Here is a 121551-nt window from a genome sequence, read left to right as displayed (position 1 = left end):
AAATGAAGTTTTTTAGTAAAGTTTTCACGTAGCACCCTATATATTAGTGGATTTTGGTTCGCATAATACCTTATAATACAGTATGCTACGTCCAAATTTCTCAAATTTTTTCTTGAGAAGTTTTCATTTGACACCTTATATGTAAGTGAATTTTATTTTAAGTGCAAATTTCTCCAATTTTAGAGAAATTTTCATTTAATACCCTATTTATAAGTGAATTTTTGGTTCACACCATATTGCATCAATACATAGCGCAACATGCCAATTTCTCTAATTTTAATAATGTTTTCATTTAACACCCTGTATGAAAGTAAATTTCGTTTTAAATCATATTATATATAAATACAGAACGCTAAACGCAGAATGTTTCCATTTCTTTACCCCAGCAGCGGTTCGGATTCGGGTTTAATGACCCGTTTCCGCTTGATGCCCTCGTTCCCTCTATTCTCCTCTTGCTCTCGTTTGAATCCGCGAGCGGTGATTAATTCTCTTGGCATAAGTTGATCTATTACTGCGAAACCCCTTAACCATTTAATTAACCAAAGATGTAGGGGGTGTTTTGAAATTTTGCCTAGTTTAATATTCACAAGTGGATCTGTGCCAATTAGTTTAATAGGGGGAGTCCTAATCATTACTATTTATTACAATTTTATATATAAAAACTAATTATTTTTTAATAGTTAATGTTATTTGATTAGTACCTGCCCAGCTTGAACAAAGCTCATCAAGCTCGGCTCCTATTTGACTTAATTTTTGGCTTAGGATTGAAATTAAATTTTAATTCCAAACTTGAAATTAAAAGAAAAAAATATTTATATTATCTTTAGTGAGTTTGTAACTTCCAAGCTTAGAGCACTTCTTAGAGCAATATGTTTATATAAACTAATCTAAGATGGTTATCCATAGTAGTACATGAACTTGCATTACGAAATATATTATTATTTTAAAATAAATGTTATCTCGATGATATCAAGAGGGCACTGTGGATAGTAACTTTGCCTCAGCTCACTTCACAATTATATTATTTAATTTTAGAATACAACTTTTTATTTTAAAATAATAGTTAAATATCATAATAATTAAATTTTAAAATATAAAAATTATATATTAAAATTAATTTAAGAAAAATTATTTCAAAAATAAATACTTGAATAATAAAAATTAATTATTATTCTAGAATTTATCTTATTTCTCGAGTAAATGAGATAGTGTGATCGGTAGATTGAGTATTCGATGACTATAATTATTATTTATTGTTCTAGATAAATTATATTTTACTCGTATTATGGTTTGATCTAATTACAGATTACAAGTAACATCTTAGCTTAGACTCTAAAGTGTACTTATTAGTCTGTCTTAACGAGAAAGATAAATAGTAATTTATCTCTATATATTAACTTATGAGTCATCAAGAGAAGAATACTTTGGTGATTTTAATATATTTTTTGGCATCAGAAGTTGGCAACCGAAGATCTCAGTCAGTCAATAGTTTGTATAGTTAAATATACTTAATTTACAAATACCGAAATTACTTACAAATAAACTAAAACACAGGTTTACAGCTTTAAAATAATATTAAGCAGAGTTACTTTGAATTTGGATCTTTCCTTTTTATATTAAAGCCTCGATTACTTCGTGAACAAACCTAATTTAGAATATATATTCATTTTTATTATTTTTAAAATAAAATAATTATTTTTATGTTTACTTGATATTTTAAAATAAAAGTGTAATAATTAATTTTGATGTGATATGTGTTACAAACCAGCCTAATTCGATTTGCTACGATTCTGGACTCGATGAAACACATAATTTTAAGAGAATTTACGAACAATCTAATTAATGGATCCTCTTGAATTTTGGATATGTTGTTGCTCTTGGAAAGAGCTTTCGAACGAATCTAAGATCACGGAATTCAGACGATTAGATCTTAAGATATCGACAAAACAGTGGCCGAAGATTAATTAGATCCTAACTGATAGCCCACCAATGGCTATATAGATACTAGGTTTAGTTCTTAGTGTGAAAATGGTGATTAGAAGCTGGAAGAGGCTAACCAAAGATTTGGGCGGTGGAAGAATGGAAGTGGGAGAGGGCGCCAATAGCTAAAGACAAGTAAAGAAAGAAATAAACGCTAAAGCCAATTCCAATATCACTCCAATTAAGATTTCCTCCAAATATATATAGAGGCTCACCTTAAGAACTCATCAATTAAGTTAAACAACTCCAAACAAATGCTAACAAACCAATAACTAAGTTAAAATCCTAACAAATTAACTAAATCAATCTTCCTTATCTTATATTCTCGAGTTAATCCTTCGTTTCGTCGCTTATCTTTAACATTTCGTTTCATCATAAATAGATTATAAATCTGAAGAAGTCATGAATATAAAAGTTGCAGATTTGGAGATTGACAACCTTATTCAATTAGTTTGATATTATTTGGATATGTGTAGAATATTCTACGAATATTTTTCCAAAATTATGTAGAGTTGGATTTAGCTAATTAAATAAAAATATATCCTGCTAAGACTCTAACTAAATCAAATAACTAAATAAGATAATTAGACACAATCCATTGAGCTCAATCTCCCTCTGATATGATCTGATGTAGCCCAATTCGCATAAATATAAAGTGAATAAAAGGATAAGAAATTTGTGTTTTATTTTTTATAAAATTAACATGAATACTAGTATAATTGATATAAACTAGATTTATGGGATACATTTTAAGAGTAAAATCCTAATTAGATTGATATGCGGTAAATAATATTTACATTTTAGCATAGACTTATTATAATATTTAATTATTATTCTAGAACGAAGAGTTGTATTCTAAAATATAAAAGCTAATAGAAATATACACCTTATAGTTGAATTACGTTATAAATAGTTAACATTAATTTAAGGCGGCATAGACCTCCACGAAATGCTGAAAAATTCTTAGTCATATCTATAGGATTGTGACACACACACACACACACACACGAGAATATCTAGATGATGTGAATGACTACTAAATTTGGATCCAATTTATTAAATCTAATTTGACAAATTTAAATTAATATTTTTTTCCGTCAGTGTCTCGATAGCGTAGTTGCGTATTAATATAACATGAAAAATAGAAGAGTGAGATACCTTCTAGCATTAAGTATACAGCTAAGCTAAGGTTGAATAATTATTTCGTCCAAATTCAATGGCCTTAACGTTCAACTAGTGAGTCACATCAACAGAATAGTTTTAAACTTTCAACAATAATACTAAAGTTCTATTTTGCCTATCTATGGATTATTTAAAATTATTTAAATTTTAAAAACTTTCAACAATAATTTAATTGTATTATATGAGGGGGTATTTTGGTAATTTAGATTGGGTTCCGTTATTTTGGTTGAAAAATCTAACCACTTCAATGTGGTCAGAGGGATTAAATTTAAAATTCAGAAAGTTGTAGGGCCGTAAGGTCATTTGGGGGTATCAGTACGGGGGGAAATTTGTATTTAGCTGTAAATTTGTTTCATTAAGATCCAAATCTTGCGTCTGTTATTTGGATTAGATCCATCGCAGTGCTTTTTAAGTGGAGCCCAACAGGATACAATTTCCGACAAACAGAGGGGCCTAAAAGCAAAAAAAAATGCGTCAGGACTCCGGAAAGTTACTGCGCAACAGCTGTTAGCATTAAGTAGGTTAAATGGGGTGCGATTTAGCATCAATACTCCGTATCTTCTCATGATAATTACCCCATAACTTTTTCACCCAACACCCCTTATTAACTAAATTTACTGAAGTACTTTTGAGAAAGGAAAATTATATGAAAATCCCCGGCGCATCAATAAAGTGAACAAAACATAGTAGGGTCCTCTTGTCAGAGAGAGCGGGCGACAAGTGGTGCGTAAACGAGAGGAGTAAAAATTTGCTCCAATAAATATTCTCCGAAAGTCTCTCTCGCTCCTCTCTCTCTCTCTCTCTCTCTCTCTCTCCCCAGAATTATTTGCGACCTAAGAAACCCAATCGGCCGAATCCAGTGGAAGAATAATAACGCGATAATAATAAAATCAACATCCAAGCTGCATCTCCATGTATAAATCCGCCTTTGCCGCCGGATAAGCTCGGTGGTATTCGGGCTATCCGAGTTCTGTCTTGCTCCCACTAATGGCGGATCTGATCCAATTCTTGGTTCCTCGATTCCATTCTCCGAAAACGATCCCCAAATCCAAGTAATACTTGGCGAAGCTTGTTGTTGTTGTCCTCGATTTTGTTGGGTTTCTCCGGATGGGTGGCGAGGTGCTCGACGAAAGGCGCCTGAGAAGGTCCGCGAGCTCGGACGGGATCCCGGACGTGGCTCTCGAGTGCGTCTTGGGGTACGTGGACGATCCCCGCGACCGCGACGCCGTGTCACTGGTGTGCCGGCGGTGGTACTGGGTCGACGCGCTGACGCGGAAGCACGTGACCGTGGCGATCTGCTACTCGGCGACGCCGGGGATGCTCTGCCGCCGGTTCAACCGACTCGAGTCGCTCAAGCTTAAGGGGAAGCCGCGAGCCGCCATGTTCAACCTGATCCCCGAGGACTGGGGTGGGTACGCGGCGCCTTGGATCGCCGAGATCGCCGTCGCTTTCCAGTGCCTGAAGTCACTGCACCTGCGGCGCATGATAGTGAAGGATGCTGATATCGAGGTGCTCGTGAAGGCCCGGGGGCATATGCTTCAGTCGATTAAGCTTGACAAGTGTTCCGGCTTCTCGACTGATGCCCTTAAGCTCATCGCTCGCTCTTGCAGGTGATTTCGCTGCTAGATTTGTAATATTTTTTGATGTTCTTGACTTCTTTTGAGTTCTTGTTTATTCTCTCGTGCTCTTTTCTGCACTGCTTTTGATTTTACTTTTGTTCTTTAAGTGGATATATGTTAGGAGTGCAACTGTGGAATTGGGTTGTCTATTTTGTGATTTTCTTGGCCTACAAGATTCTTATTTGTTTGTTCTGAACTAGATGAATATATTTATGTGCTAGAATTGAAGAATTGACAATCCGGATGCTCTAGTGGATTAAAACTTTGGATTCTAGACACAAGATAGAGTCGCAGAATTGTGAATACTGCTTTTGTTGTACTTTGAAATTTGGAGGTATTTCAGGAGTCCATAATAGAAGTACAGAGTCAATAGGGATGTCAATGGAGCTTGGGATTTTTCTCGCAGTGTATGCTTCTACTAGTGTGTATTCATTACATGGTTTATCAAGCTAAACAATAGAATAATATATTTTATAATCACCATTAAAATACAGAAAAAATAGGAATTAGCAAAGAAAATTATGTTTCAAGAAATCAATAGTGATATGCTCTACAAATCCAACTGATTTATACAGTACGTCAGTTGGTCTAGTGAAATCACTAAACTAACCTTGGAGCCAAATGTTCCACCCAAACGATGTTAGGAAGATAACAAATTGATACATATAAACAACTGACATACTTGCAGGGTAAATGTCCTGTTCAAGTGATTATCGACTTCAGAATTAATACCGAAACTACTGAATTAACTCAAGATATAGATACAGAAAGAATCAATGCGAAATACAGAATATATATATATTTCAGGAAAATGACTAGTGTCGAGAAACAATCTTCTGGGTAGGGATTTTTGGGAATCATTTGTGAAATGTTATATCAAAGAGAATCAAAGATGAGATGTAAAAGGCTGACATTTGACAATAAGCCCACAAACCCACTTGGATAATCTTCCTTTAGTTAAATTGGATACAAAATATATACTGAATCTTTGTTAAATGTTGTGTTGGGTAGTCCCTACAGTCGCATTAGAGCTCAGGTTTCTCTGTAATCGCCTCTATGTGAGTCCATGTGTGACTTTCAAGCTAAAAACATCCTGATTGTCTTATCAATTGGCTCATCCGTGAGAAGGGAGATTGTTGGGAGTCAATTTTAAGGTTTTAAGTCCTGAAGAAAATAAAATTTAGCTATTCTGACCATGTAATTTTTAAATACCTCCATAATAGTTTGCATAAGAATTTGGATAGCTTGTAATAATGATTGTTGGTACAGTGTCTCCTCTTTCCGAAGTATAAAGTTCTTCTCTTTGAAGGTAATGAATAAGCACAAAGAAAATTAGACCATAAAGAGCACCACAGAAATGCCTCTTCCAACCAGATAACAATATCCTTACTGTTTGAGTTGATAATCCTTCTTTTCTCCTCTAAAAAGAAAACAAACTCTTGGCTTTGAAGATAATAGGTCACAATTATAATAATTAGGCTACAAAGTACCTTCAAATGCAGTCATGCATACCATATGCTTTAATTAAAGAAAACTAGTATCAGCTCTGAAAATGATAGTAATGAGTATAAGTCATCAGAACAAGAGAGAATTAAATCCTTTAGTGTTGCTCTAAAAACTGAATATTATAGCTGCCAAGGCAGAGATCGAAAAGTAGATATGATCATTTTTGTGCTACTACATGTCATAATTTAACCCATCAGGAATGGAATCTGAGATTAAATCCTGCCAATATTGCTTTTGTAGACTATGAGCCTTGTTAGGATTCTGCTTTTTCACACTTAATTGTTTTGTGACCTTTGAGATGTTTTCAGTCACATAGTTCCATATTAATATCATGCCAAGGTTGCATCTACTTGTCTTTTGCAGCAACTAATTTATTATTGCCTATTGTATCAGCAGATGCCTTAGAACTTTATTTTTGGAAGAAAGCTCGATTACTGACAATGACAGTGAATGGCTCCATGAGCTTGCTGTCAACAATACTGTGTTGGCCACTTTGAATTTCTATATGACAGAACTCAGTATCTTGCCAAAAGACCTAGAGCTACTTGCTAGGAACTGCAGGTCATTGAGTTCCTTGAAGATCAGCGAATGTGATCTTTCTGATCTAGTTGACTTTTTCCAAACAGCCACAGCATTGGAGGACTTCGGTGGAGGATCATTTAGTGATCAAGGAGAGGCCAACAGATATGATAGAGTTATCTTTCCTTCAAGACTCTGCTGCTTGGGCCTTATTTACATGGGCACAAATGAGATGCCAACTATCTTTCGATTGTGCGCTGCTCTTAAGAAGCTGGACTTGCAGTATACTTTTCTTAGCACTGAGGATCATTGTCAGCTCATTCAGCAATGTCCCAATCTAGAAATTCTTGAGGTAGCATGTCTTCGAAAGATCTATTTTTCACTACACATTGCAATTCTCTTAATCCTCATATCGAATTTGTTCAACAGGTAAGGAATGTGATTGGAGATAGGGGGCTTGAAGTTGTTGCTGAGACATGCAAGAAATTACGAAGACTCAGAATAGAGCGAGGGGATGATGAGCCTGGTTTGCAAGATGAGCAGGGTAGAGTTTCACAAGTAGGGCTTTCAGCTCTAGCTCTGGGCTGCCCTGAACTGGAATACATAGCAGTGTATGTCTCTGATATTACAAATTCAGCTTTGGAATCCATTGGGACTTACAGCAAAAATCTTTGCGACTTCCGGCTTGTCTTGCTTGACAGAGAAGAAAGAGTAACAGATTTACCTCTTGACAATGGGGTTCGTGCTCTGTTGAGAGGTTGCACCAAACTTCAGAGGTTTGCTCTTTATTTAAGACCCGGAGGACTTTCAGATGTTGGACTTAGTTATCTTGGAGATTATAGTAACAACATCAGGTACATGCTCCTAGGAAATGTTGGGGAATCTGACCTTGGTCTAATGCATTTTGCAAGAGGTTGCAAGAACTTGCAGAAGCTTGAATTGAGGAGTTGTTGCTTCAGTGAGCATGCGTTGGCCCTTGCGGCACTGAAATTGCCATCACTAAGGTACTTGTGGGTCCAGGGTTACAAGGCTTCCCGGACTGGCTGTGACCTTATGGCCATGGCCCGACCCTACTGGAACATTGAATTTATTCCTCCCAGATCAGAGATCTATGATCATGCAACTGATGATACGGGAGCTTGTGTAGATAGCCAGGCTCAGATACTCTCATACTATTCCCTTGTTGGAAAGAGGACAGACTATCCAGAATCTGTGATCCCCTTGTATCCTGCATGAGTGTAAATATGTAGGCCATCACTTTTTCTCTGGCTTGGCTTGCTCTTTTCTTGTAATTACTAAGATTTCACGGCAACAATCATGTTCATAGATGTTATTTGTACCGGTTTGCAAACAGATGAGCTGAGTTTTCTAATAAGCTGTGTTGTTATTATTACCTAGTTTAGGAAGATGTATACTATTCACTGGTTTCTTTCTGGGAAACATGTAATGAATGTGAGATCTGATTCAGTGATATCCTCAGTGATCGATCTGAAGATTATAACAGATGGGAACACATAATTTCTACCATCCTACTGTAAGAAACGCTACAGGATATTCTTCATTTACACCTCTCTCCATGTTGATGTAAAATAGTAGGGTATGGATGACACGGTTTAGATCAGTTGAGCATTTGTCAATTAATGCTCTCTGTGTTTCATCTCTTCATATGCATATATGTATATATTTTCCCCGAACAGGTTTGAATTATCATTGGTGAGTGCTCAAGGATTTCATGAGATCTCATACATCTTTTTTTGTGCCAATGTTTTTTTTTTTTTTGGTATGGCATGGCATGCTCCCATAAGGACTACAACTAATTTTCCTATGACCAATGAGGAAAGTAGGGAATCTTGTGTCTTTCCTCTGGACCTCTTAAATCTTCAATGATATGCTACTGGCCATAGCCCAATTGTAGCCCTTGGAATCGAACAACACCATAAAGGATGGGCATGGTGTTCAAAAGCGGGGAGGTGTTAGACCATGTTTGCGGTCTAAATCCATCTTATTGCAGAATAAAAACTTAGAATAAGATGGAACCCAATTGCTTTTGATTAAACAAGTTGGCGGACAGGATGCAGCATTTTCCTTTTCCTAAAGTAAGTGGGTAGCTTTGCTGTCTGCAATGAAAAGTTTAACAGAGGTGACCACTTTGCTCTTGTTGGATTGAATCTTTCCACTTTATAATTGGTGGGCCACAAATAATTTTCAAGTGGCTTGCAATTATACCACACTTTCTGATAGTTGGAACCACAACAGCAATAAACAGTGGCAGCTGGGATACTGCAGCAGCAGCAGCAGCAAATAAACCATGGAATTTACTAAGAAATAAAGGAAGACCAACCACCACCTCCAACAGTCACAATAGGGAAAAAAAAAAGAGGTCTTTTAGTTTATCCTTGCCATCAATTGATTCTTGCCAGAAATAGTAAGCAACTATTCTCTGAGACTGTGGTGACATTGCTAACTATTAGTTCAGAGTTCAGTAAGACCAATAGAAGTGGCAAGCATTGATGGTGTATTGCCCTCTTGAGCAATGCCATGGGAAATTTAGATAGATCTAACTAGTGTTCTTCCTGCAGGAGATACCCGTCTGATACTGTCTGAGTGGTTCTCTGACTCATCTCTCTTCTTTTAGTGGTTAGCTGTAGTCAAGCAGGTTATGTGCAAGTTCAATTTGTAAAAGCCAGTGATGGTGAAATCAATCTGTAGCTAGAAGAACAAAGTGGATGTGTAGATTAACTAACTAGTCTAAAATAAAACAACCACATAATCCAATTGGATTCCCCTTTGATTTCGTTTTATGACTTCACTAGCTCAATGAACTTTTTCATTACAACATCCAATGTATTTGACATCAGAACTGAATGTAGTAGGAATTGAAGAATTGAATGGACAAGAGAAGTAAATAAATAAGTATAACAGAAGATGTACTCTTTTCATCTCTACATTCTTACTTCATAAAGGGATAGCAAACAACAGATATTACATAGAAATGATGCAAATGTCAATGAGTCATGACCCCATGCAATCTCCATAATAATAAGCTGATACAAACATATTAAAAGCTCCATGCACTTTTCTGCTGTCATATAGCTGACAATAAATATCACAGCAGAGAACAGGACGAGCTACTTTTATGTACATCATCATAGTGCAGAATGTCTTGGAAACTAATCCCTGCATTAAGAGAAGCATTTCTCTGAAACCGGCATCATCATCTGGCTTGCAGCAATTTTGAGAATGCAAGCCCCATCCTTGAACTCTATAAGGTGGAAAATAGAATTTATATACATGGAAGTGAAGAGAATGCAAGCCTCATCCTTGAAACAAACAGCAGGAATGTTGTTCAGATTCTCCATTTCATCTCCTTGTAGCTTCATCATGTTCAAAGATGAGGTATTCTAAAGGATAGCACGTTCCAAGCACTTACCTTTATCCCTGAGAGTGAAGGTAGTTGGATTGCATTTGTGTATCAAAGCCTATTCCATATGGACTAATTCCTAGAGGTGTTTGCATAAACTGATTGCTGTGTGCTCCACTGCCTTGCTTCGAACTAGCTATGACAGAGAATTGATCAGAAGTTGCAACACTAGAAGCTGAGCCTGATCGCGAAGTGACCGTAGACGGTTGCGAAGGCGAGGGCGCCCTGTCGTCGTCCGGCAAATTGACGGTCGTGATGTCATGTATGCTAGATCTCCTCTTATCTTTTCCACCTGAGTTGAGCCGTATGAAGTATTTTTGTGCATGGCTAGCAACTTGTGTAGGAGTTCTAGTAGTGACGAAATTTCGCGAAATATTCCTCCAATCTCCTCTGCCATATTTCTTCAGACCCATCAAGAACAACCTGGAAAGGAGAATTTTTATTTTTATTTTTTCTTCTTAAAAACTAACAAACTTTTTCGTATCAGTAAGAAAAAGAGAACTCTTTGATCTAAATAACAAAGAATAAGGGATAAACTTACTTGTGCTCCTCTTCAGTCCAAGGAATCCCTTTCTTCCTCTCCTGATCTGATGCCCTGCCACCACACCTCTTCCCACCAACACTGTAGGATTGCTTGAACCCATCAAAGCCATTGCCGTTCTCCCAATCCAACACAAAGCCAGACGAGTTATACTGTGGGAACGGCACCAGCCCAGCTTCAATAAAATTCACATCATTCTCCAAATCCTCGTAATGGGTGATGACATCCCTTACTGTCTTCCCGGGGATCATCGCCGCCACCTTCTCCCACCGGTCCGGCGCGTCCCCGTCGATGCGCGCGAGGGCGTCCTCGAAGACCTTGTTCTCTTCTTGGCTCCAAATTTTGCTCCTTTTCTGAGAAAGGAACCAGCTTGAGCTTGCCAAGTACGGAGCAGGAGGGGGTAGGACTTCCATCCACGACTCTTTCATCATCTCAAGCCCTCCTTTGGTTTACTTGGAATCAAAAGTACAGGCAAAACGGAGGTAGGAGAAGGTAATTAAACTTGATAAAAAGAATGAATCCAAACTTCTCCTCTCCTCCTCCTTAGGTGTGTACACAGGCTGTAGAAAATAATATATGAAACCGGGACTTTATAGGCTAAAAAGATATCTTAATTCCATCAATTATTTTACTATAGTTTGTGTCACAATTTGGATGCAATAGAATAATAATAATTATTGGGTTGGATACATTCTCCCAAGTCCCAAGTGACAACCAATCTCTGCTGGCCCTACCAGCTGGGCCGTAAGCTATATCCCGTCATGATCATACAACAATTATTGTCTCCTTACTGCACGATGGAACGAGTTTTAAGCTTCTTTTGAAGGTTATTTTATGAGGAGAAAACTGGCATTACTCACGCAGTAGTCAACCATCTTAAAGCCCGTATAAAGAGGTTAATTTTTACTTTTTTTTCTTCTTTGGGTTCCAAGTCTCTTTTAAAAATGGGCAAAGATGCAAGTGCACAAAAAAGAAATTTTTTGCAATCAAGGTACGAAAAAGGGAGGCACGAATGGGTCAAAGTCATCGTTACTCTATAGAAACTTATTTTTCTGAGGCAAATTATACTTTACTCACTATTTTGCCATGCCATATTTGCAGGTGGGGGAGGTTTTGCGTAATAGAACTAAAACGTGGGTGGTGATATGCAAAAGAATCTTATGTTCTGTTCTTAGATAACAGGTTAATTTAATAGTCCTGTTTCACTAACAAACTGGAAAAGTATCATCCGGCAGCGGATTAGCTAAGTACAACAAGACATGATGAGATACACGTCACACACCAATACGAGACTTACAACAAACAATAACAGGAATTATATAATCTAAATTTGACTGCGAGTAATGAGCCATGCTCTTTAATGTTAGAATATACAAAACTCCAACCTAAAAATTACGAACAGTGTTCGTCTAACAAAAGTCATAATTCTTTTGTCGTTCTTGTTTTCATAGTTAATACGTAGAATAAAAGAATTAAATATAATAATAATAATAATAATAATAATAAACCAGAGTGGCATGGATTAATGTGAACCCTACTCTGTTCTCTTTGCAAGCTTTTTTGGTTCTTGGACTTTGTGCTAAGCTTTTCTTTCTCCCTGCTTGAGGTTGGAAACTTGGAATTGGATCTCTCGCTGTCATCCCCCACGTTGCGGTCCCCCGCTGTTTGAGGTGACCAACTACCACCCACCTCTTTCTCTCTGTCTCTGTCTCTCTCTCTCTCTCTTCTCTTTCTCTTTCTCTAATGTCTCTTTCCAATGTCAGCTAATTAGTTTTTACCTGGTGACTTGTCGAGCCGCAATTGACTGCTAATGCCAACTTACCAAGCAACTTCTGGTACTTGAGATGAGAGATTCCACCCTCCCCACGAGAAGAAGAAAACAAACGTCGATCACTGTTGAGAAGCAAGCATTTAAAATAATGAACTCTTGTAAGTAGATGTACTCCACTGCAACCATCATACAATTGATTGCGGTTTGAATAAAGTTATGATACTCGGAAGAGTCGCAATGGAGTGGATTAGTCTTTTAAGTACGATTCCAGGAACCCTGATGTTGTAGAGAGGAAAAGGTCTGCAAACATTATGGACATCAAATTAAATAACAGTGGCCATTTTTATTTGTTTTTAATGCTGATTTGGTTTATAACTATTTAATCTTGGGGCCAATGGCATATTGGCATCTCCAGAGTTTGCAATGGACTTGTGTGATTGGCTCCTCGCCTTCAGCAGAAGACTTTCTCTGGGCATGGGATTCCATTCGGTATTTATTATTTTGCTACAGTTTCACATCTCACTATGTGCAGTTCCCAAGATGCATGCATTGGAAATTAAGTTTAAAAAAATAAATAAAGGAGAATTAAATATCTATATATATCCCTTGTTCTTTTGATCAAATAAGTCAATACACCTTCCTATATTTTTTTTGACTGAATTATGATTATAAACTGTCATTAACAAAGATAATAAAGTAATTTAAATGAGCCTCTTTGTTTAAATATTTGAAACATAGTTCGTGGTTACTTATAGAAGGGTACAGTGATTTTTATTCAAACTGAAAATAAATTTTCAATAAGAAAGGAATGAACATTATTAATTTTGAATGAAAAATATAATAAATTTATAACTTAATGAAAAGTGGATATACTAATACAAAATAAAATTTAGAATGGTTAAGTGGTTTTAGTTTAGAGAGTAAAATGTATTAAATCAAAAAATAATCAAAGAGAAGAATTGAGAATGAGTTCTATTAGATAAATAAAAAATGAGAAGAATTGAGAATGAGTTCTATTAGATAAATAAAAAATGGGACGCTAAAATATTAAATAATTGTCAAACTAATTATACAATATGAGTATCCTTAACTATCCGATTATAGTTTCAATAGCATCAAACTAGTCATTATTAACTTATATGATCATTTTACCTTAAAAAAAAGGTTAGCCTTCTCCGATTCATTAATTTGACGGCCAAGCAAATCCTTCTAGGAAACAAACCATTAATCCCTTAGGCCTAAAAAATGTAAGCCATTTTGGGGTTGAGGAGAGGGGGGTAAAATTGGTATTTAGGTAAATTTCAGTTTATTCCAGCCCAATTATTCAAGCCGGCCCAAGGGGAACTGGGCCCATGGGCCATTTGGACATCCCTAACATATCGTAATTATTATTATATTCTTTAAAATATCATAATTACTACTAAATTCTTTTAACTCTTTTAGAATTATCGTTATGATTAATTTTTAATAGAATATTCTTAATCAATTATTACTAAAATTAATAAACACATATACTAATTTTAGAGCGTAATATATTTATCGGTACTTTCTACCTCACACCTAATAATCACAGAGATTAAATTAGTGGAGTGGGATAAGGATAATTTATAAAATTTAAAATATCATTTAACATAGTTTATTAATTTCATCATGCTTATTAAATTGAACATAACACAGGGTGCTACTCGGTAACATTTTATTATAAAATATGAGGTTTTATTTATAATATAGTAAAAACGTACGATATTATTTATATTTTTATCCTATTATTATTATAAAAATTATGATCTATGTGCTAAGGTGGACTTTTGAAACGTCGTGGCCGCCCTTAGTTTTCTGAGCCTTGTTAATTGCTTCTTATTCTAAGTTTCTAGCCTTTCTATGACTGTTGGAAATGAAAGCCATTGCATATTCCAAGCATGGCCAAAGTGGGCCTCTATTATATGTGAAAATGGAAGGGATCTCTCGTTTTTTATATACAATTAGTACCACCAAGAGGAGACTTTAAGATGTTATTAAATAGGATACCGACAAAAGATCTTGCAAGTCAATTCCAACTTCAACTAATTATTATAAAGAATAATTATTTGATGATATGATAATTTAGCTCCATTAACAGATTAGGCTAAATTGATCATGATGTAAATGGGTCGGGCCGAATTGGGCCACTTGGTATTATACAGAGGGCTTATGTTCGCGAAGCAAGATAGAATATTGTGCTATTATTTCTATAGAAAACCCCTAAAAATGTGAGTGATATAACCCTCCTTAATTAGTTTAATTGATTGGGCACGATGCATTACTTTTATATATAATTAGTTTGTTGTTTACTTATATATTAAGTTTTTGAATCAACTGATTGTTTAGCATAGTATTAGAGCTATTTTTTTTTTCTTCTAAGGATTCATAACGGTTAGTACTACAAATGAGTATGTTAGAAGTATGATATACGATATTAGTCTTTATCTAACGGTTTAAGTTTTTAATAGATTCAAACATTTCAAAACATGATTATTTCATATTTGAGCACTCAAATTAGTTTGGGAATTGATTTAAAGGTACAATTCAATCTTCAGGAAAAAGAAAAATGAAAAAAGCTTGAAAGGTCAAGCATAAATTTATGGTCATTTGCCTAGATCTTCTCCTCCACCTTTGAATAAAGAGAAGATTAACAAGTAGGAAGATCTTTGGGGGGTGGTAGCAGTGACTCATTAGGACCCTTTCCATCGTCCACTAGAAACGCCATCTTTAACCCCCAAGTTGTGTGCACCTCCAAATGGCAATGCATGAACCAAACACCTACATCCAATCCAACAGCCAATTTTATAATCTTTAATAAGTATTAGATTATGAGAGAGATAATATATTGAACTTAATAAAACAGAAGGTGGGGTGTTTTTTGTAGATTTAGTGTTAAGTGGAAAATAAGTAGCTTGTACGTACGTACCGGGATTATCCGCTGTGAATCTTATAGCAGTCCATCCTCCCGATGGAACTCCGATGGTGTTCCTCTCTATCGGATCTACGAGATTAAACTTAGAAGGAGAAGTCTTGGGATTATAATTCCCAAGTCCTCTCCCAACCGCAAAGAAGTTAAACCCATGCAAATGGACAGGATGGTTCTCCGGTGCAATGATCCCCGTATCCTGCAGCACTAATTGCACCGTCGAATTATACGGCAGGCGATAAAGCCGAGTTCCGGTCATCGTCTGCAGGTTTTTCGGCCCGCCGCCGGTGTAGTTGAACGCCACCGGGGGGTTCGCCGGGAAGTCGTCGGTGAACACCCCGCTGACGTTGAAGTAGTGCGCCTGGAGGATCGCCGTCGTCGGCATGACGAAGCTCACGTTGTTGATGTCGGCGACGACGCGGCTGCCGTTGGCGCAGGCCGGGCAAGGGTTCACGCCGATGCCGACGGTGAAGAGGAGGGAGCGGTCGACTTGGAGGGGTACTCTGGCCGGATAAGTTCTTGAGTTCAGGCTTCGGAGGGAGTCCACGAAGCTGGTTGCTACCTGTTAAGAGTATTAAATGAGTTAAAAAAAAAATTTAAGGAAACTTGTAAAGAAAGCCCTATATTTTATTTTTATTATTATTAGCATCAATTCTACTATATTGTATTTATTATTCTACCCTGTATTTTACTTTAATATTCTAAAAATACTCTGAGTTAATTTTACTATGACATTAGCTAATATCGTAGAGTTTAATTTTGAAAATTAAAGAAAAACCTAAAATACCCTTCAATTGACTTTGAAATTTAGTTCATTTATTTTTATTTTAACTTGAAAAAACCTTATTTAAGGTTGTTCAATTCATCTATATGGTAACTAGTCATTAAAAAAATAATGACACAGTATATTTGATGCATTATATATATATATATATATTAAATGGCATGATGTTTTGGATTAAAATTTTCATTTAGATAATTGGTGAATTAATAGTATTACGGGAGTTGCATTCTGAGCCGGTGGTTTGGCAGTAGTGAGAGCAGAGGTGGAGAGAGTGTTGGTGTAGTGCACGGTGGCCGTTGCGGTTTTATTATCGACGGCGATGGGGGAGTCCATGAAAGGAGAAGCGGTGACGAGGTACCGGCCGGCTCCTTGGTCGGCGGTGAGGAGGACGTTCGTCGTCTGGCCCGGGGCGACGAGAATTGTGTCGGTCTTGAAGGGTTTCGTGTAAACGGCGTCGACTTCCACAACAGTTAGTTTATGGCCGGCCACCTTGAAAAAGAGCTCCTCATTGAGTGCAGCGTTAATGATACGTAGCAGGTATGTTTTGCCACTATCCACTTGTAATTTGAATCCATCTGTGAAGTAACACTTAGTTATTACCATGTTAATTAAGCTAAGTATGTAAATTAGGAATATATATATATATATATATAATTTATTGAAAAATCCTATTTTTATCATATGAAAAGTGGTTTTAATATTAATTACCTTGTGAAGTTGCACAAGTGGACATAGGGCCTGGATGTCCATTGATGGTATGAGCATCAGAAACATTAGGTGGTAGACCAGCCTTCATGGCTTGATTGATTACAGCCTCAGTGTCTGATATCCACCACTCACCTACATTTTAATCATCAATTATATTAAAAAAAATCAGAACTATAATCCAGATAATTAACAACACAATTATCCTAATTAAGTACCTAAGATTACTATCTCCTCTTTGTGGGGTGCAGGAAAAGGATAAGGAACACTAGGTTTAGGCAGGATCACAATAGCACCATGAACAGTAGCCCTTAGCCATAGTATGTGAGCATGCCAAAGAAGTGTTCCTCTCTGCCCTTTGATGGTAAAATTGTACACATAATTCTGGCCTGGTTGAATTGGGCACTGGGTGATGTAGGCCGGCCCATCGGCCCAGCCCGTTTGAAGTTGCCTCACTCCATGCCTATGTGGCAATAAAAATTAAAAATAAAAATAAAACTTATCAAATCATCTAAGGAACACTCTGTATATTATTCCATATTTTAAAAAATAATACTAACCAGTGGATTGTAACGTTATATTTCACATGGTTGACGACCTTTACTAGCACATTATCGCCTTCTCTGGCGTATAAGGTAGGGCCGGGAAACTGGCCGTTGACGGTGACGATAGGCTTGGTGGAGCAAAGACGAGTTGCATTACTCATGACCACCTGCATGGAGGAAAATTTTCTTAATAGACCACTTTGCCGTTGGTTTTATTAACAAAGATAATTATAATTGTAAAACAACAGAAACTTAAATAGAAAAGTAGATTTTAAAGTCAAACAAGGGGTATCTTAGGTATTTTAATTTTTAAAAATGTAATACAATATTCTCTAATTCGTTTACTGTAGTTGGGCTGAAATTAATCTATTATATTTTTGAGTAATTTCAGACAAATAAACATCTATATGGTAAGATGTAATGTTAATTTTCTAAAGGTTACTGTGGAAAAAGAAAACTACATTTTTAAAATCAAATGAAGAGTAATAATTTAGGCATTTTAATTTTATTTATTTTAAAAAGTAACCGAATATTCTATGTTCGGGTTAAAGTTAATCGTATATTTTTGAGATATTAAAAACAACGTAGGGTGTTTTAGTAATTTTCTTTTTGAGATACTTACTTTAAACTTGCATTAAAGTGAGACTACTTACGTTGAACTTATAATGGCGAGTCGTGGCATCAACAAGCAGCGGAAGAGTGCAAGCAACCAGCAACACTGCTCGAATCCATGATTCCATCTCTCTCTCCCTCTCTCTCTCTCTTTCTCTATGTTGTGATGAGATGGAATTTGTCTGGATGTGTTAGTAAGCGGGCAATGGATTGTTACTTATAATAAAGAGAAGGGCATTGTCAGATAGCTGCTAAGTCGTTTTAATGCTTAGGTAGGGGAGCCTTGATCAGCAAGGTGTTGGTAGAACGTTCACAAAACTACAACTCCATGACTTGGATTCTACATAAAGCTCACATATCTTTTGAATAATGTAATTTGGAACCTACTGCAACTATGAGCACAGTGTCTCTTTCTATCGGTTAAGAGATGACTTGTTTGGGATGCAATCCAGCACATTACTTTGATCTTTCTCACACCCAGTATTCTCTAGTTTTAATTAGTTGACCAACTACGCCACACTAGTGGTAGTGGAATCTAATTTGAGCCCAAAGTATCACCCGTGCGTTCGATTCGTACCGGTTCCTACTCAATAATTATGCTGTCTAAATTTGGACACGTATATATATAGCCTCGTTCGCACTCTAGTCGGCCACTATATTTTGATTTTAAATAAAGAATCTTTTGTTACGTTTAAAATATTAAATTTTGAATAGCTGAAGTACCTCTCATTTGACCTAGAAAATATGGTTCCCCTCTTTCTTTCTTTTTTATAAATTTAACCTTGAAAAACTAAACTCAAGGGTATCAAGGTCATTGTATATATATATATTTAAATTTAACTCATCTGTATGTCAGAATATTTGAGGTATTAAAAATAAAATATAACAGTCAAATGATGAATATTTAAAAGATAGAGGGTAGATAATAATAATAATAATAATAATAAGGTCAAAATGTACGGTGTTTTGGATGAAATTTCTAAAAATATCGGTGAGACGGTGACCACCTAATAATAATCTTATCCAGCATTGTTGCTAATGAGACGCTTTCGACAAACAATGTGGCCAATCAGATGGGGAGTAATATCACATCATTCACCAATACATGAGCAGCTTAGCTTGCGATTGTGGTCACTTTGATTGGAGGTCCAGGTGATGTCTGACGTCATCGAACATTGGTGATTTTGCTTGACAGAGGTTGCTATTCGAACATCCAGTTACCGTGCATAGATAGCACACTGTGTAGGTGTGGAACTGCTACTGAAGGCCAAAATGGTCTTTAGATACACACCAGTCTTCTTTTCCCCAGGTCAAATTGGAAGGCAATGGATAGCGTTTCAACCTATTGAGATGAGAGGTGGAAATGTATCCTGGCATAAGTAGAGGAAGCAAAAGAGATCTCATGGTAGATTCCGGCCTTGAAGGAAGCGCAGAGAAGAGATATGATCACTCTCAAGACCGTTCAAACATCCTTCCCTTCCCCATTACAATCGCCTCCCCGCCAAAGAAAGTTCATCAGCAGGGAGAAATCTTCTCTCTGTTTCTGCAGATCCAAAGATGAGGCAGCTGATGACTCCTCTCCCCCGTCCGGCGGCGACACAAGAAAGCAGGAGCTTCTTGTGCGAATCGCGCAGCTTCAAGCCCAAAAGGTTCGCCTCACCAACTTCTTAGATGAGCGCTCCGCGTATCTGACTCAGTTTGGTGAGGATGCCAATGCGGAGTTTGACGAGATTGGGCAGAACGCGCTCAAAGAACTCGACGAGGCCAGCTCGAGGGTCAGTGTAACTTGTCATGAAGCTTATATGCCATCTGTGGCAGCCTTTTATATTGTCTGAATTCCTTCTTCTCTGTGGTGTGATAGATAATGGAGAAACTAGATAGTAGGATGCAGGCTTTTGAGGAGGATGCAGAAATTAACAGACAGGAGATAGAGGAGAGCGAGAAAGTGTTGGAGGAGTTTGAAGAAAAGATTAAAAAGGACCGAAATGAAGGGCTATTCTTTAAGAATCTAGGAGAGAAGAAGCCTGAGGATAAAAAAGTAGCCAAGGTGGAAGCAGGGAAGCTCAAAGAAACGATGAAGGAGAATGCAGGATCAAAAGTTAGACGGAATATTTACCTTGGGCTAATGTCCTTGCTCGCGATCACCATAGCCAACGCTGTTTTTGCTTCGACTGAGGTGGAATGGAGGAAGATTGCAGCACTGGGCTTGATTTTTGTAGGTCTGCTCACCCAGCTCATCTATGAGCAGAGCCTATCATCAAATCCTGAGGAAAAGGAATCCAGAAAATAGTTAAAAGGTTGTAGAATCTTGACAAATAAATGATTATACTTGTATTGCTTCCTGTCATCTCTCTTGGCAAATGTGACTGCATAATCTTAAACTAAGACTTCCGAAATGAGGATGAATGCAGCATGGTACAGTAAACTATCTGATTCTCAAACCTGAGTTTGATAAATTTTCCTAGCTCAATGACCTACATTTATATCAAACATACCTTCTCTAACCTAAAAGATAACATTAATGTAGCCTCGAGTAAATCAATCTATGTTTTGTCCCCTATAACCTGAACGCGAACTGATCTCTTTTCAACCTCATGACAGTAAATAATTGATGGATGGAACATGTATAGGCTACTAAGTATGTGTTAGATATATACATGGGTGTGAGAAGTGAACTCAGAAAACCAGTTTTTCCTGCTAATGGATGTCACAAGGAGGTAGAATGTAGGCCATCAACTGTAGGCTCTTCAGTAGATTCTTCATACAAGCTGTTAAAATAACATAATCTCTCTAATTTGGAAAAGTAAGAATAAGATTTGTGAAAGACCTAAATAGAAGAGGTTTGGGAGAAACCATCATACCTGTTGAATCCAATAAGGACGAAAAGCAGCAGAAATTCATGGAAGTGATTCACAGTATCATTTTGATGGATCTGTCAACAAAATCTGCTTTAGTAAGTCTAAACGTTTTAAATACATCCCATACATTGAAGTGATTTCATGGCCAACTACTAGCAAATTACTAGTATAGTTTAATTAAAGGATGCCTAAGAGAACATACCACCAGTCTAGTGCATATGAATGAAATTCAGGTTTCCAATGTTCTGGCCGGCATGATTATCAGTAAAGATTAATCATCATGTGAAAAGGAACTGAAGATCGTGCTGACAGCATTAGAAAACAACGGACTAGTTTAAGAAAAGAGTGTCAACTTAGTGGAGAGTGAAGGAGAGAATACCTCACAAAACAATCTCAGTCACTCCGAAATAGGCCCATAATTTATTACGGCCCGAACTAGTATATTCCAGGTAATCACAGTTGGGGTAATGCCATAAACTAAGGCCTCATCCAATAGCTTGATTGCCTCAGGTGCCCTATTATATGAACAAAGACCCTTTATTCTTATATTGTACGAGATGATATCTGGTTGCAACCCAGCCTCTAACATCTCAACCCAGATGGCTGATGCCTTTTCACAATAACCAGCTTGATAAAGTCCATCCATTAGTGTGTTATGTGTCACTAGGTTTGGAGAGCAATTTTTCTGTTTCATCTCCAAGCAGACAAATAAGGCTTCTTCCACTTTCCCTGCAGAACAAAGACCATGGATAAGGATGTTATGGATAATAACATCCATCCTCAATCCCTTATCAACAGCTTGGTTCCAAATGGCAAGTGCAACATCAACCTTCTTATCGTGGCAGAGACCATCAATTAATGAGCTATAGGTTGCCACATCTGGTTTGAAACCTTTCTCCATCATTTCCTTTGCGAAGCTAGAAGCTTCTTGAAACCTTTCAGCCTTACATAAACCATCTATAAGAGTATTATATGTCACTATAGTAGGAGAGCAGCCATTGCTAATCATCTCACTGAAAATCTGGATAGCATTTGTAATAGCAGACGCCCGACAAAATCCACTTATTAGTGCATTGTAAGTATGAGAATTTGGATGGCAACCATGATTAGCCATTTCTTCATAAACAGAAATCGCATCAGCCAATCTCCCATCCTTGCACAATCCATTTATCATAGAGGAATATGCAAAGACATCCAACTCCCCTCCATCTTCTTGTGCTTGCTTCAAAATCCGCAATGCCTTGCTGATGAACCCATTCTCACACAATCCATGGATCAGAACTCCATAAGTGACTGAATCAGGAAAGCACACAATGTCCTGCTCCAATTGTTCCCAAACCATAAGTGCTTCATTCACCTTACAATTGTCAAACAGACCCTTGATCATTATGTTATAGCTGATTGTGTTCCAATTTCCTGCAGTTCCCATTGACTCCCAGTGCTTTGACGCCTCCTCCAACCTCCCTGCTTGTAAGAGACCTTTGATCAGAGAGTTACACATGACAGTATCAAGAACAAAACCAGTCTTGATCATCTCTGAGTAAACTCGCGAAGCCCCATCCACATTCCCCGACTCACACAAACCATGAATCAAAATCCCAAACGTAAACAAATCTGGTCGATGGCCATTCCCCACCATCCGACTCCACATCTCCACCACCTTGTCAAACTTCCCAAGCTTACACAACCCGTCCAACATCACATTATATGTCGCCACATTTGGACTCACTATGCTGTCCTTCACTAGCCGGTCCCAAACCTCCATCCCTTTCTCAAATTCCCCCAGCTTAAAACATCCATCGATCATAATATTGTAGCAGACGACATCAGGAGCCACGTTTCTAACGCCCATTTCGTCGAACAGCTCGAGGGCTCGCCTCAAGTCGCGATTTTTATGCAAGCCAGATATCAAAGTGCTGTAAGTAATGCTGTTAGGCTCGATCCCGCGATTTCCAATAGTTCTAAACAGCGCGAGAGCTTGGTCGAGCTGGTCTCTGAGACACAGGCCGCGGAGGAGGATGTTGTAGGATTGCAGATTGGGCTTGACGCGGGCGCTGTGATAGAAGAAGGCGAAGAAGGACTCGGCTTGCTCGTACCGACGGGCGCGGACGAATGCGTCGAGGAGGGCGTTGTGGGAGCGAACGCCGGGGTTGCAGCGGAAGAGGAGAGGGAGGTTGTGGAAAGTCTGGAGGGCGAGGTCGGGGCGGAGGGCGCGGGAGAAGGATTTAAGGGCGACCAGGGCGGCGGACTCGGAGAAGCGGGGGCGGCGTGGGAGGGAAGGAAGGAGGCGGAGGAGGTGGGGAAGGTGGGCGGGGGAGGAGGAGGAGAGGCGGCGGAGGAGGTGGAGGAGGAGAGAAGGGGGAGGGGAGAAGGAACGGTGGGAAGAGAGGAGGGTGGTGAGGTGGGAGAGGGCAGTGATGGTGTTGGTTTCGGATTTGATAAGGGAGAGGAGTTGGTGGATTGGGATCCGAGAAGAGACGGGTGGGGGTGGTGGGTCGGAGGCTGCCGACGAGAGTTTCTCCGGCATTATTTCATGTGGAAAGACGCGGGTTTCAATAATATCGGGCTTTTGGGCTTCTCATACGGCGATAATTATACTTGAAACTCTAAACTATTTCCCATTTTAATATAAAGTTGTAGGAGTTTTAGTGGACTTTTTAACCCAACTAAAATAATACCGATTAGATTTTTAATAATAAAAAGATATATATTTATTATATTTTAGTCATTTGAAATTCACTATGTATTATTTTAGATGCACTAAATATTTTATTTAATTATCTACAACTCCGTCTCTAATAAAAATATTTAAATTTGATGTTTAATTTAATCAAATATAAAAAAATATATAATAATTACACTTTAATTACGACCATTAAGCGAAGGGTTTTATAAAAATTGAACAAAACCGTACAGAGATAAATACAATTTTTCTTAAATTAATATTATATAGGAGTTTTTCTTAAATTTTAATACATAGAGATAGAGGATTACATTTAAATTGAAGTTTATCTCCAAATAATCAAATTTAAATTATTTAATATTAAATAATATATCTAATAATTAAGGTATAATTATATTTAAGAGAGAAATCTTAACGGAAGAAAAAAAAAAGTGTAGAGCTTCTTCCGTACCATAAAGTTAATTATTTTATCAATCAATTTGATAGTTTGATAAAGATGTAATGATTAAGATTTTCAAGAGTATAATAAAAAAATGAGAAGTTAGGCATACGTAATTAAATCTTTTTAACTAATATACTCTTTTTTTACGTAATTTAGTTTTAGAACCATATTGGAAACCGTACTCGGTATGAAAATTGTCCGTTAGATTAAGATTATAATTTTTAAATGTGCATTGATGTATTTACCTATTTATATAGATAACTATAGGAGTTATTTTTAAATTAAGTCTCACTAATTTAATAGGAAAAGAATAAAAATTTGAATAATAATAGTTTCATCTTATTATGTTTAAATTATTTAAATTACAACATTTAGTTAAATATTCATATAAAAAAAAAGAATTTTAAAGAGTACGCATGTAAACGTGTAAATACCAAACTTAGAGGGTCATATAAGTAATTATGATATTTTAAAAGATATGCATGCAAAAATCTCTAAATTTATCTTACGCCGTAAAACGCAAGATTAAAAGCTTGCAACCTATCCTAAGTCCTAATCATATACCAAATTATATATTAGTACTAATTGTTACCGCTAAACCGCCTTCCTTTCCGGGTTATTACGGCTATCACAGGAGGCTTGTCGAGCGTAACCGAGGAAGGCAAAATAGGCGCCAAAACCATCCCTTCGGCGGTCACCGGAACCGGTCGCCTCCCCATCTCCCTCACCTCTCCCCCTTTCTCCTCTCCTCTCTCACCACCCTATTTATACAGAGGCGGAGCACCGGATCCCAATGGCCGCTATATGTCACCTCCTCCTTCCTCGCCGCAACCAAGAGACCCTCGACCTCGATCTCCTAGGCTTTCGATTCCTCTCGACCTCGTCTCCTCCTTTCCTCGAGGCCCTCTCCGGCGGGTTTCTGAGAGAGAGAGAGAGAGAGAGAGAGAATGGGGCGTTCGAGGAAAAGAAATCGCACTGTTGGTTCGAGTTCGTCGGTGTCGGGGACGAGGGAGTGGGATGCCGAGGAGATTGTGACGTGGGCGAGAGCTCTCGCCTTGGACCCGCGTGATCCGTCCAAGGTTGACAAGGAGAGGGAGGAGCAGATCTTGAGTGCGCGAAGAGCATTGTACGTGAACTTGGAGGAGGTCGCTTCGAATTATTCTGGGGTATATTTTGTTATAAACACTCATGTTTTGCTTGTGTTTTTGGCATTTAATTGTGCTCGTTATGCACTTTAAGAATATCTGAAGTTCGCCATTGAAGATGACTTTATCAAATTAATTTGTTGGCATATCTGTTTGCGGAACTTCTGCTCTAAGCTTGTGTTTATGGAGAATATTTTTCCTTTTTGTTCCATGAAGTTTCGCATCTATGGTGCCCCTTTTTCAGATGGAACAAGCTTTTAAAATGGCTTATCTATGCTCACTCTGGCCATTCAATGATGTTAAATCAAGAAATAGATATTAGAGTTTTCATGCTTATTCATCCTATGTAAACCTTCAACAGGTTTGAAACCTCTTTGCAATGGTACAAGGGAGAGGATCATTTAAGCTTTATTTTTCTCTAGGATAACCTTGACTTTATAATCATAAGATAATAAGAACCAAGACCTTGATCGCTACTATTTGAGCCTTTGGAGTTTATCGAGCACCCACAGTTATGCTAGTATCTCTATGTCAATCCGCATGTTGCTCATAACCATATGAACAAACCAATCTACTTCAATTGCCTTTTCTTGCAATATTTGATATCTAAATGCTAGACTTTGATTTACTGCAGGGAAAATTTGCTCTTGTTTCCTTTTTCATGTGTTTTTGATCCAACTAGTCTTTTGCCGTGCTGAGAGACTAACTTTGTTTTTATGCCTTAAGTGACACTCTGCCCTCTGCATTCTTGATTCTGTTCTTGTGCTGGTACTAACCGGACTGGACAGCTGTCTCCTCCAGAAAAAACACAAAAATGTCTACCTGTTCTTGGAAGATAACCAAATTTTAAGACAGCTGCCGACTAGGAGGTCTGAGAGGATAGCAAAGAAAATTGAGTTCTTGAAGGCCCATCCTGTCGGACAGAGGAAACGTGTCCCAAAGGGTCAGGATTTTCAGGCTGATGTACCTGATTGGACAGGCCCCCCATCAGAGAGAGAGGGTTGCAATTATAAGAAAGATGTGAATATCTCAAGGTGGTTAGGCACCTGCGTCTGGCCAGAAGAAGGGGGCGTTATTGAAACGAATGAAGCAGTGACTGTAAGAGGAAGGTCAGACAGATGTGAGTGCTCCTCTCCAGGATCTATGTCTTGCATCAGGCTTCATATAAAGGTGGCGAGGAATCAACTTAAATCTGAGTTGGGTCAAGCTTTCTCAAGTTGGGGTTTTGATGAGATGGGTGAGGAAGTTTCCAAACTGTTGGCCCGTTACGAACAAAAGAAGTTTGATTCTCTTGGGAAACTGAATCCTGTGTCACAAGGAAAGACTTTTTGGAGTGTTGTCTCAAAGCATTTTGCCTCAAAGAGCAGAAAACATTTGGTGAGCTACTACTATAATGTTTATTTGCTGAGGCGTATGGGCAATCTGAGTAGATCAACCCCTACAGAAGTTGACAGTGATGAAGATTATGCTGAGGAAAAAGATGAGAAATCTTATGATGATGAAGACAAGGTCAAGTCTGTTGAGGCATCGAGCTCTAAGTCTTCTCAAAGGTACTGATTGGAAAGTATATTTTCATACTGTTATGTTGTTTTTCATTTCTGAATGCAACTGGGAAGCTGCATGCTAACTACCTTGTGTGAGTTCTATTTGTCGTTCAAATTATAGTGACACTTTACTTTGCAATGTGTCTGAAGGTACCAAGCAAGCATTTGAGGTCGTATTGTGATACATGTATCAGATCAGTATACTTCATTTTAATGCTCATGTTTCCACTTTCTAGAATAAGACATGAAGTGGCAAAGTTTATGCTACATTTAGAACATATGATTTTATTAAGTCTACTAAATTTTGAGAAAGGGATTAATGTTTTGAATACGTTGTAATGTCTTTAAATTCCTGTTTCAGGTCTTCGAAGGTGAAGCAGAAAATTTTGTGAAGTTCTACTGACAAGTTTGTGAAGTTTTGTTGTCAATGATTAGGATACCTGCGTACAGTGCTTTAATTGTAGACTAGTAATGAAACACTCCTCCCCTTTTCCTGGCAAGATTGTAGACTTGTTGTGTGGTTATGAGTCTAGTTTTTGCAAAACTTCTAGACAGATGGTTCATTCTCCATAAGTTCAGATGAGAGGCCTTTCAACAGTAAATCATCCCTAACAATTACAGGGGAAAGTAATGGCAAGCATGCTAATATGTAGTTCACACTGAGTTATATGTTCTCCAGTGTACAGTTCAAAACCAACAGAAGTGATGGACCAAAAAAGGCTTTGACAAATGTGCAGTTTTGGGTGACTTTACCATGATCTTTTGCTGGATTATAGAACATTTTTCCAAATCCATCTCTGGATCGTATCTCTGCCTTTTGTACTTTGCATTTCTTTTTTCAATTTAGACCTAATATACACTGACATGGAACACTCCTGCATCAAATATGTATCTTAATTCATTGTAGATAAACTGTTCGATGCATTACGGTATATCTCTTGGTGAAGTTTCACTTTCTGAGTCATTTTGAATCATGTTACATTTTCTCTGTTTTTCGAAATTGTTATTGGTCTCTACTACAAGAGCTTCTCTGTGCAACTTGATTTGGAAGCAAGCTATAGTAATCATCAAAATGTCTGATCAATTTAATCACATCAAGACCATCCAGCATATATGTCAAAAGGACCCATTATTGGCATGCAGCAAGCTCCCTTCTTGGAATCAATATTTGATCTGACTGTAGAATCAATATCGTTCATTTCTATATATTCATGGACTCATTTCTGCCTCCATTTGATGGTCTAGTTGGCTCAATCCTAAACAATTGCGTAAACTGAGCTGTCAACTCTTGGGTTAAAATTTGGTGATATTCATGTATATTGCCTACATTGATATTTCCACATAGTGATGAGTATATTAGTCAATCTGAGAAACATTGATTATTTATAATGAGGTGGTACAAATATATTGCATCAGTAGATGTGGAACAACAGAATTTGTAGCTCCACAGTTTATATTATTTTGCTATAAAGTTTGCTTGGGTTTATGTAAGTTGGAAAGTTTTTATTTAGCAAAGAGGATGACTATATTTCATTTCTCATTGCATGACACAATAGAACCAACCAGTTATATCATGAATATCTAAGTTTTAAAATTCCATTAAGCTGTGGGACTCTTTTCACATTATGTTACATATCTAATTCTGATTTTATGCTTCTTGGTTTTATGATAACTCACCTTCTCACAGCAATATAACCTGTGTTTCAAAGTCATGGAAAAACTAGTTAATAGTGGAAGGAACAAACGCACACAGACACTCTTCTGTGAATGGTTAAATGATTCTTTAATAATCTTTTCTTTCACTTTTTATCTAGTTGTTTTCTCATGTTTACTTTATGCTGCATTGCCAAATGAGTGATATTTATGTTCTCGTTTTTCTTTGGTCATTGTCTTTTATGTTAATCCTGAGCCGTTGGCTATTAATTCTGCCTTTCCTGAGTTCCATCCAACATTTTTTTTTCCAACATATAGTTAATTCAATAATGTTCCCTTCATTATTTACCTGCACGTCTAAGGAATCAGGTAGAGTAAGTGGATTACAGCATAATTGTTCAAGAGTATCATTGCTTCTCCTTGCTTCATTGCCAATCAATGCTGCTTTCCATCCTTGAATGGTCTATTTTCTCCTCAAATCTGAAAGCATTTCCACACCATATCTGACTCAATTATCAGTGGCATATGCATCTGACTTTCTCTGAGGATGATTTTTATCTTATATGTTTCTGAATGTTTCTGAATTGTTTACATAAGTGCAATCTTTTACCTGCAGTAACTTTAGATGCCACTGTTTGGTTTGTCATGGCAACTTAATAACCAGGTATCTAGTCACCTATACGGAATGCTGCTTGCAGAAAATTTAGATGTTTCTGAGCGTCTCAAGTTTTTAGACAAGTGCAATCTTTTTATCTGCAGTAACTTTAGATGCTACTGTTTGGTTGCAAATGAAACTTAATAACCATGTTGTTTCGAGATGATTTATATCATGTGAAGGGAACATTACTATCTACATTGATTTTTGCGTTTGATTCTTTAGCTATATGTTGGGCTATTTGATCCTTTGCACTTGCTACTTTTTTCTTTCTTTTACATTGAGGGAAGTGCTTGATACTTGTTTATCTTACTGGCTTTGATCTCAAACTAGCAGTAGCTATGCTAGGTACAAAATTTGATGCATTGGGGAATGAGGTAAATGTTTGAATAAAGCCATGATCATGATGGGATCAAATCACAATGTTTGAGTAGTGATAGAAAGATGCTCTTTTATCTTGGTAAGGCTCTTCCCCCTTTCTTATAGTGCTGTGCCATGAGATACATGACTCTTATTAGGATACTACTTTGCCATCATAAGGGATAAAGCAATCAAAGCAGGTGCACTCCTTTGCCTTTTGCTCACTTAGATGATATGCTATCACTATATCTCTGTGGTCGGTTCTACTCGATCTATAACAAAGGATATAGGTTTGGTTCCTCTTAAATATCAGGATTTATATTTTAGTAATTTTACTTGTTAGAGCTCTATGTGCTCATTGTTTGGATTTATTTTTAAGAGTTAGCTTATTGAAGAGAAAGTATTTTTTATCGAAGTTATATTCAGCTACAGACTAACAATTTCGTGAGAGAATGAAAAGGAGGAGGTTATGATTTCCATGCAATCCTATTCCTATCCATCTTTATGATAAAAACTCTGCAACAATTGGGTCCCCCCTTTTGTGAGCTCCAAGGCATGCTTGAATAATGCAGTCCCTCCAGTAATTTATTACAGTGCCTATCTAAAGATCTCCTCAGAATATTGTAAATCCCTAAGAAGGATTTAGCCTAGGAATTGTCCCTCTTCTGTGACCTTCCATGCTTTGTCTCCCTCTAGTAACATGCCAAACAATACATTCCTCCATTGGGATTCCCCAACAGTGGGATTTGCCATCATAGTTAACATGCACTAAAAATATAACCCCCAAAGTGAGGCCCCTCACCCTTGTGAGCCTTTTGAAGCAGGTAATCATCTCCTTGATCTTAACCTTGTTTCTAGAGTTGGTAATCCAAGAAGTGATTTCACTTTGCCTTTGCAGGTGTGAAAGAATCCAATTTAAAAATTGTATTCAGAAGAAAGGAGGAAGATGGTGATCAAGAAGATGGAAGTTATATATCACATGGCATGGCAATCATGGGATGGTATTCTTTTTCTCTCTTTATGCATGTAAGTAGTGTCTGGCCTCTGACTTTCTTAGACAAAATGCTGATATAAAGCCTTGCAAAAATGTCACAATGAGGACCCCATTAGCTGGTATATTAAATCCCAAGGTCCTTCAATAAAAGCTTAACATGATGTTCCCATGAGGACCCCATTTCTGTGGTAAAGCAAAACAATTGTTCCAAATTTGAGTTGCTATACCTATGTCTTATTCACATTCTACGGACATTATATGACAGCCTAAATGATGAAACCTTATTTCCAAGGGGAAAAAAAAATTTATAATTCTTAATGCTATTCAATAAAAGCTTTAGGTTTAACTTAGAATCTTGTTATCTCATTATAGTATATTGCCAAATTACCTATACCACAAAGAGCAACAGTTGGTTTTGCAAGTCTAAATACTTATGAGATCCCTCCATAATCTTCCGGGTAATTACTGAGAGATAAATAACTTGGCAAAGATGATTTGTTAAAAGATGTGTAGCTTATGGTTGATTATTATAATTAGTCCTATTAATTCATGACAGAGTAACGATAATATTTCATGGATTTTTTATGAGAATGCTATGCGCATACAATTTGGATATGTTGTTGCTTGTTACTTAGTAAAATTGACTCAATTATTCATCTCATATATCAATTTATCACATCTAAACTTAAAAGACAAATTAGGGCAGCTATAATCTTCCTACCTTTTGTTAATTAAGCTGATGAGCTCCTAGGTTTAGTAGACAGACCATCTTCTCTTATCTTTAGTAGTAAGACAGACTAGCAGTAATCACATGGAAGTTCAAATGTCCTTTCCTTATCCTTGCCGATGGATTAAAAATTACCACAAGAGATGAACTTTTTACTAAAGTAATGGGAATATAACAAAAGGAAAGGAACCAAAGAAATGAGGATAAAAAGAACGGCAGAGAAAAGGAAAGTTCATAAACCCATCTCCCAAAAGCTCCAAGAGACAATCTTAATACTTTGACTGCCTTAATCTCTCACCAGACAATAAGAAATTCATGGCCAATCCTGTAGATCTTGGAAGCCTGCAGCTTTGAATGCATTCCCAGATAGTATGATCTCCTTCATATCCTCAGTGGAGGGAGACATGCATGTTATGCCATTGCAAGGTTTGGCAATTAAACAAGAGGGCTTATTAATTAGTAGGGGACAGCTTCTACAGTGCATTGGCACTGTTCACTACTAAAGCTTTTGTTTACTCACCATCAAAGTATAAAGAATTAATGCTACAGTACAATGCAGAGAATATATATACCTGTGGTGCCTAATCATGTCCAAATAGAGTAAAAGTATTGTTCAAGCATCATAAATGCATCTAATTAGTGGCCACTTGCCTTTGTGTGCCATGTTCCAAAACTTAAACTTTGTTTGGTGTTAACTGAAGTATTAATAAGTAGGCCTACCACAGTAGTCCATGATCAAGTCCTATCAGTTCTCGATAGAGATGATATGTGATTTCTTGTTTAGCATCTAATTGTTTAACATATATATATATATATAAGAAAGTAGTTTTTTTTAAAAAAATTTACTCTATTATTTACTTATCTAAGTGGAGAGAGAGATGATATCATGTTTCAGAAATGTTTTCTCTTTGTTTGGGTGCAGTTAATAACTCTCCATCTTGAAGCTAGAAACCTTTGAGAAGTTCCATGAGGAGAATCTCTGTCAGTCCTCTCTCTTTAGAATCACTTGTCTCTTTAAGCCTGGGTTCTTTTTTTCTGGTACCATTTTGGTGAATAACCGAAGGAGATGCAGGGATGCCAAAAACTACCCAACAACCACTAAGGAGATTAAACTATAGTTTGGTGGATTGACAAAAAGAAGCCTTTGATACTTGAAACATAACATATATTCTTAGGACTCACCAGTTGAAAATAATTGGCTGGACTTTGGATATTGGGACCCAAAAGCTCAAGCAAAGGGAAAATATTTTTTTCACCTTTGATTAGACCCAAAAGTATGTTTATTTGCCACTTCACTCTTTTATAATTTCAATCTATGTGCAACAGTTCATTTGGGCATCAAAAATTTAATGTTGAACATAGTTTTTCCTTATAGATGTTAAATATTTTTACCATTTTTTTGTGTGGGTATTATATATATATATATACTAAATAAATAGATTAACTCTCTCTAATATATAGATTAAAGAATTATTTTAATTCTATTAAAAAATAAGCTATAAAAAGTGCTGATAGAAAAAATATATATATATATATATTAAAAATCAACTACAGCATTTATTTATATGAGAAATTGAAGTTATAATCTTCGTCATGGGTCAGATAAGATTAATGGGTTAGTAAAATATGTTCATTTTACTTAGGTTCTCCCTGGCTTGGTGGCATAATTCATCACACGAGGCAAAAACCTAGAGAAAACCTAGAGAGAAAGAGAGGAAAAGGGAAGGGAGGTGCACTTTTTATAGCTGGAGGACAGAGAGACACTTTTGTAGCTCCAAGACATAGTTTTGCATGTATAAACGGACCGAAGCCCCAATCCCCAACTTAACAAAAAGCCACACCACCCTCCTCACGTGAATAAGTTTCAATTCCACTAACAAATCCAACAAACACTACCCCATTAAATTAATGTAGTAGTATGCATAGGCATCTGACAGTGTTAATTGAAGTAGCTTCTGTGAACAGTTGCACCAAGATTCCCCATTTATTTATGTTTGGGTTAATTACACTTAAAAAAAGACTTTATGGAATTCATAATGGAGGAGAATAGTGTCTATCATATCCTTTCAGAACATAGAGGATATAATACGAATCCAAAGAAAGAGAGTTTTTTCAAAGTGTGAGAAAGTGAAGGAGAAAAAAAAAAAGAAAAGAAAAGAAAAAAAAGAAAAGCAGACGTGGCCGTGATTACTTTCACTTTTTCTCTTTCCCCTTCCCCCCTATATTTTTTCCCCATTTATTTTTTTCTCTCTCTCTCTCTCTCTCTCTCTCTCGTTTTCCTTAAAAACTGTTACCATTTTACTTCTCCACTTCCACATGCGCCTCTTCCAATCCTCCCCCCCATTCCACTCTTTCTTCTGCCCTCATTTCTTCTTCCTCTCTCTCTCTCTCTTTTTCTCTGTTTGTAGACTGTAATCTCTCTCTCTCCGACTCAAAACTCGGACAAAGTGTTAGAAACCAACCATATCATGCCAAGAATTGCTACTGGTAGCAGCACAAGAGACACCACTAGACCACCAATAATAACGAGCTGCACCGAGGAGGGATTCGCCACTCCAATAACTCCCCCATGACTCTCGACATCGTCCCGCAACAACTACCCCAACCCCACCCCCACCACCGCGCCTGCGACCTCCACCCCGACGAGGTCTTCACCGGCTTCTGCGCCTCTTGCCTCCGGGAGCGCCTCTCTGGCCTCGAGTCCGCCCGCGGACCCTCCGCCTCCTCCGCCATCAGATCCCTCATCTCCAAGGCCACCGCCGCCGCAGGCGTCGGAGGCGGAGGGGCGCACCGCCCCGAGCTCCGCCGTTGCAAGTCGTTCTCCACCGGCCGCGCCGCCGGAGGAGGTGCGTCCGCCGCGTTCGAGCCCCAGCGCCGCTCCTGCGACGTCCGCGGCAGGAGTACGCTCTACTCCCTCTTCTACCAGGAGGACGATGAGATCGGGGTCGAGCGCCAGCCCAATCTAGGGTTTCCCCCTCCGCCTCGCGTCGAGGAGGAGGACGAAGACGAAGAGATCAGACCGGCGGTGGATCCTGTACATGTCGTCGAGGACGCCGTGGAGCCGAAGCCGATGAAGGAGCACATGGATCTGGAGTCCAAGTGTTCTGTGAGCAACCCCCCTTTGAAAGAGTCAAAGGAGATCGCTTCGAGCTTCTGGCTTGCCGCCTCGGTGTTCAGCAAGAAATGGCAGAAATGGCGGCGAAAGCAGAAGCTCAAGAAGCAGCATAGCAGCAAGGCTGCCGCCGCCTCCTCTACCGGCGCGGCTGTGAAGCCGCCCAAGCCATCGAACCGGCGGAGGTTCCACGACACGCAGTCGGAGTTCGCCGTGGACGCCTTGGGGCGGAGGTCGTGCGACACCGACCCGCGCTTCTCGCTCGACGCCGGCCGTATGTCCTTCGACGACCCGAGGTTCTCGTTGGACGCGCCCCGCGCTTCTTGGGACGGGTATTTGATCGGCGGTGGCCGGTCGGCGTTCTCTCGTCTCCCTCCGATGCTATCCGTCGTCGAGGACGCCCACGCCCCGCCAATGCCGGTCCAGCGATCAGACGGTCAAATCCCCGTTGAGGAGGATTTTGCGGTTCCGGGTGGCTCTTCACAGACTCGGGATTACTACTACGACTCTTCAAGCCGCAGGAGGCGGAGCTTCGAGAGATCGAACTCTGTTCGGCAGCTGGCTGTGCAAGTGAATGAGTCCAAGATGGCCAGCAATGCCAAGGTGTCTCCTGCTGGCGGCACAGAGTTCTACAACTTCCGGAATGGTGGAAACTTTCTAGATAGGGATTTGAGGGATTTCAGCTCCAATTCTTTGAGGGATGATGTTTCCGAGAGCTTTGAGTCGGCTTTCAGAGAATCTCACAAGGTGGCTTCTTCTCCGGCCAAGAAGTCGAGGAGGTGGAGCAAGGCCTGGAATATTTGGGGGTTTATTTATCGGAGAGGCAGTGGTAAGGATGGAACCAATGTGGTGGGGAGATCCTTCTCCGAGCCCTGGCGGGAGATAAGGACTAGGGGTTATAATGGCAAGATTCTCAGGAGCAACAGTAGTGCAAGTGCAAGGAGCTCTTTTAGTGCAAATGGTGGACTTGGAAGCACAAGGAGGAGCAATGTGGAGACCAACGGGCATGGGAAGAAGAGGAGGGATGAGTTTGTGTTTGAGAGGAACCGCAGTGCTAGGTACTCTCCAAGCCGTATCGATAATGGGATGCTGCGGTTTTACTTGACGCCAATGAGAAGTAGCCGGAGGAATGGCATGTCTGGGAAGGGAAGGCACATGAACTCTCATTTCTTCACAAGGAGCATGCTAGGATTGTATTGAGCCAGTAATTGGCTAGAGACAGGTTCTTGTTCTTCCTTGGTTTAGAAGCTAATCTGTCTGTCTTTCTTTTATTAGGTTGAAGAGGATGATGATTGCATTGATTCATATTTTTCTTTATTGCCTGTGCTCGGTTACTTCGATTATAAGATTCTGTATTCCTGTTTCTTTTGAAGTCCGTTTGAGAGAAACAGAGATTGCAGAAAAGCATGTCGTTGTAGTTGAAAGCTGAAACATACATAATTAGGAATTTAGACTTTATTTCATCGATATAGCACTCGCTATACGAGCTTACTGAGTACTATTGGAGTTGATTCGAAGAAATAGACTTGGTAGTGAAATGGCCATTTGGCTTTGGATTTTAAAGAGAACAAGCTAAAACATGTCCAGCTAATTTAGTTGGAAGTCTTATCATTTTCTTTAAGAGATTGCATTTTTTGTGCTGTCACTTGCAAACTATATAGTGTTTCTTTGCTGGACACTGAAACTTTTAAATGTTGAAACTACTGGTCTTTCTGAAACTAAAATGCTCACTATAATCCTAGATGTATCATTCACTTATGTTTTTGGCATCTTACGTAAGTACAGAACTTCTCTGGACTTTCAGTACATCTGGTTGAATACCTCATCTTCAGCATTCATTTACCTGAAAATCATGTCTTGCTTCTTTGTGACCCATTAAAAGCCATGTTTCTATACAGCTAGTGCTGTCGTACCAGCATTGAAAGAACCCATAACTTTTCACTATCTTTGATTTGTCATGGCAACTTCGCACCTTAGAACCTGTTGGATGGTTCATGCTCTTGGTTCCTTAGGAACTCTGTTTACGGTCTTATATTCTTGGTGCATCATATCAAAATGCATTTCTTTGGCATATATTAAGCTTCCACCTGGAAAAAAAAAATTGTGATTATGTGGTCGTTGATGTTTTCAGGAAGACCACATACGGGCCAATTCCAAGACGCTACCATCGACAAAAATTGGGCACTTCAGGTCGTCAATATGTTCCAAAGCAAGATCTATACCTCTTCTCATGTCCCCAGAGGCCATAGTTGGCCCCATCAATCTATTCGCTTCAAGCTGTAGCAGTCCACTCAGATGAATTCCTGCTGCAAGTTTTTGTCTCTTTAAGATATGTTTGAATGCTCTTAAGTGAGGTCCCACCACTCAACAGGATTCACGATGTAAGTTGGAAAGAGATATCTAGAAAATATGAAGGTAGCATGCTGCATCAGTTGCTACAACCCAACATTGGAGATCAACCACTTATGAAAGATCAGTATGGCATTTAAGCATTTCTAACGGACGGAAAATATTAGAGTCACATACCTTAATGAGCTGATCAGACTGATGGGAACTGCAGAATCTGATGTAGAATTGAAGAATCAGGGTAACAAATGAGGTCCATATTTGCCATGATTGAAACTGCATTTTGCTATCATCCTGGACTTTGATGACCTTACCATTATGAGCTGATCAAACTTTAGACGGTTTCTGATTTCCTAAACTTCTATGCTGATGGTTAGATATCATGGCTGATCAGCTGCCATGATGTACAAATTCCTAATGCCATGGACTGTTGCTTCTTGTCTTCTTCTTTTTCCCATTTTGTAGGCGTTCAGTATAAGCTATAAGATGACATACCCGACAGATGGCAGAGCTAGCTTAGAATTGAATAGATAAGCATTAGAAGCATGTGCCGAAGTACCACAGCTGAAGTGTTCCTCAGTACTAGGGAGTGAGATCTAACTTGAGTATTAACAATGACCAATGTGGGGAGAAGTTGGTGATGTCGCCTGTGATGCAGGCATGAAGTCTGGCATCCTGATCAGCCTTCATATTTCAGTAGTTCACAACCTCGATAATCACAATATTGTAACCTACTTCAGTAAATTCTCCATATTCAACATCTTAATATTTGGATTCAGCAATGTAGATCTTTGGTGCATGGTTGTTCCTTCAACTCGTTTCTTTTTGTCTGATGTTATGAAGAAGTGATTGATGGTCACGTGGAGTGGCTGATGGTTTGTGGATTAATTTCCAAGAGCGATGAGTTGCTGAGATAGAAAATGCCAACATTATCTCTTCTCATTCTGTTCTGCTACTACCTCTATCTCATTAATTTTTTTTTTCTTACTCTCCAGTGTACAAATGAGCCATAAGCTCAAGTAAAATCTTAAAAGTTATTAATTTTTGCCAATGAGACATTGTAGGACATTATATGAGGGTTGCTGAATTCTAATTCTAACAGTATCCATGCAAATTAAGTGGAGTAGTGAGTAGTGACAGAGTAGCACTCTGCAAATTTCTGATTGACGTGTAAGCCTGCATAGAGCCTTCACTATATAAATCCAATGCTCGAGTAGTGCAGAAGGTATCTCGTTCAACGTAAAAATGATTCTTTAAAGTGATACTTGTACTATCATTCTGTGACACATTCTTGTCAGTGTATAGTACTTCAAGTTTCAATGTTGAGCACGTCTGTCCTATAACTTACAGTATGCTGAGATAGGATTGTGAAAATGATTCCCCATCACCTTCTCAATGAAGTGCAGTCTGCTTGTTCTTACAGCATTACATTCTTGAAGCAAATCTTGGTAGAAGATATACAGCATTACTGAGTACTTTCTGTGGACTACGAATGTTCTTTTAAAAGTTTAACCTCATGGAGAATAATCGGCAATATGAAAGAGTATACAAACACTAACCCTCTTCTTATGAGAGGATAGTCATTGGGTCTTCTTTGGCACTCCTCTGGATATCACAAGAATACTGCAGCAAAAGTTGTCTCAATCTGAGACAACCTTCCTCCTTTATCAGTGGCTAGGAAGCACATACAAGGCTGCACTCTGGCCTTGCCAGTTTGTATGGTACCATGGTTTGTTTACTCATATTCCCTGCCCTTTTGCAGGTATGTGATGGCAGCTGTCCTATCAAACTGATGGGGAATTCAGTTGATGTTTCTGATGCACTGGAGCCTATGTTGAGGTATGCTTCTATACAGCACTTCCACATCTTTATTTAGTTAACAAACAACCATCTTTGTCTAGATCATATGCCATCTCCTCTTAAACATATTAAATCATATTATGCATTGAGAAGTGTAGATGAATGCATGTATGGTTAGGAGCAGTCTGCATATGTGCTCCTGTCACAATTTCCATGGGCCATTTCTATGGGAACACTGTATGAAAAAACATCATGGTACTGAAAAAATATATATATATCTCAAAATTACTTTGCAGGAGAATTGTATTTGGCCCATCTCGTTTTGTCACAGTGATAAGAAACTGGACCTTCAGTTGTTTGAGTGCATTACAACATATTGAAAAGCATGATGCTGGTAATAGAGCCTGATATTACCATTGATTTCCAGCTTAGGCAGCAGCTCCTACAGGGGCACCTGCCTTGAGTCTTGATGAACCATATAGAGTTTCCTCGAACCGGATAATTTCGTTCTTAGATCCGTAAGCTACCTGCGTCCGTTCGTCGAGATTGTTGATTACCTTGTCTAGCACAGATTGTTTGCCATCACTGCTATATCCTCCTGCTTTCTCAACTAGTAATCCCAGGGGTGCCACTTCAAACAGAAGTCTCAGCTTTGCTTTAGTAGTTGGAGATATCACATTGGTGAAGATGCCTTTTTCTTTAACTATGATCTACATCAGAAAAACAAGTTAAGCAAGAAGAGCTTAGCCCACTGGAGAAAAAAAATTTGGAATAATTCAGAGCTTAAGCTCCTAGTCTACTATGAGAAGGAGCTAATGAGTCTTAGATGAAACATTTCTCTCATCTTTTGTTTTAGGAACTTATGACTAGGTACAATGACATGATTTGTTTATGATAAATGCTGTTCAACTGATCTCCTCTAAAAAGATTATCTTGATACTGGCATATACAATTGAGATAAAGAATAAATTCCAGAAATTTTACTCTCGATGAAAATTTGACTTCTTTTCCTTTTCATTTCCCTTTTCCAACAACGGAGGATTTATGCCAGTGAAGCATAAGTCGATAAACTTCTCGGAGGAAATAAATTGATCAAGTTTTCATTCCCATAAGGAATATCAATTTTCTGATTCAACATCAGAAGTCTCAGTGGATAGGAATTCTTTAAGCTTCTTTAATGAATATGAAACTATCATTCAATTGTTAAGAAGACAAAGAGTCCTAAATATTAATGAAGGAATATTAGTATAATAATAATAATAATGTGGCTAGACACAGCTATTACAGCAAAATATTCTCTCTTACCTGGTTGACATCTGGGACCATTCCTCCTGTATAACGCAGTGTGTACTTCTCTTTTACATAGTAATTGATCAGCTGCAGGGGTATACATCCATCAGTTAAACCTCGATCACTTGCATATGAGAATGAAACAATGAATAGAAGGAACAACGTAACCAAATACCTTATTATATTCAGGGTTATCAAATGTAGCCCTCAAATTCCCTGGAGAAAACATTTTCCCTTCGCCGATTGAGGTGGTATCTTTAACATGTTGCCATTTGCCTGAACCGTAGAACTAGCCTAAGAAACCAATTCACTAGTAATGGATGGGGATCAGCAGAGATTTGCGAGGCAAACCTTCATCAAGAAGAAGGAATTCATGAGTTCCAGGGCAGTCTTTAAGAGCAACAACATAAGTAGTACGAGGTCCATAAATTCCCATAGCAGCAGCAACTTGGTCTCCTCCGGTTACGCCAGTCAGCTTATCACCAGGCCAAACACCAAATATGGTTCCTACTGTGAAGTTAGTGTCGACGATACTGGAACCATCGAGGGGATCAAATGCGACGCTGAATCCACCTGCATGCCAAGGAGATATATGATCATAACATTTACGAATTGTCTTGATCAATGAAGTCTAATTAGAATTAAGTGTTACTGAATTTTCTCTGAAAGAGACTGCATTTGTTACTAATTTGCTGTTAAACAATCAGTTGGAATTCTTAATATCACATGAAGTGAGCTATAAGATAGATTATATCACTCACAAACTCTTAGATTTCTAATGATTCCAATCAATTAGACAGCATTACCTTCCACTGGTCCACCCATGTCTTGCAGCTCAGGAACTTCCTCAGAACAAGCATATTTGCAGACATGGGAGTATTGCAGAGCCTAGAGGATACAGAGAGACCAAGATTAGACTTATTCACTAAGATTAATTCTAAGTAATGCATCTAATACTTAAAACTTATAAGTGCTTAACCTCAAAAAGGAGTTTGTCTGCAAGCATGTCAACAGCAAGCTGCTCATCACCAAATGAGTTGACGCAAGCAGTGCCTCCACATGATGCAGTCCTCACTTTGAAGGAGATGGTCCTCAGTGCTTCGCCCATGCACACCAACAGCCTGATCAGGTTCTTATCAGGTGTTGCCTTTGCCAAGAACTCCTCCTAAAACAACAAACTCTTACCATCAATTCTTCAATCTTCTAGATCGAAAATAATATGGTATCAGAGCAGGAAATTCTAATTTCAAATCCAGATAATCCTACAATATAAAAACCTCCACTCTTTTACTTCAAATTCGCAACTTGAACCTAGACATGAATAGGAGTATTCTCATCCTCTCTCAGCTCAAGCTTTTCGAGAATATAAACAGATAAAAAAAATGTCACGTTTGTAACTTCTCTTAAGAAATAGCATTGTAATTAATGTAGTTTACAGCAGAATTAAATTACCAGGCTATCCCCTATCTCGCATTTGGTGATCAGAGACGCACTGCCTGCTGCTTTTGAGATCCTTGGCAAGGATCTTGATGTCACCCGTAGTGACTCACCAAAGATTGAGCTTGACTTGAGGCCCTGCATGGAGGTAAACAAACCAAAAAGAACAGGAGCTCTCGTATCCACTTCAAGATTTTAGCTACAAGATTTATGAACAACTATTCACGGCAATCTAAGTATCGTTACCTGGTTCCGACTCGACCGCGAGAAGGACGGAGAAGACGACGGCGCAGCGGAGCGCGGGCGATGCAGTATATTGTTAGGAACGGCACCGCGAGCATAACTAGCTACTCCAGTCTCCATGATCACGAGTAATGGAGACTGAGACTGAGATTGAGAAAGGGATAAATGAATTGGCTGCTGCTACTTTGCTTGGTGGTAACACTTAGTTGCTGTTGTTGTTGTTGTTCGTGAACGTTTGTGGAGGGAGATGGCATGGCATGGCATGGCTTTGTTGCAAGGAGAGAAGTGAGCTAAGATAAGTAGGCTGACATGGTGCTGCCACGTGTCCTGAAGAAGATAGTGCAGGAGATGGGAGGGCTAACGCCCATCATCCATTGGAGTTTGGAATGTGTGGTTCTAGAATGCAGTTAAAGGGAGGCCAACGGCTCTCATGGATCTTAGCTTGCTGTTAGTCATAGAGATATTAACAAGTGGAGCAAGAAACAGTATCGCTCACGTAAGAACATCATTGAGCCCAAATATTGGTAAAAGGAGATGTATAGGTTTCAAATTGATTGAAGTTTAGAGAGACTTTAGATTTCTAAATGAGGGACTAAAGAGGCAAAAAAAATAGTCTCAAAACCATTTTAAAGAGTTAAAACAGTCTCAACATCAGCAGTAAAATAGATGTTTTTCAATGGCCATCAACCCCAAATTTACAAACATAGATTGGTGGCCAGTGGACTTTTTTCAGGCTTGTTTAGATGCACTGTAAATCCACTGAAAGAAAACTCGGATAATTAAAGGATGAAAAGAATTATTGCACTCAAAAACCTCTTAAGGCTCAATGTTCTCATAGTTAATGAGTTATATTACTAATTCTACTGAGACAGAAGAAGGTTAACAACTTGAAAAAATGCACATAGACAGCATAACTATGATTTGAAAGAAAATACTCGCTCTTGCTGGTGCTTAAATTTCACAATGCCTGCATCCATATTAAAATAGCAGTTTGGAGGGGCACTGAACCTAAATAATATGCTCATCAGACATCCCAGGAGTAAACTATGAGAAATTCGCAAAATAAGCAAATGGGTAGATGGTGCAAAAGACATATGATTGGAAGTCCATCATTTCTTAAGAGCATTCATCCTGTCCCTGAGGTAATAAAGCTTCGCCCTCTTCACCTTCTTCCTGTCCAGAACCTTCATTTCCTTGATGTTTGGAGAATACCTGTAAATAGAATAATATAAACCACGTAAGGTACACCAATAAGACCAGGCTAGAAATAAGAAGTGTCAGAATTAGAAATTAGGGATATTATATAGAGTACAAGGCTTTGAGATCACAGACAACATGATGTGCCCAAAGTTTTCTATAGCACCGACCAACATTTTCACAAAAAGGAACTATTGCTGCCATCCAGCAAAATTTATTCGGAGAGAAAAAGAAAACAAGGATGTCAAATGTCAGAATGTAGATCAGCTCATAAAGGAGACCATACTGACAGGCAGTAAGGAGCTTGATTTGGAAGAGAGGACTTAAGACGATTATCTTGGCTAACCATGTTGTAGGAAAATTCAGGAACTCAGCTGGAAGAGAAAGATAATAATCTGAAACAAGAAACTTACAAGGGAAACACAGACTCAACGCCCACACCAGCTACCAGTCTACGCAATCTGAAAGTTGTATTTAGACCAGCATTCCGTCTTGCTATGACGATGCCTTTTAGGACGGAAACACGACGCTTGTTCTCGGGCACTACCTGTTTATGTCATCTGATTAGTAACAGGAATAGTTCAGAAAATCATTCATCATGAATCACTTACGATTCTTAATTGGACAATGCAACCAGGCCTAATGTCAGCAATTTCCTTTTCAGCCCGTACTTTCTCCACTGCCTCTTTATCCAAAATCTGAAAATAGCGGAATTTATTAGAATAAAAGACTATGCAAATCCTACAGTCTTAGTACATCCGTATATTAAGGAAACCTGTTGACATAAAAGGATAGCAATTGAATTGGACTAGATCATATAATTGTTCAATTTTTCACCCACTGCATTATGCTTACATTCATAATGTGCTTTGCTGTCTTGTCAAGCCTTTTGAATTTGATACGTTGGGGATGATCTACAGCAGGAGAGGTAGAAGTTTCTTGATGCAAAGATGCCTCAGGATGATCTATTGTTGTCATACTCCTATAGGATGAGCTATTTCCAGCAAAGCCAGATGGAAATATTCCAATATGAGGTAAGGTTGAATCCCGAACATGAAAAAATCTATTTTCCTGAAATAAATAAAATACATCAGAAATTTAAACTGCAGTAATACTTGTAATAAAAGGAAGTGACTGACTACATCAACCAACAGTGGCTTACGAACAGAAACCACAATCAAATAAGTTTCTTACTACACCAGGAGGTGGCATCCCTCAACTTCATCAACAGAAATTCATTCAAGCTTCCTCTAAAGAAAATATCCACATGTTGGACGCTAGTATTGACTAAATATAGTGTACAGGAAATACTGTTTTAACTATTATTTTCTCTTTGATAGTCGCATAATAATCAGCCAGTAACATACTTGCACGAAGATTTTCATATGAATAATTCCATCTTAAATGTAAAGTGAAGCAACAAAAATGATTGTGAAGCCACAAATAGATGTACAAGCTTAAGTAGGAGAACATCTACTGGTATATATCCCTGGAATATATTACAGCTGGTAGTGGAAACATATTTGCAATTTTGACAACAATCAGTGTATCAAATCTGAATAAGCTGCAGTGTCCTTATTATACAAGTCTAACCAACATAGTCTCCTGATTGCTAAATCCTCTTCAATTTTTTAGCCTTAAATTGCTAAGATGCTAAATCTAGAATCCATGGAATATAAATGTTGCAACATAGAAAATTCATAATTTAAAGTTACTGCAAATGGTGGCAAAGGGAGGAAAAAGGAATTGACATACATACCGTTCCTCGGAAATTCCATTGATGGCATTTGGGAGGTTGTATGAATATAGGACTCCTTGAGTAGCTTCTCTTTTGTTGGAAATTGCTAGCAATTACAACAGCTTCCTTTCCAACTATGGTAAAATCAGGCACTATATTGCAAAATCTTTGACATGCAACTAATGGGTTCACTTCGGAATATCTCGAACACAAAATCTCTGAAGTAGTGCCTTGACTTCCAACTCGGCAAAAAGTCCTCAAGAACGACTGCATGACTCCCAGTAGCTTCTGCGTTCATAGCATTAAAAAACAAATTATCCTCTTTAGTATGACAGCTTACGAGAACTATATAAAGGCTATAAGTATTAAAACACAACCTAAGCAACTTTGTCCAACCAATATAAGAAGGATACAAGGGATGACAAACCTAGCTCTAGGAAATAGAACTGAGGAATGAAGATCAGTTATCTCTCCTGTCTACTAACCTTACAAAAACAAATTTGACACATCAAACACATGACAGCCTGACAGATTCTAACATATCAAACATTCAGAGGCATTTCATCGAACATCAAAACTGCAAGAAAGGCTTTCCAGATAGCTACCTTTCTAAAATCCCCGATTTCGAACTCTAGAATCACATTTGGGCGTTAAAGTACCAAACTCTCACTTGTAATCTTAGAACCAGTGTCCAGACTAATGGTTCCTACAATGAGTTTTTTCACCCAACCTTAATCCCTGCTCGCATCGAATCCTCTCGCAACACGGGAAGTAGAAGGGAATGGGCGGGAGATCGTACCTTAGCACCAAAACCCCGCCGCCGACGTCTCCAATGGAATCGAAGGAGTAGTAGAGTGGGATCGCAGCCCTCCGCCGCCGCCGCCTTGCGCGAGTAAAGACCACGATGATGGAGTGTAATAGGATCTCGACTAGCCGAATGATTATATGATCCGGATCCGTTTTTTTTTTCTCAATGGATCTGACTTGATGGATCAAATATGAATCACGAAGTCAGATCCAGATCCGAATCCAACGAAGTAAAACTAATTGAAACTCAATTCCCCATCAGACCGAATCTAATCCCTACTATGCAATCTGACATCCGAACAGGATGGTGGTTTACTTGATAAGCTGCATTCCACCCACCTCCCTACTGGAGGCTCGTTATTACTATTGGAGGTTGTGCCCATTAATATCACATGCAACCCAATTGGCGTTTGCCCCTAGACTAACGAGGGGCTTAAACTTTCTAAATACATAAGTTACACATATCACTAAGAAATAAATCACAGATGAGTTACACAACCCAATTACCCTTTTCCACGGCACCTCCATTACCATCCTTTACATCGTAGCAGCCTTTAGTGAAACCCAAATCTATTCCCTCTTTCTTTTTTTCTTTTCCCATTCTTCTCTCTGTCATCGATTAACAGTACATAAATAAGAGTAAGATTGTAAATTTATATCTTCCTTTAATGACGCAAGATTTTCTTACGAATTTAAAAAAGTTCAAGATATATATATGTCTGTTAGGAAAAATGAGTTAGACAACACAAAGTAGGTTCTACCCCGGAACGAATGTTCATGCCATGCATAAAAAAAATAAAGTTTAATAATTTATCACGTTAATTATTTTTTATTTAAATGTTTATAAAATGCTGGTAAGCGTAACATTGTTTGTTCTTTCTTTTTCTTTTTTTTCCTTCTAAGAATCTAAGTTCCATCTCTGTCCACCAAATAAAAATGGTATAATATAAATGGAACTGCTAAAAGACACGAATTAAATAAATCAAATTATTTCTCCAAAATACCAACTTATTTTCCCAAACAAAACATTGCATTACACCAGGTTACCAGCACAAGAATAAGAAGCGGTCAGTACACGAAGGGCACGAAGGCCTTCTTCTTTGCCGGGTACTCGGCCCCAAACTTCTCTATATACCAACTCCGGTGCGCCCTAGCCCTCGGCCCAAGATTCGCGCACGTGTACATGAAGAACCCCAGCGCCGCCGGCGACCACGCGACCAGCGCCCACCCGAGCCACTCCGCCCCCTCCCCCATGTAATTGGGGCAACTCACCACCTCGAACCACCCGCCCCTCGGGATCTTGTACCCGCCCTTGGCCTCCTCCTTCAACCGCATCAGCGTCCGATCCGATTGGATATTAACCCGCATCCCCCAGAAGAAGAGGAAGGCCCCGACGGCGACGCGGGCGTAGGTCCACGGTGGGATCGGATCCGGGTAGGAGGAATAGTGGGAGACGGAGCGAGACTGGAGGTAGGCGTTGAGGAGGTTGAAGGCGAAGGCGAAGGCGGCGATGAGGAGGGGGAAGGGCTTGGGGTTATAGCCCTTGCGCTTGGAGTTGAGGAAGAGGATGAGGGGGAAGAGGAGGGTGCGGTTGAGGTAGTGGAGGAGGAAGAGGAGGAAGGCGGCGAGGGCGAGGGGGTGGCGGCGGTGACGGCCGAGGGGGAAGAGGAAGGCAGAGAGCCAGAGGGTGGGGGACTCCATGAGGAGCCAGGCGAGAGGGGAGGGAATGGTGGGGCCCCAGCCGGGGCGGAAATGCTTGCCATAGGGGGCGGAGAGGAATTGGAGGAAGAGGATAGTGATGGGGGTTATGAGGTACAGGGAGATGAGGGCGGCGGAGAAGAGGGTCGAGTCCTCCATCCTTTTTGTCTTCCTCTTTCTGGGTTTTGGCCGTTTGGGAGAGAGAGAGAGAGAGAGGAGAGCACACTGTTCTCAGATGATCAGATCGAGACGAAGGAAGAGGATAAACAAAGAGATGAGAATTCTTTTCGCGATAATGACACTTAGGTTCTTAATCTATCAGAATCCTTTTTTTTTTGGACATGTTAAATTATTAAAAAAAAAGAAAAACTATAAAGTCCACACTACTTTGAGGTAGGAATATTTTAATAAACTTAAAAATATCCTATCAGTTAAAATATCATATAATTGCTTATATAACTTATATATAAAAAATATATATGAAACATATAATAAAGTTTCGCAAAAATGATTTCTGAGACATTTTCAATAGTTTAAAATTTTTATATGTTAAATAAAATTTAAAGAAGTTACATAAAATAATATGATAGTTTAGAAATCTAATTATAATTATTTCTTTTCTCCTCCTGTTTGGATAACTATATATAAGAAAATTACAATAAGCATATTAATACATCACACCTGGACATTTGGGTCGCGTTGTACTTGTCGTATAAAGATCCAAAGAAAATTGTAAGCATGCCCCAGTGAGTTTGGCCAATAAACTTTTGTTGATGGTTGGAAGTTAACGAGCTAAGCCGCTGTTAACTTCTAGAAGAAGAATAGATTTATTTTAAAATAAGTCTCATTATTTTAGTATAGTAATTAAATAATATCTTAGCTTATTCTAGTTTAATTTCCTACTATTCTCTTTCATCTTATTCCATATTATTTTTAAAAAATAATTTAATAAAATTTATAATTATTATATTACTCATAGATTAGATAATATTTAATTACACATCGTCTTTAATACTTTAATATCAAGTTTATGTCATATCAAATATAATTATTACTTTTTATATTATTATTAAACTAAATATTATAATAATTTATATTAATATTTATCCTCTTCTGGTATTAAAAATTAGATTACATGCGACTATCATGAACTAAAAGCACTACTCTCCATTGTTTCGTTCTGTAGATTTATTATAAAAACACCCTCAAAACTATAGGCCCCCAATTTAGAGAAGAAAAAAAAAAGGAATAACAGAAGTCTAATACAACCTATATGTGCCAAATCCTGTGGGGTCAACGGATCCAAATCAAATAGAAGAGCAGCCACTGTTGGAGAGAGAGACTAATATTGATACTGTTTGCAGACATAGCATTACTTAAACATAGATAAGGGTCCCCAGACCCTATATGATTGCGACTCTCTTACGTCAACAGATCCAAAACAAACAGAAGAGCAGTCACTGATGGATAGAGATACTAAATATTGATAAGTTGTCTGTTTGTAAGCATAGCATTGCTCCATTTTACAGAAATAAAGTGAGACTAACATAGATAAAGGGTCCCCAGAAACATCAAGAACCATGCAAGGATCACAAACTAAACACTTCCAAGTGCATTTAAGTGAGCAAAAGGTCTGCATTTTTCAAGTACAAACTCATTAAATTAGCAATCGCACACTTTCTTCTCTCTTGATTGCAGTAAACAGCTAAATGTGAATCTGCTCCTTGTAGACAAGAGATTATTGTAGTGACACAAGCCATAGTAGGAACAAACTCAGATATCGCTCCTATTAGGTTTGTTTGAAGCTGGAATAACCTGGAGATCATGCAAGCATGCATGATTAATTATAATAAGTAGCAGAACATGTTAATCGAAACAAACTTATTCTTTTTCCTACCATATCAGCAGATGGGATCCAATCATTTGTAGCTGGATTGCCCCTGCAGTTCACTTGGCTTGTAGGTGAATAGGATACTGTTGTCAGGTCAAAGGAACTGGAATTGGGCTTCTCCACTTTGATGAAGCCTGTTCCAGTCTGCAGCACCAATGCAGAAAATACACCATTTGTACAAGAAAAATAAAATTCATCATTGACCTAGAAATAAATCATATAAGGGTAATGAAGGGCTTATATCAGGCAGTAAATCATGCTGGAACATTACATTGATTTCATTAAGCATTACCCAACTTTGCTTCTATACAATTGCTTGGCACAATTGCTTGGCACATCTGCTTGATCATAAACTATGAGAAGCTGGAAGTCAGTGTTAGTGCCGGTGATGTGCACAAAACCATTAGCTATAATGCATATCAAACCCATCACTTAATTAACTTAAGAAAGAAACTCTGTAAATGCAGTTACAATAAGGAGAAAGGCTCTTTGCTCGGTTGAATCAAGGCACAAACACAAGTTATGTGGACCAAAGGCAAACCGTGAGAAAAGACCAACTGTCAATCAGCAGCAACAAGTTGGTATCCCAGGATTCCAATGGCAGATACACTCTGCAGCTATATCTAACGCCAATGCTTCTATAAATTCAGATGCCTTTGAGAAAGAAAAGAGTGGCCAAGGAAAAGCTAGCATTTACTCCGAACTGGCTTTCTCTCATATTCATGAAATTTAATCTATGACATCAACCTATCTTAACCTAGTTGCTGAAAACAATAGAAGAGAGACTCTTTCAAGAATTTTGACATAAAGATTCGCAACAGACCAAGAAATGTGAACCTGTTACTATATTACCTGATCAAATTGATTGTCTCCCAGCTAATGGTTCTGTATAAAGAAGTGAATTATTTGACCGATGCTAAAATTAACAAGTAGGATATAAATATGCATACGCATGTGAACTAAGAGGCATTTTATCATATAACTGGAAGCTAAAATAACACTATCTAAACACACAATTTTATTCAAGAATCTCCATGTCAAAATATAATCAAATAACAAAAAAAAGGAGAGGAAAATAAATTATGCATACCGTGTGGTGTTGCTTGTCAATACAATTAAGATCCTTGTAATACTCCGTCTCCACGTACTCCTCTATCACTTCGCCTCCATCGCACACCAATTTCTGCAAGCAAAACCTAATTAATCCTAAATCCGACTACACCAAGATTAGGTAGGAAAAAAATATATCTTAGGAAAAAAAAAATGGTAGAGACCTCAGGATCAGACTCGAGGTGACGAAGCTTATCGAACTCAGGGATGGATTCATCCGTGGATGGAAGAGCATCGGAGTAGACATCGGAGTATTCGCTACGAGAAGGCTTGGTATGGCGCTTGGGCGTGACTTCTTCGAAATAGCCCCTCACCTCTGCTTCAATTCTCGCCGCCTCCTCGGGAGATAGGTGGGCGTCGCTCCGATTCGGCCTCTGAGACATCTCGATTTCCCCCTCTCGGCTTCGCCCCTGGATTTTGCAAGAAGAAAATGCCGAGGTTTGGTGGTGTTGTACATTGTATACCGGGTCCTTCCTCGCGAGAAAATTACATTTCGCACCCTATATTTGCATTATCCACATTCCAGTCCTTTTGTTCTGAATTAGGACTCGTGATTTCATAAAACTATAAGGTGTGAAATGTAATTCGCTGAGGAAGGTAATAAATATTATAGTTGGTGAAAGGTTATCTAAATCCCGGCGAAGGTGACAGGATTTTGACGGGGGGAATGGATCGGACAGCCCGTCTCTGTCCCACCTGCAATAAAAGACCGCAGGAACAATCATGGATCGATGTGAGGGTGCGATCCGATTCGGTTTGGATTTTAGCAGAACCCGAGTCCGAATTCATTCAACTCTAGCGGGCTCCGGATTCGGGTCGGATACGGTCTATTCTTTTGATCCATATCCGAACTCTCTCTTTCCTCGTACTCTCTATAATAAGGGCGACAAGAGAATGTTACAGGCAGTTTAATTCTGGTGTGCTTATTAAGAAGTGGAGAAAAGAAAGTGGTTAAATTTTTTTAGTAAAGTAATTTTCTGTAAGTAATTATAATTTATTAGCGGTTAGTAAAAAAATTAAAATGTTTGGTAAAGTCATGCGGCCGTTGTGGGAAAAAAAATGATAAATTATTACAAGCAACTTGGCTAGATTCAATAGCTCAAGGATATCTTGGCTTGGAGCATGACTCAACAATATTTGATCTAAAATAATAGCTAGGTAGCTTGATACTTTGGATAAGCTAGGTGGGTTTGATTATGACTCGATTATTAAAAATGTCACATTCTCTTCGTTTAGAAAAGGAAGTAAAATGAGCCAAAATTAAAAAACTTTGGTAGTTTATGAAAGTAAAAGAAAAAAGTCACTTTTAATCTATTTTTTATATATAATTAATATAAAGCAATGAACTTTCAAATTTTGATTATTTTTTTAACCTTATATAGATCAAACACGGTAAAACTTCATGTACATTTGTGGTCATGCTCATTGAATAGTAAGTACCCTACCATCATATGAACCCTAAAGTTTATGAGGATAGTCGTTTCCCATATAATTTCTTTTATTTAAGAATTCTCTTCTTCTTACTTCGCTCACGTTGAATCTATGGGAGTGCTTTGAGAGCGGTTTGGATTTTTGACATGTGCTCTATAAATGACTTTCTTTCGAAACTCCATGATGTACTTTTTTAGTCTTTATTTCTCTTATTGTGTTTTAGGTTATAGTATCATCTTATGAATAGCTTGTTATTGATGCAGTGTCGAACCTATAGTGCATAGAGCTTTTTTAGTATTCCTTCGTAATAAAGATTTAGAGATATGTATGCCTCTAGCCAATTTGGGAATCAAAGTGTTCTTGTTATACTTTAGAATTTTGACCCTTATATTCTCTTTTCTTTTGATACTTGTGGTTTCTCGGTTGAGCAACATAATATGCTAAGTGTTTCAGATTGTAAAAGGTCTATATCAAAACTTTCTCTCTAAACTTACGCATTTGGTCGACAAAAAGTAGTTTCAAAATTGACAACTTTCTTAAAAGTCCATAAATTTATAATATTTGAACGATGATAATAGATTCGCAAGTCAAATATATTTCATTAACAAAAGGTATGAAATGAAAGTGTAATTTTCTTGAAGCCCGTTACTAGTGTTTGGATGAAGAAAGTAAATTAAGAAGTGAGTCTCTTTTATTAAAACTATCTATGTCAATTATGACTCATTCTTCTCCCTCTTTAAACACAAAAGAGTAATGCTTTCCAAATTTTATTGTCTTACCTTTTATCATTAATTATTATAATTATCTATTTTCATCGAATGCTTTCATTCTCAATGTCTTTATCAAGCAAACACAAGCAGTGACTTCTTTATAAACTTCCACCTTACAAAATTACCTCTCTTCTATTTCTTGTGAGCCAACACCTTTTACAAGACTATCCAAACCATTATAATCTAAGTGATATATAGTATATAGTAAATAAAGAACCTCTATATTCTTGCCTTTGTACTTATAAAATTAAGAACTATATTACTTTTATCATGCAAATGACATCAATTTTTTTTTTTAAATTTCCTCTAAATTTCTTTATTTATTTATTTTTTTGGTTTTTTGGGTTAAAGAAGAAGTAAATAAAATTTGAGCTTATTCTTTGGATGGAAACTCACTACGTTGACGTGGGCTGAATCGACGGTGGCATCTGCATGCCAAAACACCTCCGGCTTTCCACATGGGTGAAGGACAAGAAGAGGAAGCATTTCACTCCCTGGAGACTTCCCCTTTTATAACCACACCACCATTTCTTCGCAATTACTACCCCAGCACAGCTCGGCACCGGAAAATTTCTTCCCAATCTCATCTCCTTCCTATTCTGGAGGTTTCTAGGGCACCCCCCAAGTCCTATCGTGGCGGCGTCGATAGATCCTTCTAGGGTTTCATTTCCTCTCCGAGTGGGAATGGAAGGTCCCAGCAATGGCGGGCTTCTCTACCACGAGGTGCAGGAGGCGAAGCTTTGCGCTGTTCACTGTGTTAACACTGTGTTGCAGGGGCCCTTCTTCTCGGAATTCGATCTCGCGGCTCTCGCTTCCGATCTCGATCACAAGGAGAGGCAGGTGATGCTCGAAGCCGGCGCCGTCTCCGGGGATTTCTTGTCGGAGGATTCTCACAATGTGTCGATGGGGGGTGATTTCAGCATCCAGGTGAAAGAAATTTTGGATTTTGGATTGTTACGACGGAATGGGTGGTTTGGGGGAGTATAAATTTTTTTGCATGCCTTTAATTTCGGAGTTAATGGTTCGTTCATGGAAAATATCCTGAGATATGAAGGATTATGATAGCATTAAATTCACTGGAAACTTTATAGACTGGTAACTATTTCAAGATGTGAACTTTGTCGCATGCAAGGTTTTGCTTATGATTTATGAACGAGCTGTTTCCTTGTACCTAGGTTTATTTAATGTTCATGTAACTTTCTCTTTTCACTTTAGAACTCATTCGTAGTTTCTCATTATTAAGTCAAGGCTCTCTAATCTTTTGAAGCTTCTGCCACTTAATATTAACAAATTAATTAATAGCTCCTATATCTGATTAACTTGCAACTACCTTTTTTATGATTATGCTACTTTTTGTGCATGTGGATTTTATATTTTTTGTCATGTGTATGCACCTATATGTGGAGATGAAAGGTTGTTATCAGAAAAGGAAAGTAAGCATGTGAAGCTCTAATGATCATATTTCTTGCTCCCATTCATGTACCATTGAATAGCGTTAGTAACAGGTGAAAGGCATGTACTAGATGTGGATCAGTTAGCCCCTTTTTGTTTTTTTATCAATTCAATTCACTTTTATAGATTAGCTGTAGTTGACCATTCATTTATTTTACATGCAGGCGATATGCTAGGCATTTACTCACTATGATATCGCGTGATAAAATCCATGGCTTTGTTTAAAAAAAATGGAATTGAGTAATCTTTTACTCCTGTTAAATTCTCATAGTTCAAAGATCACAGCGATAGGATATCATCATTGGCATCATAGTCCTAGCCTTTTCTAGATAATGCTGAGTGCACTTATGGAGAACCCAAAGTTGCTAGCTCCATAGAAGATCAAAACAACCTTCAAGCACCAACTGAATTGCAATATTTAAAAACGAACCCGCAATTTTGGGCTGGTCAAGCCACAGCATAGCAAATATGTGGTATGTGACGCATGTACTTCTTGACATTACAAATGTTAAGAAGTTATTAAATGCAATATAGTATACAGGTCAGATTGAATATCTTATTAGTAATAAATTGACATATAGGAGAAGACACCAATAATGAGACATGAGGTTTAAAGTGTTTCCTTGAATCGGATGATACTCCATGATTATATGATAACCTAGCATGATGAGTACAAGTTTCTGACAAGTATAGAAGATCTCACCTACAAAGTATTGACCACCAGAAATTTAATGAATCAAACTAGATATGAGCATTACAATCACCAAAAGACTTAACTAAGACAGCTCGAGACACATGATGACACGATACGTATGTGTAGGTTTTATAATGTGCATATACAGTAACATGTACAAATACAAAGCAAATGTGGTTCATATGCGGAGTTTCGGATGTATCTGCATATGTGACCCACAATACGGCCATGATAGCAAAAGTGGGCTCATATAAGGCTCACATCTTGTTGTGCTATATATGCATGTTGGGTGGCTTACCCTGCCGCTACTGACTATGTTGCCACATAGGGTGTTTCCAAAACATTGTTGAACTGGCAGGCAGTCCTCTAGATTTGATTACCAGTTAGACTAAATAAATACCTAAAATCCATTTGGAAGGAAAATAACTAGGTGGCTGATCACATTGTAGTTCTGTACAATTCAAAGGCGACCTTCCAAAAGTTTTCATTGGTAATGGTGGACTAGATAATAGATAAAATATATGCCTACAACTTAAAGAATGAAGCTAAGAATCCACTTGGGGCACAATTTTAGAATGATATATACTAGGGAAGTCATAATAAATTTTGTTTAACAACTATATATGCTCTTCCGTTGCCTATCCTCTCTATAGGCTGTTTCAATGGGTTACTAACTTACTATGTTAGTCATTATGCATTGCTTCCGAAGCTTTGCCCCTCAATTTTGATTCTCCAACCTCAAGTTCTATGTAAACCCATCTGTATCTCCTGCTAATGTATAGTTTCTCATCCATGGTACAGATGACATGCTTATGGGAGTAGGTTAGAAAACTAGGATGGTGCTGTTTTGTGGGTGAAGTGATAAATTTCCTGAGAAGTTTTAAATTTAGACTTCAATAGGAGCACCAATTTGCATAGCGTGACATGTATTCAAATTAGCACTCAATATGTAAATTCATCTGGATCTGTAATAGTGCAATCACGACAAGTATAGAAATTATAATTGTATTATTATTAAGAAATTGTAAAGTTTTCCTTGTCTCACTGATAAAATGTTGGCTTTCCTATTATTTTCTGAAGTCATCTAGAATTGAACTCTGGATCATTTGGGGCGTTCATGTACTCTATCATCTATGTATACATACATGTCTGCGTGTGGAGAGAAAAGCTTTGAAAGATCACTATGCATCGCAGGATTGAAAGACGATATTTTTAGTAGCATGACTGCTATTTATTGCATCTATTCCTTTTCCCTCCTTTTCTTTTTGTTGGGTTCAGTGCTGAATCGTCAAAAATGTAATAGTAAACATAGCTAAGATATGTGTTTAGTGTGTATGTAAATAGTTTATATGCTAAATAAAGGAAAGGCTCTTGAGTACAAGAAATGGAACATATTGATCATGGAGTCTCAGAAGTTTATAAGTGACACATTAAATTCCAGATGGATCACTGGTCAAATTGGGATGTTATTTGAGGCAACATATATCTGAAAAGAAATTGAGGAACTTGTGATTTGGTATACTGATTCAAACTAATGGTGGAAGGAAACCAAAAGAAAAAAAGAATAGATGGAGAAGTGACTAAGATATTTTTCGTGTTTCTATTAGAACTTTTAGAAATTAGAATAGCTAGGATGACATAATCTACTATTATTAATGTATTCCAGATTATGCCATTTATAGTGTTAATGAATAAACAGCCTAGTGTATCTAGATTTGGAGAAGTTAATTTGTTGATTAGTTTTGCACTAGCATGTCAAGGCCCAAGGGTCTATGGAAGTTACCTTGGTTCAATCATGAGCTGCTTCAATCAAGCTTGAAACATGTCTTCATATAGCTATAACTAATGCAAGCTATGGCATTTCAACTTGTTGACACTTGGCACAAGAAAACGGAGGGTCTTGGTTGTCATTATAGGAAGGTTAGATTTATTCTAATAAGTTATCTTACGACATAAACAGTTTGTGACCCTACTTATTGGTGGTAGTAAGAGATTCTTCTGTATTCCTTTACTTTGGCAATATAGGTACTTGGCCAATTCTTACTGAGACTGAAAACATGTATATCTGTAGTATTTCTTAATGGCTTTGGGTAAATAAATATCTATATATGATTAGGCAACTGATCAATGTGGCTGAAGTTCGTGCCATGAAAAGTGAAAAGTTTTTTGTGCAGGGTTTCATCTACACCCTGCCTTGGTGGAGCCTAGTGAACTAAGAGTCTGCTTTTAATATGACTATTCTACTTAACAAAGGACGCGGTATAATTCAAGTGATCCTGTCCCATGCCAGAATCATATATACCAACCATGAATGATGAAACTACCATATGTAAATATTACTCTCTTCTACACTTGTTTAGGTATCTATTATTCAACATTTCATCCCTAGCTTGTTTAACATTATCTCTACGAGCAATATGCTACAAGTGACTGAGTGATATTCGGTATCCAATTTGCATCTCAACTGTATATTAGAAACTATTGCGACCAATGTTTCCACCTCAATTGTTCAACAGAGGTATATCAATTTTCTTTGGATGTGACAAATCAATTGCAACCTTTTTGGTTATATTGATAGTTTGTTAGTGCATTTTCTTGTGTGCTTTCTTTTACCGTTGCTGGTTGTTTCTTGTTCTTTCATCTGTGTGCAGCTTCTGAGTTAAATATTTCTACCATACAGGTCCTGCAGAAGGCTCTGGAGGTGTGGGATCTGCAAGTTATTCCCCTTGACTCCCCAGTTGCAGAGGCATCTAAATATGACCCTGAATTGGAGAATGCATTCATATGTCACTTGCATGACCACTGGTTCTGCATTCGAAAGGTCAATGGGGAGTGGTACAATTTCAACAGTCTTTATCCTGCGCCCGAGCATCTGTCTAAGTTTTACCTCTCTGCTTATCTTGATAGTCTCAAGGGGTGTGGCTGGAGCATCTTCACAGTCAGGGGCAATTTCCCAAAGGAGTGCCCAATGTCATCTGAGGCTTCTAATGGTTTTGGCCAATGGCTGACTCCAGAAGATGCCAAGAGGATAACAAAGTCGTGCAATCAAGTGCAAGTTCCTACACCTGGAGCTGAATCATCACTGCAATCCTATTCTTCGGAGGCCATGAATGAGATGGACATGATTGCTGCACAGCAGGAAGAGGAAGAACTGAATGCGGCAATTGCTGCTAGCTTGATAGATTCTGCCGGGTTTGGTACTAGTCCAGGTATTGTTAGACAGGAGGACAATTTAATGGATTCCATTACAGTGAACACAGGAACTGGTGTAACCAACAGTGATAGCACCTTAATGGAGCGCGGAACAGGTGACACTGAAGCTTCTGATCCTAGCAGTAGTAACCTGCAGGAGCCTGCAGATCCACATGTTCAGGGATAGCTCCTTTCTATATGACAACATGTCAGGGATGGCATGAATCCTTGAGACTGGGAAACCATGGGAGAGGGTACTAAAATGACCTTATATATCCGCCACTTCATCGTGATGGTTCTGTTGTTCTTCAAAATGTTTATACATACATTCAAATGCATTATAAACTTGTGATTTTATTGGATCAAGAAACAATGAGTGACAATTCTGCTTCTTAGTTGAAAAGTTTGATCTATACAATTTCATACAAGTTTTTTTTTGTTGGAATGCAATGAGTTCCCAGTTGACATGAATGTAGTCTGTCATGATTGATGCATGTGGTATTTGTGATAAATATGATGTGAAAAACTTGACGCACATTGAAGCTTTATTCTTCTTGTTGCATTTCTTGTTATATTTATATCGTTCTAATGGGTTTGTTGCTACATAACTGCAGACTAAAGGATAGTGAATTGGTTGAGGTTAATAGCAAGCTCTGATAAACGCTTACTGGTAGAGAGATCCATCCCCTTTTATCCATGTTGAGGCTATGGTGCAGTTCTTAATATAAAATACAAGTCCTTATCGGTCGAGATAGCGGTGCAATATCCCGTGGGAGATAAGAGCTGAATAGTGATGGATAGTGGACTGATAACCTTTGCAGATAACAGCCGAATAGTGTTGGATAGTCATGGATAGTGGAAATTTCTGAAGGATAACTACTAAAAATTATTAGTCATATTCAAAAAGATTCATACGATTTTGATGCTCTGCTTTCTCTTCTTTTCTATTCGTCTTCTCGTGATCTCTAGTTTCTTTGTTTTTCCCGTTTGTCTTTCTACTACATGCCATCAAGTAAGACCAGAAGAGATGCGGAGGAGAAAAGAAGTGCCCCTTGGAGTACTTACTGGTAGACTTCTCCCTCTCGTGTTGACAATTCTATTTGTATGGGCAAAAGCGGCAGGAATTCTAATGCATTTCTAAAATGTCCTCATCCATGGCATATGAATTTGAAACTTCATAGAAGAATAACAGTCATAAGAATTCATCAAGAGAGTCCTAATGCGTGCCATCTGAGAGATGAGATGATTGGAAAATAACAGTCATAAGAACTCCAGTCATCTCATCTCTCAGATGGCAACCATTAGGACTCTCTTGATGCGGATGTCATGCATTGACGAACAAGTTCGAGAATGTGTCAACTTGAAGGAACTCGTCCAAAGTGGATAAGTGAAAAGCATTGCCTTTTTTAATTGAAGCAGTGGCTTGAACTTGAAATTGTAATACTTTAAAATGGGTTTTATCATAAGAACTGAGTTGTAAAAGAAACTTGTCTGGCTTCACAATCTTGTTGATTTCAAGCAATATTAAGACAAAAAATTATTATGCCATAGAAATCTATCATATGACAGTACAAGAGAATGTTTCCTGTTTCATCGTCTTCATCGAGTCGACATGAAGAGGGTTAAAGTTTAATTATGGGACATAGGCCCGTTGACTTCAAGCATCAACTAGTTGCTACTCACCAAAAGACAGAATGATCAACGGTACAGAATAGAGTACCTTGGAATATACTTTCTGCATCATTAGCCAACTTTAAGCTATATAATGAAATAAAGGTAGATGTTCATGAACCACATTGGTGTCACTAGAATTAATACCTTCGCAAACAAAAGACATCAGTACTAGTAAACATTCTCTCTTGCAAGAGGTATACTATAAGTGGAAGTTTTGTCGAAGTATAGTTCACATTTAATATCATCAAGGTTATGCCCAAAAGGAATTGACCATAAAAAATTTATTAAGCGGCAGCAGAAATATACCAGACAAAATTAAGGTATCAGCATTCATCCAGATAAGAGAGGGAAATAACTGCTTACATGTGATTTGAACACAATCCGCCTAATTTGCAGTACCTCTTGCTAAGTCAAGATTATGTGTTGATGATTGAAGAGTCAAAATTTTCTATGCATCTGTTCATTTAAAAAAACAGCCAATACAACTGGCCTTATATCCTCGAACGCGTCTCTCGAATGTCCATTATCGGCATCTAAACCTGCCCACAACCTTTTGAATTGCAAGATCCTGCCCCAACAAAACATCCAGTCCTTAACAACCTCCATTCATAAGCAATTAGTTGTAGGACTTCATCAGTTCAGTAAAGCTTTATCACTTCTGCCCATGGACTTGTATAACAGATGCAACATATTGTCAGAAACTCTTGAGTTGGCTCTGCATATGGGGCAGAAGAGTTCACCACATTGAAGGCACATACACTTGCTCTTTCAAGTTCTGCGTGGCACTCTCACTCGGGAATCCCCGCACAGCGCCAATTGTCCACTGAGATATGATCCCTGCAGCAACAGCAAATCGGAGCTGCCTTTCCAACAAGTCCTGATCCTCATACATTTCTGGATGTGTCGTTAACTTTCTCATTATAGCAGCAACAATGGCATCGCCAGAACCTGTTCGGTCGCATGTGAATGGTGTTATAAGCACATCCTCTGTTCCAACCATCACTCCATCAAACTTGGGCGTGTAGTAATGGATCCTAAGTGTTCCATCTGTCACGAACAAGATCTTTATCCCATCATGCCAAATAGGTGCAATCTCTTCTCGTGTATAATGGTGATAGTCCCTGTGTTTCTTTGTCTGCTCATAGGAATCTGAGTAATACTGAGGGCGATAATTCCGTTTCCTCTCGTAATACTCTTCGTCCAGGAGGAATTCTACCTCTTGCCTGGAGATCTCTATGAGGTCCGCCTCATTCCACGCCTTCTTGACCACTTCCCACGTCTCCTCCCGGGACCTCCATAGCGGCAATGGCAAGTTCAGATCAAAAAACACTTTGCTTTCGAATTTCTTAGACAATGCAATGGCCCTAAAGAGCGTGGGCTGCATAGAAGGAGTTAAGAGAACTTCTGAATTGAAGTGGAAGATTCTAGCCTGCATTTTTTAAGAAGAAATTACCGCTTAAAATTTGATCTTTAATCTAATCAGCTGAGGTCATACCAAGATGTCACCTTTACCTCTTTCAAGACGGCAACATTGATCTCGGACTTCAATAACGAGTCCTCTGCGCATTCTTTAACGGTCTCAGCCACCAACCTCTTCCCCTGCCCGTCCTCCCGGTCCCGGAATGAGATCCTCATGACCGAAGCCGCAGTCTTGGCGCCGTTCTCGATCTTGACGGCTCGCGTCTGCACCTTCTCGGAATTCATGCGGTACACGAGGTCGCTGCCGAACTCATCATCCCCAACCTTCCCCATAAAGGCCGCGCGGCCGCCGAGGCGCGCGTGGGAGATCGCCACGTTGGACGGTGGCCCGCCGGGTGCGCGCACGAACTCCGGCGGGCTCCACTGGAGCTGCTTCCAAGTTGAGTACTGGTCAGGGTGCATCTGCCGGTCGGAGACGCGGACGGTTGGGACGAACTCTCGCTGCGCCGCACCGAAGCAGCAGACCAGCGGCGGGGATTCGTAAGGGAAGTCGATCCCGTCGTCGAACACCTCGTCGGCGTCCTCGTCTCCGCACTCTAGGGTTGGGATGGATTTGGGCTCGTTGATTCCTTCTTCTTCCCGCGGCGGCTTCTTTGTTCGACGGGTTCTCTTAGTGGGAGATGGGGATGCAGGCTTTCGACCTCGGCGAGTAGGCTTGGTAGCTCCGTCTCCACCATCAATGGAGGCTTCAGAGGCCACGCTTCGAAGGGGTTTTAGGTGGAGAAATCGATCGAGCTTGGGGTAGGAATCGAGAGTTCGCAAGGAGGGAAAGAGGAAGGGAAAGGGGCTGCAAGGGTGGAAGCAAGCCATGACTCGGATAACTTTCTACTGTGAGGTACACTTATGAAGACACCACTCCACGCTATCCTTGAATACGAATAGTCCTTTTTACCCTTATTATGCGTATCGTATCGGTGACACGAGCAACGATTCGAATCGAGACGCATATTTAGGGCATTTCTAATTCTTTCATTTTAACCTTCTTCCATTTGGGGCAACGCTCATATCGTTGCTGGATCGCGAGGGCGGAGTCAGTCTGCTCTAATTCATCCGTCGAACTCCGGATACTGGTACGATTTCTTCCATTTCCTCGCTCCCCGATCTCCAACTCCATCAAAATTTCCCTTCTTTGCTATTTGTCGCAAATATAGTTTGTGATTTGATCTACAATATAAGAGATTTGATTCTCTCTATTGCTTAGGAGATTTGTTTACACGATGTGAGATGTATATTTTTCATCAGGATATACTTCTGTTATGAGTTGCTCTGGTTCGATTTGAACTTGATAAAGAGAAGAAAGATGATTTGGTTTAGGAGTCTGTAGGTATCTGAATGCCCTAATTTGTGTCCACCAAGGGAGGATTTTTCTATGTGGGACGGGACATCTCTTACATTGTCGTCGTTTCCCTTTTTGGAGTTCTGATTCATCAAAAACGAAACGATCGCCTCCTTGAAGTGCACTTGCGTCCGTAAATTTCTGATTAATTTTGCAACATTTGCATCTTGTGGCTAAACTGTGGTCGTCCTAGTGCTAGGAAAACTAGCAGTTCTGTTATGGCTCTTCTAGCTATCTGCTGTTGTTCGCATTGATCTGTATCCTCTGCTAATCATTTTCATAAAGGCCAAATGCAACCGTGTAGGATTTCCTCTCGTTTGACAGTGTACTCATTGATTCACTAGTAATGCTGCTTGTTTAACTGTTTTTGTCGCTATAAAAAGGTGCAGTGGGTTGTCATCATGGTTATTTTTGGGAAGATGCGAGAGAATAAAGACCCATCCTTGAATTCAATTGCTTGGTTTTCCTTACCACTTAATGCCATTTAATAATTCATTCAGAAGTAATTTCAACTGTCCACGGTGAGAGCTTTAAGCAGGTGTTTTGGGAAAAACCTGCTTGTATGGTTCGAAGTTTTGGTCTTGGTTGGTTTCAGTTTTAACCCCTAGAAAAAATGAATATTGTAATCCGAATATAATGGTTTTAGCCTATTGTGGTCCAAAATAAATGTCAAAACCGTAAATCTTAGTAGTCTTGGTGATGACTATTTTTTGGCTTTAGTTTTCATCAAGTTTTGGCCATTAAACTTCAAATTATTATCAAGAAGAACATGCAAGTTCTATCCTTGCTGTACAGATGACTGTTTTCTGCATTTAAGTGCCTTTGCTGTTCTAGTTATGCATGTGCTTCTAAGTTGTGAACTTCAGTTAGACTGCTGAAGTAAAAACTATTCATATGGCCAACTGCACTAACTGAAGAATATTTCAAGAATATGGCTCATGCATTCTCTCACTGAAAGAAAGGGAGAAAAAGGGAAACAATATTGTTCTCATTTCTGATCCTCTAACTTGCTTAGTTATGAATGATGTGGTTGGCACATTTACTTCTTTTTTCTTCTTTTTTTCTTTGTTTGTATACTTCATTGCAGAAACTGTTACCTGTAATTAATAACCATTGCAGTGTGTTGAACGCTAAATTTACTTCTCATCTTGTTCAGCTATTTAGTGCATCTATAAACCTTTTCTCTTCATGTGAAAACTCAAATAGTTACATACTTTGCAGGAATGGGGTTGTGGACATTGCTGGAGGGCTTTCTGCTTATCGCAAATGCATTGGCCATATTGAATGAGGACAGGTTTCTTGCTCCCAGAGGATGGAGCTTCTCCGAAGTTTCAGGCGGTGGTGGAGCAAAAACATTGAAGGGACAGATAATAGGACTCATATATGCAACCCAATATCTGAGACTTCCATTAATAGTTCTCAACATTATCATCATTGTCTTGAAACTGGTGTCAGGATGATTTCTTGATTTTTGTCAATGCAGCATTATTACACGATATATGTGTTTGAACAATTTATAGCGATGATTGAATCAACTAGGGTATTTCCTACTGTACTGAACTTATCCGCATCATTTGCTCTTTTGGCTGCTGGTGTTTTGCTCCTACTTCTTCTCAGTGGTCCATTTAACGCGGAGTTAGTCATGACTTGTCTATTTTGAAACTCTCATAACAGAAAATGACCAAGTTAACTGTTATTGTGCATATATTGTTGGGCTCTCTTGTTGATTCTATTGTGGTATTTGGTTCCATTTATCTCACTGATTTGTTTTTTCCCTAGCCAGTGCCTAACCTCTTGAACATAACTTTCAAGAAGGATTAGGATTAACTTAGTACTTCTCGTTACCTGGAATACTATGTTGAGAAGATTAAGATTTTCGGATTTCTCGCTGTCGAGAGAATTTTATTGTGGTATTTGGGGCCGCCAGGGCCGACCAGCAGTCGTTGTTTACCATCAGTTAGGCCAATTATTGGAATCAGTTTTACATTCCTCTCATTCCATTCTCTCTCTCTCTCTCTCTCCTCGTTCATTATTTTCTATCTACATCTTATCTAATGATATTTTTCTCCCCTCCTGTGCATATGATTATTTTCACAACAACAAAATGAAATCCATACAACGGTAAATAACAAATTAGATACACCCAATAACATCTGTTACAAAGCAAAATACTAGACACTTCACTCTATTGGGATCATGACCTCATTGGTCCTCAGAGGAGGCAGCGTCCACGGGGGGTTATATCTCGCCAGAATAAACTCCCCGATAACTTTATACCCGTCCCTCTCCAAACACGCCTTCAACTTATCCACCTTACCCTCCACCACCTTATCCGTCGCCACGCCGCTAAACTTCACAACCCCGTACTTCCTCTCCCCCTCCTCCTTGATCACCACCCTCTCGTCCAGAGGGACCGGCGCGTCCTCCTTCCTCTGGTACTTGCTCGGCAGTACGAACTGCATCGTGACCTCCCCCGCGCCGCCACGTGTGACCACTGGCGCCGTCATGGCGATCTTCTCGGGCGACTTGGTGATCACTGGCGCGGTCATGGCGATCTTCTCGGGCTTGGAGTTCTTGGGCTGGCCCAGCGCGCCGATGTAGCCGGCGAGGACCATGAAGCCGCCGTCGCGGTCGCCGCGTAACTGGGCGGGGTCGTAGGTGACCTCGGCGATCACGGAGGGGGAGTAGTGGCGGATCTCGTAGTCGTCGGAGGAGTGGAGGAGCTCATATTTTGGGGTTTCGACCGTAATTTTGCCAAGCATCATACCCATCTTGGAATGCGGGATTTGGGAATTGGTGAGGATGGCGATCCGGGTGGTGGATTTATACGTAGAAGTGGGTTAGGAATGTGGCGGAGAGTAGAGGACGAGAGTGTGGTGTGAGTTGCTCCACGGGGAGAGGTCAAGGAGACGTAGTTTGATGTCCGGGTTTGTTTGGGCATTTGACCAAACATTTGGTGAGCTTAAAGTTTCGTAGTATAGATTAATTGCTTGAATCTTGCCTGTCAAGAAATCTCATGTCAAGATGCTTCCAGAATCCTCATACTCATGATAAGGTATCTCTATCAAACACTATCTTGAGCGGATTACATGTTATGACGAGTTTTTGACCAGAGTCGGCCTCTCCAGAGTCTTATTTACTAAATAACTCGCCTCTCAAAATTAATATCAAAAGAAGTCATTTTTAGAACCACAACATAATCTCAAATAAAATACATTAAATTTATCAGCGTTCTAGGTGAGTGATATATTGCGGAAAGATCATCACTTTATTCTAAATATAAAATAATAAACTCGTCACTGTTTCTATTTCTATTAAAAATATGTAGAAAGAAAGAGAAGATTATTGGATTAATTACTTTTGGAAACTATGTTGAGAAGATTTCCTAATTTTCTCCTGAATACAAAGTGAATTTTAGTGCATATGTATCATTCTTTTATGTTCGTTATCTCCGTCATGGTGTTCCATGAAAGTAAGTTAATAAAACTAAAGACAGAAAGTAAGTTAATAAAACTAAAGACAGATCATAGTGTGGGCTGGGTCGAGTTTCAAACTGATTGGGATTAAGTATTTATTCACAATCTGGACCATAAATTACTCGAGCCAGGTTGGGCTAGAATATTATAGCACATTACCGCATACTAACTGTGACATATTGGATTCAAGCCATACGTAACGAGTCGATTTTAAAAATACTATATCTTATCGGCTCATGCATAATAGGCCTCTATGAAAATATTTAATTAGTTTCATAGGAATATACTTTATAATGATATCCAATTTGCTAAGTATTTAGTGTGGGACAAAAAAATTATAGGAATAGGCAGGTGTAATTGGTCAAGCTATAGGTTGGCATAGCGGGTCGAGCTTTCGGCCAAGACCAAGCAAGCAAAAACTTACCCGTGCCAAAATTGGGCTCGGGGCTTCTAACTAAGCTTAACCCAATTGAAACCAGGCAGGTTCGAGCTGGGTCAACCCTAATGGTTAACTCTAGATTAAACTTAACAGTTCGAGATATTTATGAACTAGTTGTAGAATAAGAAAAATTAGAATTGGAGTAAAATAAGACTTAATTCAGAAAAGAAACATTTATTCCAATTCTAATTTTGTGTTTGATCGTAAAAAAACGATGAATGCTGGAATAAAAATATAAGATAAGATAATATTGGTTATGATAGTTAAAATAAGAGATAAAAATAATCAAATTAATTTTGTTTTCCTTTTCATAATTGAATGTAAAATGACATCTGTTACTCGGTAAATACTTCGATGCCTGAGAATAAATTATAGTTATGATCGGATGGTTGTAACAACCGTTTTACTCATCCGGTACCGATTTCGACTTGTGAAAAGGGGCATATTAGTCATTTTAGCACATCTCCATCTCCATCTCCATCTTGCTTTACTCTTTTCCTTCGTCACCGACCTCTGATTTATTCTGGCTTTCTCCTTTTCTCTTCCCATCGATCTTAATCCAAGGCTTTCATCACTGGGTCGGTGATCTCGATCTCAATGTCATGGAGCCCGCCCCTGGCTGTCATTACCCTTGCCACCCTTATCCTCTGTTGGAATGAAAAACAGAGAAAGCTAAGCAGAACCTATCTGCATGATATGAGACCCTCTTGAGCATGAGAAGCTTGAGGTAGATTTCAAACAAAAAATGGATACTTTAATCGCTGAAATTGAAAGGGCAGCTCCGAAACTGAAGGCTCATATGAGGCACTTCATTTTAAAAATAAACACCTATTGAATCGGCAATTCATTTTAATTCTTTTACATTCATATTATATCCTTGAAAATTTGAATAGTTAGATCTCTATCAAGTTACTTACTCACGGAGCATTAAAGAACACTCTTGTTATTTTCTTAGAGGAAGATAGAAAATTTATATTAGAATTTTATTGTACAACTTTTATATTATATTCTCATATTGCTTTTACAATTCTCGGCTAAAAATAATTTAACTTAATTTATTATAATTTACACAATAAAAATATCATTACAAATAGCATCACAAATATTATAATATATTACAAATATTACAAGTATATTATAGCAATGAACAGAAGACTCTTGACTCTTGGAGCAAATTGGCTGAATGACCAAGTGCTTTGGTTATTGCAACATTGAAAGAGTTAAAAACATATTTATAACCCTGAAATTAAGCAACTAAGATTACAAATACGACCACTTCACTCTACTGGGATCATGACCTCATTGGTCCTCAGTGGAGGCAGCGTGATCCACGGGGGGTTATACCTCGCCAGAATAAACTCCCCGATAACTCTATACCCGTCCCTCTCCAAACACGCCTTCAGCTTATCCACCTTACCCTCCACCACCTTATCCGTCGCCACGCCGCTAAACTTCACAACCCCGTACTTCCTCTCCCCCTCCTCCTTGATCACCACCCTCTCGTCCAGAGGGATCGGCACGTCCTCCTTCTTCTGGTACTTGCTCGGCAACACGAACTGCATCGTGACCTCCCCCGCGCCGCCACGTGTAACCACGGGGGTCGTCATGGCGATCTTCTCGGGCGACTTGGTGATCACTGGCACGGTCATGGCGATCTTCTCGGGCTTGGAATTCTTGGGCTGGCCCAGCGCGCCGATGTAGCCGGCGAGAACCATGAAGCCGCCGTCGCGGTCCCCGCGTAACTGGGCGGGGTCGTAGGTGACCTCGGCGATCACGGAGGGGGAGTAGTGGCGGATCTCGTAGTCGTCGGAGGAGTGGAGGAGCTCATATTTGGGGGTTTCGACTTTGATTTTGCCGAGAATCAGACCCATCTTGGAATGCCGGATCTGGGAATTGGTGAGGGATGGTGGTGATCCGTGTGGCGAATTTATACGTGGGAGTGGGTTTAGGAACGTGGTGGAGAGTAGAGGAGGAGAGCGTGGTGTGAGTTGCTCCACGGGGGAGAAGTCGACGAGACGGTCTTGTTTTCCGGGTTCGTTTGGACATTTGACCGAAACACTTCGGTGACCTTGGACTTGGAGTTTCGTAGTAGCTGCAGACTCTACCGTCTAACGCTTCCAGGATCCGCCGTGCTCACGATAACGTCTATCTATCCAACACTATCTAGAGCAGATTATGAGTTTCTGACGCAAGTGGGACTCGCCATGGACTTATTTATTCAAATATTTTACTATTCAAAGTTAATATTCAAATGGGTTAGTTTTTAGACATGTTAGCTCTCATCTCATAATTTTAAATTAAAAATGTTGAATTTATCAGCTTTTACCTGACTTGTAAACCGTTGAAAAGTCTCAGTGCGTTGAAAAGTCGCTGGTGGAGAAGAAAGAAATGGGCTACTGATGATGAAGGATATAATCTAATTGATCCTTCATTTAAGTTAGATCTAATAAGAGGACTTAACTTAAATCCTATACGACCTAGGGAGACTATTCTCTTTCCATAGAAGAAAAAACTATTGTGTCTGCGTGGTTGTCAGCTAGGGGTGAAAATGGGTCGGATTAAGTCCGATCCGACCCGCTATCCGATCCAGATTCGGATACGGATACGGATAGCTATTTTCAAAAATATCCGGATCCGGACACGTGTACGAGTTTAGTTGATTTTATCGGATACGGATTCGGATAACGGATATCCGTTTACTCGCTTAATAAATCCCCAACTAAAGTTACTAAACCCTACCTATATCTCTCATCTACTCACCATCTCCCCCAAATCTCCATTGCTCTCACTGCTAGCTGCGATGCTGCCCTCACTGCTAGCCCCCACAGCCTCACCGGCTCACATGTTTTCACCGCCTCCCTCCTCCGCACCCCCCCCCCCCGTCAACCTCAGCTCTCCTCCACTGGCCTCACTCCACGGGTCCTCGATCCATCGCCATCATCGCCCTCATCGCCCGCCACCTCCATCTAAAATCAGCCCACAGCCTCCATCTACTCACCATCTCCCCCAAATCTCCATCGCCCTCACAGCCTCACTGTTAGCTGCGCCGTCGCCTCCATCTAAGGACTAAAATCCACATTGCCCTCACCCGTTTTCACCACCTCCCTCCTCCGGCCCTCCCTCGTCGAACTCGGCTCTCCTCCACTGGCCCTCCCTCGTCAACCTCAGCTCTCCTCCACCGGCCTCCCTCCACGGGTCCTCCTCCTCCACCGCCACCGACCCTCCCTCCATGGGTCCTCCCTCCTCCACCACCACCGACCCTCCTTCCACTCCACTAGTCAGGTACTATATATCATTCATAGCCATTTTTTACATTAACTAATTATAATAAAGTTAATGTCAAATGTATTTGTGAGGCATTTTAAGCAAAATGTATATTATATTTTTATCTAAAAACTATCAGTCACTGACATCCACTGTCACTCTATTACTAGTTTTATCAAGCTGAAGCTGAGAGAGAGTCTACGATTGAGATTGAGTAGGAAATAAGAGAATGTTTCTCAATTCTATGAATATCCCATTGTAGATATGTAATTATAGAAGCATCACTATAGATTTGGCCTACATATATTTCAAAAAACTTTATTATATTACAATTGCAAAAGTCTATAATTTCATTTTTTTTTCACTGTTACTATCTTTTTGCCAATGAATCAGTTCTCAAATATTGTAAGTTTTGTTGAAATCGTATTTGAATGATTTTAGACTTGATTGATATTTGTAGTAAGTTCATATTAATTGTTTAAAATTTGATACATATTTGTTTAAGATCTGAAAACTATCCGATCTGTATCCGAAAATTATCTGTATCCGTTTTCTTAGAATATGATTTTAATTTTTGCTATCCGTCAAATATCTATATCCGAATAAAAAATATGGATCCGGATATAGATTGAGTACTATCTGATCCGTTTTCGCCCCTATTGTCGACACAACTTGCGCCGTGATATATGTCGTGCCAGTGACCGGCGCATGCACCCATGGAAATACTTCTTGCTTCAAACATCATCAGTAGATAGAAGGTGACAAATTTTGACTTGCCTCGATATGAACTTGAAGCATTTAAACTAGTTTGAGATTAAGTTAATTGGGTGAATAAGTCAGCTTGTCTGACATGTTTATTATAGGGGTCATTTTTGTGTTTAAAGACAACCAATTTGACTCAACTAACCCATTGAGCCTGAGTATAAATTTAAATTTAAATCTCACTCATAATTCTTAATATGCACCGTCTAAGATCCCTAATTCTCATGGCCACCTAAAAACCCTCTTTCCGTTTTAATGAGACACCATCCTCCTCCTTCCCTATCCTTGCTCTTTTGTCTCTACCTTCCACCATGACATTTTTCTTCATCCATGACCTTTTCGCTGACTTCCAAATCGGTTTGGCTTTGATCATCATCATCTCCGCCTCCTCGTAGTTGCTTCTATACAATCTTGCTACCATCGTGGTTTGTGTCCTCCCCCACTACCTCCAATGCCTACGATCACTCTATCTTGTCGAGTGCCACTACTTTACTTGCTCGAGACTCGGCCGTCATTGTTCACAGCCATGCCATTGCAATAGTGAGGTGATCGTTGTCGCAACATATTTGGATTGGTGGGTGAATGGGTTAGCCATGTAGATTGGTAAGAATAAGTTTGGTTAATCGAGTTGTACAATCGATTTACATTTATATGACTCAGATTATTATATGGGTTACACTATTTGTGTGTCACTTGTGTAATAACAAGTCTTAACTCTTCTAATCAATGGGCTATGAAACTGATCAGATCAGACTTGAACCCGTGTATTCTGACCCAATTACCACCCCTAGTGGTAAGCTGTATTTCTAAGGATAATTAAATTTGTTTACATACTATTAGATGTTGACTAACAATTATAAAAAAGTTTGATCTACAAAGAGGATAAATGCCTAAGTTTAAAATACACAAAATAAATTGAAATTGGGCCAAACTATAGGGGGTAAACCTGTCATTTACCCCAAAATAGAAAATACATAATGCCGAAAGAAAACAAATCATCAAGAGTTACTTGTAATTTGATATACCACTTAAGGAGCTCAAAATTAAACTATTAATCAAGATCAGATTGCTGTTCCAGTGTGATCGAGCCTAATATCAATTTGAGCACGAGCCCATCAACCCAAATCCCGATATTTCGGCCCAAAATGTAATCCGTTAAGCGCCGTTAGAAATCTTACTACCTCCTCTCCTAGTCCTCGCTCGCTTCCGTTAAGAAGTCGGTTAGGGCTAACCCTTGGGAACGGGCGCACCATGGCACGAATCACTCCGTATTACCCCAGATATCTATAAAACCACATCTCTACAGTTCCCTTCTCCCTTCATAAATCTCCTCGGTTCTTCACCACCGCATCCTCTTCTCCGCTTCCTCCCACCTCTTCTCCCCTTAAATCATTTCGTCACTCAAAAGAACTTGATCTGTCTCCCCACTTCATTCCTTCGATGTCCCCCAAACCCGCCGTCGCTACTCTCCTCAAACCCTAGGTGGTGGTTAAGTCGCATCCGCTCTAGGGTTTAAGCTTTGCCCCGTCACGTGAATCAGGTACGAGTTGCAGCGAAACCCTGCGAGGTTTCCAGGTATGGATCCTTAAACTCGATCCATTTTTTTGGTGTGGTTATTGATGGAGGAGGCTCGATTGCCGTTGGCGACGATGTCGTTTATCTTTTACCAGGTTTATCTTATTATTTTCCGTGAGGCGATTAGGGTTTCGTAGCTCTTGATAAGATGCTCGTAGAGTATTAGGTATCATGGCTCCAATGTCGATTTTTGATGCTTGTCGACTGCAGTACTGGAAGCTAAGATCATTATGGATGGACTTTCAGTTGGTCGATTTTTTTTTCTTATTATCTAATAGTGTTTCTGTACTGATTACATCAGATTATTCATTTCCCATTTTGTTCTAAACTAGAGTTGAGTATTTGAGTTTATCAATTCTTTGTTCCCTGCTACTTTCCTTATTTATTTCTTGATGCAGTATGTTTGTTGAAGTAAATTTATACCTTGCCTTCTGCTGATTGTTACTTGTTTACAGTTCTCTGAATCAAATTTATTATTGTATTTTCTGAATACATTTTGTTAAAGCTTCTGTTACTCTTTATAATTTTTCTTTCTAATTATTCCATTTACTTGTACTCAACAGTTTCATCATTTATCCTCTGAAATTATCTATCTCTCTTTTGCAGTATTGATGAATTGTTAAATCCTTGTGTATGCAGGGAAATCTGAAATTTTAGGTCAAGCTAAGTTGGAAAAGTTATATCACCATGGGTTTCGATAATGAGTGCATACTGAACATTCAATCCCTTCCTGGTGAATATTTTTGCCCTGTCTGCCGCACGCTTGTCTATCCTAGTGAAGCTCTGCAGTCACAGTGCACCCATCTGTACTGCAAACCATGCTTGGCTTATATAGTGGCCACCACTCAGGCTTGCCCATATGATGGCTATCTTGTGACTGAAGCTGATTCTAAGGTAATTATGTGCCATCTTTGTATCTTCCCAAGCAGTGGATAGTTTCCTAATAACCTAATCATGTAATCTTCAGCCTCTGATGGAATCCAATAAGACTCTTGCCGAAACCGTAGGCAAAGTAGCAGTTCACTGCCTCTACCACAGAAGTGGATGCCAATGGCAAGGGACCCTGTCTGATTGTATTACACACTGTACTGGCTGTACCTTTGGAAACTCTCCTGTTGTTTGCAACCGGTGTGGGACTCAGATCATACACCGCCAAGTACAAGAACATGCACAAATCTGTCCTGTAAGTCTTGAGAAGTTTTGCAGATTTTATATTATTACTTGAAGGTTTGAATTTATAGCAATTATTCCTATTTTCTAACCTGCATGCAGGGCTTACAACTCCAAGCACAACAGGTAGAGAATACTCAGGTTCAAGCTTCAACAACGGCAACTCAAGCAGCTGCTCAAGATCCATCAGCTGGTGCTACTTCAGCTGTTACAACTGCTACGGCAGCAACAGTTGCTTCAACTGCTACTCCAGCAGCTACTGCAACACAGGTAACTTCATCTGCTACTGCAACAGCTACAGCAATAAGTGCAGCTTCAGCTGCTACTCCAACTGTTGCTGCTGCAACGGCAGCTGCTCCAGCCCCTGCTTCTGTTCCAGCAGCAACTCTTTCTTCTGGTCAGGGGCAAACCCAGGTGAAAGCAGCTGCATATCAGCAAGCAGTTGCACAGGCTCCTACAGCTGACCAGTGGTACCAACAGCAGCAGCTGCAGTACCAACAATACTATCAGCAATATCCTGGATATAATCCCTATCAGCAATATCAGCAGTACGGCCAGTATCAGCAAGCCTATCAACAATATGTGCAACCACAGATGCAGGTTGCTCCCCAGCAGGTTGCTCAAGGGCAGCAGCCTTCACCTTATATTATGCCTCAACCAAATGCCCAACAACATCCCCAGCCTCAATCCTATCCTCTACCTCCGCAGCAGTCTCAAACCCAGGTCCAACCTCAGTTGCAGCCACAATCTCAGGCGCAAGCAGCCCAATTGCAACCCAACCAGCAAAACCTCCAGTTGCAGCCGCAGCCTCAGCCAAATGCTCAAGTACAACAGATGCTGGCACCACAGTCTCATGTACCTCCCCAACAGCCCCTTCTTCAAACACAACCACCAGCACATCCACCATCTGGTGCACAAGTTGCAGGACAGCAATTTGGGCAGCCACTTCCCCAACCACTTCAAAACCAACCTCAGCCTCATGCCCCAGCACAGCCAGTGCAGCAGCTCCAGCCACCTCCTTACCAGCAGCTCCTGCCAATCCAACATCCACAACCACAACAACCGAACTTGCAACCCCATCCTCAGCAACAGCCCCATGCACAACCTCAATTGCAAACACAACCAGCCTCTCATCCCCAACCTCATTTTCAACAACATATGCAGTTGCAACCCCATTCACAACCTCAACCTAATGCTCAGCTGCAGCCTCAACCCCTTCCACAGGCCCAGCCACAGTTACAACCTCAGCATCCATCAACTCATGCAGTGACAGGGCATCAGTCTTATCCACAAGCTCAGCCAGTCCATCAATTCCCACCGGGTGCTCCACAGCAACACCCTATCCACATGCATCCTCAGCAACAGGGCATACCTCAAAATGCTGTTAAAATGAACAATCAGTTTGCACCACAGCAACCCCCACAAATGCGCCCTCCCCAGGGTCAATTTCCAGGGCAAGTCCAACAGCAATCAACTATGCTACCTCCCCAAGGGCCTCATGCAAATATTCAACAGCCTCAACAACTTCATCATCTTGTCAGTCATCATGCTCAGCAGGTGCAGCAGCATCCTGGCATTCATCCGCATGCACCACACCAGGGTCTTCAGCCACAGCAAGCAAATGCCCCTTTGCAACAACCTGGCCAACCATACCAGCATGGGATGCTCCCATCCCAACCACCAATGCATCCGCAGCAACCTGTGCGTCCTCATGGTCCATCGTATTTGCAGCAGCAAGTTTCTGCACAGTCCTACTCACAACAGGGTGCACCTCAAGGTCAGGGTTTACCGGTCCATCAAGCTCAGGTTGTGGCTGGTAGGCCTACTATGATGATGAGTCATGGCATGCCACAGCAACCATTCCAGCATTCTCCTCGTGGTCCGAGCAAGTATGTGCAGCCTGGTGTTACAAATCAGCAGTCACCTATGGTAAGGTCCTCTACTCATATGCCAACACCAGCGGAATTGCAAGGTGTACCACCTCACACTGCTGGGCAAGGTGCACCAATAGTTGCATCCCCTGCATCAGTGAAGCCAACTAAAGATGCCCCTGAGATGGGTAAGGAAATAGTTCCTAAGATTGCAGAAGGGTCTGAATTAGGTGTGGCTAATCGTGTTGAGAATGAAGGATCTGTGTATGCTGGCTCAGGGACTCTAAATTCAGACTCTGCTAGAGAGGGAAAAGCTGAAGGAGAGGCCCAGGGGAAGAAATCTGTCAAAGTTGCTTCAGAATTGGCACAACATAAGGTGGAAGGCGTGGAATATGAGGATGCTGAGGCAGTGGAAAATAAGCCTGTAATGAAGGAAGAGGTTACTGATCCACCACGTGAGGGAACTGATAGTTCACTTCCTTTAAAAGATGTCCAGCAAGAAAATGAGAACAAGAGCGTAGAGGGTGCATTTAGTGAAAAGCCAGGTGCACAAGCTGAAGGGGACGATACACATGCTCAACCTGATGATGGGAAAGTCCCTATGCCAAGGGAATTGGGCTCTCAAATGGAGAGTACTAGTCAAAGTCATATCTCACAAGACCAGGGAACTGGGAATATTGCTGGCAACATGCAGGCTTCACAACAGATGCCAGCACCTGGAGGTCTGGATAGAGGACAACTACAACAGCCTAGCCGCCAAAATATCCTTCCTCATGAAGGGTCATTTCCCCAGCCTGGTTATCACAGTGGACATCCACCCGAATTTGCTCGCCAAGGCCCCATATCTGGTGTGGTCCAAGGAATGGCGCCTTCAGGACCAATTCCTGGTCATGAAAGGTACCCTCCACCGCAGCAAACATTTTTTGCACATCCTTCAAACATGACAGATACGGCCCAGAGGCCTCCTGGACCTGCACAGCACATGCAACATCCTGGAGCCACTCAAGAAAGAAGGTTTCAGGAGCCGCCTCCTCCCTATTTTATGCAAGCGCATCGAGAAACTTTCCCGCAGCCACCACCAGGGCAACAACCATATGGTTCTTTTCATTCTGAAGTGCCAGCAAGGACTCCTGGACAGCTTCAAGTTCAAAGTCATATGAATGTAGGCGGCATTAGACCTCATGGTGAAAGTGTGATCCGACCTGCTATGGGTGGGCCACCTCCTGGACTGTTTGATACAGCACGAGGACCTCCTTTTGGTCTTGAAGATCAAGTGGGTCGGCCGCGCCCTGTTAATGAAGCAGAATCCTATGCTGCTAGGGGCCCTGGATTTTCTGATGGCAGGCAACCGGAGCCACCTTTTATCCAATCAGGCATGCTTAAGGTGAATGGAGTTACAGGTAAAGGGCCAGTTGGTAGCATGCATGGATCCTCTTTCCGGGAAGAAAGGATCAGGTCTTTGCCTGAAGATGGATTCAAGGCAGTTGTGGATGAAAATCATAGGCCTTATCCAGTAGATCCTGGTAGGCGAAATGCCAACCGCAGGGAGTTTGAAGAAGATCTGAAACAATTTCCTAGGCCAGCTCATTTGGATGGTGAAGGTTTGTCAAAGTTTGATGACTATGTATCTTCATCGAGGCCGTTGGAAAGGGGACAAGAACTAAGACCATTTGAGAGACCTCCTGGTAGATCTGAAGGGGTTCCTAGTGCCCTTCCTGTAAGGCCATTGCTTCCTTATCAAACAAGTGGTCCTTTTCCTAGTGGCAGTGCTGCTTTAGATCAGCGCCCAATGGAGATTGGTGAAAGGCATAGGCATGTAGGCTTTCATGAAGATTTTGGAAGGATTTCTGGCCATCCTGATTTGCTCAGGTCTGGTGCAGAATTTGGTCATCATCGTATGGATGGCTTGCCACCTTTAAGAAGTCCAGGTAGAGAATATGGTAGCCTTCCATCAAGTAGGTTTGGATTGGCTAACCAACCACGGTTTGAGGATTTTGATGGCATAGAGCCACGTGGATTTGTTGAAAGATCAAAAGCTTTGAATTTTCCACCTGATCATTTTCTTAGAGGCATACCTGATGGTCCTGGAGGTCTTCGGAACATGGATCAGCTTGATCTGGATGGTCCGGATGTTCCTCGTTCCCACTTTCGACCTGGCGATTCATTTGGTTCCCGGAATTTGCCTAGTATCTTACGGGGTGGAGAATATTTGGGACAAGGTCCGTTGCGTTTGGGTGACCCTACTGGATATGGAGGCTATAACATGCCAGGTCGTGTACATCCAGGTGATCCGCTTTTTGGCAGCAATTATTCTCGACATGGTTTTCCTAATGAAGCTGGCCATTTCAGTTCGGTGAGTGGTATCACAATGCTAACTATTTTAAGTCTAAAGATTATCTATTGGTTATGCACATATTGTACTTTCTGCCATTTATTGTCATCATATGCATTTGTTTTTATCTTCCAAACAAACTGACTGGTCGTTTATTGTTTAGAGCAGTCATTTGATTCATTTTCTCTTAACAGGTTTCTCTTCGTGGTGACATGGATACTTTTGAGCACCCAAGAAAGAGAATCGCTGGGAGCATGGGGTGGTGCAGAATATGCAGAGTGGATTGTGAAACTGTAGAGGGCTTGGATTTGCACTCGCAGACAAGGGAGCATCAAAAGACGGCGATGGATATGGTTTTGAACATTAAACAAGAAGTTGGAAAGAAGCAGAAGTTGTGAGTGCATCTTTCTTCTCATGCATTTCTGCTTCTGAATATTGATTTGAGATTTTGGGGACGGCTAATTTCTGGAATTTGTTTTTCCTTACTAGGAGTTCTGATGAGCAAGCATCAATTGATGATACAAGTAAATCTCGGAAGGCGAATTTTGAGAACCGTGGGAATCGGCAGTAATCTTATGGTAATGTACTGACAGTTTTAAAAATGCATTACAGTATATTTATAATGGAGATCTATACTCTTCTCTCAGTTCTTGTTATGTGTGTGAAGTGCAATATTCTCACTTGGGTGTATATGCTAATTTTTTATTCTCCAGGTTGCTGCTAAATCTGTGAAATGGTTCCTTGGAGCTGAAATTTTGTGACATGTTAAGACTGTGTTTGAGAATCTACAAGTATTGTGTGGAACTACTTATTTGGATATCCAGGGATGTCTTGGCTTCATAGTTGTTGTTGCCAGTTGTCAGTGATAGTCTGATGAGTTGCACTAAATGGTCACTATCTTATCTTTCTTTACTGTTTAATCATATGACTCACTCTGAGAATGCTTTTCTGAGTATTGTTGAACTTGCATATTTGATTGTTACGACATTGCCTTATTTGTTGGTTTTATCTGAAATTTAACATATAAACTTTAGCACACTTTGTTTAGTGTTCAGGAGGAATTAATGTCTCTCACCATGGAGGTTGATTGGCTTCGCTGCAAGATATTCTTTCTTCTGTGATTCATACATTTGATATTTACCCTTTTGTAGAGAACAGTGAATTTGGCTGTTGTACTTACCTCTCCTTAAATGGATTCTGTGTGGAATTGAGATATTTTTAACTTTTAAGTTCAGGAGTTATCTCAGCTTATCCTCGGTTTGTTTTTTTGGTATAACTTTCATCACTTTGGTTCGTGACATTTTATGATACCTTGTCATTTTCTTGTGGTTGGTATGGTTGCAGATAAACGACTTATCTGAATCCTTGACTTATTCACAGTTTTGGATGATAATTTACCTAATAAATGCATTCCTCATTTCGGTACAAAACATGCAAAACTAAAATGCCCACATTTGTCATTGACCTCCTACCATCTTGATTTGCCTAGCCGTGTAGGTAATGATCGTCCTATTTCTTTTGTTTTTTAGTTTGTCTGCACTTTGAAGTCTGAAGCTGTCAATACCTTGTTAATAGTCTCATAATTAGCCTTCGAATCTTATCGTCATCTTGCTAAATTGAATGATTAGTGCTTAGTATGCAGTGGTAGGTGATATGTAATTAAAAGAGAGTTAGAAGTTGAGATATTTCATGATTATGACAGAATCATTATATTTGTCTTAATTCTTCTAGGATCTATTTTCTTATTCTAACTTTGGTCCAACTCCTCATCCCATCTTAGTAGAAATGGCCATTGATACCTATATGCCTTAGTCATCTTAATTATTACCTGATGCTCCATAAGAATGTTGTTTGAAAGTTTCTGTTCGTTTTTTTTTACTTCCCCGTAGAAAATGAGTCTACTTATCATTCTTTCTTTTTTTTTCTTTGTTTTGGTGATGAGTATCACAGGCCATTATGACTTCAACTTAATTTTTCTTGGAAAATTTAGTTTTAGACAGTTTGACTAGTAGCTTGGAGCCTTGGATATATTGATTAATCACTTCCAACAATACCAAACCAAGTTACCAATATTCCTAGATTTATATTGGTCACCGCATCCGAAGTAAATGATAACTTGTAGAAAAATAAAAAATCTTTGTAACTGCTATTTTCTGGCAATATCCATTTGTCATTGATTAAGATTCACTTGATCCATTCTTGAGTTAAAAAATTCCTCCTGCTTCTGACACAATTTTATCCAATTTGATTGCATGAAGAATTAGATATCGACCAACAAGGGTATATGAATGTAATCCTGTTTGTTTATGCTGGACTATACCCACTCTTATGATATGGGGATTCAAATGATCAAGTCAGTGTCACATAAATTTGTATGACCTTTTGTTGATATGTTTATTTACAGAAGAAGCGCTTCTCATGGGAGCACTTTCAACTTGTTTCTATACTCGTAGAGCTAACTTATGACTAGTTTCTAACCAGCATGTGGTCTATTAGGACTAGAAATGTCTTCCTTTGAACTTTAGGATTGATATTTTATCTTTTTGTTCGTGTTAAATTTCTGGACCTCATAGTGAATCTCTATTAAAACTGTGGTTGGCTGGCATGGCAACACCAGGTTCTCTCATCTCTTAGTTTTATTAGCCTCTCTGTGTGAGCTTTTTGCCTTAACTGACCTGCTTGATTTAGGAGCTCCACATGTACTTTTTTTTAATGATTGTGGATTAACACTCTTTTCCAAGGCTAAATTGATTGTAACCTTCATTGCTGTCCAGATAATTTCAGTTCTTGGGAGATGTTTTTAAGACCCAGTTGGTCACGTCTTTCTTTTGTCAATTGATATCAAAACTCTATCATCTTTCATTTCATGATTGAAAGAAATTATGAGCCACAATTCCTAATTGGAAGATAAGATACAAGGAAAGGAAAATCTTTTACATATATGTGCCGAAGTTCTTACAAACAAGGTCGTGTATGAGTGGTGATCACTTTACCTATATGTGCCAAAACTAATGCAATTAGGAAAATCTGAATTTGGTTACTGTAGTTTAGAGTCTTGTTGTATATGTCTGCACATCTCCACCTCAATTCTATTTCATCCATTTTGGCATCATTCTGATCTTCATGGTTAAGGATGCATAAAAATTGTTTGGCATTTGTGTCACAGAGGCATTTATAAGTATGAAATCGGTTTGTGAGAAGAGTTCTAGAATTTGTCGGGCCAGTTGAGAGAGAAAGCAAGTCGTTGTTGCCCTTGATAGAATACAGCTCCAATTTCACTAGAAATCTTGTAGCATACATGTCATGTTTGGAAGATTCAGTTATTAGGTAGATAATCTAGCCGGCTTGTGCTGGAGGGGTTAGGGGCCTTATGGCATAACTCAGGCAGAAATCTTTTGTGGGGAGGAGACAATGAGAATAGGTAATTGCTTGATGTTCTTTTCTTACTTTTATTAGTAAATTACTTTTTTTAAGGCTTAGTAAATTATGGAAACTTATGTGACCTACCCATTTAAATTGAATGGCTGGAATAATATATAATGAATGAAATAATATTTTACGATGAGCGAACTGATAGAATGTTACATTTGTGCATCCTTGGGGCCATCAGATGATGCTGACATTTCTGAACACCTCTTGACCTTTTTTATACTTAATTTGTTTTGAATGGATGGAAATGTATACAGTATGCATAAATTACCTCTTTGTATTGATGATATAGGAGATGGGTTAGATGCTGTCAAATAAATTTCAAGATGTTTAATGTCTGTTCAGTGCTTAAGATGTCACAAGTTACATGAGTTATTGCTGAATTTTGAGGCTTTCCTTGGAACTGATTTCTGCTAATATTGGAGCAGAAAAATCCTTGCTTCCAAAATACTTGCCTTTTGATGACTCAACTTTCTTGTTGAGTGGAATGTTCACAGCAGGATGATATTTGATGACTTCTGTTCAATTTTGGTGAACAGAATTTCTTTCCATCTCAAGATTGACAGCATAGATTTGTTCCAAAATTATTTGGTTAGGTATACAAGTCTATGAGAAATGATGTTTGTTTGTTGGAGCGACTTCTTTTTTTTGCCATCTTTTGTCTTTTTATTTCTATGAAAGTGATTCGACATGTAGCAGAGTTTTTTTTCTTTGTTCCTCATGGTTGTTTTTCCCATTAATTAAACACTGTTTATTGCTATTTTTTTCACTGAATATTGAATTGTGTTTTCTTTTTGTAATTGCAAAGCAGACCTAAAATGTTTAAGAAACTGCCTGCGAGAGTCATGCTTCCATACTGACATGGTTGTTTGGAAATGGTAAGAATGTCTTCATACTATGCTTCTTTGAGATAGTTTACATGATGAACAAAGTGTTTTCTTGTAGTCTATTCGTTTGTGGCTGGCTTTATTTAACTTTCACAGTTTTCATTTGAGTTAGACACGTACGTACACTGTATCAATTATTAGATTAGGCCATTGAGCTTGGGGATGGTGGTAAATTGGCATTAGCTAGTTCTGTATAAGTTTGGTGTGGATTAAGTGAATGGCTGTTTAAAATGTCACCTGAGACAGAACAGTAACGACTGAGACTTAATGAAAACTAAGCTGAAAGGTCCAAATCGCATTGGTCAAGGCTGAAACTTTTAAGATTTCTGGTTTTGACATTTATTTTGGACCAAGTTAAACCATTACATTTTGGCATAAAATATTTATTTTTTCTAGGGTTCAAAACCAAAACTAGTTGAAACTGAGACTTCCAAACCACACAATACCGAATATCTGTCACCTTTGCAATTTTATGTTTTGAAGATCTGATATGCCTATTTGATATTTGGAAAAAATGAAAGAAGAACCCTGTCTATCATATCAGCTTGGTTGAAGCACCAGTGGCTCAGCTGCTTCGAACCTGTAAAAAGGTAACTATGTTCTTTATTTGTTATCCATAACGATAGTATAACAGATCTCAACTTCTCAAGCTCTATTCTTACGTTCAAACTTTTTTTTTTTTTTGCCCCTATTTCTCTATTACCCCACTGAAATCCATATCTTAGTTTCATTCTTCAACCGTTTTTGCCTTTTCTTGCTGTTCCTTCTTTTCTCTACCATGACCAGTGAAAATCCATTCCTAGCTCTCCAACTTCTTTTCATTATCTAACGTGCTGATCCCTAGTTGGTCTGACCACAAAGGTGACATCTGTACCATCATTAGTCATTACTCTTCTCAGGATTGGTGATTGTTCACTAATCATCCATAATCTAAGAACTTATGCTCTCCTATTCTGCTGTCTTCCTATTTCCATATTTAGAAAAACCTAGATCTTAGGATGGTTGGCTCTTTGCTGGGTCATCCTCAGCTTTGAGTGGGCTGGATATAGACTCTTTGTTCCAGATTAGAGTCATGGTGGGGCATTTTGGGGTCATTATATGGTCTTTGAGTAAGGGTCTTATCTGACCAGTCAGGCCCAGCGTTTTAACTGGTTTTAGCTTGAAGGCCTGGTTTACTTGTCAATCTTGTGCAATGGCACATAATTGTGAAAGGGGTATGTACGGGAAGATGTCTAGTGATACTTAGCAAAATGTATTGGGATGGAAGTTTCTAATTTTTGGAAAATGTAACATATAGAATCAAGGAGCATATAGGTGCGTTGCCATTGTTTGTCAAGGGAGAAACAATAGCATATATATCTTGAAGTAACTCCTTGGGCCATTGCTTGTGACAGAACTTCTAAAGAAGCTAACTTAACTGGTCTGCACCGTTGCACTAATATTGTAACAGGTGAAAATATATTCTGTAGATACATAACTTATTTTGAAACAAGGAGGCAACTAATAATACTTTGGAAGAGTGAAGTTTCAAATTTGTGCAAAATATAACATACGGAATCAAGAAGCATGTATGGCGTTGCTATTGTTTGTTGTGAGAAATGGTATTAATACAGTTCTAGATGACTCTCAATGAGAAAATATAAATACTAAAGAATGAGCAGTTCTAGGATTTGCAATAGATGCCGATACTTCTCATATATGCAGAAGTTCTTTACATTAATATGATTACTCTCTATGTTTTTAATATATATATATATTAAGGATAGGTAACATCAGAAGATGAAAATACAAGCATGGATAGGTGTAGAAGCAGTTGGAGCAGGCTTTAACATCTGAGCAAATTGAACTAGTGGACATTGTTGACCTGATACAATGACTTGTTAGCTGCTTAGGTGGTGTATATCCATTACCTGTGAATTTAAAAAATTGGTTGTTATCTTAGTTTTAGTTTACTCCCATAACTTGAATATTTGTGCTGTTTTGTCTGTTATCATAATTCAGGTAAAAAAAATTTAAGGTAAAAAACTACAAAATAGATGTGGATAAATTTGCTCTGAACATGTTCCATAATAGAACATCAGTATAATCTTTAATTTATATCATTCTTTGATGCCTATGATGTTCATCCCAGCTCATTATCCATAAATAGATATCTTCAGGAGTCTCAACTGTGTCCTAGTGCACGAGTACCCTCAACATTGGGTTTTGAGGGTGAAATTCCTAAAAGTATCCAAGAAGATTTTAATTTGACTGTTTAGAAGTATATAAGGAGTTTAATTAGTTCGGCTGCTTAAAAGTATACAAGAAGTTTAATTAGTTTGACTGCTTTGAAGTATATAAGAAGTTTAGTTAGTTTGACTGTTTAGAAGTATACAAGAATTTTAATTAGTTTGACTTGATGCCTAAGAAGTTTAGTTAGTTTAGACTAATTAAAGGATTGGATACAATACATTGTTGATGATGTACAGATTATATTGCTAATTTTACTTGTTTCTTTCAATTTTAGCAATCCTTCAGAAGAAGAAAAAACAACTTATTTCTTCATTATCTATTGTGGAAGTTTTGCCTTTGATGGATGCCTTTTTCTGCTGACGTATTGTATCCTCTTTTAATATGTTTTGGTTCTTTGGGTTTGCAACAAAATTGTGAAACTTTGGTGAAACCACCACTCGTTTTGAAACACCAATATTATCCTTAATTCCTGCTAGGTCAATAAAAATCTTTAGCCTTATGTAACAGAGCATTTATTACATAAGCTATTGAAGAAGAAAATATAGAATTTTGTGTAACATTCATGCATGGGGAAACAAATGTTCCCTTATGAAGGACCTAGTTTAAATGGTCTCCTATGTTCATTTGGTTCATTATTTACTGAAATTTATTGCTATTCTTTTCTTGCTAATTGTATGCTGCTGGATATTTTGTCTGCATTAAATATGGTATGAATCTATTAGACATTTAGACTTCAAACTTGATGATTGAGGGACATTCAATGCAGACAAAGATGTATTTCTACATGACTTGTTTGTTCAGTGGTAGTCTTCTCAAGTGTATTGTGAGCTTTAATAATAACTTTAATTTAAAGATCATGTGGACTTTAAGTGATGACCCTTAACTAGTAATTAGGGCCTCTCTTTTCTTCAGTGACTCCTTATTTATCTGCTATCCAGAGACTGCTACCTAGTGATTGTTGGTCATTCACTCATTCGAAATTTTGTTGAATTGAGATTGTAATGCAGCATATAATGACATTAATGTATAACTACAATTATACTTTGTTATCTAAATATGATTTCACATTAGGTTGGAACTGAGTTGTACTATAAATTTCTATTGACTGTCACATCAACCTACTTATTCTAAAAGTATGTTGGTTTCCATGAGTACAACCTTAAAAAGGCTTTTATTGGAAATAGGCAGTGAAGAATTTATTCTTTTTCAGGCTTTTTTTGGAAATTCTGTTGTCTTCTCCTGTTAAGGCCTGTTGTTTTCATATAGGATATTTTTTTTTGTTTCTTGGTCCTATTTCTGAAATGGTATCTTGATCAGCTAAAATTGTATGAATTCAACTTAAAGGATTTATTCTTTTTGAAATATGTTGCTTTTCAGTTTGATGATAATGCTGTGAAGTACGGTAATCATATGAACTGTCAAAATTGTTAATTTATTGAGTTAGTATTTGCAACTCACCTTGAACCTTAATCTGATGTCAGTTTAATGTGCATTGATATAGTATTTTGACGAGCTGTTTGAAAGAATTCTCATATTTGAATTTCTGCACATGTTGATCTCTAATTTTTGGGATGTGACATTGCCCAAAATATTACATTCAGTAATAATCCATGTGGTATTGGGAAATAGGCATACACAAGTAATCCCTATAAATCTTTAGTCTTTTTTATGGAAGATCTGATTGTGGATTAAAGTACTCTCCACAATCTACTGTCACATAATTTTCATGTATATCTGGTTAGTCTTGTGTGTTAATACTGGGATTCATGTGGTAGGAAGACTCCTCTGTTTTAATTGGCAGACATTGAACTTTGGTTATCAGAGATCCTTTTTTTTATCAGTTTTTGGTGATCAAATTCTGTGGATGACCATTTACAGGGTGAAGGTAATTCCCATTTCTTCTGATCTGCCAGGTTTAGTTGTTGGTAAATGAAAAGTTTGCAATCATCTTTTCAGAGCTATAATATTCTTCTTTTATTGTCAAATCATACTTTCATATCTTTCTAGATTCATTTTGCAGTCTGCTATGATATAATAAGTTTTTACATCGAGATGTTTCATTCATAGCCAAAATTTTGTTATTATGACTTGGGTGGCTGATGATGATGATGATGATGATCGGTGCCCAGTGGCAACTGTAATTGGTCCAAGGATGCATTCTGACATCCAATACAATATTTTAGATGGTTGATGATTGGCTTGTAGAGGACTAGAGCAATAGAAAAGTATACTAAGAGATTGAAGACAAAAGATAACTTAAAGGTTATATGTATTTGGAAATCTGACATATATTAACGGAGTACATAAGTTCTCTCTAGCGTTATCTATTTACAGCTGTATGTGTTACTCTTGCTTCGTATTAGGCTTTCAATTCATCTAGTAATCTGTATGTAACTGCTGGTTTTGGTGTATGAGCTTTATTACTTGAGATGTTTTTTATCTGGATTGGGAAGGTTGATTCATTATTGAATGTGATTTAGTTCTATTACTTAGATCGATTCCCTTTTAATAACAAATCATGCTACAATGGGAGAATATGATAAAAGCAATCCTTTGTACTTGTTGCCAGTACCGGTCAGAACTGATATTTCATTTTTCTTTTTATCCTTTTAATTTAGCTTCTAACTTATTTGAATCCTAGTTACTCCCAAGCTGTCTAGACATGTCCGCTGTGGTTTCTTTCCTTGAACATGGTTCCTTCTTCTGGACCTTTTTTTTTTTCGGCATCAATTATATATAATGGATCAGTAGCCAAATGTCATACAGTAGAGAATTTTCTCCCGTGGATAGAATACCGACTCACTTTCCCACTGAGTAAATCAATTTCAAAGGAACTTGAATGTGTAGGTATGACACACTTAAGTCAACTAGCAGCATACGAAAATAGAAGAGTTTATTTATTTTTCAATGCCCTGTACTTTAGTAGACATACCTCACCGCTACTTTCTATTTAGAGATGTCCTGTTTCAAATCTATGATTTTTCTTTGTCGCTGCTGTAGAGACTTATAATTTTTCTTTCTACTCGGTAACATATTTTGCATTCTTTTAACCTATTCCATCAATTTTGTTATCTTTTTGGTCTTTTGGAGCATCAGTGATCCCTAACTCTTCTAGCTACCTTGCACGTTGGGCGGTGAAGATATTAGTGGGGAGGACAATAGACAAGCTGCTTTTTCGTGTTCTTCTTGTCGTTTTTCTTGTTCTTCTTTTTTAGCATTGTTGTATTTTGACAGATGATGTGATCACAACCCGCTGTAATGATGTGATGTGATCACAACCTGCTGTATTTTCACCAACGAGGAAAGTGAAGATAATAGCTGTTTACAAAGATCCGGAAACATGGTACATGGTTTGTTTGAATGCTGTGATCTTTTCTTCAGGATAAAGGGTACTATGCAAATTTTGGTCTGTACACTACTCAAAGCAGCATACGAACCTAACCGAGAGCTGCGGATCACAGCATCCTAATCTAAGTCGGGGTGGTCTTCACTCTAGATACGCTGAGAATCCTAATCCAGTTGCTGTTGCCATTTGCTGTTTTGACTGCTCACCGAAGGGATTTAATTGGTGTAGCATTTCTAATAACCATCCTGGACATGCGCTGATATTTAATTCTATCCATCCAATTATATTTGATAATTCGTTAGCGGAATTATGCAATTAGTTTGGTCAGCATGAGAAATGGTGTGTTACGGTTGATGAGTGGTGTTATTAAGATTAATAGAGTTAAACAATATGCGAAGGTTCAAGTTTCATGATTTTTTTCCCCTTTTTTGTGGTAATGAGTGAGTAGTTAGTTATATGGTGTTTTACTAAATATTGGCATTCGAATTTGGGAATGTGCTCCGTTAATCAATTGATCACTATACATTTAAAAATTTGTTGGAGTGACATAATACTCGTTCAATTTATTTGTACAATTCTGAAAATCGTCTGATAAATCTTCAACTAACATATCCAAATCACGAAATTGTGGGTGATAAAAGAAATTTGTAATTATTTTCTTTTCTGTTTGGAAAAATGCATGCCTCAACAACATTTATCTGATGCATTTTAAAAGAAAAGAAACAATCTAGTAATTGAACTTTCGCGTATCCTACCGGCTCTGCTCTAATCTTAATACATCATGTTCGATTTACTCCATCGTTCCCTTGCGTAAGTTTTAGTCGTACACGACCATCGCATGCCTCCCCGCATCCATAGGAGCTTCGTGTGCTCCCGGGAAGTTCGTAGAAGAATGTTTATGGCAATAGATTAACATGGTCTCCATCACTGACGAGCGAAGCACATCGGCATAGGACTTAGAACATTTCAATGTCTTCCTCTCTCTCATAACGAGGGATTCAAAGCTTGGGAAGCTTCAAACGCGTCGCTTTTATTTTGTCAAGCAAGGAATGTATCGAACTTTAATTTATCTAATACCAGGAACTAAATCTATATTAAAAAAAACTCTTGTCCATATTCATAATAAATCAACAAAGAGTTGCCCCTATAAGATGTATATGAAAATTTATCAAAATCACCCTCCATATTTTTCTATTATTATAATTGTTCCCATCCTAACATTTCATATGGTTAACGTGTTTATTTTTCTTTCAGAGCATCAAAAGCACCTCTGTTAACTTTAACCTAACTACTATTTCAGAAGAACTAAAACTAAAATATTTAAAATACCTATTCTTTGGCTTTATAATCTACTTCCCTTATTATTTTTATCTTTGCCATAAAAGTCATACTCATTGGTGTCAAGATCATTTTACTTCTATAGTTTGTTTAACTTATTTATGTCTGTTAAAAAAAATTTAAATTACTCACTGGGGTCCTTTTAAAGCATTAAAACAAATTGCAGGTTCAATCATAAAAAAAATTTGTGATAAGATGCAAATGATTAAAAAAAGTGAAAACTTTAAGTAAAAAAAAATGTAATAAATGTAAAATGTATCGTATTTTTATAAATTTATTAAAAAAATATAAGTTTGGTGAATATTGGACGGCAGATTAATCGATCGTGGATCCGGCACAGTCACGTCCATATATTTTATGACCACATTCATAAAATCCATCAAAAGTATCTAATTTAATCTTATATACTTCGTGTCAGCTAACCATTTCTCCCAAAGCCTTCGTTGCGTAACCTTGTTATTAATTTACATCATCAATGGCCGTGTCGTAAGAGAAGAAAAGTAAGAGACAGACTCAACGCTAGAAGCATGCATGGCCTTCGATCTCTTCCTATATAAACCAACATAACTTAATTTCCCACCCATCTCCTCACAAAGCTTAAAAGTCTTTGCCTCGAAGATTACATCAAAGTCTTAAAAGGGAAAGAGTTGATCTAATGGCTTCCTCTTCCAAGATAGCTTTGTCCCTCGTCCTCTCCCTCTCCCTCTCCCTCTTCTTCCCTTCTGCTCTTGGTATGTATGTAATTAATCACACTTTGCATAGTATTAATGGCTAATAGTACATATATATAATATATAGGTGGTGTAATATGTGAGGATCTGCCGCAAAAGCTATGTGCATTCTCCATCTCGTCGACGTCGAGGCGGTGCGTGCTCGAGAGCGTACCGCACGAGCGCGGCACGGCCGAGTACCAGTGCCACACGTCGGACGTGGTGGTGGCGAAGATGTCGAACTGGATCGAGTCCGACGAGTGCGTGAAGGCGTGCGGCGTGTACCGGAGCACGGTCGGGATCTCGTCCGACGCGCTCCTCGAGCCGCAGTTCATGGCCAAGTTGTGCTCCGACGCGTGCTACAAGAACTGCCCTAATATCGTTGACCTTTACTTCAATCTCGCTGCTGGAGAAGGTAACTAGTTCTCCTTTCTTTTTCTCCTCCCTTTTTTTTCGTTTTCCTTTCTTCCATTAAACGTGCAGTGATGACATGAAAGGAAATGGAAGTTGGATGCAAGAATTCTGAGAACCAGGAAATATTATAGTTCAATTATAGGGCTAATTACACCGGGAACATAAACCATTACCCATTTATATATATCCTTTTATTTATATAAGATAATATAAGCCTCTTTAACTATATAAACATATCTTATTAATATTTTTCATGTCCCATTGCCTCCCTTAATTAATATAAAATCTTTTAAATACAATTCATATTGGTTTTATCACGTCACAAGTGTGTCATGTGATCGAATTTAGGTGCTTTACAATTATTTTAAGTTTATTTAGAAGAAAGAAAAAAGATGAATACTTAATATTAAAAGGGTCAAAGTATTAAAAAAATAAGTAAAAGGATCTAGATGAAAATAGGTCTACTAGAGTCGGCTTCGAAATTCGGGACCTGGGAACCCAAACTAAATAAATGGAGGGCATAATGATCTCGTTCGTGTTACCCTTTGATAATACTATGCAACTATTTTGATTAATCAAAAGATTTATTTTCTCGAGATAAAAAAAGAAGAAGGTTAATCACAAGATCCGATGTACAGGTGTCTTCCTGCCTGAGCTGTGCAAGATCTCATTCACAAATCCCCACCGTTCAATGAAGGAGGTTGGATCCGGTGCTCCCGCGCCTGCACCAGCTCCTTGATGCTTCTTGCTCCCGGTTGCTCTTAGCTATAGTGTTATACGGGTTGGTTGGTGATTTATTTTGGGAAAATATATACCGGAATAGTTGTGTATACTTTACTCGTGTAAAGAATAATTGGGACAACGGAGTGTGTGCTGCTTATCACTAGCTCTTCTTGTACTTATCGTATTATTTAGTGGATTTATATTTCTCTACCTGGCATTGAAGTTGTGTAGCTGGCTATTGAATTCCTTTTAGCTCTGGCTTCTGTACTTCTATGCCGTGATAAATATTGTATTAAGGGATAATTTTTATTTGGAACGCTCCAACTATTACACATTTTTATATACTCTCTTATTAATTTCTTTTATACATAGATTCCTTATATCATTAGAAGCCTCTAGCTCCTCTAACTCGGATAACGTAGTAAAGATGAAAAGACAAAAAATAGTCCTACATTTATAATCTTATTTTGGTATATTTATATTTCTCTCTAGTATAAAGATTATAAATTTAGTTGCAAATGAGTATGATATCATGCCAACGGAAAAACTATGAGAAATTCAAAAAGGGTTATATAAAAGTAAGCAATAGTTTAAAAGATCTAAATGACATTATTTCTATTGTAAACCTAATATCTCGCGGCATTAAGTTTGTTCCCCAACAGTGAGTAGTAACTTAGCCAGCAGTCATGTTCGTCCAAAATGGAGTCTACAATGTACACCCGTATCTAGCCTAAATGACGTTAATTTAATATGAAAAGACCAGCTTATCCTTTTATTCTACAATAACTAATTACAAATATATTTCTTTTTTATTTTTAATCCTTCTTTCTGGACATTACCAATATTCTAAAAAGAAGTGATGTATGAAAACAAAGTGGTCAAAAATTTCAGTTCTAGAAGAAATTACCTCCATCGTTAATTTTGAAGCAAAAAAAAAAAAAGAAAAAGAAAAACACTAACAGTTGCATATAGGTAAAAATTCGAAACTGAAACTTTAAATTTTTGACCTAATCATCAGGGAACAAATATAATTTGGGTTATGGGGCTTCGCACATCCCACATCAAAATCCTAAACCTTAGCCTGCTTTATAATTCGTTCTTCTCTCGTCTTAATCAAAGACAACGAGGATGGCCTGCTTCTGGCTTAGGCATGCTTATTGGTATACCAATCAGATACCAAGGTGGCATGGGAAACGATAATAGCTTTTGACGAGCAAATTATAGCTTGAAATCCTCCATCAAAGAATCCAATTGCTCTCATAGCAGGTTAACTAATAAGAACATATATTATGACGGAATAAGCACAATAAGTTATCGAGAACATTGGATAGACTTCAGAATGTGACATAAAAGCACAATATCAATTTATCACACGACTAACCTCAAAATATAGCTTAAACAATCCCTCTTACATAGTATGTTTAGTAATATAGAGCAAGAAAAAAATTCTTTACTCAAAACATTGAACATGATGCACTCATGTTTCAGGAGACATTGTCCAAAAATGCAGCCAGAGTAATCTAACCTAAAGACCTCTCACTATTTAGATAAATAATACAGCTGACAAAAAATACAGCAGCAGAAAAAGCATCAGCAAGTTACCAGCTTCTACTGGAATTTTAAAGAGAGAGTTACAAGACCTGAGCAGCTGTGTTCAATTTTTCAGCTATGCTAAGCTGTGTCCTGGTGAGACTTGACAGGTAAACTAATGCAAGGTTGTCCTGTAACAAAAACAAAGAACAAAGAACACATTTGTGAAAAATGGAGCCGGTAAAAAATAAAAAAGTCTAAAACATTGTATTGAAAGGCCAAAATGCTTACCTGAATTCTGTCATTGAAAACCTTGTCAAAAGCTGCTGGAGATATTTTTGGCATTGAAGACAAAGTGTCGGCAATGAATCTCCCAATGTTATTATCTGGTGTTACACGTCCTTCCTACAAAGTGAGACAAAGAATAAACTTGCCAGTCTTAGGAAAGGAAATTTAGAATTTCAAGGTAAAAGTTAAGAATCTTACGACTACACCATCTACATATTTGTAGACATCATCAATAAGAGCATGCAACCTCTCCATTGAAGACTCCATTCCTTCAAGATCATTAGGAAGCTTATCCACCATTGTCGTCTTTAAGACATCAACTGTCAAGACAGAAAAGCAATAAAATGAAACAACTTAAATTGATGAGCTGATATACAATCCTTTCAATAATTTAAGCATTTTGTAATGATAAATTTCAAGAAAAGAAAAATAAAAAGAGGCAGAAAGTTTAATTATGCAAGAAAAAAAAGGAAATCATTCTCGGCCTTACAAAACTGAAGGGAAAAAATGAACAAGAAACCCCAACTTGTTAAGGAAATTGGAAGGCCGAAAATGACTGGATTAAATTTAAGCCTAGAGATGTCTGACTTGTCTTTTGAATATCAACTTCCCTGAGTTAAGGCAATGACAACCCCAAAATCAATAGTGACTTCATGGGCAATGACTGGCAAAAGTACAACTGAATACTGATTGATAGATGGTCAGCACTAGAAATTGGTCTACTGTTTACCAGGAAGCGATTCTGTAGCTTCCTTTTATTTGAATTCAGGACAACAAAATCTCCTAGCAACCAAAAACTAAACACCAACAATCCAACCATAATGTAAAAACAAATGTAACTTGATAAGACATTACTATGTAAAAATATGATGTGGCATGCATAAATTAACTACTAAGAAAAAGCAGTACGTCCAACTCGTTCTGCTTCAATCATCCGTAGATCAAGAGGAATTTCTTGAAATTGTTGAGCAAGTTGCCTATCTCCAAGGGACAAGTTAACAGAAACATAAGCTTTGATGGAAGCCTCCTGATTTCTGAATCCAGTATCAACAGTAAGATGGACCGGGTTTTGTGCTTCTTTTGAATAAAAATCATGTATTAGTGTACTCCCGCCAGAAACACCAAAGCCAGTCGAAAACCTGCAGAAGGTACAATATTATTCCAACTAGACAGACAGAAATTAGTAACATGAAAGTATATAATAAAGAACTGGGCCTTTGCATCATGCATAACAAATTTGACGAGCCACATTTTTATCTATTCTCACAGTTGAAATCTAGTGTTCTTGGATTTCCTGTCATTCATGGCACCTTTGACACAAATAAAAAATTAAGTGCATTGCAAACTACACATTATCTAATGTAGTAATGCATACACTTTTTATAGTGCAATGTGCATTATCATCAGATGTCCTCGTTATATAGCTAGCATAAATTTCGTCCTCTTCCAAAAAGATGTCCTCATTATCATCAGATGTTGCATAAGATGCTGCCAAACAGAATATTGAATCCATATCTATCACTCATTGCAGTGCTCAAGAGTTCACAAGATTAACACATAAACATACTATTACATCCGAAAAGTATTAAGATGGATGAATGTTACAAGTAAGAAAAAAGGGTGAAAGATAATTTTTCTTACCATCCAACTATCACTTCCTTTGGGTTCACTTTTTGGTGGGACATGTACATGTTGTGATGGTAATCAATATCCAAAGCAACCTGTTGTCAAGAATCTAACAGAATAAAAAAGTAGAAAGATGATATACATACCATTATGTGATTATTCTTATGATAATAACGACAGAAAAGAAAAGGACTTAAAAAAAACATAGTACAGTAGCAGATCCAAAAAGGTTACATTCTTCTTCAAAGTACATATACGGACATACCTAGAAGAGTAATTTGACTATTTTCAAGTAAACAGATAATAAAGCCCCTGATTTGAGCTTACCAGTTACTGTGGTCAAAACAAAATAAGATTGAGATTTTCCTAAATAGGTTATCTCTTCATTTGGTCTATCAACAGTGAAATGACTCTTCCAGTTGTTGATAAGCTTGGTGGAAAGAAATAGTGTTCTACTCAAATCCAAGACGAAGTCACTACATACTTATTTGGACAAAAAGAGTCCAACGAGAACTAAACTTTAATTCAGAAAGTATGCATCAAAAATACAAAAAAATTGTATAACAAACCATTAAGCTCCAAAGTAAAAGAGAGTATACCATGTTATGAACTATAATCCAACATCAAAATCTGTAAAAAAGAAAGAAAAGGTTTGTTTCATATGCTCAATTGGGTGAGAAAAAAACGATATTGCCTGGAGTTATTAGATGAATAAAGATTAGTTTATTTATCTAAATTTAGGGCGTTTGTCTTGCAAAATCATATGATTCCAAGTTCACAGAAGTGTCAAATCGTAGTCCATTAAAGGTGTCTTTCTCCTTTTATTTATCTTCTCTCCTCTCTCTTCCAAATTCTCTCCTTAAACCCTTCCACCAAAAAATAATATCCAAGACGAATTCCTTCTACAAATTGCGCATTGATCCCAACTACTGCTCACCAAGTGTTTGCGAGTCTTCAACCACTAATAAATATCCAAAAGCAGAGCAACGAAATAACCTCGAAGATCACACACGAAGATGACTAATTTAGTAAACTCGATGTTGCATTAAGAACATTTCGACAAACAGCTTGGTATTCTCGTCTTGCAAACTAATCCAAAAAATCTTCAAACAGAACAAACGACAACAAATCGTTCGATCCCACCTAAACCCTAAGGGATCAAGAGAGAGTAGTAGTACCTGCTCGGCGGATTCGTTGTGGGGGACGACGTAGGAGTTCTTGATCTCAACAGTGCCATCGGGCGAGACGGATCCGAGGAGGGTTCCAACGACTCGCTCCGCCTGGTCGGGTCGCCGCACGTAGCAATCGCAGATGTTGAAGAGGACCACCGGATGGATCCTCGCGCTGAAGCTAGTCGGCGACGGGAAGAACTGGAGCACCGTCTGGTTCGCCGACGCCATTGTTGCAGGAGCTCGGGGAAAGAGGAGGAGAAAGCAAAGGCGCCGCTAACTATAGTATGCTTTCTAGGGTTTGGCAATTAGACCTGGAAAGTAGATCAGCTTCCGGCCCAACCTTTTCCTTTGGGCTGGGCTTGGTTATGGGCAAATTTGGAATTCTTTATATATATATAATTTATAGCTCTTTTCTTTTATTTATTATGAGACTCAAACATCACATGTGAATATTTGAAGGTGGGTGCCTGCCCTATAAAAGTTATATCTATGCTATTTAACAAACCGTCTACGTTAAAGAGTTGAATTGCAAAAGGCTTGAGAATATGACTCCAAATATTTAATTTACATCATTGTTGTTATTAAAGAAAGATAAATCTATACTATTGAAGGCATTTCAATTATCAATAATTATTCTGCAAAAATTACTTTTAGACCTATTTATAGGAACAAAGCAGAGCTGGAATTTTTGACTAGCCGACAAAATATATATCTCAAACACAATTATATCATATCGAGTATAGTAATCACAAAATTAAAACAATATGATAGAATATTTTAACTCGCCAAATAACATTAAAGTAGATATAAAGATAAAATACATGATACTTTGATCATCTAATCTCTTCTCTCATAATGGTTCCTTGTGTTAAAGTAATACTGGATTTATCCTTGTTCCCACGGAAAATCCCAAAGGATAGATTGGGGTGCCTTATTGAGAGTTTTTTAATAGCCTCTAGGCTATCTTGTTCAATGAAAAAAAAAATGATAACATCTCATACGACTTTCACTAGCTACAACAATTTTTGTTTTGACTAAATCATGGCTATTCTTCCTCTCATATCAACTTCTCTACTTAATCAGGTGACTTGGAAAAGCTCTAGTATTAATTAGGGCAATTAAAGTAGCATCACCAAAATTAACACTTTAGATTTTATTTTATTTATTTTTAAATTGTGTCCATCTTTATCAACACAATGTAGACTGTCAAAGCACTCATTTATAAAAGAAGAGAAAGGGGTCCTAATCACCCTGCAATATGGCTTATCTTGCCATCAATGCCATGCATAATTTATATTTGCAAAATAATCTCTCTCTTTTTTTGCAATATGGAAATGGAATACTCTCGACAAAAGAAAGAAAGAGAGAAAGAAATTATGCACGCTAGATTTTTGTTATCTTTAAAACACACGTTAAAGTTTTCACTGTAATAAACTCTAAACATTCCTTCCACTTCATTTTAACTTATTCCAATATCAACACCATTCCCTCTTTCTCCGTATGGTTGAACTGTTTCTGACCAAATCCCATCCTTCCATCTCTTTTCCCAAAGTAATCTATGTAAACCAACTCCTATGACCTATCATCCCTCATGCACGAATAGGGTGGTAACTTATCGAAAACACCCTATGTTTTATACTTATTATCATTCGCACATTGTCATATGAATATTTACTATTTGACCTATACATTTTGCTTTTCACCCCTCAAAAATACATTTGAGTAAACTTTAGAGTTAACCCAACAATAACAACAACTGATGATCCCACTTATTCTTATATCGAAAGATCGTTTTACATATATAGTTAATTTAATTTATTGTAGGGTTGAATGGTAAAACATAAGGTGTTTTTTAAAAAAAATCTCCCGAAGATATATAATTTCCCGTCATTGGAGGTGTATATTACAAATAGGTCGGCAGATCGAAGGTGGAAGAAATCCTACTCTTATCTCTCCTCGTAGCACAAGAAACGAAACGAAACGAAACAAAACTCACTGCTTAATTCCTAACCACCTTGTTTATTTAATGCACATATAAATTTTTTTCCTCATTCAAACTTTAGGAAAATCTTATACCACACACCTTGTGTGCCTCACTATATAAACACCAAAACACATAACACATTTCTCAACTCACATCATCCGATTCTATTTCTTATAACATCTACACTCTTACTTCGCTAGTTTAGAGGTGCGACATGGAGATGGCAAGCAGCAGCCAGCTGTACATGGCGGCGGCTCTGGTCGTGTTCGTCTCGAGTTATCTTCTTTGGTTCAAAGCCCTCACCTTGCGCTTGTCGGGTCCCAGGATGTGGCCGGTGTTGGGAAGCCTCCCCGGGGTCATGTCCAACAGGGCCCGCATCCACGACTGGATCGCCGAGAACCTCCGGGACACCGGCGGCGCCGCCACCTACCAGACGTGCATCATCGCGCTCCCCTTCCTCGCCCGCCGCCAGGGGCTCGTGACCGTCACATGCAACCCGAGGAACCTGGAGCACGTGCTGCGCACGCGGTTCGAGAACTACCCGAAGGGGCCCATGTGGCAGGCGGCGTTCCACGACCTCCTCGGGCAGGGGATCTTCAACTCCGACGGGGACACGTGGCTGCTACAGAGGAAGACGGCGGCGCTCGAGTTCACGACGCGGACCCTCCGCCAGGCGATGGCGAGGTGGGCGAATAAGTCGATTAAGACGCGCCTGTGGCGCATTTTAGCGGACCGCTGCGAGGTCGACGGGCCGAGCGTTGACCTCCAGGACCTCCTGCTCCGGCTCACGTTTGATAACATCTGCGGGTTGACCTTTGGAAAGGACCCGGAGACCTTGTCCCCGGAGCTGTCGGAGAACCCCTTCGCCGCCGCCTTCGACTCCGCCACGGAGGCGACCCTCCAGAGATTCCTCTTCCCCAGCTTCCTATGGCGGCTGAAGAAAGCTTTGGGCATCGGGAGTGAGAGAAGCTTAAAAAGAAGCCTCGAGGTGGTCGACCACTACATGACGGAGGCGATCGAGGCGAGGAAGGCGAACCCCTCGGACGACCTCCTCTCGCGGTTCCTCAAGAAGCGGGACGGGAACGGAAACGCGTTTCCGGAGGACGTGCTGCAGTGGATCGCTTTGAACTTCGTGCTCGCCGGGCGGGACACGTCATCGGTGGCGCTGAGCTGGTTCTTCTGGAACGTGATGCGGCGGCCCAACGTGGAGGTGAGGATAGTGGCGGAGATCGTGGCGGTGCTGAAGGAGACGCGCGGGGAGGACACGCGGCGGTGGGTGGAGGAGCCGCTTGAGTACGAAGAGCTAGAACGACTGGTATTGTTCTTAACTCAATTCATTACTACATTTTCTAAATTCTCTATTATATTCTCTAAAAGTTCGACAATACTTTTAATTTTTCCTAGTTTAATAAAAAATAAAAAATATTAATATCTCAATTCACCATACGTTTAATCTTTTCTTATATTCTAATAGGTATACTTGAAGGCGGCCTTAGCAGAAACCCTGCGCCTATACCCGTCGGTCCCTCAAGACTCCAAGTACGTGGTGGCGGACGACGTCCTCCCGGACGGAACATTTGTGCCGGCCGGCTCGACCATCACCTACTCCATCTACTCCGTTGGGCGGATGGAGGAGATCTGGGGAAAAGACTGCCTGGAGTTTCTCCCCGAGCGCTGGCTATCAACGGACGGTGACCGGTTTGAGCCCACCAAGGACGCCTACCGCTTCGTGGCGTTCAACGGCGGGCCGAGGACGTGCTTGGGCAAGGACTTGGCCTACCTCCAGATGAAATCCATCGCATCGGCTGTGCTACTCCGGCACAGTCTCGAGCTCGTGCCGGGCCACAAGGTGCAGCAAAAGATGTCACTCACTCTGTTCATGAAGAATGGGCTTAGGGTTTATGTCAAGCCTAGAAATCTGCAAGACTATATGAATCCTTCATGCCAGCCGTTGAATTCCATGGAGAGGGTTCAAAGTGCAACTATCACTGCTTCTGCTGCTGCTGCTTGATTAGATCAGTTCGTCGATGCTGTTGGTTTGATGAAATTAATGATCATTTTATGTTCTTTGTTGGTAGATGTGTGTCTACTGTCTAAGATCTTGAGGTCGGTATCCGACTAAAGGGAAGTGTATGTTTGTGGAATTAATACAAGGTATTGGTCGATGTTATTATAAACAGAATACTGTAGTAATGTTGGAATAATATATTATTGCATGCCTTTCATACTTTCATTTATGCTGCATACGTTATATATATATATATATATATATTAGTGCAATCACATATAAAAAACCATATAGATGCAAGCTGCGCTAAAAAGTGGAACTTTTGTAAATAAATTAATCCGAACTCTTAGATTAGTTGGTCTTATTCTTATAGTATTGATTTTTTAGAGAGTAAACTTAGTTAGGTATAAAAAATATTAAAAAAATATTTACTTATTGAACCAGGTTAGGGTCCCCAAGAACTTAAATTTGAACAAAGGAGGTCAAGACAAATAAAGAGATAAAAATAGTCTCACCCTTTTTAGATGCAACAAAAAACACTACTTAGGATATATTCTGTAATGATAGGAAAAATACCCAAAATATTTGTTTCTTTTCTGATATAAGAAACACTGTCTATTTTATAAGTATCATTGAAATCATCGAGCTCTTTTAAAAATGTCACTTAGTCAAGTAAAGTCTAACCATGCTTAAAAGTAAAGTTCGGTTGTAAAAAGACTACTTTACCTCGTATGATATATAAGATATTATTTTCATATCACATTATGGAAGGATGTACCTTTTTGATAAAAATAAATAATTTTAGTGAGACATACTACAATATAAAAAAAATGTTTTAGTCAAGAAAATATTAAAACGTTATAGATAGTTCTTGCCGAAAATTAAACTCTATTATCTTACTTCTACATTAACTAAATTGAATATATTCTTAGGGTATACTCTCAGGGATATTTAGAACCCAAAGTGATAACCTTTCATCCTTGCACTCCCCTCAAAGAGACTCAATTATTTTATAATTCAAGAGTTCGAAAGTTAGAAAAATTCTGGACAGGTTACAGTATAGCTAGTTTAGCTCCCTTATCTACAGAAACAAATCAAATCATTTCAATATCTTCGAAAGTTGGTCATTCTCAGAGGTAAAAAGTACTGCCTAACTTAAGTGTCAAAGTGAGGTAATCCTTTGGAAACACATTAGTAAGAAAACTCGAGATTTAGTTGTTCCCCTGACTACAAGAGAAAGAAAAGAAAGAGAAGAAATCCTGCAGTTGTAATTAGACAGGAAATAAGAATGTCTCTCCTGTCAAGCTTTTCAACAACTAAAGGGTTCTCTGCAGCAAACTTTATTAGCTCATAGAATACCTCCATAAGAAAGAACATTTGACATGATTATACCTATGCAGTAAAGCCTTCCACTGAATATGAAAGGGAATCATTCTGAGAATTCCCTGCCTTGGAACATCAGAAAAATTAGGTCTCAGCTTCATGCCCGAAGGTATCATGACTTTAGAGCCAGCGGAAAATTAATATAGCCTGTAAAATGGCTTTGCCACATGTTCAACTCACCTACTAAATGAGCGAGTTCATGTAGAGAAAAATCTTGAGCTAAATAGAACTATTCACAAGTGACTGGGCTGACTGACAACCCTAGATGCAACTATATGTGAATATAATTGAAATAGTCAATGGTCATACTGGAAAAATTGTCAGGAAACTGAATCAATACAGCAGTTCACTCGACAATCAACAGAAAGTGTCTGCTGCTCATATCTCCCTGATTGTGTAGCTGGATTTAAGGTCCACTTTTGGAGAAGTGTTCTCTTTGACCTACAAGCTCATGTATACCTAGCAATGTTACAGCTTCTTGGATCCTTTAAAGAAAGAAGCAATGCACCTCCATTGAGTGAACATTAAAAATACTGTTTTTACATATTCTAGCTAAAATAACATTCTTAAAATTCTACCACAATCCCTAGGATGGCCCCAGTTTCTCTTTACCAGCCTTTACTAATATCACATGCTAACTTGGTCATATATTCTGCAAAACAGCATTTCTTGTTAATGATGCTGCAATCCCTATTCATATCATTGTCACCATCTTAGTAATTCTTCCACAAAATTTTCAAAAGATCTCATACTTCAGTAATCAAATTCCAAACCTGACTAGTATGGATATCACACCAAGCAAAAATTATCCTCGATAGCAGAAGAATTGACACGTTAATACTATTCATAATATGCAACATCCATCTCATACTAAAACCACACTAAAAGAGATCTGTGACTCTACCGTTTCTCCTTGTGCTATATAACATGTAGATGCTCCAACTTTCAGATACAAATTTATCATCAAAACTATCAAAAGCAGCCTATATCGGTTATTTCGGATCACATCTTATTTAAGTTTACCCGTGATAGTGTTACGCCCTTTGTTCCTCTTCTTCCAAACTTGTAGCTATAGTTTCTACTGCCTTTATGTTGCTACACAAGGTCATCGTACAGAACCATTCTTTATTTACTTCTCCAGTTAATCGTCTTCCTTGTTCTATATAAATAGGACAGTGTTTAATATCTTCATTTCATTATCCATCTCAAGCAACTAACTAAAAAGTTCTTTGCCTCCTCATTTATAACCATTCTAGAGAGCTAGATCTCCATCATTTAAAATAGAACCGGTGTATGTTGTTTTAATGTTCTCCTCCACTAAATGCTCATAATTCCAATCAAATAGCCCATAAAAAATAAAAAATAAAAACAAAAATCAAATGATTAATGGGTACTTTGTGGAGTTTTACGGGATCAAACACTTCATCAGAATACACTGCAGTAATTGATTGCAGAACAATAATTTATAGCAAAAATGTGCCAAATTGAGCGAATAGTCTACAAGAACACAGACAATGCAGTTAAAAGTTAAGATGTGACACAACCGTGATCCAATATTAGGAAGTGAAAATAAAAGGAATACCATAATTTTTAGAACAATATGCCTAGATAGAATGCAAGTAGAGAGATTCAATAAATCATATAAAATTAAGATATTTATTCATGTCACCGAAGCCGACACAGTACAAGATTCGATAAAGAGGGGAAATAGCCATTAAATATTCGACGAAGGTAAAGATCCAATCCATAAATACACACTCTATACACCAAATTAACTCGAATTACAAATCGACAGCATCCATCTCTACATACTCGTACATAACGATCAAGTAGATATACGAACATCGTAGCACACCGATCAAAGCAGAAAGAACCCTAGTTCGGGAAGTTCGGTTTACCTTATCGCCTGGCGTCGTAGTCGACGACCTCGGAATCCGTGACGGATCTGGAGTGCTGCACGATGGAGCGCCCGATAGAGTTGATCCACTCCTCCTTCTCCTTCTCGGAGTCGGCGATGAAGTACATCGTCTCCTGGGCGGTGGAGAGCTCGAAGGCAAAGGGGCGGTTGAGGACGTCTTCGGCGCCTTTGACGGTGAGGCAGCGGGCTACGGGGATGACGCCCCGTGGCACGGAGGCGCGGGTGACATAGGCGTCCTTGAACCAGAAGAGCTTGCCGCGCTTGAGCACGAACCAACGGCGGCGCCACGTCTTGATGTACTCCCCCTGCTTCGTGAGCCACCCCGAGCGCTCCGGGTCGGACCAGAACTCTATGCCGTCGTGATCGGAAGACTGAGAGGAGGAGCCGCCGCCGAGCACCGCCCGCCATAAGCTCGCCATGGAGAAGGCAGAGGGGATTGGGGTTAGGGTTGGGGGGTGGGGGGAGGAAGGATTGTTTTATTCCTGCCCTGATGAGCTGATAGGAGATTGTTATCGGGAATTAGGGGACGATAAAAGTACGGATATGCGCGTGAGAATAATTGCAAGTGGGTTACTCAAGAGTTACTAGTTATATATAGTAGTATAAATTCATTTTAAACTAATAAGAGATATACGTAAATAATTAAAACATATTCGAAGATATACGTAAATAATTAAAACATATTCGAAGAGATATTCGAAGAGATAAAGTTTAATTAAACTTTATCAAGTTAACTATAAAAACATATAGTAGTTTAAATTAATCTTAAACTAATAAGAGATATACGTAAATAATTAAAAAAATATTTGAAGAGATAAAATTTAATTAAACTTTATCAAGTTAACTATAAAAATATATAATAGTTTAAATTAATCTTAAGGTAATAAGAGATATACGTAAACAATTAAAAAATATTTGAAAAGATAAAATTTAATTAAACTTTATCAAGTTAACTATAAAAAAGATATAGTAGTTTAAATTAATCTTAAACTAATAAGAGATATACATAAATAATCAAAAAATATTCACACTGACTAGAGCTAACTTTCTTCGGACCATTATGGCTACCACAAGATCCAAGGCGGCTAAACAAGTAAGTGATCAAGGCGTGGAGACAGACCACAGCTATGTCAAGATCTCCATCCCCTCGGAATTCGCGAGGACAGCCAGAAGGCCTGCTTGATCTCGTGCAAACCCTAGCATTTATGGCGCAAATATTGTTGGAGATCTAGGCAACCCTTGCTAATAGGAATGAGTACCCGCGTCATCGAAAACATAAAGAACCCCCCTTACCTATAGAAGGAAATCGATGAGGACCGATCTTGAAGGCACTATGGCAACAGCGCGACGAACTACACAGGCGCCGTACCCTGACTTACCAACCTTCCACCTGAGGGAACCTATGGCCCCACATCTAAAGGAGGAGCCTTGAGATGAGTGGGAGGAGCCCCCACATCAGCTAAGGGTCCAACAACAAGAGCCGCTTCGTCGAGAACGCGAGAACGGACGCGACTAAATGCTACAACCCCGCACCGTTCGAATCGATTTTCCTAAGTTCAGTGGTGGTGACTCATTTGATTGGATTTATAGGGTGGAGCAATTCTTCACTTATCAAGGGACACCTAATCACCAAAAGGTGTATCTGGCCTCATTCCACCTTGAAGACGTAGCAGTGAGATGGTATCAAGCAACGTATTGCTCACGCCCCTTTGCCACTTGGGAGGAGTTCGTTGATGCGCTTTGTATGCATTTCAGACCTTCTGACTATGAAGACTTCCAAGCCACCTTAACGAAACTAACCCAGAAAGCTTTTGTAAGAGCATATCAAGAAGAGTTCGAAAGAATCAGCAATAGAGTCCATGGGTGGTCGGACTTAGCCCTCAAAAGTACTTTCATCTCCGGGCTTCGTCGTGATATATAAGCGGAAATCAAAGCTACTTGTCCTACCACCTTGCTAGAGGCATTCTCAGCAGCACAAATGATGGAGGAAAAGATACGAGAATTAAAGGCAATACATTAATCAAAGTGGACCACATTGGAGTCGACAACCGTGGAGCAAATGCCATTGAGCAACTCGAGACCGCCAACCTCGGGTGTGCCATATTCAGGACAGACTTGGCCAAATCCAAGCGGGCCAGCCCCACCTTGAACCGGGCCAGACCCTAAGGACTAGCCAAGGTTGAGAGGTCGATGCCTCCTATCGTCACACATTGAAGATCAACGTTCCAAGGGCCTATGCTTCTATTGCGACGAGCGCTTCGTACCGGGCCATAAATGCGCCAAACAGCCTATTGCCATTATGCTCATGAAGAAGATGATCAAAGGTGATTCAGAGGGCGACATGGAGGACCAATTGCCGGAACAACATGGACAAATCGAAAAAGATGCACACTCGACAAATCAACTACATAAGGTTTGGGAACCACCATGGACACCTTGAGGATAAGGTAGTCGAAAGCGTGGTGGATTGATGCGAACCGGGTTAGATCGATCACAACAAAGAGAGATTAGACTCAATGGATTGAGTCTAATTATCTTATTTAGTTATTTAGTTTAGTTAGAATCTTAGCAGGATAATAATTTATTTAATTAGCTAAATCCAACTCTGCGTAGTTTTGAGAAAATATTCGTAGAATATTCTACACATATTCAAATAATATAAAACTAGTTGGATAAGGTCGCCAACCTCTAGATCTACAACTTTTATATTCATGGCTTCTCCAGATTCGAAATCTATCTATAACGAAACGAAGGGTTAATCCGAGAAGATAAAGAAGATTGGTTTAGTTGGTTTGTTAGGGTTTTAACTTAGTTGTTGGTTTGTTATGATTTGTTTGGAGTTGTTTAACTTAGTTGAGAAGTTCTTAGGATGAGCCTCTATATATATGTGGAGGAAACCCTAATTAGAGTCTGATGATGATATTGGAATTGGCTTTGGCCTCGGTCTATTTCTTTACTTATATCTAGCCATTGGCGCCCTCTCCCACCTCTCTTCTTCCGCCGCCCAAGTCTTTAGTCGGCATCTTTCAGCTTCTAACCTTCTTCATCTACAACAACTTCTTCCCTTTTATACCAAGAACTAAACCTGCATCTATCTAGCCATTGGTGGGCTATCAAGCTATGATCTAATTGACCTTCGGTCATTATTTGGTCGATATATTGAGATCTAATCATCCAAATTCTATGATATTGGATTCGTTGGAAAGCTCTCTCCAAAAACAACAACATATCCAAAATCAGGAGGATCCATTAGTTAGATTATTCACAAATTTCCTCGAAAGTTACATACTTCATCGAGTCCAAAACTGTTGCGGATCGGATTAGGCCGATTCATAACAACTGGTATCAGAGCCAACAATCCTCGGACTGTCATGGCTACCACAAGATCGAAGGTAGCAAAGCAAATGAGCGAGCAAGGTATGGAGACAGACCACACGACTTTGTCAAGATCGCCATCTTGACGGAGCTCACGAGGTTGGACGAAAGACCCTCTCAATCTCTCCCAAACCCTAGCGCTCATAGCACAAACGTTGTTGGAGATCAAGGCAATCCTTATGGACACGAATCAAAGTCGTCCAAGGCGTACGCCTGATCATATCAACTGTGGGGAAGGAAATCAAGGCGGCACACTAATGAGAGCAAGCGCAGCCATCGAACTAGATCAAGCCATGACGGTCTGAGGATTGTTGGCTCTAATACCAGTTATTACGAACCGACCTAATCTAATTCGCAATGGTTCTGGACTCGATAAAGCACGTAACTTCAAAGAAAATCTACAAATAATCAAACCAATGGATCCTCCTAAATTTTGGATATTTTGTTGCTCTTGGAGAGAGCTTTCCAACGAATCCAATATCACAGAATTCAGACGGTTGGATCTCAAGATATCGACCAAACAATGGCCGAAGATCAATTAGATCCTAGCTTCATAGCCCACCAATAGCTAGGTTTAGTTTTTGGTGTGAAGGGGGAGAAATTATTGTAGAAGAGGGAAGTTAGAAGTTGGAAGAGGCAGGCTTGGGCGGTGGAAGAGGGAGCCAATCACTAGATACAAGTAGAGAAGAAGACAGGCCAAAGTCAATTCCAATATCATTAGACTCTAATTAGGATTTCCTCCACATATATATAGAGGCTCACCCTAAGAACTCCTCAACTAAGTTAAACACTAATACAAGTAGAGAAGGCAAGTAGAGAAGGAGACAGGCCAAAGTCAATTCCAATATCATCAGACTCTAATTAGGATTTCCTCTACATATATATAAAGGCTCACCCTAATAACTCCTCAACTAAGTTAAACAAATCCAAACAAATTCTAACAAACTAATAACTAAACCAACTAAACCAGTCTTCTTTATCTTCTCGAATTAACTAGAGAAGTCATAAATATTAAAGTTGTAGATATGGAGGTTGGCGATCTTATCCAACTGGTTTGATATTATTTGGATATGTGTAGAATATTCTATGAATATTTTTTCTAAACTGCGCAGAGCTGGATTTAGCTAATTAAATAAATTCCTATCCTGATAAGACTCTAACTAAACCAACTAACTAAATAAGATAATTAGACTCAATCCATTGAGCCTAATTTCTCTTTGATGTGACCGATCTAACCCGGGTTTCATAAAATTTAATTCAAACTTTATCAAGTTCATTATAAAAGGACAATAATATCTTTATTTTGATATATGCATTACTCTCAATTAAAAATATATAGGTTATTTATTTAATAAATTATTAAAATAATATAATTATCACAAGGTAATACGCAAGGTAATATATTTTAAAAATAAATTATTAGTTATTGAACGGGTATATCATTTAATCTTTTTACATTCATATTATATCCTTAAAGATCTTAACTATTAGATTACCTCTTCGATATGGAAGTATCACTCAGAAAAAAACCGGGCTAAGCCTCTAAAATACACCTTACATTAGTTATCTATTAAACTTTTTAACTAAAAATATCATATTAATATAACGTAATATTTTAGGCTACTTACAAACAATTTTATCTTTGCTTTAAAGAGAAAGTTGAAGATAAAATAGTTTTATTGTTGTTTTCTATTAAAACCGTCGGGTCAATATGTATCAACCAAATAAAAGAGATATATATATATATATAAATATAGATAATACTCCAGAGAGTCTTAGTATAATTATTTCTGAATTTAACTGTGTTATCTCTATTTATGATATTTATAATTACAGTTCTGTGAAATATTCACCTGAGATTTAGTGATACAAAATAAAATTTACAGCGTTAAAAAAAATTATCCGTATAGAGAGTAAAAGATATTTAACTCTAAATGGGAAAATATTATCCTTAGATGGATTTTTTTATTAATATTTAGTTTAGAGCGTGCGAGGATATAATCCAATGATTTCTTGTCTAAAAATACAAAAAAAAAAAAAGATAAGTTACTTTTGGGATCAAATATTATACCAATCTTTGTAGATAAAAAGAAAGAGCAAAAAAGATAAAGTATTGTTTTATTTTTATTTTTCTGCAAGGATATATTTTTTATCGCCTATCTCTTTTCAAGGGCATATTTGATGGCTTATATAACATATAATATAAATAAGAGAAACTCAATTGAATATAATTTAATATATTATTTTAATATAAAGTATAAATATTTTATAAAAAAAAAGGAGATAGAGATATAAGATCCATAAAACATGAAATTAATAAATTTAAAATGATATTAAAATTTATATATTATTATTCATATGTGGAGTTAGTACCGAATTAGATTAGGAAAAAAATAATTTATTATTAGGTTACTTAACTAAGTCAGGAATTCTGGAACCAGTTACAACCCCAAGATCAAAGCAAACGCCTAAACAACTGCCAGACTTATCATAAACTACCGTTTGCCTCCAAAGGTGCGATAAAAGAGTGCTTATCCTAGGATAAACTCCCCCTATCACACAACCAAACGGTGGGAAGGTGGGGTAATATATACCAAATGGTCAACTTTCCCACTAGAATAGCAGATAGACAGAATTAAATTTTGCAAAAGAAAATTATGATTTTATTCATTTAATTATTATAGGATAAATATGGCATAGAAAGACAAATTTTCTGGACTATTATTTTTATTTGTCTGGAGGTTAAAGTAGAGTTAACATATTTTCTTAATTTTTGCTTCCAAAACAGGATGGATCTCATATTGAGATAAAAGTGAACTGAGACCTCCCTAAGGTAGACTTTGCATCACAATTATCAGACATTAACCCGATTAGAGATCCAATTGATGAGCTATTGATTCAACCAGTTCATCACTCTATCAGCAATGAAGAGTTCCTAAATAGTCTCACAAAATGGATGAACAACTAAGACCAGCAATACACCAAGATACAAAAGGTCCTTATAACTTGCTTTTTAGCCCTGATATCGATGTAAAACACGAGCATCAAGTAGATTTTCATACCCATTTTATGTTTAAGTTTCTTTCGATATACAATAAAAACTTAATGCTGACTTTGATTTATTAAATGCAAAATAGAACACTAATCAAACCACTACCATTTATTTGGCTTACACTATCTCAGAAATGAAGATGAGTAAAATCAAACCACTAACAGAAGTCCTTGATGAATAACTAAACCCTTCCACTAGTACAACAATAATATATCAGAAACACATAAAGCTTCTTACTGCCAACTCTCCATGCTTCCTGAAATGTACAAGCATCAGTCAGTTTCTACCTATGTCCTCCTCAAATGATATTCGGCTATCAAAAGTGTTCCAAAATCCAAATGTGTGCAGAACATTGATTGACCTATATATTGGGGCATCCACCTTGTAACATTGTATCCCAATTTTGAGACACAGCCAAAACAAACAGAAATAACTTAAAGTATTTTGAAGCAAAACACAACAAATGAAGCCATTGCATTGACCAAAGAGGCCAAGACTGTTTCTACTTTTTAAAACGTCAAACTTTTCTTAACATACTTAATGATTTTCAACAATAGGAACGACAGGTTACAACAGACCCCCTTTAAAGTATAGTCCAGCTACCTTATTTCCTATCCTCCCTAACTAATGAAGAAATGCTCAGAAAAGGTCGCCCCTATTCCTTCAGCTTCAATTAACTGTTCCCATATACCACTACTTAATGAGAACTGATGGCATTTTCCTGCTCATCTTTCACAGATGAATTCCATGAGTAGTAATACAACAATGCTTTCTTAGCCCCTAGGAATCTTGATAGTCAATGTTTCACCTTCTAAATGCATGGAAATACTGCATGATTATGAAATATTTCTTGTGGTATCGACACAATTTCTAGAGATAATATACTACCCATATGCATCAATTATAACATCTCAATCACTAGATCTATCTGAGAAATTATCACAATTTAAAATAAAAGTCTTGCTCTGCGAAAATAGGACTTACTAACATTTGGGACATATAACAATCTGCAACGGAGAGTAGAGACCAGAAATACTGATAGATAATCCATTAATCCATCTGCCAAAGTAATTGACAAGCATCATTATGTTTGCTAGTAGTTGAGAATATTTGAGAAATTAGTTTACATACTCTGCTTAGTTACTTTGATCCACTTGAGGCCTAAGCACATTAAGTAGGCCATTATTACTGTGCATAGGACCTCTACATACTGGTTTTAAAGCAGATGAACTAATAACAAGTTAAAAACATTTTCATTTTTCTTTGAGAGAATGACACTCTCTGAAAAGAAGATACGAAGAGAAACCACTAGAAACGAAAATTATCCAATATAGCAAAGTTGCCATCATTATGTTGCCGCGGTAATTTGTCTGAACTTCATAAATTAGGGGACAAAGGAAAAGAAGAAGAAGAAAATGAATATTTAAAAAATTAACCTACCACCATCATCAGTAGGCAAAGAAGATCTATGTTGGTGCTGTAAAACATGAGAATCAAAATAATGAGTTCTTATTTTTGAACAAAAAGGATAATGCACTATGTTTTATTAAAGAATGAAGTATTCTGTCAGTCTAACACAGAAAAGAAAAACAACCAATAATATAACCAAACATTAGGGGTTAAACCATCTGAGTCCCTTTCATTCAGTATTCTGTCTATATATATAAGTAAAAACACAATCTCAATTAAAGGAACCCCATTCACTCTTGCAGAGCCTTACATAAAGGTCATAATTAACAACAGGCACGAAGTATCAGTGACTGATGGGCAGAATTACAGTGTATTAGCTAGACACTGAGGACTCCAGACAGCAAGTCTTAAATTATAATTACTAATTAGAAGAATGAAACTTCATATAGTGGATAAGAAAGTAGACTATATATGGAGTGAGAAATTAGCAGCACATAGACAAGCGGATACAACAATTATTGAAACCCATTCCCCAGATAAATTCAACAAAGTCACTGGAAGAGTCGGAATAGCCAAGTGACCCAAAACAATTGATACAGTAGCAAACCACAGTTTCTAATTCCTTGAAAAGATCACATTTTTACCAAAAGATTACCATACTAATTGAAGAGCGACTCATCGAGCTCGATCTTGACGACCTCTCCATCATCGAACCGGTCCTTCTTGGGCGGCGAGGGCGGCGCCGGAACCCGAGGGGGGCCTCTTCCCTTCTTCTTGTTACGAGGCCTCGCCTAATTCACAATTGAACGATTAAACTAGACACTAGAGATGGCAATAAAAATTAAAGAAGAATTGAGGCAGTGAAATGGCTCACGTTGCCAAAGGAATGCTTGAACCGCTTCCCCTTCGCCGTCTTCTTATCGCCTCTTCCGCAGTAAACTGATGAGAACAGAAGAGGAGAGAAGAGTTAGTGGTGGATAGATAATCGAGGGAGTAGGGATAAGAGTTGCGTAGTTAAGACACATTACCAGTTAAAGGAAGCGGGAGAGGAGACAGGGGAGCGGAGAAAGAGAGAGACGACGAGGAGATGGAGGAGGAGGAGCCGACTAGGGTTTCGGTGCGGGAGAAGGAAAGGCGAGAGAAGGAAGAAGCGACGGGGAGAGAAACGAGCCCCAAGGTGAGGAGCGCCATGGAGATGGAACGGAAGAGAAGGGAATATGGATTAAAGATTTGGGATAAGATTGGAGGCGCGGGTGCTGTGGTGCGTTTCATATGAGAACTATAAATGGGCCTTTAAATGGGCCTCTTAAATCGCAAAGATTAGTTGAGGCCCACGGGCCCATTAAAGAGGCTAATTTTACCGGCCGAATCAGGAGATTTAATCGGGCCGAACTCATACCGGTCAAACGTGGGTGCGCATCGGATGGCTTCAATCAATCTCACTCATATCCTACGAGGCCCTTATATCTAACAACTGTTCAAACGACCGGCATAAATCAGCCCAAAGATATAAAATGTGCTCCACTTTCCCTAATTAGGAAGCTCAATATGTTCATTTTTTGTTATGATCTAGTGGATCAAATAAAATTTTATTAGGATTAAATATATTTTACTCACTTATTCTTTCGGATGAAAATAACTTTACAGTCATAAACTTCATTTTATATCACTATATGTTTTTGTCAAAAGTTAAGTCTTTGTGCTCTATTATCTGGGAAAATGTTATTAGTTTGAAGAAAAACTATTTTATTCCCCTAAATTTGATTTCTGTATCACTGAGGCCGCTCTCAATTTTGTCTCCAATACATATATATCTAACATAAGTATGATCATTAAGACATCCTGTGAACTATGTTAACAATAAAGTTCAGAGATAAAAATCTTTTTTTATCTAAAGTATATAATCTTAAAATACATTTAACTACTCGACTCCATAACAAATAGCAACAATTAAGCTTTGGCACACCATGAATTCATCAGCACTGCAACAGAAAGAAGAAAGAAAAAACTCTTATTTGATAGAAATAGCACCACAATGGCTTAAAAATAAGATATCACATTCCACTTAAGAGTTAAGAGGCTTTAACAATTGATCACGTTAGATTGAGGAGTAACAGGTGGTGAGACAAACTATAGGGACATAGAGTATGCCACTTCCTACGCTAAAATAACGTTAAAGCGAGACAAAAAGTAAGTGTTGATTAGAATATCAAAGTTGAAACAGATCATGTAGTCTAAGATCCCAATCAACGGAAACTAGATGTATTTTAAAGTAGGGACACCTACCATGTGTATGTATATATGTATACGACCAGAGATTCCAATCAACGGCTACTTTGACGCATTTGAAAGGAGGATGAACACATGACCTGCGACAAGGACTAACAAGCATCATATTTTAGTTGGGAGATTTAATTTAAATCATTTTTGCAACCAAGCAGAGAGGTAGCAGTGGCAGTGTTGTTACTCAAGCAACACGCAGGCCATGTGAAGTGAGAGGGAAAGAGATCAGAGGGCATAAAGAATCCATTCACAAGGGGTCTAGGAGAGCCAGCCCTCCTTGTTAGTATAGATAATAATTTCTTTAAGGCCATGAAAATTGGGATTAATTTATGTTAATAGAACGTTATAGGAAACAAAAGAGAGAATGAGGAGGGAGTAGAGCCACAATTAATACCATAACATCAAACTGACATATATGAATTATATGACACATCAAATAACAATATGCCACCATCATAATAGAACTTAAAAGAGAAGCCAAACAAAGAAACTAATAACCAAAGACAATGGACACAGGCGGTGGAAGCAGTAGGATGACCACTTTTGCTGCTCCACCCTGTGTTATATAATACAAGTGATCAAAAAAAGGATAGAACTAATTAATTTACTTTAGTAATCTGATGAGCAATTATAAAGTTTTTCTTCTTCTTGTTCTTCTCTTTTGCCCTCTCAGTGATGAGGCATTGGAGATGGAGCAGTGAGGGGCGTGGTGGGCTTGGGGCATTGGTAGCACCTTGCAAAAAGCCCAAACGTGTCAATTTGTCTCACGAAATTGGTCATGCTGGCCCATCCGCCGAGCCCGAATCCAACCACAAGCACCCAAATTACTATGAACAGGTTCACCACGAACATAGCCGTCCAGCTCGGTAGGAAGAACGGTGGCTTCTCTGCTGCGTTCTGTAAATTAAATTCAACGATCACCAGCCAATTAATCGAAAGCAACGTCTCACTAAACTCATAAATGCAGTCTTATAGTCTCAGTTGTGGAGCATTGGGACCATGAAAGAGGATGATAAGAAAGAAGAAAAAAAAAAGATAAAGACCAAATTGACCCCCAATTTGTATCGGGAAAAGAAGTCTTCCAAAGTCCTATATAAGTTCAAGTGTCACTATACCACTCAATCAACAAGGTTGGTGGAATGATCTAATCATTGGCATGGTGGGGTTGCTCAATTATTTTTGCACCTAAGATGTGAAACCAAAGAGTGAACAAACAACGCACACTACTAGCCAAGTTTGGCATGTTGGACTAGTCAAACAAACATACCAGACAACTTAGAGCATTTGTATCAATTTCTTCAGCAAGATTAGTTTTAAGGTAACTTATCCAAAATAATCTACTTGTTTTTAATGTCTCAAAAGCAATCCGAAGTTAGTACAGTTAACAATAGATATAAAAGGGAAACCAGATTATTTTGAGGTCAAATTAGAAATATTTTTTAGGTTTTAGCTATCTATTCTTAGAAGTAATGGAATATTTTATATTCAGTGTGAAAAATAATAAAAGGAATGAAATCAGAGAATTGAGACGTGAATGCTCCCTATACGTACCATTCTCGCCGATGCCTTCCGATAGGTGAGCATATGCGCCATCGCCGGGATAATATAAACGGTGAAGCTCACGAGCAGCGCCCCGACCGCAGAGTTGATCGGCCCGAAGAACGGGAAGATGATCGCCAAGAACCATATCGGAATCACCACCGGAAGACGAACGAGAGCCCGGAGAAAGATGCTTTTGGTGTCATGCATGCCGATGACTTTCTCCCAGACGAAGTAGAGAGGGGTGCAGGCAAACCCGAAGGTGATGAACTGGTGGATAAGCATCAGGATAACTGCTGCATCACGGAATCCATTCTTGGGTAGCAAGGAGAAGGCATTGGAGTGGGTGAGGAGCTGGTCGCCGAAGGCCCAGTAGACGGCGGACGCCGACGGGAGAGTTAGTGTGAAGACGTAGAGAGTTGCTAGGAGGTAGATGTACTTGAACTTTTGAGGCTTCCACATTGCGTGCATGATCTCGCTGCGGGTGGAAGAAGAATGGCAAAACCGTAAATATCCGCAGTAAATACTTTGACCTTATTTATTGCAAACAAATTAAAGTCATCATCCTTCTTCAAATTTGTATATACACGCAAGGGTTTATTTGTAAACATCCGCAGTAAATCCAAAGTGTAGGTGGTTATTTACAAAAACAAGCCGTACTCTGCCAGTAGATTAAATATAACAAGGCCGAAAAGGTAGCCGAACTGTACATTTAATAGCCAATTAACAACTAATCTAAACTTTTAGATTCCCTTCCATCTAAATAATTTAAAACTTTTAATATATGGAATGAATAGATCGGGTTCCTTAACAATTACACCAACGGTGGGTGAATTCATTTACTATTAACCTATTAACATAGGGATTAGGAATTAGCACTTAATTAACCCATCAAGGAAGTGGAAACAAGAAATAGATTAGAAATCATTTCGTGTAGGGGAAATGTCAACACCACTACCCAGCAAAAGCTGCACATAGAAGGTGCGGATAAAAAAAGTAACAGACCCAATTATTCCCGATAGAAAGCGATGTAAAAAAAAGTAGTTTAAAAGGGTTTTAAATGAAAAAAAAATACCAGCATCTACTTACACGGTAACGGCGTGGCCGCCGAAGGTGTAGAGTATATTGGTAGCTCCGGTGAAGTACAACACCAGCTTGCTAGGAGCCGTGTGGGTCACCCCGTCGACCTGCAATCGTGAATAAAACCAAGGGTAGTTAGGATTTATCCGAGGGATTATTCACCACTAATCGAGATTTAATTCTCGGGCCTTCGGTCATACCTGGCCGTGAATAAGAGCAGCGATAGTTAGATACCAGGCCGTATAAGTCGTCATTCCAAGGCCAAGAAATGACCATATCCGGTAATTATGGAAGGATGGGATGAACACAGTGGTGGCACAGCACGCCCCAAAGATGTATGTCCATGTCCTCTTATCCAGCCGATCGTTGATGTAGTATATGTTACTGTATTCCAATCCACGGGGTTTATTCCCGAATAATTTGACGGGATAAGTGAAGGGAATGGTGATTAGTTGTTACCTGGCACAAGCGATTAGTTGGATAACGGAGCCGAATAAGAGGAAAGTACAGTTAAAGGCGAGTCCTGCCGCTTTCCAGTAAGGTCCAAGCAACCCATCCAGCACCTCGAACCACTGGATTAAATGTTATTCGAATTAGCTCTCGGATAAGGGGGTGGTTAAGACTTACCCGAGGGATTTATTCTTCCTCACCTGGATAACGTGGTTCTTGAAGCTAACATTCTCCTTCTCCTTCCTGGCTCGGTACTCGACGTAGAGAACGCTGATGAGATAAGCCGTCCAACTCCCCATAATTCCGTAGAATAACTGGAGAAGAATCCCGGATAACATCCCCAGCTGCGAGAACGAATAGGGCAGCGTTAAGAGCACCTGAGCGACCTGCATATTAAGTAAATCCATGAATAAGATTGATAGATCGACGGTTAACTTCTTGCGGGGGACAGGTAGGAGGTGAGAGAGCGAGAGAGAGAGAGAGAGGTTATACTTGATTGGAGGCGCAACTGAACCAGGCGTCCCAGACGGATCCGCCGTGCCAGAGGATGCTCTTCATGCTAAAAATGGCGGATTTGGGCTCATCCGGACTCATCTCGTCTTCCACCTTCCCATTGCCGTCGAGGTCGGTCGAGTTGAGATTCGTCTCCATGGCCTCCTCTGCTTGCTTGTGCGGAACCATCTCTGAAAAGTGGAAACCCCTCAAGATTCTTTACTAGAGAATTTAGCCTGGTATTTGTACATAGAGAGAGAGAGAGAGAGAGAGAGAGAGAGAGAGAGGTGAAGGGAGTGATAGTACCTCGTTCTTGAATTGGCTGCGGTGCTGCTCGAAATTGGAACTTTAACGCGAGAAACGAGTCGATGGATTAATTCGCTGGCGACGGGGGAGAGCACGAACGCGGCGCGAAGCGGCTCGAGACTGAAAATAAATGCGGAGATGGAAAGAAAGAAAGAAAGAAAGCGATCGAGTGCTGCTGCTACTACGCCTGCCAGCCTTTTGATGAAATGTGGCAGAAGGGAGTAGCGGAAAGGGAGGGATCTTTTTTGCACTTTAGTCCCTACAATACCTTTTTATTTCTTTCCCTTCTCTATTAGAAGAATATAAGAGTTTTGGGAAGAGCAGCGGAGCGGAGAGAGATCGGAAGAAATAGGCGAGCTCTTCCCCTATTTATTATGGTTACTAATTACTGCTGTAGTCAGGGGTTGCCTTTTTCTTTTCTTTTTTCCTTTAACAATTATAAAACATCTGGTAGGTGAGTGGTGTTAACTCCTCTATCTCTATCTCTATCGTTTTATTAAATTGATAGGATGTGTTCTAACTAGCTACATGATGTCACTTTTTATATATCTATATATTTTTTTCATAGATCTGGGTCTTCCTATAGATTATCAGATAATTATATTTCTCTTGGATGAAATTAGAGCTACTCGATCGACCGAGCCGATCAGCACTTTAGTTTTATATATTATATATAAATATATTCAATGGGTATGTTCCAAATTAATATCACGTGGATGGCCCGGATGCTTCACCGGGAGGAATGCTGAAAAGTCCGATTATTCGATACATTAATTCGACTTTTTATAATTGGTCAAATTAGTCGAGTTAATCCGTCTAATTTAATCATTAAAACGGATTATGCTGATGTTTATTACTTCAACCAATTGATATTTATATTATTATGATGAATATAAAATATAAAAATTTAAAATAATTAGTGAGTTAACGTAGAGGATGCTTTAGAATGCACCAATTAATAAGTGGGTCCTTCCATGTGGACTTAGAAACGCATTAGCCCATGCTTAATAAGATAATGGAAGGACTCTTAGTTGAAATGGTGGTACTATGAAGCGATGCTGCCAACTAAGTGGGCCAATTAAGACTGCTAGTGCTATTGCATGTTTACCTTATCTTTGGTCACCTCAATGGGAATAAATAGGACACGATTGGTATATATGCATACGTGACTGCTAATATTGGATTAAGATTCTTCTTTAAAATACACTAGTGGTGTCTTATAATGTCTACTTGGATAATGGAAGGAAATAAAAGCCCATTTAACTAAAACGTGACTCAGACTACTGAAAGAAAAAGATTCAAGTGGGTAAAGAGCATCACGTAATCATTATGATCTTAAAATTCTTCTTCCCTTCTTCTATCTTGTTACCCCCTTTTTTCTATTTCCATTCTCCCTAGGTTTTAAGAGCTAATTAATTAGATAAAGAGGAATGATATACCCTGGGAATCCAACAAGTGAATATTACTAGTTTAGTCTGATTAAAAGTAGCAGCCAAAAAGTATCAAAATGCTCACTTTTGATCTCTGCTCCTCCTATCCAACACCTATTAAATGCTTATATCAAAATTACAACTAGGAATTAACTTTTGCAATTAAATGGAGTTCCACCATTAGTCAAAAGTAAGCAGGACAAAGTATTATACTCAGATCAGCTACAAACTATGTGGTTTTGAAACTGATAAAGAATATATCATGATTGCAATCGTTAGGAATCAAGAATATATGCTATGATTGCGAGGCGATAAGAGATAACAACATACAAGAAGAAATGAGATCAGTAGTAAAGTTAGCGATCCATATAGAAGATGCATGGGCATGGCTCCTTCTTTTTTGGGTTTTTATTCCGATCGAGGACTCCAAATTACGAGAAGGGCTTTGTTGCTCGTATTCCTTACATGCTCGACGCTTCCCCGTTTAAATGGGATTTTTGTCGGCTTGGTGCGGCTTCCCCTCAATAAGCACTCCACTCACTATATAGTGTAGTGTACTGACCCACAACCCTCTCTCTCTCTCTCTCTCTTTGCTATTTTTCTTCCTCCTTCTCTCTCTCTCTCTCTTTTTTTTACTTGTAAATTTTTTTAAAAGAAATTGTTACTTTTTCACTTGAAATTAATTTTAGGTGGTGTCTCGTAGCGTTGTTCCGTACTCAACAAATAAGTCCGATAGAACCTCAGTGTCTCTATCTTGATACTATGTTAATTAACCAACTATCATAAAAGATTAAGTTATTAGAAAAAAGGATTATTTTTGTACTTTATAATATTCTAACATTCCTTACTATTTAAGATTGAAATTAATATCAATTAGATGTTTTAATAATAAATGAGCGATAGAATTCGAATTTTATCATTCTCATACAATGTTAATTGACTATATGTCCGAAAGAAAATGTTTTGCTTTTATATAATTTTCAGGTATCACCTCATAATTAGTCGACAAAATAGAATTTAATCTCAGCTCTTAGTTATCCAAGCATATTTAACAAATAAATAAAATACTCATTTAACTTAAGTCAAATACAATCCATAGTTTTGTAAAGTAAAAACAGGACATCAAAGTTTTGTTTTTCTAAATTCTAACACTTTTTTTTTCTTTCTATTATGGTTAGTGATTAAAGCAGAGTGAACGGGACGGGACCGGAAAAAAGAAAAGGATTTGATTTAGCAATAGTGAAAAAGTGGGATTAAAATCCAAAGTAAATCAATAAAGCAAGATATATAAGATTGACTTTATAGATAATATTCTCTCTTTCTTGGTTTGAGATATACCTATCCTCGTAGGCATGACGGCTAAGTTCACCAAACCATGTTGGCTTTGTTTACTAGATTTTGGCAATCATGGCGAGCCGGATTTTGGAAGCAATCCCACGTGAAATAGTTTGGCCCATCTTCATTCTCCTACCACAAATTTAGTGGCCCCACCCTCTCTCAGATAGGAGTCTGATTAGAGCAATAGTTGTACTCCCATGGACGAGATTAACTCTTTCGTAGATATTGGAGTTAATATTTAGTAAAACTTTCGCTATATATGAAAATACTCGACTAGCTCGACAACTTGACGTATGTTAAACTCAACTCCAAGTTCATACCTTGATCCATTTCTCGACCTATTTAAACCAAAAAAGAAATGTCAATTTCTCTCCTTTTTTTTTCTAGCAGCTAGTCCTTTACCTCATACTTTTCTCATTCTCCCTCCTTGTCGGGGTAGCAATCGAGTTAGGTTAGTTGGGTTTGAGTCGTGTTAAGATAATACAAACACGAACACGACCTGTTTATTAAACGAGTAACATGACACGACATATTTAATTCGTTTAATAAATGGGTTGTATTCTTTATACAACATGGTCAACCCGTTTACACGATTAACCCATTTACTCTAACTTGATTCACCAATTACAAGATTAATACAATAATTTCTAACCAAATTTAATATTATAATATATTATTTTCTAACAAAAATAATAAATCACATACACAAATCTAACAGAATTAGGTAATATTTAGTAACAATATTTAGTAACATCGGCTTCTGGCGACGTGTCGTCAGAGTTGGTGAAGCGGCGGTAGAGATAGAGGTATCGACGATAGCGAGGCTCTAGGAGTGGATGTCTATGGCAATGGAGTCCCAGCTCTTGCTCCCATGGTAGCGAGGTGAGGACATGTCAAGGCTAAGCTCCATCGAGTACTCGACGCTAGAGAAGTGGTAGTACACATGAGGGTTGCTTTCGTCGATGGTCACACAACCATCAAGGAGCAGCATCGTTGAAGAGTGATAAAGTCGCGGAGTCATCATTGTGCTTTGCACGTTGAAGCTCGCTCATGTGTGATTTCAATGCAGTAGACGACCCTCGTGAGGGATAGATTCTTACCAAGCTCTTGCCCGGTTGTCCACGCTGTTGTGCTGTTAATGATTAGCATTTCCTTGTTGTTGGGGAGCAAGATCATGTTGTCAATCACTCTTGGCACCAGCATTGTCTCTAGTGTCCCTAAGATCTTTGAATCTGTTGAGGTTCATGTTGAGGTCGAAGAAGATGAGACGAGAGGGTGGGGATGTCATCGTATAGGAAGTTGCTCCTCTAACATCCCCAAGATCTCCAGACCTGCATGAGGCAAGTGGTTGAAAAGACGATTCATGTTGAGGTGGGGAAGGATTCAGTCAACGCCGCCAGAGAGTCGATTGGAGGGAGGTAGCGGAGGGAGAAGGAGATGGCAGGGGCATGACCTACAAGTTGATTGCCGATTGTGACCTATGGGAGAGGATGAGGTAGATTAGGTTATGTTAAAAACTTAAAATTTTAGTTTATATGTACTAAATGGTTGGTGGGTTGGCAGGTTGATCTGACCGAACTTGACCCATATATTTAAATGGCTCAAAATGGGTCACTGGCATAAACCTAAACATGACCCGATTATTAATTAGGTTAGACGAATTAACATGTTTATGACCCAAATCCGATTAAACTAAACTCAAACCCGATTAAGAGCCGTATTATCTTGTCGGATTAATATTTGCCACCCCTACTCCTCGCTACTAAGCTTTTCCTCCGCCATCACCTCTCTCTCCTCATCACTGTAAAAGCCTAGGTCAAACCCAGACCTCGTCTTATTCCCTACAACCACTCTTGACATCAGGGTTGGCCTAGTTGTCTAAATTATATAAAGATAAGGACTACTTCAGATGTTTAACCTATAATTAGTCTACATGCTCATGATATGTTTAAAAAAAGCGAGTCTGATTAGAACAACTCAAGAGCCCAAAATGAATGGTATCATTCGGTAGGGATAACCCCAGCCCCCACACCTTTAAACTTGGCCCGTATAAATAAGCCTTTCCATAAAGGAATTCGTTTCCTTAATCATAGTCATCATGTGGTAATAGGCTTTTAAGGATGAGTTGAATGGAGGAAAAAAGTAACAGATTCCTTAATTTAACAATCTTTAATTAGTAGGTGCCTAAGTTTGTGGGGTTTAACTTTTGCAGCAGTGATAGCAATCCCCTTTACTTTTGGAGGAAAGTCCGAATCTTTTCAATGGTATGGGATGGTGGGGGGGTGGCCCGGAATAACGCTAGATGAGGACGGGGAGTAACTTTTGAATAGATAGAGTCATAGAGAAGGGATACTTAGACAAGCAACTGCTGTTTATTACCCAATTTATAGCCACTTTAATAAGTTCTTTGTATAGGTAACATAGTTTTTTTTTTTTTAATATAATTTGTCTAAGAAAATACTCGTTTTTAATAAATTCTCTATTTTTAATATTTGATAGTAAAAACTAAATTAAAGGAGTGACTTTAAATATAATTTCCACTTATTTTTTTTCTAAAAGTTAATTTCTAGCAATATTTAATGGTACATTTTTGCTTCTTTCTGAGTATAATTTTTATGACAAAGACAAAGTAAAAATAATTTAATAACATCTTGTACCACTAGAATTTGACATTCTTAGTATTTTTGAACTCCATTTTTTTACCATTATCTTCAAAAAAGAATAACAAAAAAGAAAAGATTGGATGTCAATAGTAAAATTTTGTGCTTTCAATTATAATTATAGTAAATTAGTCATTCTTATAATTTATTTATTTTTCTTAAAATTTTTATTATACCCAAGAAAGGAAACTATTTTCTATTTATCCTGAGTTAAAAGAATAAGATAGGAATACATTTTTTTTTAAATAACGAAAGTAGCTCCCCAAGCTATGCACTAAATTAAGTCATTTTTAAACTTATTTATATAAGTAGGTAAGCTTTAACCCACCTAGACTGACACATTGGATGATAGATATACATATATAAAAT

The 121551-nt window shown here is 38.6% G+C and overlaps 23 protein-coding genes across 34 annotated transcripts; 9 read left to right on the top strand and 14 right to left on the bottom strand.

Moving 5' to 3' along the window:
• The first annotated feature begins 3961 nt into the window (after positions 1–3961).
• On the top strand, positions 3962–8208 carry LOC140761158 (coronatine-insensitive protein homolog 1a-like). 2 transcript variants are annotated; one of them, XM_073098366.1, is made up of 3 exons: positions 3962–4772; positions 6681–7158; positions 7236–8208. In XM_073098366.1, the coding sequence occupies exons 1-3, from the start codon at positions 4270–4272 to the stop codon at positions 8040–8042; spliced, it is 1788 nt and encodes a 595-aa protein (XP_072954467.1). In that variant the 5' UTR covers positions 3962–4269; the 3' UTR covers positions 8043–8208. The 2 variants fall into 2 exon arrangements, with proteins under 2 accessions (XP_072954467.1, XP_072954468.1); XM_073098367.1 differs by having other exon boundaries at positions 3963–4772; positions 6684–7158.
• A 1508-nt stretch (positions 8209–9716) lies between these two features.
• Positions 9717–11339, bottom strand: LOC140761043 (transcription factor DIVARICATA-like). The gene is made up of 2 exons (XM_073098217.1): positions 10769–11339; positions 9717–10650 (listed from the first exon to the last, which is right to left on the bottom strand). The coding sequence occupies exons 1-2, from the start codon at positions 11197–11199 to the stop codon at positions 10239–10241; spliced, it is 843 nt and encodes a 280-aa protein (XP_072954318.1). The 5' UTR covers positions 11200–11339; the 3' UTR covers positions 9717–10238.
• Positions 11340–15053: 3714 nt separating this feature from the next.
• Positions 15054–18310, bottom strand: LOC140760963 (laccase-22-like). The gene is made up of 7 exons (XM_073098087.1): positions 18174–18310; positions 17536–17687; positions 17194–17438; positions 16979–17110; positions 16487–16845; positions 15487–16048; positions 15054–15338 (listed from the first exon to the last, which is right to left on the bottom strand). The coding sequence occupies exons 1-7, from the start codon at positions 18258–18260 to the stop codon at positions 15208–15210; spliced, it is 1668 nt and encodes a 555-aa protein (XP_072954188.1). The 5' UTR covers positions 18261–18310; the 3' UTR covers positions 15054–15207.
• Positions 18311–19100: 790 nt separating this feature from the next.
• LOC140760964 (uncharacterized) lies at positions 19101–20528 on the top strand. Its single transcript, XM_073098088.1, has 2 exons — positions 19101–19907; positions 19994–20528. The coding sequence occupies exons 1-2, from the start codon at positions 19575–19577 to the stop codon at positions 20420–20422; spliced, it is 762 nt and encodes a 253-aa protein (XP_072954189.1). The 5' UTR covers positions 19101–19574; the 3' UTR covers positions 20423–20528.
• Positions 20255–23527, bottom strand: LOC140760961 (uncharacterized). Of its 6 annotated transcripts, XM_073098085.1 has the most exons (5): positions 21370–23527; positions 21193–21283; positions 20994–21064; positions 20790–20900; positions 20255–20396 (listed from the first exon to the last, which is right to left on the bottom strand). In XM_073098085.1, exon 1 carries the CDS (start codon positions 23515–23517, stop codon positions 21388–21390), a length of 2130 nt encoding a protein of 709 aa, XP_072954186.1. In that variant the 5' UTR covers positions 23518–23527; the 3' UTR covers positions 20255–20396; positions 20790–20900; positions 20994–21064; positions 21193–21283; positions 21370–21387. The 6 variants fall into 6 exon arrangements, with proteins under 6 accessions (XP_072954186.1, XP_072954185.1, XP_072954184.1 ...); XM_073098083.1 differs by lacking the exon at positions 20790–20900 and having other exon boundaries at positions 20259–20396; XM_073098084.1 differs by having other exon boundaries at positions 20994–23527.
• Positions 23528–24736: 1209 nt separating this feature from the next.
• On the top strand, positions 24737–30665 carry LOC140760840 (AT-rich interactive domain-containing protein 2-like). The gene is made up of 3 exons (XM_073097872.1): positions 24737–25281; positions 26062–26810; positions 27166–30665. Exons 1-3 carry the CDS (start codon positions 25063–25065, stop codon positions 27194–27196), a joined length of 999 nt encoding a protein of 332 aa, XP_072953973.1. The 5' UTR covers positions 24737–25062; the 3' UTR covers positions 27197–30665.
• Positions 30666–33449: 2784 nt separating this feature from the next.
• On the top strand, positions 33450–38564 carry LOC140760811 (protein OCTOPUS-like). Its single transcript, XM_073097829.1, has 2 exons — positions 33450–35527; positions 36437–38564. Exon 1 carries the CDS (start codon positions 33763–33765, stop codon positions 35503–35505), a length of 1743 nt encoding a protein of 580 aa, XP_072953930.1. The 5' UTR covers positions 33450–33762; the 3' UTR covers positions 35506–35527; positions 36437–38564.
• Positions 38565–38704: 140 nt separating this feature from the next.
• Positions 38705–41694, bottom strand: LOC140760812 (sedoheptulose-1,7-bisphosphatase, chloroplastic). Its single transcript, XM_073097830.1, has 8 exons — positions 41425–41694; positions 41194–41316; positions 40721–40906; positions 40548–40629; positions 40093–40314; positions 39917–40017; positions 39757–39828; positions 38705–39161 (listed from the first exon to the last, which is right to left on the bottom strand). The coding sequence occupies exons 1-8, from the start codon at positions 41539–41541 to the stop codon at positions 38880–38882; spliced, it is 1185 nt and encodes a 394-aa protein (XP_072953931.1). The 5' UTR covers positions 41542–41694; the 3' UTR covers positions 38705–38879.
• A 543-nt stretch (positions 41695–42237) lies between these two features.
• Positions 42238–45314, bottom strand: LOC140760814 (large ribosomal subunit protein bL19c-like). Its single transcript, XM_073097831.1, has 6 exons — positions 45156–45314; positions 44378–44644; positions 43474–43689; positions 43230–43316; positions 43032–43165; positions 42238–42633 (listed from the first exon to the last, which is right to left on the bottom strand). Exons 2-6 carry the CDS (start codon positions 44627–44629, stop codon positions 42531–42533), a joined length of 792 nt encoding a protein of 263 aa, XP_072953932.1. The 5' UTR covers positions 44630–44644; positions 45156–45314; the 3' UTR covers positions 42238–42530.
• An 828-nt stretch (positions 45315–46142) lies between these two features.
• LOC140761332 (steroid 5-alpha-reductase DET2) lies at positions 46143–47138 on the bottom strand. The gene has a single exon (XM_073098610.1). The coding sequence runs from the start codon at positions 47018–47020 to the stop codon at positions 46232–46234; it is 789 nt and encodes a 262-aa protein (XP_072954711.1). The 5' UTR covers positions 47021–47138; the 3' UTR covers positions 46143–46231.
• A 1184-nt stretch (positions 47139–48322) lies between these two features.
• LOC140761093 (uncharacterized) lies at positions 48323–50298 on the bottom strand. The gene is made up of 4 exons (XM_073098281.1): positions 50027–50298; positions 49843–49935; positions 48759–48896; positions 48323–48676 (listed from the first exon to the last, which is right to left on the bottom strand). Exons 1-4 carry the CDS (start codon positions 50243–50245, stop codon positions 48635–48637), a joined length of 492 nt encoding a protein of 163 aa, XP_072954382.1. The 5' UTR covers positions 50246–50298; the 3' UTR covers positions 48323–48634.
• Positions 50299–52482: 2184 nt separating this feature from the next.
• LOC140761457 (putative ataxin-3 homolog) lies at positions 52483–57846 on the top strand. Its single transcript, XM_073098785.1, has 2 exons — positions 52483–52990; positions 56890–57846. The coding sequence occupies exons 1-2, from the start codon at positions 52748–52750 to the stop codon at positions 57586–57588; spliced, it is 942 nt and encodes a 313-aa protein (XP_072954886.1). The 5' UTR covers positions 52483–52747; the 3' UTR covers positions 57589–57846.
• A 1493-nt stretch (positions 57847–59339) lies between these two features.
• LOC140761446 (fructokinase-like 1, chloroplastic) lies at positions 59340–61383 on the bottom strand. Its single transcript, XM_073098771.1, has 2 exons — positions 60588–61383; positions 59340–60504 (listed from the first exon to the last, which is right to left on the bottom strand). Exons 1-2 carry the CDS (start codon positions 61362–61364, stop codon positions 59812–59814), a joined length of 1470 nt encoding a protein of 489 aa, XP_072954872.1. The 5' UTR covers positions 61365–61383; the 3' UTR covers positions 59340–59811.
• Positions 61384–61465: 82 nt separating this feature from the next.
• LOC140761447 (uncharacterized) lies at positions 61466–63595 on the top strand. Its single transcript, XM_073098773.1, has 2 exons — positions 61466–61624; positions 63112–63595. The coding sequence occupies exon 2, from the start codon at positions 63114–63116 to the stop codon at positions 63348–63350; it is 237 nt and encodes a 78-aa protein (XP_072954874.1). The 5' UTR covers positions 61466–61624; positions 63112–63113; the 3' UTR covers positions 63351–63595.
• Positions 63596–63975: 380 nt separating this feature from the next.
• LOC140761144 (heme-binding-like protein At3g10130, chloroplastic) lies at positions 63976–64795 on the bottom strand. The gene has a single exon (XM_073098344.1). The coding sequence runs from the start codon at positions 64659–64661 to the stop codon at positions 64071–64073; it is 591 nt and encodes a 196-aa protein (XP_072954445.1). The 5' UTR covers positions 64662–64795; the 3' UTR covers positions 63976–64070.
• A 2101-nt stretch (positions 64796–66896) lies between these two features.
• On the bottom strand, positions 66897–67803 carry LOC140761129 (heme-binding-like protein At3g10130, chloroplastic). Its single transcript, XM_073098329.1, has one exon. It carries the CDS (start codon positions 67674–67676, stop codon positions 67083–67085), a length of 594 nt encoding a protein of 197 aa, XP_072954430.1. The 5' UTR covers positions 67677–67803; the 3' UTR covers positions 66897–67082.
• Positions 67804–71151: 3348 nt separating this feature from the next.
• LOC140761751 (uncharacterized) lies at positions 71152–86986 on the top strand. Of its 3 annotated transcripts, none has more exons than XR_012104615.1 (8): positions 71152–71371; positions 72046–72300; positions 72374–72589; positions 72679–76800; positions 76974–77173; positions 77269–77357; positions 77493–77669; positions 81020–86986. XR_012104615.1 is itself a non-coding variant. In XM_073099214.1 (6 exons), exons 1-5 carry the CDS (start codon positions 72094–72096, stop codon positions 77348–77350), a joined length of 4827 nt encoding a protein of 1608 aa, XP_072955315.1. In that variant the 5' UTR covers positions 71152–72093; the 3' UTR covers positions 77351–77357; positions 77493–77807. The 3 variants fall into 3 exon arrangements, 1 of the variants encoding a protein (XP_072955315.1); XR_012104614.1 differs by having other exon boundaries at positions 71152–71406; XM_073099214.1 differs by lacking the exon at positions 81020–86986 and having other exon boundaries at positions 71152–72300; positions 77493–77807.
• Positions 86987–88616: 1630 nt separating this feature from the next.
• Positions 88617–90156, top strand: LOC140761591 (uncharacterized). The gene is made up of 3 exons (XM_073098989.1): positions 88617–88742; positions 88810–89136; positions 89774–90156. Exons 1-3 carry the CDS (start codon positions 88667–88669, stop codon positions 89872–89874), a joined length of 504 nt encoding a protein of 167 aa, XP_072955090.1. The 5' UTR covers positions 88617–88666; the 3' UTR covers positions 89875–90156.
• Positions 90157–91200: 1044 nt separating this feature from the next.
• Positions 91201–94765, bottom strand: LOC140761759 (eukaryotic translation initiation factor 3 subunit F). The gene is made up of 6 exons (XM_073099223.1): positions 94481–94765; positions 93318–93397; positions 92586–92815; positions 91875–91996; positions 91680–91793; positions 91201–91579 (listed from the first exon to the last, which is right to left on the bottom strand). Exons 1-6 carry the CDS (start codon positions 94700–94702, stop codon positions 91490–91492), a joined length of 858 nt encoding a protein of 285 aa, XP_072955324.1. The 5' UTR covers positions 94703–94765; the 3' UTR covers positions 91201–91489.
• A 1837-nt stretch (positions 94766–96602) lies between these two features.
• LOC140761166 (cytochrome P450 86A1-like) lies at positions 96603–98691 on the top strand. Its single transcript, XM_073098379.1, has 2 exons — positions 96603–97773; positions 97933–98691. The coding sequence occupies exons 1-2, from the start codon at positions 96673–96675 to the stop codon at positions 98467–98469; spliced, it is 1638 nt and encodes a 545-aa protein (XP_072954480.1). The 5' UTR covers positions 96603–96672; the 3' UTR covers positions 98470–98691.
• A 2793-nt stretch (positions 98692–101484) lies between these two features.
• On the bottom strand, positions 101485–102256 carry LOC140760763 (pleckstrin homology domain-containing protein 1-like). Its single transcript, XM_073097764.1, has one exon. It carries the CDS (start codon positions 102184–102186, stop codon positions 101749–101751), a length of 438 nt encoding a protein of 145 aa, XP_072953865.1. The 5' UTR covers positions 102187–102256; the 3' UTR covers positions 101485–101748.
• Positions 102257–108284: 6028 nt separating this feature from the next.
• LOC140760748 (small ribosomal subunit protein bTHXc) lies at positions 108285–110851 on the bottom strand. Of its 4 annotated transcripts, none has more exons than XR_012104484.1 (5): positions 110633–110851; positions 110479–110543; positions 110260–110395; positions 109179–109253; positions 108285–108450 (listed from the first exon to the last, which is right to left on the bottom strand). XR_012104484.1 is itself a non-coding variant. In XM_073097738.1 (4 exons), the coding sequence occupies exons 1-3, from the start codon at positions 110793–110795 to the stop codon at positions 110264–110266; spliced, it is 360 nt and encodes a 119-aa protein (XP_072953839.1). In that variant the 5' UTR covers positions 110796–110851; the 3' UTR covers positions 108285–108450; positions 110260–110263. The 4 variants fall into 4 exon arrangements, 2 of the variants coding, with proteins under 2 accessions (XP_072953839.1, XP_072953837.1); XR_012104483.1 differs by having other exon boundaries at positions 109183–109253; XM_073097738.1 differs by lacking the exon at positions 109179–109253.
• A 1570-nt stretch (positions 110852–112421) lies between these two features.
• LOC140761540 (auxin transporter-like protein 1) lies at positions 112422–116093 on the bottom strand. The gene is made up of 8 exons (XM_073098906.1): positions 115755–116093; positions 115449–115639; positions 115157–115342; positions 114966–115078; positions 114707–114890; positions 114516–114613; positions 113439–113904; positions 112422–112784 (listed from the first exon to the last, which is right to left on the bottom strand). Exons 2-8 carry the CDS (start codon positions 115635–115637, stop codon positions 112557–112559), a joined length of 1464 nt encoding a protein of 487 aa, XP_072955007.1. The 5' UTR covers positions 115638–115639; positions 115755–116093; the 3' UTR covers positions 112422–112556.
• Between the last annotated feature and the right edge of the window lie 5458 nt (positions 116094–121551).

Source organism: Typha angustifolia, chromosome 6 (assembly GCF_048772165.1).
Source record: "Typha angustifolia cultivar Huaian chromosome 6, ASM4877216v1, whole genome shotgun sequence".
Taxonomy (NCBI): domain Eukaryota; kingdom Viridiplantae; phylum Streptophyta; class Magnoliopsida; order Poales; family Typhaceae; genus Typha; species Typha angustifolia.
This window is presented reverse-complemented; position numbering and strand designations above follow the sequence as displayed.

Excerpts from the sequence above, each read along its gene's own strand:
- LOC140761158 (XM_073098366.1), top strand. The coding sequence starts at position 4,270 with ATGGGTGGCGAGGTGCTCGACGAAAGGCGCCTGAGAAGGTCCGCGAGC. Across the intron at positions 4,773-6,680 it reads CTCATCGCTCGCTCTTGCAG|CAGATGCCTTAGAACTTTAT; the intron begins GTGATTTCGCTG and ends CTATTGTATCAG. Across the intron at positions 7,159-7,235 it reads CCAATCTAGAAATTCTTGAG|GTAAGGAATGTGATTGGAGA; the intron begins GTAGCATGTCTT and ends TTTGTTCAACAG.
- LOC140761043 (XM_073098217.1), bottom strand. The coding sequence starts at position 11,199 with ATGATGAAAGAGTCGTGGATGGAAGTCCTACCCCCTCCTGCTCCGTAC. Across the intron at positions 10,651-10,768 it reads TGGACTGAAGAGGAGCACAA|GTTGTTCTTGATGGGTCTGA; the intron begins GTAAGTTTATCC and ends TCTCCTTTCCAG.
- LOC140760963 (XM_073098087.1), bottom strand. The coding sequence starts at position 18,260 with ATGGAATCATGGATTCGAGCAGTGTTGCTGGTTGCTTGCACTCTTCCG. Across the intron at positions 17,439-17,535 it reads TATAACGTTACAATCCACTG|GCATGGAGTGAGGCAACTTC; the intron begins GTTAGTATTATT and ends ATTGCCACATAG. Across the intron at positions 17,111-17,193 it reads AGAGGAGATAGTAATCTTAG|GTGAGTGGTGGATATCAGAC; the intron begins GTACTTAATTAG and ends ATTAAAATGTAG.
- LOC140760964 (XM_073098088.1), top strand. The coding sequence starts at position 19,575 with ATGATCACTCTCAAGACCGTTCAAACATCCTTCCCTTCCCCATTACAA. Across the intron at positions 19,908-19,993 it reads TCGACGAGGCCAGCTCGAGG|ATAATGGAGAAACTAGATAG; the intron begins GTCAGTGTAACT and ends GTGGTGTGATAG.
- LOC140760961 (XM_073098084.1), bottom strand. The coding sequence starts at position 23,517 with ATGCCGGAGAAACTCTCGTCGGCAGCCTCCGACCCACCACCCCCACCC.
- LOC140760840 (XM_073097872.1), top strand. The coding sequence starts at position 25,063 with ATGGGGCGTTCGAGGAAAAGAAATCGCACTGTTGGTTCGAGTTCGTCG. Across the intron at positions 25,282-26,061 it reads TCGCTTCGAATTATTCTGGG|AAAAAACACAAAAATGTCTA; the intron begins GTATATTTTGTT and ends TGTCTCCTCCAG. Across the intron at positions 26,811-27,165 it reads AGCTCTAAGTCTTCTCAAAG|GTCTTCGAAGGTGAAGCAGA; the intron begins GTACTGATTGGA and ends TTCCTGTTTCAG.
- LOC140760811 (XM_073097829.1), top strand. The coding sequence starts at position 33,763 with ATGACTCTCGACATCGTCCCGCAACAACTACCCCAACCCCACCCCCAC.
- LOC140760812 (XM_073097830.1), bottom strand. The coding sequence starts at position 41,541 with ATGGAGACTGGAGTAGCTAGTTATGCTCGCGGTGCCGTTCCTAACAAT. Across the intron at positions 40,907-41,193 it reads GCGAGATAGGGGATAGCCTG|GAGGAGTTCTTGGCAAAGGC; the intron begins GTAATTTAATTC and ends TTGTTGTTTTAG. Across the intron at positions 40,018-40,092 it reads ATTCCTTCTTCTTGATGAAG|GCAAATGGCAACATGTTAAA; the intron begins GTTTGCCTCGCA and ends TCTACGGTTCAG.
- LOC140760814 (XM_073097831.1), bottom strand. The coding sequence starts at position 44,629 with ATGCAGTCGTTCTTGAGGACTTTTTGCCGAGTTGGAAGTCAAGGCACT. Across the intron at positions 43,317-43,473 it reads CAGCAAAGCACATTATGAAT|ATTTTGGATAAAGAGGCAGT; the intron begins GTAAGCATAATG and ends CGCTATTTTCAG. Across the intron at positions 42,634-43,031 it reads GTTGAGTCTGTGTTTCCCTT|GTATTCTCCAAACATCAAGG; the intron begins GTAAGTTTCTTG and ends TTCTATTTACAG.
- LOC140761332 (XM_073098610.1), bottom strand. The coding sequence starts at position 47,020 with ATGGAGGACTCGACCCTCTTCTCCGCCGCCCTCATCTCCCTGTACCTC.
- LOC140761093 (XM_073098281.1), bottom strand. The coding sequence starts at position 50,245 with ATGTCTCAGAGGCCGAATCGGAGCGACGCCCACCTATCTCCCGAGGAG. Across the intron at positions 48,897-49,842 it reads TTGACAAGCAACACCACACG|ACTGGAACAGGCTTCATCAA; the intron begins GTATGCATAATT and ends TTGGTGCTGCAG. Across the intron at positions 48,677-48,758 it reads GGATCCCATCTGCTGATATG|GTTATTCCAGCTTCAAACAA; the intron begins GTAGGAAAAAGA and ends CATGATCTCCAG.
- LOC140761457 (XM_073098785.1), top strand. The coding sequence starts at position 52,748 with ATGGAAGGTCCCAGCAATGGCGGGCTTCTCTACCACGAGGTGCAGGAG. Across the intron at positions 52,991-56,889 it reads GGGGTGATTTCAGCATCCAG|GTCCTGCAGAAGGCTCTGGA; the intron begins GTGAAAGAAATT and ends TCTACCATACAG.
- LOC140761446 (XM_073098771.1), bottom strand. The coding sequence starts at position 61,364 with ATGGCTTGCTTCCACCCTTGCAGCCCCTTTCCCTTCCTCTTTCCCTCC. Across the intron at positions 60,505-60,587 it reads ATGTTGCCGTCTTGAAAGAG|GCTAGAATCTTCCACTTCAA; the intron begins GTAAAGGTGACA and ends TAAAAAATGCAG.
- LOC140761447 (XM_073098773.1), top strand. The coding sequence starts at position 63,114 with ATGGGGTTGTGGACATTGCTGGAGGGCTTTCTGCTTATCGCAAATGCA.
- LOC140761144 (XM_073098344.1), bottom strand. The coding sequence starts at position 64,661 with ATGGGTATGATGCTTGGCAAAATTACGGTCGAAACCCCAAAATATGAG.
- LOC140761129 (XM_073098329.1), bottom strand. The coding sequence starts at position 67,676 with ATGGGTCTGATTCTCGGCAAAATCAAAGTCGAAACCCCCAAATATGAG.
- LOC140761751 (XM_073099214.1), top strand. The coding sequence starts at position 72,094 with ATGGGTTTCGATAATGAGTGCATACTGAACATTCAATCCCTTCCTGGT. Across the intron at positions 72,301-72,373 it reads TGACTGAAGCTGATTCTAAG|CCTCTGATGGAATCCAATAA; the intron begins GTAATTATGTGC and ends TGTAATCTTCAG. Across the intron at positions 77,174-77,268 it reads GTTGGAAAGAAGCAGAAGTT|GAGTTCTGATGAGCAAGCAT; the intron begins GTGAGTGCATCT and ends TTTCCTTACTAG.
- LOC140761591 (XM_073098989.1), top strand. The coding sequence starts at position 88,667 with ATGGCTTCCTCTTCCAAGATAGCTTTGTCCCTCGTCCTCTCCCTCTCC. Across the intron at positions 88,743-88,809 it reads CTTCTTCCCTTCTGCTCTTG|GTGGTGTAATATGTGAGGAT; the intron begins GTATGTATGTAA and ends TATAATATATAG. Across the intron at positions 89,137-89,773 it reads CAATCTCGCTGCTGGAGAAG|GTGTCTTCCTGCCTGAGCTG; the intron begins GTAACTAGTTCT and ends TCCGATGTACAG.
- LOC140761759 (XM_073099223.1), bottom strand. The coding sequence starts at position 94,702 with ATGGCGTCGGCGAACCAGACGGTGCTCCAGTTCTTCCCGTCGCCGACT. Across the intron at positions 93,398-94,480 it reads ACAACGAATCCGCCGAGCAG|GTTGCTTTGGATATTGATTA; the intron begins GTACTACTACTC and ends TCTTGACAACAG. Across the intron at positions 91,580-91,679 it reads TTTTCAATGACAGAATTCAG|GACAACCTTGCATTAGTTTA; the intron begins GTAAGCATTTTG and ends TTTTTGTTACAG.
- LOC140761166 (XM_073098379.1), top strand. The coding sequence starts at position 96,673 with ATGGAGATGGCAAGCAGCAGCCAGCTGTACATGGCGGCGGCTCTGGTC. Across the intron at positions 97,774-97,932 it reads ACGAAGAGCTAGAACGACTG|GTATACTTGAAGGCGGCCTT; the intron begins GTATTGTTCTTA and ends ATATTCTAATAG.
- LOC140760763 (XM_073097764.1), bottom strand. The coding sequence starts at position 102,186 with ATGGCGAGCTTATGGCGGGCGGTGCTCGGCGGCGGCTCCTCCTCTCAG.
- LOC140760748 (XM_073097738.1), bottom strand. The coding sequence starts at position 110,795 with ATGGCGCTCCTCACCTTGGGGCTCGTTTCTCTCCCCGTCGCTTCTTCC. Across the intron at positions 110,544-110,632 it reads TCTCCCGCTTCCTTTAACTG|TTTACTGCGGAAGAGGCGAT; the intron begins GTAATGTGTCTT and ends TGTTCTCATCAG. Across the intron at positions 110,396-110,478 it reads TCAAGCATTCCTTTGGCAAC|GCGAGGCCTCGTAACAAGAA; the intron begins GTGAGCCATTTC and ends ATTGTGAATTAG.
- LOC140761540 (XM_073098906.1), bottom strand. The coding sequence starts at position 115,637 with ATGGTTCCGCACAAGCAAGCAGAGGAGGCCATGGAGACGAATCTCAAC. Across the intron at positions 113,905-114,515 it reads GGCGGCCACGCCGTTACCGT|CGAGATCATGCACGCAATGT; the intron begins GTAAGTAGATGC and ends TTCCACCCGCAG. Across the intron at positions 112,785-113,438 it reads GGAAGGCATCGGCGAGAATG|AACGCAGCAGAGAAGCCACC; the intron begins GTACGTATAGGG and ends TTTAATTTACAG.